The following is a 144179-nucleotide window of genomic DNA, read 5'->3' on the forward strand; positions in this document are numbered from 1 at the left end:
TACCTCACAGGGGCAAAGGTCAAATGAGTTTCATTGCTTTCATCCCACACACACACACACACACCTCTACTATTAGTATTCAACTCTTCTCTAATGGCACTATAATGAAAAATGCATAATAGTTCTCTGTATCTATACATCCACTGGACATTTAAACCAATATATTGTGTCTTTTTTTTTATCAACTGGAAGGATGCTGGCCTGTTCAAATTATGGATATCTGAAAAACATAAATACTTTTGTAATAAAATAAGAAAATGGACATAGAGAATAGACTGGTGGCAGTCAATGTGCTCTGGGGGTCTTCACTTTCCCCGGTTCAGTCAGTGGGTCAAACATATATGGCCTGTAATTTTCATCATAGGTAGACTTCAACTATGACAGACAAAATGAGAAAAGAAAATCCAGAAAGTCACATTGTAGGATTTTTTATGAATTTATTTGCAAATTATGGTGGAAAATAAGTAATAAGTAAATAATATATGAATGAGCGATGGCCGAAAGGCATAGGCAAGATGCAGTAGATGGTATAGGGTACAGTATATACATATGAGATGAGTAATGTATGGTATGTAAACATTATATAAGGTGGCATTGTTTAAAGTGGCTAGTGATACAGCCCGACAGGATGCTCTCGATTGTGCATCTGTAAAACTTTGTGAGTGTTTTTGGTGACAAGCCACATTTCTTCAGCCACCTGAGGTTGAAGAGGCGCTGCTGTTGCTCCTTCTTCACCACGCTGTCTGTGTGGGAGGACCCTTTCAGTTTGTCCGTGATGTGTACGCCGAGGAACTTAATACTTTCCACCATCTCCACTACTGTCCCATCGATGTGGACAGGGGGCTGCTCGTTCTGCTGTTTCCTGAAGTCCACGATCATCTCCTTTGTTTTGTTGACATTGAGTGTGAGGTTATTTTCCTGACACCACACTCTGAGGGCCCTCACCTCCTCCCTGTAGGCTGTCTCGTCGTTGTTGGTAATCAAGCCTACCACTGTAGTGTCATCTGCAAACTTGATGATTGAGTTGGAGGCGTGCATGGCCACGCAGTCATGGGTGAACAGGAGAGGGCTGAGAATGCACCCTTGTGGGGCCCCAGTGTTGAGGATCAGCGGGGTGGAGATGTTGTTACCTACCCTCACCACCTGGGGGCGGCCCGTCAGGAAGTCCAGGACCCAGTTGCACAGGCCAGGGTCTGATGACTAATGACGAGTTTGGAGGGTACTATGGTGTTAAATGCTGAGCTGTAGTCAATGAACAGCATTCTTACATAGGTATTTCTCTTGTCCAGATGGGTTAGGGCAGTGTGATTGCGATTGCGTCGTCTGTGGACCTATTGGGGCGGTAGGCTGACTTTGTTTATTAAGTTCCTGATATCAAAGATTAAATTGTCCAGGCATATGTGGCAAAACATACACTGAATGATATGGTCCCTGTTCAGTGTCTGTACCTTCAGTGTGGTCTATATCCCCCACAGCATAGCAACAGCCTTGCGGATCCCCACATCATGGTAGCTGAAAAGGCAACGGTCCCCATGGATGTGGTGAATAGGCCAGACTTTACCAGTTTTATCTTCAGGTGACCTTGGACATAGTATGTCAGCAATGCCCCTGTGATGCACAGAGCTGTTCTATACGGGTCAATAAAGCCCACTGCATGAACGTTACACAATATTATTCTGGGATGGGGTCAACTGGCGACATTTCAATTGAGGAAGTCAACTGAAATTCCATTTCTACTTTTCCTTGGAATGTAATTTCAGTTTTCAGATTCAAGTCTACCTTGAATTGACTGAATTGATCCCAACTCTGATATTCAGCCCAAAGCCCTTTTCAGGCCATAGTAGAGCCACCTTACCAGTGTCCATGGAGGGTGAGGGCAGCTGCCATAAAGTAGTCCAGCACTGGCCCAGGGTGCATGTAGGTGGCAAGTGAAACGACTAGCAGCAGTGGGCTCACAACACTCTCACCTGTCCAGTGCAGGGACGCAGCCTTGGAACCAGCAGCAGCTGCAAACAACATAGCAGAAAGGGAGATATTAGCTAGGCCTACCTCAGAGAAAGTAGAGACTCTGCGGCACCACGTTCACAGGCAATCAGAAATCATTTTTCAAACGAGACTCAGCAATGTGACTTGATGATGAGCACCAGTGTGCCAGAGAATGTGAGGCAAGAGGATGCACTCGTCAGCACCATCACAGATACTCCGAACAAATCTCAACAAATCTCAGTGCTTCAAAAAGCATGAAACAAACAACATATGCAAACATATCAAACGTAAACAGAAAGATGTGAGCAGGATGATGAGCGTGAGCAGCAGTGAATCCAAAGACATTGTCGACAGTGTGAAAAGAGAATGCACTCATCAGCACCATCAAGGATACTGTTGTCTGCGCATGAGGTAATGACGAGTCCAGTATTAAGTAAAGCTGGTCTTTTGAGGTCAATATTGATGAGTCTATCTTTAAGTAAAAAAGGTAATATATATTAAATGTTGATTAAGCAGATATTTTGTTTGTTGTTGTTGTATTTTACCCCCTTTTTCTCCCCAAATTTGTGATATCCAATTGCGATCCAATTACGATCTTGTCTCATCGCTGCACTCCCCAATAGGCTCGGGAGAGGCGATGGTCGAGTCATGTGTCCTCCGAAACATGACCCGCCAAACTGCAGTCCTTAACACCTACTTAACCCGGAAGCCAGCTGCACCAATGTGTCGGAGGAAACATCATTCAACTGAAGACCGAAGTTAGCCTGCAGGTGTCCGGCCCGCCACAAGGAGTCGCTAGAGCGCGATGAGCCAAGTAAAGCCCTCCCCTGACCCGGACGACGCTGGGCCAATTGTGCGCCACCCTATGGGACTCCCGGTCATGACCAGTTGTGACACAGCCTGGGATCGATACCGGGTTTGTAGTGACGCCTCAAGCACTGTGATGCAGTGCCTTAGACCTCTGCGCCACTCGGAAGGCCAAGCAGATTATTTTTACATCAAGTTTTTCTTATTTCAATTTATAGGATTCATACAATACATTTATAAAGTTTTAAAGATCCCCCCATCCCCTACCGACAATCTGATAGCATGTAAAATAAATAATGAGATAACAAATAAATGAATTTGACATAGTAAATCTACTGAACAATATATCATAAAGCCTCAGAAATAGTGACAAATTATTCATACACATTCATGGATGTTTGGCCCGTTGGTTAAGAGCTCAGAAATGTCTGCTCCATGTGTCCAGAGTGGACACCTTGGCCCTGTGGATCCTGGCCATGGAGAGCTCCATAAGTACAATTTCCTTAATGTCAGCAGCCATTGGTGCAATGGTAACTGATGAGGTGGAATCCACCTTTGTAAACTCATTGGTTCCTGCCAACCACACTCTCTGTTGGCGCTCTGACAAGTGCAAATCAGAGTCGTCACAAAGCAACATCACTATTGGATCTAATTGCATTACTTTATCTGTAATTACAGAGAATACATCCTTGATTTACCCCCAGAATTCACCAACCCGGGAAATTCCACAGAACATGCTGAAAAGTACCAAGATCCCTTGTGGTTCAGAACTCACATAATGGCGATGGACTAAATACTCATGAGATGTCTTTTTTGAGGTGTTGGATAGGTTCTGTGGCACATTTTTTATGAATTATTTGGTGATTATTTGGTGATTGGATCTAGATGATCCAAATATATATTTTCCATACTGTCTCGCAATCTATTTGTCTGTTAGCAAGTGTAAAATCTTTTTCCCATACAGTGGATAGAGTTCATCGTTTTTGTGCTGCTAGTATTAATTGACTATAGATATCAGAAACAACTATTTTTGAGGGGCATCTGCCCCTGCTCCCCGGGGGACCGCATAGGCTTGCATGGATAGGCAAACTTGAAGGTAAAGACAACATTAAGGACACTGGCGGATTTCCTGGAAACTGAGGAGTCCATTCACATTGAATATGTCTTTGAAAGTATAAATACCCTCCTTAAACCAAGAATCTGATATACATGGTTTCTTACACACTGAGAATTCTTTATTATGCCATATTGGAGAGTATGAATGCCATTTAAGATTAGATCTCATATGCTTCTCTGTAGTTTTCAACGCATTTACTAAGTATGCTATAATGGGTCCAAAGAATAATGCAATTTTTTTGGGAGTAAATCAAGAAAATAGTAAATCTAATTGGAGAACGATTGACTCTTCTATAAGCACGCCAAGGAACAAAGGCCTCTGGGTTTAACCAGGTCTTCAGAAAATTCAGGTGATAAGATTTTTAATTTCTAAAATGTATGAAATAGTTTTTTCCCACATCAATCTTCACACAATACCACATAATGACAAAGCAAAAACAGGTTTTTAGACATTTTAGCATATTTAAAAAACTGACATAAAACATTTACATAAGAATTCAGACCCTTTACTCAGTCCTTGGTTGAAGCACCATTGGCAGCGATTACAGCCTCAAGTCTTTTTGGATATGACGCAACAATCTTGACACACCTGTATTTGGAGTTTCTCCCATTCTTCTCCTCATATACTCTCAAGCTGTCAGGTTGGATGTGGAGCGTTGCTGGACAGCTATTTTCAGGTCTCTCCAGAGATGTTCGATCGGGTTCAAGTTCGGGCTCTGGCTGGGCCACTCAATGACATTCAGAGACTCGTCCCGAAGCCCCTCCTGCGTTGTCTTGGGTGTGTGCTTATGGTCGTTGTCCTGTTAGAAGGTGAACCTTCGCCCCATTCTGAGGTCCTGAGAGCCCTGGAGCAGCTTTTCATCAAGGATCTCTCTGCACTTTAATCCGTTCATCGTTCCCTCGATCCTGACTAGTCTCCCAGTCCCTGCCACTGAAAAACATTCCCACAGCATGATGCTGCCACCACCATGCTTCAACGTAGGGATGGTACCTGGTTTCCTCCAGACGGGACGCTTGGCATTCAGGCCAAAGAGTTATATCTCGGTTTCATCAGACCAGAAAATATTTTTTCTGATGGTCGGAGAGTCTTTAGGTGCCTTTTGGCAAACCAAGCGGGCTGTCATATGCCTTTTACTGAGGTGTGGCTTCCATCTGGCCACTCTACCACAAAGGCCTGATTGGTGGAGTGCTGCAGAGATGGCTGTACTTCTGGAATGTTCTCACATCTCCACAGAGGGGTTCTTGGTCACCTCCCTGACCAATGCCCTTCTCCCCTGATTGCTCAGTTTGGCCAGGGGGACAGCTCTAGGAAGAGTCTTTGTGGTTCAAAACCATTTTAAAATTATGGAGTCCACAGTGTTCTTTCTACAAATTTCTACAAACCTGTTTTCGCTTTGTCAATATTGGGTATTGTGTGTAGATTGCTGAGGATATTTTTTGTATTTAATCCATTTTAGAATAAGTCTGTAACGTAACAAGATACTGAATACTTTCTGAAGGCACTGTATGTAACTAAATCTGCCCTGTTTATCATATCCACTTTTTTTCAATTGAAGGGGTAGATTGTGTTTATGTAGAAAAATCACCCCTTTAGATTTAGATATGAAGCAGGAAGCAGCTGCCAGTTTGTAGCACTTCTTTTGAAGTCCATGGACATCATCCTTTGAAAGATGTGTCTCTTGCAATAGAGAAATGTCAACTTTGTTCCTATGTAAGAAATCAAAACATTTAATTTGCTTATTTGGCTCATTTAAAGCCATCAGATTACAGGAAATTATCACTAAATTAGCCATGATCCATCTGTGGTGATGTGAATACCAGTTTGATGGATAGAAGGGGTCGTGTGTATGTATGTGCGTAGGATATCTATTGGTTAAAAGCGCATTCCAGCCGGTGTCAAATCTACAAGTTATCCCAGGCTAAATCTAAGTTACCACTGGGTAAATCTATGACGTTAAAATGCCTATTTACTCTGTTCCACCTGACTGTTCCAGTCTATCATAGTGCACTTTGCTTTATTACGGGAGACAATTTTTGTAAAATGTTTGTATCACTGCATTCTCAGTGATATTGAGAATGAAAGTTGGTTGGCCCGCTTTGATGTCACAGGTTGATACTGTTACGACTTCCGCCGAAGTCGGCTCCTCTCCTTGTTCGGGCGGCGTTCGGCGATCGACGTCACCGGCTTTCTAGCCATCGCCGCTCCATTTCTCATATGTCCATTTGTTTTGTCTTGTTCCATGTCTTGTTCCATTCATTCCATAATCACACTACATGTATTTAGTCCTCTGTTCCCCTCCATGTCTTTGTGTGTAATTGTTTATTGTTATGTGGATATTGTCAGGCGCTATACTTCTGTTATATTCCGTGTTTTTGGCACGTGCGTGTTTTTATGTGCTGTCGTTTTTGGACCGGAATTAAAGTGCGCCTGTTTACTTCACTCTGATCTCCTGCACCTGACTTCGCCTCCGTACACACCCCTAACAGATACATTGCTGTGTTTTCATTTATAAAGTCATTTCACAGAAAGTCTCACTGTACATTACCAAACTTTTTAGATACGAGTTACCACACCCGGTCTCAGGGATGGCTAACTCTAGAAATTCCTTTGGTCTCTTCTGAGTTAGGTAAATCAGCTTTTAGTTTTGCTGCACTTTACTTGTGGAACAATCTTCAAAATGTCCGCACACTTACTGATTTGGTGCCTCTAGGGCAATTCAGAAAGCTGATTGAACACCTTATTATTGATGAATGTGCTTTTTTTTTTTTACTGTGTTTTTCTTTCTGCTTGCATTTTAAATGTATATTTTGATGTGTGTCGTTTGTAATTCAGGGCTCATCTGTAAAAGAGACCTTAGTCTCAGTATGACTCCCTGATAAAATAAAAGGTACAAAAATAATAAGAATAAGAAATGGAAAGAGCAAGTGTGTATCAGTGTATAACACAGGCTCCACTCTCAAGTTAAAGTTGAACTTGTTGACTGATTAACCTGTTTGGCGTGCAAGCCCGACGTCGGTACACTTATGACAACAGCCAGCTCAAAGTGCAGGACGCGAAATTCAAAAGATATTTTTTTTAAATATTTAACTTTCACACATTAACAAGTCCAATACAGCATATGAAAGGTACACATCTTGTGAATCAAGTCAACATGTCCGATTTTTTAAATGTTTTACAGGGAAGACAAAATATGTAAATCTATTAGCTAACCACGTTAGCAAAAGACACCACTTTTCTTACTCCATCAGTTTTTTACTCCATCAGTAGCTATCACAAATTCGACCAAATAAAGATATAAATAGCCACTAACCAAGAAACAATTTCATCAGATGACAGTCTGATAACATATTTATTGTATAGCATATGTTTTGTTAGAAAAATGTGCATATTTCAGGTATAAATCATAGTTTACATTGCAGCTACAGTCAGAAATTGCACCGAAAGCAGCCATAATATTTACAGACACCAACGTCAAATAACTAATTACTCATCATAAAACATTTCTGAAAAATACATAGTGTACAGCAATTGAAAGACAGGCATCTTGTGATTCCAGACAATATTTCCGATTTATCAAGTGTTTTACAGCGAAAACACAATATAGCGTTATATTAGCGTAGCCACAATAGCCAAAAACACAAGCAATTTCCCAGTAGCAAAAGTAAGCGATCGTAACAAACAGGCAAAAGATATATAATTTTTGACTAACCTTGATTTTCTTCCTCAGGTGACAGTCCTATAACATCAGGTTATACATACACTTATGTTTTGTTCAAAAATGTGCATATTTAGAGCTGAAATCAATGGTTACCCATTATGCTAACGTAGCTACTATTTCCCACAACGTTCGGATATTTTACTGACACTTTTTCTGACACACATATTCTGACTAAATAGCTATTCATAAACATAACTAAAAAATACATGTTGTATAGGAAATGATAGATCCATTAGTTATTAATGAAATCACAGTGTTAGAATTCTAAAAATAACTTCATTACGTTATGCAGCTTCGGTATAGCTTAGAGTAGCCAAAACGTTGGCCGCCCACGACTAGTACACAGTTCGACAGATATATGAAATAGCATCATAAAATGTTTCTTACTTTTGCTGATCTTTCATCAGAATGTTGGACAAGGTGTCCTTTGTCCAGAACAGTCGGTGTTTGGATTTAGAACCTTCATTTTCCCTCTCGATTTAGGAAGCGCACTTGCCAAGTGGCACGGATCTCTCCAACGTAAACAAAGTCAGAGAACGGAACACGGCAAAACTCCCGAAAAAATTTCAATAATCTGATTAAACTATATTGAAAAAACATACTTTACGATGATATGGTCACATGTATCAAACAAAATCTAAGACGGAGATGTTAGTCGTCCATAACGAGAGCAAAACAGAAGGCAAATCCATGTCCTCTTTCGCGCGCTCCAGAAACAGGAAGTGGACGGTCACGTCAAACAAAGAGCTTTAATTCCACCTCAGACCAAGATAAACACGACATTTTTTCTCTCACCGCCTCTTGACAACCAGGGGAAGGTCTATGAAGTGTATGTAGACTCTTACGTATCATGCCCATGTATAGGCATGAAGTTGAACAGAGCATCGATTTCTGACATTCCACTTCCTGGTCAGGAAGTGTGCTGCAGTATGACTTCTGTTTCACTCAGAGAAATAATTCAAACGGTTTTAGAAACTAGAGAGTGTTTTCTATCCAATAGTAATAATTATATGCATATTGTACGAGCAAGAATTGAGTACGAGGCCGTTTGAAATGGGCACAATTTAACTGGCTACTCAATACTGCCCCTTGCAGCCATAAGAAGTTAAAAGGTGGGGGCTGCTAATAAGAAGACTGCAGCCAAGGCAGCACTGGTCCACACCTGCCCTGTCTGTTGGTTGAGTAGTATTGGTGGGTGCTGTATGTGCCTTTAGGTTCCTCTCCATGTGTAGGCTGTTGTAGAGGCCTGTGTAGTACAGTCTTTCATGTGTAGTAGTCCGTTGCATCGTGTTAATTGGTTTACAGTATCATTTGTGTCAACTTTAAATTCAATCTAAGCCAGAGAATGTTACATTTCTCCATTTTGTACTTAACCTTTATAGAAATGGACAGGAAGACATTCAAGCAGCGCTTTGAGAGCAAGCATTCCAAGTCTCCAATGGTCCCAGTTCTGGTTGATGTACAGGCCTGTGACCAAACACACTCAAATGGACCTACAGCTGCCAAAAAAAAAACAGCTGCCAAAAACAATCTCTGGTTGACCAAAAGGCGTCTGTTCCTTCGGCCAATTGATTAAGCAAACTGTTTTATTAAATAAGACCCAAATTACTGAAAAGGGAGTCGGAGATCAAGATAACCAAATATTAAAAAAAAAAAAAACTTAACCCAACCCGACCATCCTCCTGTTCCCGCAGGCTTTAGCAAATTCTACCATTACCTGCCTGAAGTTGCTGGTAATAGGCTAGGAGTATGAGGATGAGGAGTATGCAACCTTTCTCATGTGGAATGACAAATAATCTTACAATTTCTACATACAGTATCTCCATGCTAGTTATGGTTTTCATATGCACATTTTGTGGAACAGTTTAATTTCCTTTATAATAACGTCTCTGTATCTCAAAATCTAAATGAAAATTATACAAACCTATAAAGTAACTTCTATTGCCATTGCCAACTACTGTACATAAAAACATTGCCTACAAAGCCAACAAATAACATTGCAGCCTGCAGGTAGAACATATCCTGATAAGAAATACATATCCTATAAATCACATTGGCTACGCATGGCATGTCTCCAACGAACTTGAAACATTGTATCAAATATTCTGAGCCCTCAGTTTCCTGTACCAGTGAGCTTGGGACAGACACAGCTGTAGGCTATTTGGGATAAGAACTCATCAGGTAGGCCTGTTTTATGACATTTCCACAGGATCAGAGCATTACATGTTTCCCTTCACGCTGAGTGGTCATGGAAAGGGAAAGAGCTAGACATTGACAGTAGTGCTCCAAGCAAAAGAGAATGACTAAATTGATAAAAATTGTGAATGGAATGAAATAAACCAAGACTTTTTTCTCACGAGTGTAGCATATGTTGTGCGCTCTGCAAACAACCTGTCCACTCTGACAATGATAACATTATAAGACTGGAATAATAATATATTGAATGCATTAACAGGAATTGCCATAACCAACCAAACATTGTAGATTAGAAATTATAGGAATTAACGGTAAATGTACCACTGGTGATGTAATGGGGAATTGATAGACACTAATAATAAAAGCAAACAATTCACACAAGGAAGTCATGAAACAATGAATGTGCACAAATTGGCAGGAGAGAGCATATTATGGAGAAAGACATGCATTTGAGCCATATCCCCTTCTTCTTGGACTGTGCCATCCACACGGCCTCTGCAATGGATTAGTTCACTGAGATGGGCGTAAATCAGACAGGTGTGTCGTGTGCCATAAAAAAAAAACACCTTATGTATATTTGCTACTGCTTAACTGTCACGATCGTGTGTTGGATTGACGGACCAAAACGCAGCATTAGGAAAATAAGCCATCTCCTTTTATTGACGAAGAAGGCAAAACGAAACAAACACACTTAAGAACTAACCAAAACAATAAAACGATCGTGAAGCTAAATAAACGATGTGCACACACAGGCTACAAACGTTTAACATAGACAACTACTCACAACAAATGAAAGCCTATGGCTACCCTAAATATGGCTCCCAATCAGAGACAACCGAAATCAGCTGTCTCTAATTGGGAACTCATTCAGGCAACCATAGACTCTCCTAGACAACTAAACATACATAGACAACGCTAGACACATGTACTCAACACAAACCCATATACTACACCCAACAACCCCTTTACCATAGAATCACCCAAAACCAACAAAACACAAACATTCCCCATGTCACACCCTGACCTAACTAAAATAATAAAGAAAACAAAGAATACTAAGGCCAGGGCGTGACATAACCCCCCCCTTAAGGTGCGAACTCCGGGCGCACCATTACACAGTCTAGGGGAGGGTCTGGGTGGGCTTCCATCCACGGTGGCGGCTCCGGCACTGGTAGTGTTCCCCACGTCACCACAGTCCCTAACCGCCTCCTTAGCTTCCTCCAAATGACCCCCCTCCACATTAACCCCACTGCATTAAGGGGCAGTTCCGGACTAAGGGGCAGCTCCGGACTAAGGGGCAGTACCAGGGTAAGGGGCAGCTCCGGACTAAGGGGCAGTACCAGGGTAAGGGACAGCACCAGAATAAGGGACAGCACCAGAATAAGGGGCAGCACCAGGATAAGGGGCAGCTCCGGACTGAGGAACGGCAGCTCCGGACTGAGGGACTGCAGCTCCGGACTGAGGGACGGCCCATGGCTGGCTGACAGATCTGGCTGCTCATGGCTAGCTGACGGATCTGGCTGCTCATGGCTAGCTGACGGATCTGGCTGCTCATGGCTAGCTGACGGATCTGGCTGCTCATGGCTAGCTGATGGATCTGGCTGCTCATGGCTAACTGACGGATCTGGCTGCTCATGGCTGGCTGACGGATCTGGCTGCTCATGGCTGGCTGACGGATCTGGCTGCTCATGGCTGGCTGACGGATCTGGCTGCTCATGGCTGGCTGACGGATCTGGCTGCTCATGGCTAGCTGACGGATCTGGCTGCTCATGGCTAGCTGACAGCTCTGGCAGATCCTGTCTGGTTGGCGACTCTGGCAGATCCTGTCTGGTTGGCGACTCTGGCAGATCCTGTCTGGTTGGCGACTCTGGCAGATCCTGTCTGGTTGGCGACTCTGGCAGATCCTGTCTGGTTGGCGACTCTGGCAGATCCTGTCTGGTTGGCGACTCTGGCAGATCCTGTCTGGTTGGCGACTCTGGCAGATCCTGTCTGGTTGGCGACTCTGGCAGATCCTGTCTGGTTGGCGACTCTGGCAGATCCTGTCTGGTTGGCGACTCTGGCAGATCCTGTCTGGTTGGCGACTCTGGCAGATCCTGTCTGGTTGGCGACTCTGGCAGATCCTGTCTGGTTGGCGACTCTGGCAGATCCTGTCTGGTTGGCGACTCTGGCAGATCCTGTCTGGTTGGCGGCTCTGGCAGATCCTGTCTGGTTGGCGGCTCTGGCAGATCCTGTCTGGTTGGCGGCTCTGGCAGATCCTGTCTGGTTGGCGGCTCTGGCAGATCCTGTCTGGTTGGCGGCTCTGGCAGATCCTGTCTGGCGGGCGGCTCTAGCGGCTCCTGTCTGGCGGGCGGCTCTAGCGGCTCCTGTCTGACGGGCGGCTCTAGCGGCTCCTGTCTGACGGGCGGCTCTAGCGGCTCCTGTCTGGCGGGCGGCTCAGTAGGCTCATGGCAGACGGGCGGCTTTGCAGGCTCATGGCAGACGGGCGGCTTTGCAGGCTCATTGCAGACGGATGGCTCAGATGGCGCTGGGGAGACGGATGGCTCAGATGGCGCTGGGGAGACGGATGGCTCAGATGGCGCTGGGGAGACGGATGGCTCAGATGGCGCTGGGGAGACGGATGGCTCAGATGGCGCTGGGGAGACGGATGGCTCAGATGGCGCTGGGGAGACGGATGGCTCAGATGTTGCTGGGGAGACGGATGGCTCAGATGGCGCTGGGGAGACGGATGGCTCAGATGGCGCTGGGGAGACGGATGGCTCAGATGGCGCTTGGCAGACGGGCAGTTCAGGCATCGCTGTGCAGACGGCAGACTCCTGCCGGCTGAGGCGCACTGTAGGCCTGGTGCGTGGTGCCGGGACTGGTGGTACTGGGTTGGGGACACGCATCTCAGGGCTAGTGCGGGGAGCAGCAACAGGACGCACAGGACTCTGGGGACACACAGGAGGCTTGGTGCGTGGTTTAGGCACTGGTGGTAAAGGGCTGGAGACACGCACCATATGGCTAGTGCGTGGAGGAGGCACTGGTGGTACTGGGTTGGGGCGGGGAGGTGGCGCCGGAAATACCGGACCGTGCAGGCGTACTGGCTCCCTTGAGCGCCGAGCCTGCCCAACCCTACCTGGTTGTATGCTCCCCGTCGCCTGACCAGTGCGGGGAGGTGGAAAAACCCGCACCGGCCTATGTAGGCGAACCGGGGACACCATGCGTAAGGCTGGTGCCATGTACGCCGGCCCGAGGAGACGCACTGGTGACCAGATGCGTTGGGCCGGCTTCATGACATACGGCTCAACGCTCAGTCTAGCCCGGCCGATACGTGGAGCTGGAATGTACCAAACCGGGCTATGCACGCGTACAGGAGACACCGTGCGCTCTACTGCGTAACACGGTGTCTGCCCGTACTCTCGCTCTCCACGGTAAGTACAGGGAGTAGGCGCAGGTTTCCTACCTGACTTCGCCACACTCCCTTTAAGGCCCCCCCCAAGAAATTTTTGGGTTGAACTCACGGGCTTCCAGCCTTGTCTCCGTGCTGCCTCCTCATATCGCCTCCTCTCGGCTTTAGCTGCCTCCAGCTCTTCACGAGGAAGGCGATATTCTCCCGGTTGAGCCCACGGCCCCTTACCATCCAGTATCTCCTCCCATGTCCACGAATCCTGTGTAGGTCGGTCCTGTTGTCGCTTTCCATGCCGCTTGGTCCTGTATTGGTGAGTAGTTCTGTCACGATCGTGTGGAGGATTGACGGACCAAAACGCAGCATTAGGAAAATAAGCCATCTCCTTTTATTGACGAAGAAGGCAAAACGAAACAAACACACTTAAGAACTAACCAAAACAATAAAACGATCGTGAAGCTAAATAAACGATGTGCACACACAGGCTACAAACGTTTAACATAGACAACTACTCACAACAAATGAAAGCCTATGGCTACCCTAAATATGGCTCCCAATCAGAGACAACCGAAATCAGCTGTCTCTAATTGGGAACTCATTCAGGCAACCATAGACTCTCCTAGACAACTAAGCATACATAGACAACGCTAGACACATGTACTCAACACAAACCCATATACTACACCCAACAACCCCTTTACCATAGAATCACCCAAAACCAACAAAACACAAACATTCCCCATGTCACACCCTGACCTAACTAAAATAATAAAGAAAACAAAGAATACTAAGGCCAGGGCGTGACATTAACAAAAAAACATATTGGTCGACCAGCAGCCTATCGACCAAACAATCGACTCATTGGGGTCAGCACTATTCCACACTATGCCTTTTATGCCCCACGATCCCTCAACTTCAGAGACTTTATAACTCTCTATAAACCCACCCTACATTTATCCATTTTCCCTATGCTGCTTCCTTCACTTGTTCTTCCCCTAATACGATAACATCTAGACTCAATAACGCACGTATAAAAGTGTTGTTGTGTCCTGTTTTTGCAACCATTTTTTCACCTGTGTAAGCAGGAGGACAGCATTATTCTGGTGCTCAGACTGAATGCAGTAATACATGTGTTGCTAACAATTGACATCAACAACATGGACCTGTTTAATTGACACGGATGGTGTTGATATAGCAGCGCTTAGGCATGGCTTTATTGTTTTGATTCTGTTAAGTGTACTTCTCATTCTGCTGGAGTTGACCTAGTATTTTATATGAAACCCAATTTACACATACAGTTGTTTCTAGATGCTGTTTTCCAGTTTGTTATTTGTACTGGTTTAATTCCTGAAATGGAAAAGCAGAAGAAACTGTGCACTCTCGGATAGTAAAAACAGTTCATATGGTGCTCTTCGATGTCCCAGGTTTGTGGCATTGATGAATAAATAATTTAATCTATACTTAAAGTCAGATGTTTTTTATATGTTATGTATGAAAGGCATATGTCTGTATTGTTTACTATTTTGATTTATTTAAAATAATCGAATTGTTTGAATTTGACTTGATTGATGAGTGACTAGGTGCATTCTTGTCAAATAATTAGGCTTATTCATTCATGATTATGGATACATTCGGCAATGACTTAATCTGGCTTTGAATCTGCAACAGAACATGTCAACAAGTTAGTTGTGAATTGCTTTAATGCAGCAGTGCATTCGGACACCATGAATTGAAATATACTTCACCTTGTTCATATAGTTATAGACTACTGGCTGAAGGATAAGATCTGGTAAAATAAGGGTATGTGCTAATATCATCTAGGTAGATAGCTTACTGTAACTAGCAAGCTAGCTTCTTTGCAAAAACCTAGACTAGTATTCATTGCATATTGGATATATCTGACTGCTACTAGAATAGTATTCTGTGCAATACCAACTGCATAAATAAGCAAATATTAGTTATATCAAAAATGCAACAAATGAAAATGTAAAAAAAAAGAAGCCTACATGAAACACAGACCTTGTTTGAAGTGGTTCCAAAATCTCATATGGGAATGGTGAAACAATTATTGGAACCATTTATGTGTTTTACTGATAGGCTTTATGGGTATTATGATGCATCCACTGTGGGGTTCTATGGTAAATTAAACTAAAAGCCAATTTCTACTAGATCTGAAAATGTGATTGCACAAACACAGTCCCTACAAAGTTATGTCCTAAATGTGAGCAGTTTATTATTGGATGCAATGTTCAGACATTCACAGAAGTAGCTACAGCATAACACAATCATTCAAACCGTAAAATGTAGGCTACATTTGTCCTAGCGCTAAGCGACGTAACGAGTGACATAACACAAGCGGTCCTATTTTTAGAACTCTCGGCTGACAGAAACGACAATATGAATTAGCTAATAGCAATTACTATTTATAATTAATCACATCATGAGTGAGCTCACCATTGATCTAAATAATTGAGTAAAACACTTTCTACAATCGAAAGTAATCCAACTATGGGTAGTTTGTGCTTGCCTGCCATGTTTGTTTTTTCGCATCAACCAAAGATAATAAGAGGAGACAAGATTAGTTTGGTCTGTTTATAGTAAACATATTGAAGGGGGTGTGTTGTCTACCATCATTCACATCCCATCATTCACTTCCGGAAGTTTTGTCGAAAAATTAGTGAACCCTCCCTCACCTCATTTTTTTATAACATATTTGGTCGTTTCCGTGCAACCCAGAGTGCATTGTATGTGAACAAACATGGCTCCAAACATAGTTGGAATTAGCTTAGCTCATCATAATCAGTACAACTGTCAAAATAGTATTTTACACATAATGTGTCCATTACAATCTATGCAAGAATCGGAATGCATGATTTGTCACCAGGACTTGAAAACATGTGAAGAAAACAGTAAATGAATAAATAATTACCACACAAAACATTTTCTGATAGTGATTTTTTGATACAAGTGGCGTTTGCCGGCAGTCAATCACGTAACCTCTCACTCCCACTCTGAGCCATTCAGTGTTGTTGTTTATGTATGTAGCTAGTGAGCTAAGCTGCAGCATTAGCAATGCCTTTCAAAAGGAGACAACTCACAAATGTGGAGATTTTTATAAATTCTGACAATGAGTCTGAGTATGAAAGCCAGGAATCAGATTCTGACAGTGTCAGTGAGGAGCCTCCCCCCAACCCTGTAGCCATTGAGAACCTTGAATCTGAGAACCCCTTGTCCACTGATGAAGTCCCAGGTCCCTTTGAAGATGCTGGTGGTGATGAAAGCAGACCGACAGTGGATGCAGTACAAGAGTTCTGTGGTAGCTGGAAGGCCGCCAGCCTATTCACCCCTCCTGGCCCTGCTGTTTGCTTTGATGAGTCCCAGTCTGGAGTGCAAAGCCCTTTGTCATTTCCCTCTGAGACAGAGTGATTCAAGCTGTTTCTGACAGAGGAGCTGGTGTGAGACATAGTAGACGTGACCAATCGCTATGCCTTGGCGATACAGGAGAAGAGAGAGACAGGAGTGAGGAGGCAACTCGCTAAATGGTTCACAACCACAATTAGTGAAATGTAAACACTTCCTGGTGACAGTCCTTCTCATGGGAATAGTACAGAAGAACTCCTTAAGAGAATACTGGAGCACGGATCCTATGTTTGCAACTCCCTTCTTTGCTATCCTCTTTTCCAAAGACTGCTTCCTAGGTCTGCTGCGATGCCTGCATTTCGTCAACAATGCTACTGCCAACCTAAATGACCCGTTACACAAAATAAGAAATGTTCCTCTATTATAATCACTCCTCTTCCACCCCAGCTGCCAAACTTACCCTGATTCAGATGCCCATTTTACCCATGCTAGATTACGGAGACGTAATATATAGATCGGAATGTAAGGGTGTAAGAGGAAAGCCCATAAAATTGTCAGAGACTCCAGTCACCCAAGTTATAGACTGTTTTCTCTGCTACCGCACGGCAAGCGGTACCGGAGCGCCAAGTCTAGGACCAAAAGGTTCCTCAACAGCTTCTACCCCCAAGCCATAAGACTGCTGAACAATTAATAAAATCACCACCGGACAATTTACATTGACCCCCCTCCCCCTCCCTTTGTACACTGCTGCTACTCGCTGTTTATTATCTATGTATAGTCACTTCACCCCCACCTACATGTACAAGTTACCTGAACTAACCTGTACCCCCGCACACTGACTCGGTACCAGTGCCCCATGTATATAGCCTTGTTAATGTTATTCTTATTGTGTTACTTTTTTATATTACTTTTTATTTTTGTCTACTCAGTCAATATTTTCTTAACTCTTCTTGAACTGCACTGTTGGTTAACTTCTCTAGGGTAGGGGGCACCATTTTCACGTTTGGATGAAAAGCATACCCAAATTCAACTGCCAGTTACTCATCCCTAGGAGATAAGATATGCATATTATTAGTAGATTTGGATAGAAAACACTCTGAAGTTTCTAAAACTGTTTAAATCATGTCTTTGAGTATAACAGAACTTATTTAGCAGGCGAAACCCCGAGGACAAACCATTCAGATGTTGTTGTTTTTTTGAGGTCATTGTCTTTTCAATTAGTTTTCATTGGGAAACCAGATTTCTAAGCAAATTGCTTGCAGTTCCTACGGCTTCAACTAGATGTCAACAGTCATGAGAAATAGGTTGAGGTTATTCCTTTGTGTAATGAAGAAATACGGCCATCTTGAAGTCGAGGCACTCCAGCTGTCCTGTACATGCGCTTCAATCAAACAGAAGGCATGCAACATTTCGTTTTAGTCCTGTATTGAACACAGATCATCCCGTCTTCAATTTGATCGATTATTAACGTAAAAAAAGACCTAAAGTTATATTACAAAGGTAGTTTGACATTTTTTGGCAAAGTTTACAGGTAACCTTTGATATATTTTGTCGTCATGTTTGAGCAAGTTGGAACCGATGTTTTTCTGGATCAAACGCGCCAAATAAATGGACATTTGGATATATATCGATGGAATTAATCGAACAAAAGGACCATTTGTGATGTTTATGGGACATATTGGAGTGCCAACAACAGAAGCTCGTCAAAGGTAAGGCATGAATTATATTTTTATTTCTGCGTTTTGTGTCGCGCCTGCTGGGTTGAAATGTTTTCTCTCTTTTGTTTACTATAAGTGCTATGCTCAGATAATAGCATCGTATGCTTTCGCTGAAAAGCCTATTTGAATTCTGACATGTTGGCTGGATTCACAACAAGTGTAGCTTTAATTGGGTATCTTTCATGTGTGATTTAATGAAAGTTTGATTTTATAGTAATTTTCATAGTAAATCATTTTAATTTGGCGCTCTGCATTTTCTCAGGCTTTTTGCCAAGTGATACAGTAGCGTCTTGCCTAAACTCAGATTTTTGGATATAAATATGAACTTTACCGAACAAAAAATACATGTATTGTGTAACATGAAGTCCTATGAGTGTCATCTGATGAAGATTATCAAGTGTAGCTTTAAAATGGTGTAAAATACTTGTATGCTTGAGGAATTTAAATGATTGGATTTCTGTTGTTTTGAGTTTGGCGCCCTGCAGTTTCACTGGCTGTTGAAGGGGTGGGACGCTACCGTCCCACATACCCTAGAGAGGTTAAGAGCTAGTAAGTAAGCATTTTACGGTAAAGTCTACACTTGATGTATTCGGCTCATGTGACAAATAAAGTTTGATTTGATATGAATATATTGCATTGACAAATCACAAATATGTGATATATAACAGTAAGAAACAGTAACTGTTGAGCTCCACAAGGGGGCAGGGCAGAGCAGAGCTAAGCAAAATAGGCCAAATGAAAACAAATTATGGTCATAAGGCCAGGGTAGCTTCAAATGACAACACAAGCTAATACTTCTCTGATGCAATTAGCTTTGTTTTACAGAGCTAATAGAAGAATGTTTCTTGCTACGTAAGCACGATTGAAAATAACACCATAAAGGTTATGGAATTAGTTATGTTACGTCGTGTGTCCACGGTTTTAAGGAATACACACAAATACACTGCTCAAAAAAATAAAGGGAACACTTAAACAACACAATGTAACTCCAAGTCAATCACACTTCTGTGAAATCAAACTGTCCACTTAGGAAGCAACACTGATTGACAATAAATTTCACATGCTGTTGTGCAAATGGAATAGACAAAAGGTGGAAATTATAGGCAATTAGCAAGACACCCCCAATAAAGGAGTGGTTCTGGACCACTTCTCAGTTCCTATGCTTCCTGGCTGATGTTTTGGTCACTTTTGAATGCTGGCGGTGCTTTCACTCTAGTGGTAGCATGAGACGGAGTCTACAACCCACACAAGTGGCTCAGGTAGTGCAGCTCATCCAGGATGGCACATCAATGCGAGCTGTGGCAAGAAGGTTTGCTGTGTCTGTCAGCGTAGTGTCCAGAGCATGGAGGCGCTACCAGGAGACAGGCCAGTACATCAGGAGACGGGAGAGTCTGTGCTGGCAAAACAGTCCTGTAGTTTAGCATCTGCTTCATCTGATCACTTTTTTATTGACCAAGTCACTGGTGTTTCCTGCTTAAATTTTTGCTGAATCAGGAGGATAGAATTATGGTCAGATTTGCCAAATAGGGGGCGAGGGAGAGCTTTGTACGCGTCTCTGTGCGTGGAGTAAATGTTTTTTTTTCCCCCTCTGGTTGCATATATGTTGATTGCATATATGTTGATATATATCAACAATATGTTGATAGAAATTAGGTAAAACTGATTTAAGTTTCCCTACATTAAAGTCCCCGGCCACTTGGAGCGCCGCCTCTGGATGAGTGTTTTGCTGTTTGCTTATGGCGGTGTACAGCTCATTGAGTGCAGTCTTAGTGCCAGCATCGGTCTGTAGTGGTATGTAGACAGCTACGAAATATACAGATGAAAACTCTCTAGGTAGATAGTGTGGTCTACAGCTTATCATGAGATACTCTACCTCGGGCAAGCAAAACCTTGAGACTTTTAACCTCCTTAGATATCGTTCATCAGCTGTTGTTTACAAATATACACAGACCGCCACCCCATGTCTTACCAGAGGCTGCTGTTCTATCCTGCCGATAGAGTGTATAACCCACCACCCCGTGTCTTACCAGAGGCTGCTGTTCTGTCCTGCCGATAGAGTGTATAACCCGCTAGTTGAATGTTATTAATGTTGTCGTTCAGCCACGACTCGGTGAAACTTAAGATATTACAGTTTTTAATGTCCCGTTGGTAGGATATACATGCTTTTAGCTTGTCCCATTTATTTTCCAGCGATTGTACGTTGGCTAACAGTAAGGATGGCAAAGATTTGCCACCAATGCTCCTTATAGGACAAATCGCTGCACTTTATACTCTTCTGTAAACTCTATATCCCCGTTGCAAGACCCACTGATTGATGCTAATTTATAAAACCCTCTTAAGCCTCACTCCCCCCTATCTGAGATATCTACTGCAGCCCTCATCCTCCACATAATGATGAGGGCTGACCCACAGCAACGGCGCCGGAGAAGAGGCAGATGGAGTGGTCTTCTGGTCAGACTTGAGGCGCGCACACCACCCACCGCTTCCGAGTATATTACTCGCTAATGTCCAGTCTCTAGATAATAAGGTAGACTAAATTATAGCAAGGGTTACTTTCCAGAGAGACATCAGAGATTGTAACATATTCTGTTTCACAGAAACATGTCTCTCTCGGGATATGCTGTCGGAGTCGGTACAGCCACCTAGATTCTCTGTACGTCGCGCCGAGAGGAATAAACATCTCTCCATGAAGAACAAGGGCGGGGGTGTATTTTTCATGATTAACATCTCATGGTGTAATTGTAACAACATTTCCGCAATATTAAGCTGATCCACCCCCAAGAAAAAAAAAAGAAAAAAAAAATTGTAACAACATACAGGAACTCAAGTCCTTTTGTTCATCTGACCTAGAATTCCTCACAATCAAATGCAGACAGTATTTTCTCCCAAGAGAATCCTCCTTGGTTATTTTCACGGCTGTGTATATTCCCCCACAAGCCGATACCACGACGGCCCTCAAGGAACTTCACAGGACTTTATGCAAACTGGAAACCATATATCTTGAGACTGAATTTATTGTAGTTGGGGATTTTAACAAGGCAAATTTGAGAACAAGGCTACCTAAATTCTATCAGAATATTGACTGTAGTACTCGGACTGGTAAAACACTGGATCACTGCTACTCTTACTTCCGTGATGCATATAAGGCCCTCCCCCACCCTCCTTTTGGCAAATCTTACCACGACTCCATTTTGCTCCTCCCTTCCTATAGGCAGAAACTCAAACAGGATGTATCTTGCTAAGGACTATTCAATGTTGTTCTGACCAATCGGAATCCACGCTTCAAGAATGTTTTGATTACACAGACTGGGACATGTTTCAGATAGCCTCAGAGAATAATATCGACGTATATGCTGATTCGGTGAGTGAGATTATAAGGAAGTTTATTGGTGATGTTGTACCTACTGTGACTATTAAAACCTACCCTGACCAGAAATCGTGGATAGATGTCGGCATTTGCGCAAAACTGAAAGTGTGAACCATCGCATTTAACCATGGAAAGGAGCTGGGAATATGGCCGAATACAAACAGTGTGGTTATTCCCTCCGCAAGGTAATAAAACAAGCGAAAAGTCAGTATAGAGACAAAGTGGAGTCGCAATTCAACGACTCAGACACCGACGTCTTGCTTCCAGTCAGACTAAACACATTCTTGAGGATAATATAGTGCCACCAATGCGGCCCGCTACCAAGGACTGTGAGCTTGAATAAAAATAAGGAGCATTTGCATGCCATAGCCTGAGGGCCGACGTGAGTAAGACATTTAAACATGTTAACCCTCATAAGGCTGCCGACCCAGACGGCATCCCTAGCCGCATCCTCAGAGCACGCGCAGACCAGCTGGCTGGCATGTTTACTGACATATTCAAACTCTCCCAATCCCAGTCTGCTGTCCACACGTGCTTCAAGATGGCGATAGCAGAGAATCAGCCTTCCTGAGATACCTAAGATAAAAACCTGAGATACCAAACCCGTTTACAAGGTTGGTTAACTCATAAGGTTTCTTGGGTCTTCACCAAACTAGGTAAATCTGCCATTGCTGGAACCAACTACAAAATACATTACAATTGGATGTTCTGGTGCCGCTCTGGCAATTTAAAATATCGATTGAGGAAATTCTTACTGAGAAAAGTAACTGTTTTTCTTGAATATTTGTGTTGTCCTTTATTTTAGTTTGTTACATCATATCTAACTTGTTTTGTCTTGAATTGAATATGCAGGGCTCTCTGTTGAAAGATTTCTGGTCTCACTGGGGACTCCCTGTTTAACCTTTACAGCCCAGGGGTTCCGCTAGCGGAACACCCACAACATTCCGCTGAAAAGGCAGCGCGCGAAATTCAAAAATATATTTTTAGAAATATTTAACTTTCACACATTAACAAGTTCAATACAGCAAATGAAAGATAAACATCTTGTTAATCTACCCATAGTGTCCGATTTCAAAAATGATTTACAAGTGAAAGCACAACATATGATTATGTTAGGTCAGAGCCAAGTCACACACACAGCCATTTTTTCAGCCAACATTAGGAGTTAGAAAAAGCAGAAATATAGATAAAATGAATCACTAACCTTTGATTATCTTCATCAGATGACAGTCATAGGACATCATGTTATACATGTATTGTGTGTTTTGTTCGATAATGTGCATATATATATAAAAATCTCAGTTTACATTGGCGCCTTACGTGCAGTAATGTTTTGATTCCAAAACATCCGGTGATTTTGCAGAAATTCTCATAATAAACATTGATAAAAGATGCAAGTGTTATTCACAGAATTAAAGATAAACTTATCCTCTATGGGACCGCTGTGTCAGATTTAAAAAAAACTTTACGGAAAAATAATAATCTGAGAACGGCGCTCGGAGCCCAATCCAGCCAAAGAAATAGCCGCCATTTTAGCGTCAACAGAAGCTACAAAAACACTATAAATATTCACTTACCTTCGAATAACTTCATCAGAAGGCACTCTCAGGAATCCCAGTTCAACAATAAATGACTGATTTGTTCCATAAAATTCCATAAAGCCCATCATTTAGCCACTTGTTAGCATGTTCACCCCAATAATCCATGATCATGACGCACGAGCAATCCCTCCAGACAAAAACTCAAAGTTCCGTTATAGGTCGTAGAAACAAGTCAAATGATGTATGCAATCCATATTTAGGATGTTTTTAAAATTAATCAACAATAGGATCCAACCAGAGAATTTCATTGTCTGAAGAAAAAGCATTGGAACGAGAGCATACTCTCTCATGACCGCGCATAATGAGACCGAGGATTTCTGCAGACCACTCAGTAAAATAGCTCCTATGAGCCCCTCCCTTATAGTAGAATCCTACAACCAGAATCTAAAGACGGTGACATCTAGTGGAAGCACTAGGAAGTGTTTGCACATCCATAACTAACAGGGATATCAATTGGCACTGTTTTGAAAATCGAGTTCTCACTTCCTGTTTGGATTTCTTCTCAGGTTTTTGTCTGCCATATGAGTTCTGTTATACTCTCAGACATAATTCAAACGGTTTTAGAAACTTCAGTGTTTTCTATCCAATAGTAATAATAATATGCATATATTATCGTCTGGAACAAAAGTGAAAATGCTGCCCCCTATCCCAAAGCTACATTTTGCAAATTGGATATTTAGGAGAGGGATGATTTGCAGTCAGAGACAAATAAATGGGTAATCAACATTTATTGAAAAGGAAAATGCTAAATTCTCGCTGAGAATGGTATGCCCACATTGCGCCTTTGTGTTTTCAGCTATGATATATTTTTCTGATTGCAAGCCGACTGTTTTGATCATAACACTTTTAGGTAAAAAATAATAAAAAATAGTATTTGGGGGGGGGGGGGGGGGCTTGCCTGTATTGCTTGTTATTAGTTTGAAACAATGTACAAATAAAATATCATTGAGCTAATAAAGCCGCATACAAACATGGTCTCTTTTTTGCTTTGTTGAGTAAGGCAGCTCCAAAATGTAGGTATTTCAGCCTAGCTCAGTGCTTTCTGTGGTGGTGGGGCTAGCCAGTAGAAAATACAGAGCGTTGCGCCTGATTGGCTCAGTTTTCTGTTTTGATTGGCTCAGTTTTCTGTCACTCATGGGACAGTACATCATCAATACTTGTAAGGTTAGAGCTCGAAAAATTTTGCCTCTTGTGTTCTGCCATAGAGTTATATTAGAAGTGCCCATGCAAGAAGGCTCAAGGTCTTTGACATCAAATCACGTTACATCTACAGTAGCTTTGATTAGACTGTCAAAATATTAGCTAGCAGTCATCAAGTCGACAATCTACTGGCAAATCCTTCTTAATCCGTGTCATATGAAGAGAAATAATTAAGAGAAATTATAGATAAAACTTATCGGTGCTCATCGGCCATTGCACATAAAGATCACACAACAAGTTGGAAATCGCAAATTCAACAATGAGTCGCTTGGAAGGAATCAGTGGCTAACCGCAAGTGTTGCCAAGAAACCACTAAAGTTAGCCTGCTATTCAATGGAGTGGCTGTGTTTTTCCCCCCGAGTTCCCACCAACAGAGAACCACCTTCACAAGTGCCACCTTCACAAGGTGAGTCCAAAAATGTCTTGTATGCTGCTGCATAAATGATGTCATGCAAGTGATAAATGCAACTATAGGGGGTGCTATTTCGCATTAGCATAATTAACTCTACAGATTAAACTGCCTAGTACTCAATTCTTGCTCGTACAATATGCATATTATTGTTATTATTGGATAGAAAACACTCTCTAGTTTCTATAGTCGTTTGAATTATGTCTCTGAGTGAAACAGAACTCATTCTACAGCACTTTTCCTCCCAGTGTGTGAGATTTAGACATCTTGGCCTCTGGTTCCAGATCAGTTTTTAAAGTCTCTGTTAATCCTATGAGATACAAACACTGCCCACGCCTTCCACTAGATGTCAGTAAGTGATGACAATTTGAATGGAGTCTATTGCGCAATCACAGGCTCTATAAATGACCAAAGACCGGAAGTAGGATTCCTTTGGAGTCTGCGCTCAACGCAAGAAGGATATCTGACTGGCCTTTTTCCAAGTCTTGATTTAGCCAGTAATATAGTGTCGGTCATGTTTTTACTCGTTATAGGTGTTAGAAACATCATAATGTAGTTAATTTAAACCGTTTTATAGCAATTTATATCCGTTTAGTGCGATTTTGAGGCATTGCTTTGTAATAGACTTTGAAGCTCCGGGCACGTTTCGGGGTCCCGGTCGTACGTTAGTGAGCATTTCGACGGACAAGTGGACATCTTTCGACCAAAAGAAGATTAGACCCAAGAAAGGATTCATTGCCCAAGAATCTGATGGAAGATCGCCTCATAGTAAGAAATATTTAAGATGATAAATTGTTGTTCTGTAGAAAAATGTCAAACGCACGTTCTGCCATTTTGTTAAATGTAGCTTTGCTTGGCGCAACCTGTATTGAAAAGTAAGGATAATTTAAAAAATGTAATTCCGCGATTGTATTAAGAATTAAATTGTCTATCAATCGCTGTCCACCCTATATTTTTTAGTCAAGTTTATGAGTATTTATGTATAAGACTAGAGCACGACATTTTCTGACCAGCTGTGCTACTTTTGTCATTGTCTAACCATGATTTTGGTGGCTACATATGCACATTTTCGAACAAACTGTATATGTATGTTGTAATATGATGTTACAGGAGTGTCATCTGAAGAATTCTGAGAAGGTTAGTGAAAAAATTTATATATTTTGGCGATGTTTACGATATCGCTCTCTTTGGCTAGAATCAGTGCTCGGGTAACGTTTGCGTATGTGGTATGCTAATATAACAATTTATTGTGTTTTCGCTGTAAGACACTTAGAAAATCTGAAATATTGTCTGTATTCACAGGATCTGTGTCTTTCGATTAGTGTATGCTGTGTATTTTTACGAATGTTTGATGATTAGTAATTAGGTAATACACGTTGCTCTATGTATTTATTCTAGTCCATTTGTGACGGTGGGTGCAATTGTAAACTATGATATCTACCTGAAATATGCACATTTTTCTAACAAAACCTATCCTATACCATAAATATGTTATCAGACTGTCATCTGATGAGTTTTTTTCTTGGTTAGTGGCTATCAATATCTTAGTTTAGCCGAATTGGTGATAGCTACTGGTGTTGAGAGAAAATGGTGGACAAAGAAAAATTGTGATTTTTGCTAACGTGTTTAGCTAATAGATTTACATATTGTGTCTTCCCTGTAAAACATTTAAAAAATCTGAAATGGTGGCTTTATTCACAAGATCTGTGATTTAATGATATTTAGATGCTACTATTTAATTGTGACGCTATGCTAGCGATGCTAATCAGTGTGGGGGGGGGGGGTGGGGGGTGCTCCCGGATCCGGGGTAGAGGCTCGTTAGAGGTTAAGAAAGTAATACTAAGTGTATGTTGTGTAGTAAGCTGTTAGTAGCCCATGTGCCTCACCCTAAATATGTGGTCTATTTTCACCAACACGGTATTGTAAACACATCGTTTGTGGCCGGGTGTGCACTTGTTTGGCTACGTTTTTTTGTACATCTTTGCCAGTGCTACTGATAGTAGTTGTGGTGCTTGGTGCTTGGCTTGCACGTGCCAATTCAGCACACACAACATTATATAATAGAATTGTGTTATTTGAAGTGTCAAATTAAAAGCTTATTTAACGCGTCAAATAGTGTTAAATGACGTGTATCTTTTTTGACACGCAAAGACCCATACAGAGTTCAATGTGCCTCACCCTAATCATTTGTTCTACCACTTAATTTTGCCTACTGTTCCAACTTGGTGGTGCACAAATAGCCTGTAACCTGTTTTAGGGAATTGTAATCATCAAATATTGTAAGAGCTTTCGTTGTCTGTTTATATGCGCCATTTATTTATCCTACGGTTCTGACTTGTATAGGGTGTGCACTGTAAGAATGGCCCGTGTTCTGTATTCTGTTGCTGTACATTTCAAAAGTGCTGAACAAATAGTTATATTGACTATGTCCGTCGTCACTTGCTCATTAATGTCTTAATCAAATTTATGGATTGCCTCTTATGCACTTGTCGTCCCCTTATGCCATAGTTTGAACATTTCAGTAGAAACTACATTTGTTTAAGCAAGTCAGCCATATTTCCCGAATGTATTTTATATAGCCCTTCATACATCAGCTGATATCTCAAAGTGCTGTACAGAAACCCAGCCTAAAACCCCAAACAGCAAGCAATGCAGGTGTAGAAGCACGGTGGCTAGGAAAAACTCCCTAGAAAGGCCAAAACCTAGGAAGAAACCTAGAGAGGAACCAGGCTATGAGGGGTGGCCAGTCCTCTTCTGGCTGTGCCGGGTGGAGATTATAACAGAACATGGCCAAGATGTTCAAATGTTCATAGATGACCAGCATGGTCAAATAATAATAATCACAGAGATGCAGCGGTCTAAGCCACTACATCTCAGTGTAAGAGGCATCACTGCAGTCCCTGGTTTGAATCCAGGCTGCATCACATCCGGCTGTGATTGGGAGTCCCATAGGGCGATGTCAGGGTTTGTCTGGGGGTAAGCCGTCATTGTAAATAAGAATATCTATTTTTTTGAAGCAGTAAATGATGCTGAATGAACTGTTTCGCGGTCAGACAAGGCTCCGCTGAAAGCCAGCTGTAGCAGTGATTAGCTGTTAAAGGCCCTAACAGTTTTTTTAGGCACCGTTTGTCACCGTCATAGTACAATTAATGTATTCTTTAGTGTTGTGTTGTGTAGTGGCTTTGTTGGCATGCATCCCAATTTTTTTTATTTTATTTGTTTATTTTATTTGCCCCACCAAGTTTTACTAAAATTGCCACAGACCTAAATGCACTACTACCTTCAATTTGGCTCAATTTACATTTCCAATTTCCCAACCTGATATAGCCTTCCAGGCTGTAAGGGCTCTGCGTCTCAACCAATAGCCAACACAGGCTAATTACCCCAAGCAGGGCTACAGCAACTTCCGGAGAGGGTCAGGCTCTTGGGATTTCCGGTGGCCATCGTTCTGGGTTATACTGCGCAACAGCAGTGGAACCCTATAGTTTTTCAAGGAATTTTTGTGGTGATTAAACATCAATAATTTAGAAATGATCAGAATAAATGTTCTGTATATTCTCAAATTGAAAAAACGGACACATCCAGCTTACTTAAGCAAAGGCAGCTGCACTGCGCGATATTTGTCACGCGGCACCCAGACCCCCAAACAACTTCCTATTTGTACTTGACCTTTCACCCCCAACTAGGAGAGGAGAGGTAGGCTACTGAACTTCAAGAATTGCATTCTGCGTGTAAATAATGTGTGAAAAATGTGTTTTTAATACAATAGGTAGGCTAACTCATACATAAGCAAAAAGACAACCATTTCAAATTATCTGCAGGACACAAAACCTTTTTCATCCCATAAGTGTCTGTCTGACTGCCCACTTCCGCCCTCAGCATGAATAAAATGCCAACTGTGCTGTAATGATCTCTGTCACGACACGCAGGTCCTGCGTGCATCGCACAGGAACGAAGCCCTCTAGCTTGGTCCTTCTTTTTCTGGGGGTTTAATACAGAGTGGGTTTGACCATGATGGTTTCAGGACAGTGGGTTGTATAAGGGAGGAAGGAAGGAAGGAAAGGAGAACGAGGGATGGAGGGACTTGCGGGCAGTTGGTTCAGAAAAACCACAATAACTGTATATAAAAAATGTCATTATACCACCACCCAAAAGGGCACTTGGCGAGTGGGAGAGGGGCACAGGTAGACTCCTTTCTGGGCATGTGGCTGCATGGAGAGAAAAGGGAATGGGAGGGAGGAAGGGAGGGGTAGTTGGTAGGTCAGTATCGCTGATCTAAGCGGTGGGGTTGAAGGCCCCATGGAAACCGTAGGGAACGTTGACAGGCACCTCGGCTCTCCCCAGCTCCTCCCATGTCCTGGCATCCAGAACCAGGAGGAATGTCCTCTTATCCTGGATAGAGAGATAGAACCTTCCATATTCATCGACATCAACACTCAAGAACATTAAAGATGAACCTCTATGAACATTCTAAATTCATCTTTATCAATACCGTATAAGTATGGCAAGGTTCTGAAATGCTGTAACTTGAGGTTGCTGCCCAGTGAATGACCCCAAATGACCCTAATGAATGGGTGAGTAAACTGAACAACCTGAAGAGGCTTGTGGTATGAATATGATTGATGACAAGTTTAAGCTATTTTCAATGAAAATGAAAACCACCATGTTAAAAAAAAAAATTCTCTAGCCCTTTACACTTACCCGTATATGGGTTAGAAATGGAAGATATTGAATGATATGAAATGCAGCGGCTGTACAGTAACATGCATTACATGATAAATCGCTGTAGGGGTTTTGACTGACAGCTGCTCTGAACTTGAGCACCGCGCGCGACAAGAAGTTGCCCCCATCCCTCCCGCTATTTGGGATACTTTTGCAAGTGTTTTGTTTAGAGCCCTACCGATAACTAATTTGACTGATATTAGCCTTTATTCCACAGATAAAGCGCCGATATTAGTAGTTGGTTTTCGGAAATCTGCAATGGGGCTGGCAGGTAACCTAGTGGTTAGAGTGTTGGACCAGTAACCGAAAGGTTGCTAGATCAAATCCCCAAGGTGAAAATCTGTCGTTCTGCCCCTGAACAAGGCAGTTAACCCACTGTTCCTAGGCCGTCATTGTAAATAAGAAATTTGTTCTTTAACTGGCTTGAATAGTTAAATAAAGGTTAAATAAAAAATCGTGAATTGGTGTTATAATTTTTATGGATATACAAAGTAACGTACAAAAAAGGTCAAAAAAACGAAGTGGAGCTATTTTGCAGTCTTTCCAGCTTCAGTTTGAAGTGATTGTGCTTGCTGTGTTTTTGGTTAGTTCCTCTGAACAACAGTGTCCTGACGAGAGAGCACATTTTCTATGCCAGGTGAAATCACACCTCATTAGCTCATTGTTATGGATGTATCCAAATAAATGCCACTAGAAAACAGCTTAAACAAATGCAAATGCAGCTACTGTTATTATTCTGGCTGCATTGTTTGACGTGACTAAGTTAGCCAAAGTTGGCTAGCTAACAAGCAAGGGACAATGCTATCCAGTATGGACTGGGTCGCCGTCCATAGATACAAAACAAGAAGACTGAACGACTGGGTCACGTCTCTGGCTCCTGAACCAATAGAACGAGCAACCAGCCGGCTTGGGTAGCAACCCTAGATTTGTGTCGAGACTATATCTTCATCGGGATAGGGGGCGGTGTTTCCACTTTGAACAAATTGCGTGCCCAAACAACATTTCCTCCTACTCTGTCCCAGAAGGTAATACATGCATATTATTATTACTATTGTATAGAAAACACTCTGAAGTTTCTAAAACTGTTTGAATTATTTCTGTAAGTATAACAGAACTCATTTGGCAGACAAAAACCTGAGAAGAGGTCAAAACAGGAAATGAGAACTCGATTTTCAAAACAGTGTCAAATGACACCCCTTCTAGATATGACTGAACAAACACTACCTAGGGCTTCCACTAGATGTCACCATCTTTATATTTTAGTCTTATGATTCTACTATAAAGGAGGGGCTCATAGGAGCTGTTTTAGTGAGTGGTCGTCAGAAATTTCAGTCTGGTTTTGCGCGCTCACGAGAGAGAGTGCTCTCGTTCCAATGCTCTTTCTTCAGACAATGAAATTCTCCGGTTGGATCCTTATTGATGATTAATGTAGAACACATACTAAATATGGATTGCAAACATAATTTGACCTGTTTCTACGACCTGTAACGGAACTTTTTGAGTTTTTGTCTGGAGGGATTTCTCGTGCGTCATGAAAATGGATTCCTGGGCTGAACATGCTAACAACAAGTCGCTAAATGATGGGCTTTATGGAACTTTTCAGTCATTTATTGTCGATCTGGGAATCCTGGGAGTGCCTTCTGATGAAGTTATTCGAAGGTAAGTGCATATTTATAGTGTTTTTGTAGCTTTTGTTGACGCCAAAATGGCGACTATTTCTTTGGCTGGATTGTGCTCTAAACGCCGTTCTCAGATAAATCTTTTTACGTAAAGTTTATTTTGAAATCTGACACAGCGGTTGCATAGAGGATAGGTTTATCTTTAATTATGTGATTAACACTTGCATCTTTTATCAATGTTTATTATGAGTATTTCTGCAAAATCACCAGATGTTTTGGAATCAAAACATTACTGCACGTAACGCGCCAATGTAAACTGAGATTTTTTAAATATATATATGCACATTATCGAACAAAACATAAATGTATTGTGTAACATGATGTCATATGACTCATCTGATGAAGAATTTCAAAGATTAGTGATTAATTCTATCTCTATTTGGGGTTTTTGTGAAAGCTACCTGTGCTGTGAAAAAAATGTCTGTGCTTTTTTGTATTTGGTGGTGAGCTAACATAAATATACATGGTGTTTTCGCTGTAAAACATTTAAATAATCGGACATGTTGGCTGGATTCAAAAGATGTTTATCTTTCATTTGCTGTATTGGACTTGTTAATGTGTGAAAGTTAAATATTTCGAAAAACATTTTTGAATTTCCCGCGCTGCCTTTTCAGTGGAATGTGGGGGGGGTTCCGCTAGTGGAACGTCTGTCCTAGACAGGATATCTTGTGGAAGGATGAAATAGTATGAATAAATTAATCAAAATAACAGGTAATGAAAATATGTCAATCATTATTTGAATATGTTGGTAACCCCTTGTATAAAGTGATAACGCCCTCGAAGATATATTGGCCTCAACTTCGTCTCGGCACTAACAACACCCGTTCCAATATATCCTCCAAACACTGGCTTCTTGGGGGGCTCCCGGGTGGCTAAGCGGTCTAAGGCACTGCATCACAGTGCTAGAGGCGTCACTACAGATCCTGGCTCGATTCCAGGCTGTATCAGGTCAGGTCAGGTCAGGTTGGTTGGGGCTCACCTAGTCAGTTGTACAACTGAATGCCTTCAACTGAAATGTGTCTTTAACCCTTTGACCCTCTGAATCAGAGAGGTGTGGGGGCTGCCTTAATCGACATCTTCGGCGCCCGGGGAACAGTGGGTTAACTGCCTTGCTCAGGGGCAGAACGACAGATTTTTACCTTGTCAGCTCAGGGATTCGATCCAGCAACCTTTTGGTTATTGATCCAAAGCTCTAAGCACTAGGCTACTTGACATCACAACCAGTTGTAATTGGGAGTCCCATAGGGCGGCACACAATTGGCCCAGCGTCGTCCGGGTTAGGGTTTGGCCGGGGTAGGCTGTCATTGTAAATAAGAATTTGTTCTAAACTGACTTGCCTAGTTAAATAAAAGTTAAATAAAATAAATGTAAAAATATATATTAGGCATTTTCACTTAATTATGACATGGTAATGACCGTGTCATAATCTGTTATTATGAAAAGTGTCAAGTAAGTGTTACCAAAACATTTTGGTAATAAACAGTTGAGCTGCTCTTGTCATAACAAGCTCTCATTGCAAGGTTGGCATAAAGTTTTTTTTATATTACCTTTGACTGTTGTAAAGCCCTGTAGTGAATCTACTCAATACAGTTGCTGATGCTGACGTTTAGTGGTGACATTAAGAATTGCATGTTAATGCATAGTTTGTGAACAAAGTTCAATTCATTCAGCCTTCTTATTTATTTTTGTGCTTTTGATGCTTCAGCATAAACACTTCTGCATTCTTATCCACTGCCAAAGATAGGTACAACTTAAAAATGTGTCGAAGAAGGTAAACTGAACCAGTGTTTTGTATTTAATTTTGTATTTATAGAGGACATAAAATAAATTATTCATACCTATTGTATTCATACCTATTGACTTATTCCTTATTTTGTTGTGTTACAGGCTGCATTCAACATTTATTAAATAGATTCATCACCCATCTACGCTCAATACCCCATAACGATCAAGTGGAAACATGCATTTTTTTAGAAATGTTTACAAATGTTTTAAATGAAATACAGATATATCGAATTTACATTCACACCCCTGAGTAAATACTTGTTAGAATCACCTTAGGCATCGATTACAGGTGTGAATCTTTACGGGTAAGTCTCTAAGAGCTCCGCAAACCTGGAGTGTACAATATTTCAAGCCGATTTAAGTCAAAACTATAACTAGGCCAATCAGGAACATTTAATGTCGTCTTGGTAAGCAACTCCACTTTATATTTGGCATTGTGTTTTAGGCTAGGGTCCTGCTGAAAGGTGAATGTGTCTCCCAGTGTCTGTTGGAAAGTAGACTGAAGCAGGTTTTCCTCTAGGATTTTGTCTTAGCTTGGTTCTTGTACGCTCAGCCCTCATTTATGTGCTCTCTGACACCTGGAGTTGGAAGACAGCGGACAAAGCCGAACAACTAGTCAGCCCGTCAAAGGTCAAATACACTGCTCAAAAAAATAAGGGAACACTTAAACAACACAATGTAACTCCAAGTCAATCACACTTCTGTGAAATCAAACTGTCCACTTAGGAAGCAACACTGATTGACAATAAATTGCACATGCTGTTGTGCAAATGGAATAGACAACAGGTGGAAATTATAGGCAATTAGCAAGACACCCCCAATAAAGGAGTGGTTCTGCAGGTGGTGACCACAGACCACTTCTCAGTTCCTATGCTTCCTGGCAGATGTTTTGGTCACTTTTGAATGCTGGCGGTGCTTTCACTCTAGTGGTAGCATGAGACAGAGTCTACAACCCACACAAGTGGCTCAGGTAGTGCAGCTCATCCAGGATGGCACATCAATGCGAGCTGTGGCAAGAAGGTTTGCTGTGTCTGTCAGCGTAGTGTCCAGAGCATGGAGGCGCTACCAGGAGACAGGCCAGTACGTCAGGAGATGTGGAGGAGGCCGTATGAGGGCAACAACCCAGCAGCAGGACCGCTACATCCGCCTTTGTGCAAGAAGGAGCTGCCAGAGCCCTGCAAAATGACCTCCAGCAGGCCACAAATGTGCATGTGTCTGCTCAAACGGTCAGAAACAGACTCCATGAGGGTGGTATGAGGGCCTGACGTCCACAGGTGGGGGTTGTGCTTACAGCCCAACACCGTGCAGGACGTTTGGCATTTGCCAGAGAACACCAAGATTGGCAAATTCGCCACTGGCGCCCTGTGCTCTTCACAGAGGAAAGCAGGTTCACACTGAGCACATGTGACAGACGTGACAGTCTGGAGACGCCGTAGAGAACGTTCTGCTGCCTGCAACATCCTCCAGCATGACCGGTTTGGCGGTGGGTCAGTCATGGTGTGGGGTGGCATTTCTTTGGGGGGCCGCACAGCCCTCCATGGGCTCGCCAGATGTAGCCTGACTGCCATTAGGTACCGAGATGAGATCCTCAGACCCCTTGTGAGACCATATGCTGGTGCGGTTGGCTCTGGGTTCCTCCTAATGCAAGACAATGCTAGACCTCATGTGGCTGGAGTGTGTCAGCAGTTCCTGCTAGAGGAAGGCATTGATGCTATTGACTGGCCCGCCCGTTCCCCAGACCTGAATCCAATTGAGCACATCTGGGACATCATGTCTCGCTCCATCCACCAATGCCATGTTGCACCACAGACTGTCCAGGAGTTGGCGAATGCTTTAGTCCAGGTCTGGGAGGAGATCCCTCAGGAGACCATCTGCCACCTCATCAGGAGCATGCCCAGGCGTTGTATGGAGGTCATACAGGCACGTGGAGGCCACATACACTACTGAGCCTCATTTTGACTTGTTTTAAGGACATTACATCAAAGTTGGATCAGCCTGTAGTGTGGTTTTCCGATTTAATTTTGAGTGTGACTCCAAATCCAGACCTCCATGGGTTGATACATTTGATTTCCATTGATAATATTTGTGTGATTTTGTTGTCAACACATTCAACTATGTACTGAAAAAAGTATTTAACAAGAATAGTTCATTCATTCAGATCTAGGATGTGTTATTTTAGTGTTCCCTTTATTTTTTTGAGCAGTGTATTTACTTCCCACTACAATCTATTCCATTTCTTTTTATCCTGAAAAACTCCCTAGTCCTTGCCGATGACAAGCATTCCCATGAAATGATGCAGCCACCACCATGATTGAAAATATGAAGAGTGGTACTCAGTAATGTGTTGTTTTGGATTTGCCCCAAACATACAACTTAGTATTCAGGACATAGAGTTAATTTCTTTGCCACATGTTTTGCAGTTTTAGTTTAGTTTCTTATTGCAAACAGGATGAATGTTTTGAAATAACTATTCTGTACATGCTTCCTTCTTTTCACTTTGTAATTTAGGTAGTATTCTTGAGTAACAATGGTGATTCATCCTCAGTTTCTTCCTATCACAGCCACTAAACTCTAACTGTTTTAAAGTCACCATTCCTTGAGCGGTTTCCTTCCTCTCCCTTCCTCTCTGGCAACTGTGCACTCATGACTCCATTCTCCATTTTATGCGCACCAAAATTACAATCTACTTCTCTGAATTGGCTTGTGAAAGCCTAACACCGTAAGATCCTTTTTGATAATTTAGCTAGTCATGTTGGCAATAGAATGACCTATGACCTTTACCTCAGTGGGTGTGACCACGACGGACAGGATGACCCCATCGTCCTCCTCCACTGCGTCTGGCGAGGGGACGAACACAGGCTCTGAGGGGAACAAACCCTTCTGGTACCACACCTTGAGACAGAGAGAGAGAGCAGAGAGCAGAGATGCATACTGGTGAGGACTTAAAAAGGTAAATATGGAAAAACACCAAAAAATCCTTGTAAAGTGCAAGAAAAAAAGTTGCCTATTTTCAGAGATTAATAAGTACATGATACGTATTTGATTAATCTCAATACTCCTAACTTTCCGAACCACAATCAACAGACAAAATAGTATCCTTCGGTAGGTGTGCTCGATTTTATACACCTGTCAGGAACGGGTGTGGCTGCAATAGCCAAATCCATTAATTTGAAGGGGTGTCCACATTTGTATATATAATGTGCTAATACCATCACATTTCCTGCAGTACACATGGATACCTATGAGGAATTCAAAGCAATCATGAAGATAGCAATAAAGGTGGTTGGGGGTTTCCACAGCGCAGTTTGAAATGTGAGTTCCAGGACCAAGGCAGGGGTTAAGTGAGGTGTATTATGAGACACTAGTAAAATATGCAGTTCTTTGTACAAGTCTGTCCATTTTCCGAGAGACTAAACACTGTCCTGAGGTTGAATCAATGTTGGTGTTGTTGGCCACTCTTAAACCTTATGGACACATGGCCCTCTAATCTTAATAAGACAGAAAGCGTAGGAGTCCTAATCTAGGACCACCTGTCCAAAACTGATTCTAGATCTAAACTCCTACTCTAAGACATTTCTGAATACAGGCCCTGGAATGACCTGGTCAATTTGATAATCAGTTTGTAAGATTATCAATATACTGAACAAACAATAATTCTATATCTTTGATTATAGATACTCTTGCCAGATATAAAGCTTCCCCGCCACAACCACAGCCTGAAAACATGCATCAAGCTATGTCAATGTTTTCGACCCTTTGTTCTCCCCAGACCCTAAATGTGATTGAGGAGCAAGTTAATACTATCCAGTATGTAGAATCTAATAACTTGATTAGAGAACATGAGGTAAGTTAAATATCAGCCATCACTAATTTATTCATCTCATTAATGTACTGTGAAACTAATGAATCACAGAAGCCATTCTTGACGGTATACCTGCCGAATCTACACAGTGCATGGAGGCTGAAACTCTTGTCCACTGGACGCGATGGCCTAAAGCTTGTAGGCATCCCTTCATAATTCGATAACCAATATGAGGAGTACTAGAGTTCACAGATGTTACTAGGTTGTCCAACTCTTCGTTAGTAAGGTTACAATAGGTTCCTTTGATATACTGTACATGCCACATTTTTTGCATCCGCCAGATAACTGTACTTCTTGAAATGCACATAGGTTTAGCAATGCAAGAGATTGGGAGAAACATATCTATAAGGTTTTTCAGGTACTTTCTTGACAGCATGAGCATCCCGAGATCTGGTAGCCCTGGGTCGCGAGTCCACCATGAGTCCACCAAGACAGGAAGAATCCTCAGTGTGTTTGTTTACCCCTCTAACATTCAACCTGGCATTTCTGCATTACACAACCCGAGTCGTGTTGATAACCTATGAAGTTAACTTTATTCACTATCAAAGTATCCTTTGACACATCACATTCTTTAGCACAAGATTTCTGAACAGGTCTCAAAACCATGCCAAGACCAACAGAAGCACCATCCCCGACATTAAGTCCACTTAGTACAGGAGCAGCCATGGAAGCTCCATCATTCCTTACTGTAGTTCCACCAATATGTTTTACAGCCCCTGCATACAATACATCATGACTGATTCTATATCTCTGAGCCTCTCTAGCCTCTCTATGCACCTGGCATCCACCAAATGCTGCACTATGTCCCCCCCCCCCACAATTACAAAACTTGCCCTTCACATTGCTCCCACATTCACCGTAATCATGTTCCCCTCCACTTGGTACATCTTTTAGTTTCTTTACACTGAACAGCTACATGTCCCATTCTTTGGCATTTTATAACACTGCAATTGGGATGGGACAAATTCTCTGACATTGAAACTAAGGAATCCTGTCCGTACTTCTCCAGGCAAAACCTTGTCAAACCTCCGCAGCACTGATAAGCGTTCACTTCTTTGGCCTTCTGTTTCCAACATTTTGGCCTCAATCACTCTGCCTCACTATACATTTTCTTTAATATCGTCTATGGACATAGATATTGGGACCCCGGTGATGACTCCCCTCAACTTAGCATAAGCACTGGGGACATAGCTTTTAATCTTCTTCCCATTTGCAGAATCTTCCCTTGCTGAGCCTGGCTAATTCAAAATATGAATAATCTACCATTTCCAAAGAACCAGGCCAATTTGACTTCCCCTCTCTCTTTCTCTATGGAATTGGTTAGTCAGATAGGGTGTAAATGAGGCCCTGTGGTCTCAAATACCGTCACCACTTTCCACTCCAACACACCATTACTCTCGCTACCTATCATGACCCTCTACGCTTTCTTTACTATTTTTTAAAATGTTTATTTAACTAGGCAAGTCAGTTAAGAACAAATTCTTATTTACAATGATGGCCTACCCCGGCCAAACCCTAACCCGGAAGACACTGGGCCAATTGTGCGCCGCCCTGTGGCATTCCCAATGACGGCCGATTGTGATACAGCCTGGAATCAAACCAGGGTCTGTAGTGACTCCTGTGCCAATCGTGAGGCCCTACGAGACACCCCACTGCTTTCAGTATCATGGCCTCTCTTCTTCCTATGTCTTTCCACTGCAGACCATTCTGGTCCTTGACCCTCATCCTCCTGCGCCATATCATCAGAACTGACAAACATACTGTTCACATTCCAGCAGAGCTGTTTCTTCTCCAACCTTTTCTCCATTTCATCCGCGCTACTCTCCGCCATTTCCAATGTCAGACTTCCAAACTTCTCATGCACCAACAAATCATTCACCCAGTTTGGACTCCGCACTCGGAATTGTACAGGCGTGAAGTAATTCAAACAAAACTCACATTTTGCACGCCGCAACACAACACAACCTCCAAGCAAGCACTTCCTCCGGTCTCCCATGAGGGCCAACCACAATCACCAATTAGCTCTAGGCAATGCTGTGACTCCAATGCTGTGGCTCCTTGTACATGCCCATTCCCCCTAACCCCACCAACATTGGACTCGGTAGCAGTGAAACACATTCTCTGGATTGATTTTATAACTTAACCTTTATTTAACTAGGCAAGTCAGTTAATATGGCTGGGGGCAGTATTGAGTAGCTTGGATGAATAAGGTGCCCAGAGTAAACTGCCTGCTACTCGGTCCCAGAAGCTAAGATATGCATATTATTAGTATATTTTGATAGAAAACACTCTGACGTTTCTAAAACTGTTTGAATGATGTCTGTGAGTATTACAGAACTCATATGGCAGGCAAAAACCGGAGATAAAATCCAACCAGGAAGTTGGAAATCTGAGGTTTGTAGTTTTTCATCTCATCGCCTATCGAATATACAGTGGGATATTGGTCATATTGCACTTCCTAAGTCTTACATCTAGATGTCAACAGTCTTTAGAACCTTGTTTGATGCTTCTACTGTGAAGGAGGGGGGATTGAGGGCTCTTTGAGTCAGGGTCTGGCAGAGTGCCATGAGCTGACAACGCGCGTTCACGTGAGAGTTAGCTTGCGTTCCATTGTATTCCTGAAGACAAAGGAATTCTCTGGTTGAAACATTATTGAAGATTTATTATAAAAACATCCTACAGATTGATTCTATACATCATTTGACATGTTTCTACGGACTGTAACGGAACCTTTGGACTTTTAATCTGCTCGTGCCTCATGAATTTGGATTACTGGGCTAAACACGCGGACAAAAATGAGGTATTTGGACATAAATTATGTACTTTATCGAACAAATCAAACATTTATTGTGGAACTGGGATTCCTGGGAGTGCATTCTGATGAAGATCATCAAAGGTAAGTGAATATTTATAACGCTATTTCTGACTTCTGTTGACTCCAACATGGTTTTGTTGTCTGAGCGCTGCACTCAGATTATTGCATGGTTTGCTTTTTCCGTTAAGTATTTTTGAAATCTGACACAGCGGTTGCATTAAGGAGAAGTACATCTCTAATTTTGTGCATAACACTTGTATCTTATATTAAAGTTTATGATGACTCTTTCTGTAAATTGATGTGGCTCTCTGCAAAATCACCGGATGTTTTGGAAGCAAAACATTACTGAACGTAACGCGCCAATGTAAACTGAGATTTTTGGATATAAATATGCACTTTATCGAACAAAACATACATGTATTGTGTAACATGAAGTCCTATGAGTGTCATCTGATGAAGATAATCAAAGGTTAGTGATTCATTTTATCTCTTTCTGCTTTTTGTGACTCCTCTCTTTGGCTGAAAAAATGGCTGTTTTTTTCTGTGACTAGGTGCCAACCTAACATAATTGTTTGTTGTGCTTTCGTCGTAAAGCCTTTTTGAATTCGGACACTGTGGTGGGATTAACAACAAGTTTATCTTTAAAATGGTGTGAAATACTTGTATGTTTGAGGAATTGTAATTGTGAGATTTCTGTTGTTTGAATTTGGCGCCCTGCACATTCACTGGCTGTTGTCAAATCGATCCCGATAACGGGATCTTAGCCGATCTCAGCCATAAGTTAACTTCTTAGCGCTAGGGGTCAGAATTATATATATATATTTTTAAATAACGTGCCCAATGTAAACTGACATTTTCTCTGGCCCAGATCGTAGAATATGCATATCATTTACAGATTATGACAGAAAACACTCCAAAGTTTCCAAAACGGTCAAAATATTGTCTGTGAGAAAAATACGTAATCTGCAAGCAAAAACCTGAGAAAAAGTAACCCAGAAGTGATTATTATTATTTATTTTTTTAAATCTGTTTCCTGGCCCGTCTAACCTCCATTTAAAGGGGTATCAACCAGATTCCCTTTCCAATGGCTTCCTTAGGCTGCGACCAGGCTTTAGACATAGTTTTAGGCTTTTATTTTGAAAAATGAACAATTTTTTTCAAAACTAGTCAAGTGTCCTGCGAATAGTTCCTGCGAGAGAGGGGATCCCCATTTTCCTTTTCTCTCTTAAAGAATAGGTTATGGTCCAGTTGAAATATTATTGATTATGTTTGTTATAGACAACCGGAGGATTGATTATAAAAAACTTTTGAAATGTTTCTACGACCATTTCGGATACTTTTGGGGATTTGTCGAACGGAACACGGGTTTTGTTTTCTGAAAATAATGCGCAACCCAAATGGCGTTTTTTTGTGTTAAAAGTAAGTACAGAAGTACATCTCTAATTTTGTGCATAACACTTGTATCTTATATTAAAGTTTATGATGACTCTTTCTGTAAATTGATGTGGCTCTCTGCAAAATCACCGGATGTTTTGGAAGCAAAACATTACTGAACGTAACGCGCCAATGTAAACAGTGCAAACAGATCCATATATTACAGGAATTGAATAGGCGATGACTTTAACATCGACCACTCTCAGAATTCTCACTTCCTGTTTTTTGTTTTTTTCACAGGTTTTTGCCTGCCATATGAGTTCTGTTATACTCACAGACATCATTCAAACAGTTTTGGAAACTTCAGAGTGTCTTCTATCCAATAGTAATAATAATATGCATATATTAGCATCTGGGACAGAGTAGGAGGCAGTTCACTATGGGCACGCAATTCAACCAAAAGTGAAAATGCTGCCCCATATATCAAAGAAGTTAAACCATAGTTTATCGGTCCTTGTCGGTGCAAAAAAAGGGCTAAGAGACGTCTGACCTATATATGGAGTTCAGCTGAGATGGTTCACTTGAGAACTGAACATTAGGTCAGATAGAGAACATATCGAAATCAGTGGCTAAGCCTGACTACTGAGCAAAGAAAGTTAAATATATTGAAGTTGTTAGAAAAGTAATTCAATTGCAGAAGTTTCTCATAATTCACAAAAAGAATGCATTAGTGATTCTTATTTCCTGCAAATTTCTGAAGAAGTAACACCTGTTTCTGTTTGCCTATGTATTGTTCTTTAGCCAGTTAACTATGGAGCCAATTTCAAAAGAAAAAATAACATGTTTATTTTAATTCCACTGTAAGCAAAAGTTAATTAATGAGAAACACTTTTCAAGCCACTTCGATACCTTACAACATAGTTGCTTTTCCGTAGCAAAAGAACTTACGAAGGAGGTTAGGAGAATTAATTAACGTAGCAGGATAATTAGGTTAAGGTTAGGAAAAGAGTTAGGGTTAGCGAAAATGCGCTCCTAACCTGCAATGAAAGTCCCTTCCGGTCATAAATACACTACATGACCTAAAGTATCTAGATACCTGCTTGTCGAACATCTCATTCCAAAACCGTGGACATTAATACAGAGTTGATCCTGCACTTTGCTGCTACAACGGTCTCCACTCTTCTGGGAAGGCTTTCCACATTGCTGCGGGGACTTCCATTCAGCCACAAGAGCATTAGTGAGGTCGGGCACCGATGTTGGGCAATTAGGCCTGGCTCGCAGTCGGCGTTCCAATTCATTCCAAAGGTGTTTGATGGGGTTAAGGTCAGGGCTCTGTGCAGGCCAGTCAAGTTTTTCCACACCGATCTCGACAAACCATTTCACTTTGTGCATGGGGGCATTGTCATGCTTTAACAGGAAAGGGAATTCCCCAAACTGTTTCCACAAAGTTGGAAGCACCGAATCGTCTAGAATTTTATTGTATGCTGTAGTGTTAAGATTTCCCTTCACTGGAACTAAGGGGCCTAGCCCGAACCATGAAAAATAGCCCTAGACCATTATTCCTCCTCCAGCAAACTTTACAGTTGGCACTTTGCATTGGGACAGGTAGCGTTCTCCTGGCATCCGCCAAGCCCAGATTTGTCTGTCAGACTGCCACATGATGAAGTGTGACTCATAACGGCAGGCGGCAGGTAGCCTGGTGGTTAGAGTGTTGGGCCAGTAACCGAAAGATTGCTAGATTGAATCCCCGAGCTGACAAGGTAAAAATCTGTTGTTCTGCTCCCGAACAAGGCAGTTAACCCACTGTTCCTAGGCTGTCATTGTAAATAAGAATTTGTACTTAAGAAACACTGATATAGACTGTAGAGAAGATTGGAGTGTCTGTCTTCATGTCAGTAGATATGTTTACCTCTTATACTGTGTGACTGGGTACGGTGACCAAGTCAAGTTACTGTACATAATAGTTTAACAAGTGTCAAGTTGCCTTGACTTAGTCTCTCGTGACAGACTTAACAATGACGTGTGAGATTTGGTTCTGGGTTCTGAGATGATCCTTGCCATGACTTGGGTACAGCACATCTCTCTGTGTGTATGATAGTTAAGCGCTCTGTGACAGAGAAGCACACATAAGCAATTCCCTCAAAGCTGCGGGCGAGGGAGGACGCAGAGTATCCCCAAGATTGCCACACAGAAGAAATATCAGCAGACAGAGAAGCACGAGATTGAACTTCACTCAACTTTTTAGAGCAGTAGTCAATCTCCGAGGCATTCGTAGTCGATGCCCAAACATTTCTTTAAAAAACCCAAGGATAATTTCTTGTGCTCCTAATTTCTTTTTAATTAGTCTAGGGCTGTTGGCGGTAGGTGCATCCAATTCAGCTGTCCTGCATGCCGGGTAGGCTAACAGTTGCCATTTTGAACCTTTTCACGTGTCTGAAGGTACAAACTCTGCTTTCCCGGCAGGCCCGGAGAGCAAATCAAGTGCACTATAAGCCTACTGCTGGCCAAACGGATGGTTCAGATTACTGTGTCGGCAGTAACGTAGCAGGCATAAAAGAGAGCTACAGCAAAGTTGATACTGTGAGATTTCAAAACGTTTAAAACCGTGACTAGAGAGAGACTCAAAGAATACAGCAAAGAGGTGCTGTTTTTATGAGTGAGTTCATGTTTAACTTCTTACTCAGCACTGTCAACACTTTGTATTCAACACTTTTATAAGGCATAAAATGTGCCTTCTTCAAGCACTTCAGCAGGCACTTCTGTAGGAATGAATGAGTATCTATAGGCTTGTGTTATTGTTATTAGCTGACAATGTAAAAATCTGTCGTTCTGGCCCTGAACAAGGAAGTTAACCCACTGTTCCCCGGGTACCAATGACGTGGATGTTGATTATGGCAGCCCCCCGCACCTCTCTGATTCAGAGGTCGGGTCAAATGCGTTAGACACATTTCAGTTGAATGCATTCAGTTTTACAACTGACTAAGTATCACCCTTTCCCTTTCCTTATTAGCGGCTTGGGTCTTTTTTAATATAGAGGAATACTTAACTTTCTCTGTGAAACAAGAATTTGTGCATGAGGCAGAAATAATGTGACGTCCCTTTTTTTCGCCATCAGCTGGAAGTCTATGTCCCTTTTTGGTCAGTGTCAGTGGAAGAAAGGGAGAGCGGAGGGATGTTGAGAGGTGGACCCTCAGTCTGCTGCTCGCTCCTTTCGCTGAGACTGACCATCAAATGCAGGCATCATCAGCCGAGTAATATAAAAATAAAAAGCGAATTATTTAAATGTATTCTCACTTAGCTATGACTCACAAGTAATACAACAACGGATCTAATACTGTTGTGATTATATAGCCTACCTCACATTTTTGTATATATGTTTTTTAAATGGCACAAAATGGCACAAAATGGCACAAAACAGTACAGGGCAATTTAAGCAAAGCCAATAGGCAGTGATAATGTATTAGGCCTATAGCTTACTGCACAAACCTCATTGCTACAGAACTGTTTTTAAATGGTTAATGTTGTATAGGCTTACGTTTTTTAAGTCATGTTGAAAAAAATCTGAGCGATAGATCTGAGCTTGCATTTTGACTCGAAAAAGGTAGGTGACCACGGTTCTAGAGTTTTTACAGCATGAGCGTAGATGTGTTTGTTTTGAGATCAAAGCGAGAGCTGCATGTAGCTACGTGTGCACATTTTGATAATATCCTTTGCTAGTTAGTGAGTTTTTAGCCTTTGGCCGGGTGGGCTGTACTTGGCTCATCACGCTCTAGCGACTCCTTCTGGCAGGCCGAGCGCCTGAAGGCTGACGTCTGTCATAAGTTGAACAATGTTTCCTCCGACACATTGGTGGCTGGCTTCCCGGTTAAGCGGGCGGGTGTTAAGACGCTAGGTTTGGCAGATCATGTATCAGAGGACTCATGACTCAACCTTCGCCTTCCGAGCCCGTTGGGGAGTTGCAGCGATGAGACAAGATCGAAAAAGGGGGTAAAATACACACAGAAAATAAACAAATAATTGAGCAGTGTTGTATTTTGAGACAGGCTTGAATAAGCTAAGTAGCCAACAGGCAGAGCGTAGCATAATTTGCCTCAATCTCTGTAATAATGGTATGAGAATAATAATAATATGTAAAGTGGTTTCTTGCATCAAACAACACAACAACATTTTCTGTCACTACCTTGTCTGAAGGACAAGTGGATAAACAGGTTAATGTCAAGCCCTGCATTTTTTTTTAAACATGGAATGTAGGCCTACATTGAACACCACACATTGGCTGCTACTGTAGGCTGAATGATAGAATAGCTATTTCCATGTTTAACCATTATGGGATGTATTTTCTCCATTGATTTTGATGGTAGGCCACACTGGTAGGTCTATATTATGATCAAATAGCCACAGGCAGCCTATTTTTTTTCCACTGTTAAAACTGTAACTTAAAGTGGGTACAGCCTGTGCTCACAGTAAACACACGCTGAAAAGATGTACTTTTCACAAAGTTCAAATTCACGCTCAGCAGACCTGAAATTTGCTCAGTGCCCCCCAAGGGAGGGAACATTGCACATAAGAATACTGTTTTTACTAAACTCACCTTGAGTTTCTTTCCCTCCAGGTCAATCTTGAGGAGTGAGTCTCCCACCAGATGCCTGAAGCCACAGCCGTAGAAGTAGCGATAGGGACGCGTGTTGAACTTGCTGTAGTTGATCTGGGGGAACTCCAGACCTCCGTACTCATAAAGGTACTCTCCATGGAGATCCTCAAACTGGCACACCACCTGACCAGGACACAAAGAGAGCAAACTGATTAATGGCTGAACAAGAGTTGATAAGTGGAGTCGCAATTCAATGGCTCAGACAGGAGACATATGTGGCAGGGTCTATAGACAATCACGGATTACAAAGGGAAAACCAGCCACTTCACGGACACCAACGTCTTGCTCCTGGACAAGCTAAACACCTTCTTCGCCATCGACGCGGCCAGCTCCTGTGGACTGGGGGCTCTCATACTCTGTGGCCAACAGGAGTAAGACATTTAAGCGTGTTAACCCTCACAAGGCTGCTGGCCCAGACGGCATCCTGAGCCGCATCCTCAGAGCATGTGCAGTCCAGCTGACTGGAGTGTTTAAGGACATATTCAATCTCTCCCTATCCCAGTCTGCTGTCCCCACTTGCTTCAAGATGTCCACCATTGTTCCTGTACCCAAGAAAGCAAAAGTAACTGAACTAAATGACTATCGCCAGGTAGCACTCACTTCTGTCATCATGAAGTGCTTTGAGATGCGAGTTAAGGATCATATCACCTCTACCTTACCTGACACCCTAGACCCACTTCAACTTGCTTACCGCCCTAATAGATCTACAGACGATACAATTGCCATTGCACTGCACACTGCCCTATCCCATCTGAACAAGAAGATAACCTATATAAGAATGCAGTTCATTGACTATAGCTCAGCCTTCAACACCATAGTACCCTCCAAGCTCATCATTAAGCTCAGGGCACTGGGACTGAATCCAGCCCTATGCAACTGGGTCCTGGACTTTCTGACGTGCCGCCCCCAGGTGGTAAAGGTAGGAAACAACACCTCCACTTCACTGATCCTCAACACAGGGGCCCCACAAGGGTGCGTGCTCACCCCACTCCTGTACTCCCTGTTCACTCATGACTGCGTGGCCACACACACCTCCAACTCAATCATTAAGTTTGCAGACGACACAACAGTAGTATGCCGGATTACCAACAATGACGATAAAGACTACAGGGAGGAGGTGAGGGCCCTGGTGGAGTGGTGCCAGGAAAATAACCTCTCCCTCAACATCAACAAAACGAAGGAGCTGATCGTGGACTTCAGGAAAATGCATAGGGAGCGATCCCCTATCCACATCGACTGGACCGCAGTGTAGAAGTTGGAAAGCTTCAAGTTCCTCGGGGTACACATCACTGACTATCTGAAATGGTCCACACAGACAGTGTGGTGAAGGAGGCGCTTGTCCCCTAAGACCCTAACACACTTTTATAGATGCACAATTGAGAGCATCCTGTCGGGCTGCATCACCACCTGGTACGGCAACTGCACCACCCGCAACCTCAGGGTTCTCCAGAGGGTGGTGTGGTCTGCCCATTGCATCACCGGGGGCACACCTCCAGGACACCTACAGCACCCGATGTCACAGGAAGGCCAAAAAGATCATCAAGGACATCAACCACCCGAGCCACGGCCTTTTAACCCCGCCATCATCCAGAAGGCGAGATCAGTACGGGTGCATCAAAGCTGGGACCAAGATACTGAAAAACAGCTTCTATCTCAAGGCCATCAGACTGTTAAATAGCCATCCCTAGCTGGCTACCATCTCAATCCCGCACCTTAGAGGCTGCTGCCCTATAGACAATGGTCACTTTAATAATGGACCACTAGTCACTTTGATAATGTTTACATACTGCTTTACTCATTTCATATGGACATACTGTATTCTATTCTACCGTATGTTAGTCAATGCCACTCCTACATTGAACATCCTAATATTTATATATTTCATAATTCCATTATTTTACATTTAGATTTGTGTGTATTGTTGTGTGTATTGTTGTGAATTGTCGGAGCTAGGAAAACAAGCATTTCGCTACACCTGCAATAGCATCTGCTAAATATGTGTATATGGCCAATAAAATTGGATTTGAAAAGGTAAAAGCCTGCAATTTAATTCCCTTCAATGATTTAAACAAAGCTGACACTTTCTCCGCACAAGCTCCTTCATCAGTTATTGATTGGCTATTTACGGTTCCCACGGAAGTGTAATGGTACCTACCAAAATAAAGGAAAACACTTGAGTAAATGAGGGATACAAAGTAGTTTGAAAGCAGGTGTGTCCACATAAGTGTTGTTCCTGAGTGAATTCCTGAGTGAATTAACGTCCCATCATATTTAGGGTCATGTACAAAAATGCCCAGTTGCAATTATTTTATTCACAATGGTTAGAAGAAGACAGTATGGTTACATGCACACAATGATACGATTATTGTGGATAGTCAGATTAAAATGTTTACATGCTTTGCAAGAAGAACGATTTCCCTAATAATCCTGTTAACATGGACACATCTGAAATCAGGTTACCTGGTGGCACTCTGATAAATGCAGAAAATTGCTAATTAAAATAAATATTCTGCCACAGTGAACATGAAGCATATTTATATATTTAAGCATATACAGTGGGGCAAAAAAGTATTTAGTCAGCCACCAATTGTGCAAGTCTCCAACAAAAAAAGATGAGAGAGGCCTGTAATTTTCATCATAGGTACACTTCAACTATGACAGACAAAACGAGAAAAAAAATCCAGAAAATCACATTGTAGGATTTTTTATGAATTTATTTGCAAATTATGGTGGAAAATAAGTATTTGGTCACCTACAAACAAGCAAGATTTCTGGCTCTCACAGACCTGTAACTTCTTCTTTAAGAGGCTCCTCTGTCCTCCACTCGTTACCTGTATTAATGGCACCTGTTTGAACTTGATATCAGTATAAAAGACACCTGTCCACAACCTCAAACAGTCACACTCCAAACTCCACTATGGCCAAGACCAAAGAGCTGTCAAAGGACACCAGAAACAAAATTGTAGACCTGCACCAGGCTGGAAAGACTGAATTTGCAATAGGTAAGCAGCTTGGTTTGATGAAATCAACTAGGGGAGCAATTATTAGGAAATGGAAGACATACAAGACCACTGATAATCTCCCTCGATCTGGGGCTCCACGCAAGATCTCACCCCGTGGGGTCAAAATGATCACAAGAACGGTGAGCAAAAATCCCAGAACCACACGGGGGGACCTAGTGAATGACCAGCAGAGAGCTGGGACCAAAGTAACAAAGCCTACCATCAGTAACACACTACGCCGCCAGAGCCTCAAATCCTGCAGTGCCAGACGTGTCCCCCTGCTTAAGCCAGTACATGTCCAGGCCCGTCTGAAGTTTGCTAGAGAGCATTTGGATGATACAGAAGAAGATTGGGAGAATGTCATATGGTCAGATGAAACCAAAATATAACTTTTTGGTAAAAACTCAACTCGTCGTGTTTGGAGGACAAAGAATGCTGAGTTGCATCCAAAGAACACCATACCTAGTGTGAAGCATGGGGGTGGAAACATCATGCTTTGGGGCTGTTTTTCTGCAAAGGTACCAGGACGACTGATCCGTGTATAGGACAGAATGAATGGGGCCATGTATCGTGAGATTTTTAGTGAAAACCTCCTTCCATCAGCAAGGGCATTGAATATGAAACGTGGCTGGGTCTTTCAGCATGACAATGATCCCAAACACACCGCCCGGGCAACGAAGGAGTGGCTTCGTAAGAAGCATTTCAAGGTCCTGGAGTGGCCTAGCCAGTCTCCAGATCTCAACCCCATAGATAATCTTGAGGGAGTTGAAAGTCTGTGTTGCCCAGCAACAGCCCCAAAACATCCCTGCTCTAGAGGAGATCTGCTTGGACGAATGGGCCAAAATACCAGCAACAGTGTGTGAAAACCTTGTGAAGACTTACAGAAAACGTTTGACCTCTGTCATTGCCAACAAAGGGTATATAACAAAGTATTGAGAAACTTTTGTTATTGACCAAATACTTATTTTCCACCATAATTTGCAAATAAATTCATTAAAAATCCTACAATGTGATTTTCTGGATTTTTTATTCTCATTTTGTCTGTCATAGTTGAAGTGTACCTATGATGAAAATTACAGGCCTGTCTCATCTTTTTAAGTGGGAGACCTTGCACAATTGGTGGTTAACTAAATACTTTTTTACCCCACTGTATACTGTATATTAATACTAATTTGTAGGTCAATTACTGTATGTTATAGATACGTATATAGTACTTGGAATAAGTCCAAACGCTCAACTGTAATGTTGGGAACAACTATCATGTTGCAAGAAAGAAACTGTTGTCAACAACCAGACTTGGCAGCAAAATTCACAAAAGGAATGTGTTTTGTCTCAACAGACCTTTTTCCCACTGAAACTCTAACACGTTCAAAAGCAAACACTGAAACAATATTTTGAATGTAGAATGTGTGGAATGATCAGTGTCACGTTCCTGACCTATTTCTGTTAGTTTGTTGTATGTGTTAGTTGGTCAGGACGTGAGTTTGGGTGGGCATTCTATGTTTTCTGTTTCTATGTTGGTTTAGGGTTGCCTGGTATGGCTCTTAATTAGAGGCAGGTGTTTGGCGTTCTTCTAATTGAGAGTCATATTTAGGTATGTTGTTTCACAGTGTTCGTTGTGGGTGGTTGTCTCCTGTGTCAGTGTTTGTCGCACCATACGGAACTGTTCGGTTTGTTCTTGTACATCGTCATTTTGTGTAGTCTATTTTCCTGTTCGTGCGTTCTTCGTGTTTTATGTAAGTTCCATGTCCAGGTCTGTCTATTCCGTTTTGTTATTTTGTTATTCATTCAAGTGTATTTCGTTTCGTTTTTTCCGTCTTGTTAATTTAAATTATGTATTCACAACCCGCTGCGCCTTGGTCGAATCACTACTCCTCCTTTTCGGTTGAAGAGGAGGAGGACTACCACAGAGGTGATCTAAATAACACTAATGTCATGTTGTGATGTCATTAAAAATGTTATAAAGGATATATTGTAACTTGGAAAGTGTACCTAATACATATATGAAGTGTCCATACTATGAGTTGTGCATGTAATATGAAACATTATGAGTATTTTGGTTGAGATAGATGTGATTTGAGAAGCTATAAGAGATAATTGTTTTACGTAACTTTGCACAGTGCATAATCACCTACATGATTAATTTAATTCGGTAACAATTAAACATAGTTAGTTAATTAGATAAATAACAGACTTCAGATTCATGTTAAAGTCAAGTCACGACAATACACCTATATACATATACAGGTTTTGTGCGCACCCGGGGAGCTGTTGTTTTGGGGGGTTAAGTGACTTGCTCAAGATTACAACGGCAGGCAATGGCATCTAGGATTTAATACCAGCAAGCCGCCGGATGCCAACTCACTTCCCGTCAGATTTTTCCCGTTGGACAAGGATTCGAACTGGGAATCCCCGGTTGCTGGCTTGCCAGAATAGCCATATCTTTCTCACACACACAAAAGATCACAGTTTACAGAAACATGCATAGTTCTAACACACCTAACTTTGACTAACAACAACACATACAGTATAGATAACAGAAACGTGCACATTTCCGGCATACCTTATCTTTGGCTGTTTTGAAAGAAGTGGCAGAGCTGGCGGGACGTGTGTTGAGGTTCACACCTGTCGGTGTGTCGTCGGTCACATTGAGGGGCAGAACAAAGCGGCGGGGAAAAGCTTTGTACATGGTGTTGTAGACCTGAGGTACAAATACAGCGCACGTGAACATCAAATCTTATTTGTCACATGAGCCGAATACAACAGGTGTCAACCTTACTATGAAATTCTTACTTACAAGCCCTTAACCAACAATGCAATTTTAAGACAATAAGAGCTGAGAAAATATTGAATAAATAAACTAAAGTTAAAAAAGTAAAACAATAAAATAACGATAACGACGCTATCACATTTACATAATAATTCAGACCCTTTACTCAGTACTTTGTTGAAGCACCTATGGCAGCGATTACAGCCTCAAGTGTTCTTGGGTATGACGTTCAAGCTTGGCACACCTGTATTTGGGGAGTTTCTCCCATTCTTCTCTGCAGATCCTCTCAAGCTCTGTCAGGTTGGATGGAGGGAGTCGCTACAGAGCTAATTTCAGGTTCGATCGGGTTCAAGTACGGGCTCTGGCTGGGCCACTCAAGGACATTAAGAGACTTGTCCCGAAGCCACTCCTGCGTTGACTTGGCTGTGTGCTTTGGGTTGTTGTCTTGTTGGATGGTGAACCTTCACCCCAGTCTGAGGTCCTGCATGCTCTGGAGCAGGCTTTCATCAAGAATCTCTCTGTACTTTGCTCCATTCATCTTTCACTCGATCCTGACTAGTCTCCAAGTCCTTGCCGCTGGAACACATCTCCACAGCATGATGCTGCCACCACCATGCTTCACCATAGGGATGGTGACAGGTTATCTCCAGACGTGACTCTTGGCATTCAGGACAAAAAGTTAAAATTTTGTTTCATCAGACCAGATAAATTTGTTTCCTGTGGTCTGAAAGTCTTTAGGTGCCTTTTGGAAAAATCCAAGCAGGCTGTCATGTGCCTTTTACTGAGAAGTGGCTTCAGCCTTGCCACTCTAACATAAAGACCAGAATGGTGGAGTGCTGGAGAGATGGTTTTCCCATGTCCACAGAGGAAACCTGGAGCTCTTTCAGAGTCACCATCGTGTTCTTGGTCACCTCCCTCACCAATGCCCTTCTCCCCTGATTGCTCAGTTTGGCAGGGCGGCCAGCTCTAGGAAGAGTCTTGGTGGTTCCAAACTTCCTACATTTAAGAATGACTGTGTTCTTCAATGCTGCAGACATTTTTTTGTACCCTTCCCCAGATCGGTGCCTCGACACAATCCTGTCTTGGAGCTCTACGGACAACTCCTTCGACCTCATGGCTTGGTTTTTGCTCTGACATGCACTGTCAACTTTGGGGCCTTATATAGACAGGTGTGTGCCTTTCCAAATCATGTCCAATCAATTGAATTTACCACTGGTAGACTCCAATCAAGTTTTAGAAACATCATGGATGATCAATGGAATGATCAGCTCAATTTCGAGTCTCCTAGCAAATGGTCTGAATTCTTATGTAAATAAGGTATTCTATTTTATTTGAATACATTTTCAAAAATGTCAAAGAACTTGTTTTCACTTTGTCATTATGAGGTATTGTCTGTAGATTGACGAGGAAATATTTGTATTTCATCTATTTTAGAATAAGGCTGTAACAAAATGTGGAAAAATTCAGGGGTCTGAATACTTTCCGAATGCACTGTACATGTAGGTAGCCATTTGATTAACTGATCAGAAGTCTTATGGCTTGGAGGTAGAAGGTGTTAAGGAGCCTTTTGTACCTAGACTTGGTGATCCAGTACGTCTTGCCATGCGTTAGCACAGAGAACAGTCTATGACTTGGGCGGCTGAAGACTTTGACAAGTTTTTGGGTGTTCCTCAGACACTAGTATAGAGGTCCTGGATGGCAGGAAGCTTGGCCCAAGTGATGTACTGAGCCTTATGCACTGCCCTCTGGAGCACCTTACGGTCAGATGCCGAGCAGATGCCCTACCAGACGGTGATGCAAATGGTCTAGGGAACTCTTGCCAAATCTATTTATGCTCCTGAGGGGGAATAGGTGTTGTCGTTCAAGACTGTCTTGGTGTGTTTGGACCATGATAGTTTGTAGGTGATGTGGACACCAAGGAACTTGAAACTCTCTGCCCACTCGGCCCTCCCTTTCCTGTTGTCCACGATCAGCTCCTTTGTCTTGCTCACATTGAGGGAGAGATTGTTTTCCTGAAACTATACTGCCAGGTCTCTGACCTCCTTCCTATAGGCTGTCTCATCGTTGTTGGTGATCAGGCCTACCACTGTTGTGTCATCAACTACTTCCTGATGGTGTTGGAGTCGTGCTTAGCAATGCAATTGTGGAAGAACAGGAAGGGACTAAGCACACACCCCTGAGAGGCCCCTGTGATGAGGATCAGCGTGGCATATGTGTTGTTGACTAACCTTACCACCTGGGAGCACCATCAGGAAGTCCAGCATCCAGTTGCAGTGGGAGATGTTTTGTCCTAGAGTCTTTAGCTTAGTGATGAGCTTTGTGGTAACTATAGTGTTGTAAGCTGAGCTGTAGTCAATTAACAGATTCTCACATTCAGTACCAGTCAAAAGTTTGGACACACCTACTCACTCCAGAATTGTTTTAATCTTTACTATTTTCTATATTGTATAATAATGTTGAAGACATGAACTATGAAGTAACACATAGAATCATGTAGTAATGAAAAAAGTGATTTATTTAAGTTTGAGATTTTTCTAAGTATTTGCCTTGATGACAGCTTTGCACCCTCTTGGCATTCTCTCAACCAGCTTCACCTGCAATGCTTTTCCAACAGTCTTGGAGTTCCTACATATGCTGAGCACGTGTTGGCTTCTTTTCCTTCACTCTGTGGTCCAACTCATCCAAAACCATCACAATTGGGTTGAGGTCGGGTGATTGTGAAGGCCAGGTCATCTGACGCAGCACTCCATCACTCTCCTTCTTGGTCAAATAGGCCTTACACAGCCTGGAGGTGTGTTATTTCATAGTTTTGATGTCTTCACTATTATTCTACAATGTAAAAAAATGTAAAAATAAAGAAAAACCCTTGAATGAGTAGGTGTGTCTTAACTTTTGACTGTAGGTGTTCCTTTTGTCCAATTGGGAAAGGGCAGTGTGGAGTGCAATTGAGATGGTGTCTTCTGTGGATCTGTTTGCATCTGTGGATCTGTTGCCAATTGTAGTGGGTCTAGGGATTCTGGGATAATGGTGTTGACATGAACCATGACCAGCCTTTCAAAGCACTTCATGGCTACAGACTTGAGTCCTATGGGGTGCTAGTCATTTAGGCAGGTTACCTTGGCGTTCTTGGGCACAGGGACTATGGTGGTCATCTTGAAGCATGTCCGTAGGTATTCCAGACTTGGTCAGGGAGAGGTGAAAAATGTCAGTGAAGACACTTGCCAGTTGATACGTGCATGCTCCGAGTACACGTCCTGGTAATCCGTCTGGCCATTGGCCTTGTGAATGTTGACCTGTCTAAAGGTCTTACTCATATCAGCTATAGAGAGCGTGTTCACACAGTGATCCGGACCAGCTGGTGCTCTAATATGTGCTTCAGTTAATGCTTGCCTCGAACGCGATCATAAAAGGCATTTAGCTCATCTGGTAGGCACTGTGCAGCTCGCTTTGTAGTCCGTAATAGTTTGCAAGTGCTGCCTTATCCGACGAGCATAGTGTCGTAGGATTCAATAATATTCCTGCATTGACGCTTTGCCTGTTTGATGGGTCGTCTGAGGGCATAGCAGGATTTCTTATATGCCTACGGATTAATGTCCCACTCCTAGAAAGCGGCAGCTCTAGCAGCATCCCAATGTCATAGCATAAATGGTATTTTATTAGGATCCCCATTAGCTGTTGCGAAAGCAGCAGCTACTATTCCAGGGTTCCACACAAAATATGAAACATGACATCATACACAACATTAATAGACAAGAATAGATCAAGGACAAAACGATATCAATTTTTTAAAAAAGGCACACGTAGACTACAAATCAATTTACACAAATTATCTAGGTCAAATAGGGGAGAGGCATTGTGCAGTGAGGTGTTGCTTTATTCGTTTTTTTAAACCAGGTATGTTCATTTGAGCAATATGAGATGGAAAGGAATTCCATTTAATAATGCTCTATATAGTACTGTATGCTTTCTTGAATTTGTTCAGGATTTGGGTACTGTGAAAAGACCCTTGGTGGTATGTCTGGCGGGGTAAGTGTGTTTGTCAGAGCGGTGTTTCTCATAAAAAGAAGAAGTGATGCAGTCAGTCTCTCCTCAACTCTTAGCCAAGAGAGACTGGCATGCATAGTATTTATATCAGCCCTCTGATTAGAACGAAGAGCAAGACGTGCCAATATGTTCTGTGCCAGCTGCAGCTTAACTAGGTCTTTCCTTTAAGCACTTAACCACATGACTGGACAATATTCAAGATAAGACAAAACTAGAGCCTGCAGCACTTGCTTTTTGGAGTGCGGTGTCAAAAAAGCAGAGCATATTGTAATTACAGACAGACCTCTCCCCATCTTTACAACTATTGAATCTACAGTTGAAGTCAGAAGTTTACATACACTTTAGCCAAATACATTTAAACTCAGGTTTTCACAATTCCTGACATTTAATCCTAGTAACAATTCCCTGTCCTAGGTCATTTAGGATCACCACTTTATTTTAAGAATGTGAAGTCAGAATAACAGTAGAGAGAATTATTTATTTCTGATTTTATTTCTTTCATCACATTCCCAGTGGGTCAAAAGTTTCCATACACTCAATTAGTATTTGGTAGCATTGCCTTTAAATTGTTTAACTTTGGTCAAAACATTTTTGGGAGTCTTCCACAAGCTTCCCACAATAAGTCCCACAATGAATGTTGGCCCATTCCTCCTGACAGAGCTGGTGTAACTGAGTCAGATTTGCAGGCCTCTTTGCTCGCACAAGCTTTTTCAGTTCTGCCCACAAATTTCTATGGGATTGAGGTCAGGGCTTTGTGATGGGCCACTCCAATACCTTGACTTTGTTGTCCTTAAGTCATTTTGCCACAACTTTGGAAGTATGATTGGGGTCATTGTCCATTTGGAAGACCCATTTGCGACCAAGCTTTAACTTCCTGACTGATGTCTTGAGATGTTGCTTCAATAAATCCACAATTTTGCTTCCTCATCATGCTATCTTTTTTTGTGAAGTGCACCAGTCGCTCCTGCAGCAAAGCACCCCCACGACATGATGCTGCCACCACTGTGCTTCACGGATGGGATGGTGTTCTTTGGCTTGCAAGCCTCCCCCTTTTTCCTCCAAACATAAAGATGGTCATTATGGCCAAACAGTTCTATTTTTGTTTCATCAGACCAGAGGACATTTCTCCAAAAAGTACGATCTTGTCCCCATGTGCAGTTGCAAACTGTAGTCTGGCTTTTTCACAAATGTTTTGGAGCAGTGGCTTCTTCCTCGCTGAGCTATTATGCTATCAGAAGCTTCTAAAGCCATGACATATTTTTCTTGAATTTTCCAAGCTGTTTAAAGGCACAGTCAACTTAGTGTATGTAAACTTCTGACCTACTGGAATTGTGATACAGTGAACTATAAGTGAAGTACTCTGTCTGTTAACAAGTGTTGGAATAATTACTTGTGTCATGCACAAAGCAGATGTCCTAACCAACTTGCCAAAACTATAGTTTGTTAACAAGAAATTTGTGGAGTGGTTGAAAAACGAGTTTTAAAACTTCTCTAGGGTAGGGGGCAGCATTCTGGAATTTTGGATGAAAAGCGTGCCCAAATTAAACTGCCTGCTTCTCGGGCCCAGAAGATATGATATGCAGAGAACTGGTAGATTTGGATAGAAAACACTCAAAGTTTCCAAAACTGTAAAAATAGTGTCTGAGTATGACAGAACTGATTTGGCAGGCGAAAACCTGAGAAAAATCTATTCGGGAAGTAGTTTTTCTTTTGTTTTTGTAGTTTTCTATTCAATGCCATTACAGTATCCATTGACTTAGGACTCAAATTGCAGTTCCTATGCCTTTCACTAGATGTCAACAGTCTTTAGAAATTGTTTCAGGCTTGTATTCTGAAAAATGAGGAAGTAAGAGCAGTCTGAATGAGTGGACCCTAAAGTGTCACAGAGCTTTTTCATGCGCGCGACCGAGAGAGTGCCTTTCTTGTTTACCTTTTAAATTGACAACGTTATTGTCCGGTTGAAATATTATCGACTATTTAGGCTAAACATAAGCTAAGGATCGAATATAAACATTGTTTGACATGTTTCTATGAATTTTACGGATACAATTTGGATTTTTTGTCTGCCTGTTTTGACTGCGTTTGAGCCTGTGGATTACTGAAGAAAACGCGAACAAAACAGAGGTTTTTGGATATAAAGAGACTTTATCGAACAAAAGGAACATTTATTGTGTAAATGAATGTCTGCTGAGTGCAACCATATGGAGATCATCAAAGGTAAGGGATTAATTTTTAATCTCTATTTCTGACTTGTGTAACTCTTCTACTTGGCTGGTTACTGTTTGTAATGATTTGTCTGCTGGGCTATGTTCTCAAATAATCGCAAGGTATGCTTTCGCCGTAAATCATTTTTTTAAATGTGACACCGTGGTTGGATTCACAAGAAGTCCATCTTTAAACCTATGTAAAATATGTTTTTATTTCTGAATTTTTATAATGTGTATTTCTGTATTTGAATTTGGCGCCCAGCAGTTTCACTGGCTGTTGAAGAGGTGGGATGCTAACGTCTCACGTACCCAAGAGAGGTTAATGACTCCAACCTAAGTGTATGTAAACTTCCGACTTCAACTGCATATGTTTTGACCATGACTGTTCACAATGTAAGTTAACCCTAAGTAATTTAGTCTCCTCAACTTGCTCAACAGCCACACAATTCATTACCAGATTCAGCGTAGGTCTAGAACTCAGGGAATATTTGACCAAATACAATTATCTTAGTTTTAGAATTGTTCAGGACCAGTTTATTACTGGCCCCCCATTCCAAATCATACTGCAACTCTTGTTAAGGGTTACATTGACTTCATTAGCTGTGGTTGCTGTTTGTTTTAGTTTATTGTCCTGCTGAAAGGTGAATTCATCTCCCTGTGTCTGGTGGAAAGCACACTGAACCAGGTTTTATTCTATTATTTTGCCTGTGCTTAGCGTCATTTCATGTATTTTTAATCCTGAAATACTACCCAGTCCACAACAATTTCAAGCATACCCATTACATGATGCAGCCACCACTTACAAATATGGGAGTGGTACTCAGTAAAGTGTTGCATTGGATTTGCCCCGCACATAACACTTTGTATTATTGCCAAAAAGTATTACTTTAGTACCTTGTCGCAAACAGGATGCATGTTTTGGAATATCTGTTATTCTTTACAGGCTTCCTTTTATTAACTCTGTCAATTAGGTTAGTGTTGTGGAGTAACTACAATGTTGTTCATCCCTCCTCAGTTTTCTTCTATCAAAGCCATTAAACTCTGTAACTGTTTTAAAGTCTTCATTGGCCTCACATTGAAATCCCTGAGCAATTATGTTCTTCTCCGGCAACTGAGTTAGGAAGGACGCCTGTATCTTTGTAGTGACTGGTTGTATTGATACACCATCCAAAGTGTAAATAATAACTTCACTATGTTCAAAGGGATATTCAATGTCTGCTTTTGTCATCTACTAATAGGTGCCCTTCATTGCAAGATGTTGCAAAACCTCCCTTGTCTCTGTGTTTGAAATGCACTGCTCGACTTTGGGACTTACAGAGATGAGGTAGTCATTAAAAAAACATGTTAAACACTTCTGTTGCACACCACGTTCATGCATCTTATTATGTGACTTGTTAAGCAAATTTCTACTCCCTAACTTATTTAGGCTTGCCATAACAAAGGGGTTGAATACTTATTGACTCGACATTTCAGCTTTTCATTTTTAATTAATTTGTTAAAAATTCAATAAACATAATTCCACTTTGACGTTATGAGGTATTGTGTGTAGGCCAGTGACAAACATTTTAATGTAGTCCATTTTAAATTCAGGCTGTAACACAACAACATGTGGAAAAGGCACTGTGTTTCCATGCTGACCTGATCGAGAGCCTCCCCTGACTTGCGTAGGTTCTGGATGAGGTAGTTGTTAAGGGCCACTCCGTTGTCAGAGCAACACATGTCCAGCATCAGGAAGCCGTCCTCCTCATAAGCATTGATCTGGTGGAACACTGACAGCGCCTTGGTGTGGAACTTTACAGAGTTGGTCTAGAGGAGACAGAAGAGAGAGGGACAAACAGCTAAAGTAAACGTTACTTCACTGAGTTGATCTATAGGAGATAGAGTGTAGGATACATTTTACATAAAATTAACAGATCATTTACTGGTCATCAAGCAATTTAGTAAGTAGCTTAGTTACTAGCTGTATCACTGGTGAACATGACTGCTATACGTGCTACTTTGCTGATAGATTAAACAAATTGTGATACAGTATCATCAACTCAGCAAAAAAAGAAACGTCCTCTCACTGTCAACTGCATTTATTTTCAGCAAACTTAACGTGTACATATTTCCATGAACATAACAAGATTCAACAACTGAGACATGAACTGAACAAGTTCCACAGACATGTGGTGGTTACAACCAGGTACAACCCCAAAGCCGTAAACACAGGCACCCTCATAGATATCATCCTAACCAACTTGCCCTCTAAATTCACCTCTGCTGTTTTCAATCAAGATCTCAGCGATCACTGCCTCATTGCCTGCATCCGTAATGGGTCAGCGGTCAAACGACCTCCACTCATCACTATCAAACGCTCCCTGAAACACTTCAGCGAGCAGGCCTTTCTAAATCGACCTGGCCCGGGTATCCTGGAAGGATATTGACAATATCCCGTCAGTAGAGGATGCCTGGTTATTCTTTAAAAATGCTTTCCTCACCATCTTAAATAAGCATGCCCCATTCAAGAAATTTAGAACCAGGAACAGATACAGCCCTTGGTTCTCTCCAGACCTGACTGCCCTTAACCAACACAAAAACATCCTGTGGCGTTCTGCATTAGCATCGAACAGCCCCCGTGAAATGCAACTTTTCAGGGAAGTTGGAAACCAATATACACAGGCAGTTAGAAAAGCCAAGGCTAGCTTTTTCAAGCAGAAATTTGCATCCTGCACACAAACTCAAAAAAGTTCTGAGACATTGTAAAGTCCATGGAGAATAAGAGCGCCTCCTCCCAGCTGCCCACTGCACTGAAGATAGGAAACTTTGTCACCACTGATAAATCCACTATAATTGAGAATTTCAATAAGCATTTTTCTACGGCTGGCCATGCTTTCCACCTGGTTACCCCTACCCCGGTCCTAAGCACTGCACCCCCCACAGCAACTCGCCCAAGCCTTCCCCATTTCTCTTTCTCCCAAATCCAGTCAGCTGATGTTCTGAAAGAGCTGCAAAATCTGGACCCTTACAAATCAGCCGGGCTAGACAATCTGGACCCTTTCTTTCTAAAATTATCTGCCGAAATTGTTGCAACCCCTATTACTAGTCTGTTTAACCTCTCTTTCATGTCATCTGAGATTCCCAAAGATTGGAAAGCAGCTGCGGTCATCCCCCTCTTCAAAGGTGGAGACACTCTAGACCCAAACTGCTACAGACCTATATCTATCCTGCCCTGCCTTTCTAAGGTCTTCGAAAGCCAAGTTATCAAACAGATCACCGACCATTTCGAATCCCACCGTACATTCTCCACTATGTACTCTGGTTTCAGAGCTGGTCATGGGTGCACCTCAGCCATGCTCAAGGTCCTAAACGATATCTTAACCGCCATCGATAAGAAACAATTCTGTGCAGCCGTATTCATTGACCTGGCCAAGGCTTTCGACTCTGTCAATCACCACATCCTCATCGGCAGACTCAACAGCCTTCGTTTCTCAAATGATTGCATTGCCTGGTTCACCAACTACTTCTCCGACAAAGTTTAGTGTGTCAAATCTGAGGGCCTGTTGTCCGGGCCTCTGGAAGTCTCTATGGGGGTGACACAGGGTTCAATTCTTGGGTCGACTCTCTTCTCTGTATACATCAATGATGTTGCTCTTGCTGCTGGTGAGTCTCTGATCCACCTCTACGCAGACGACTGTTACGTTCCCCAGTTTCTGTGTTGTGGTTTGTATTTGAGTGTGTGTGTTTCAGGAGATAGCTTCCTGAGTACTCCCCAACCAGCTGATTGGTCGACTCAATTTTTTATTTTTTTATTTTACCGTTATTTTACCAGGTAAGTTGACTGAGAACACGTTCTCATTTGCAGCAACGACCTGGGGAATAGTTACAGGGGAGAGGAGGGGGATGAATGAGCCAATTGTAAACTGGGGATTATTAGGTGACCATGATGGTTTGAGGGCCAGATTGGGAATTTAGCCAGGACACCGGGGTTAACACCCCTACTCTTACGATAAGTGCCATGGGATCTTTAATGACCTCAGAGAGTCAGGACACCCGTTTAACGTCCCATCCGAAAGACGGCACCCTACACAGGGCAGTGTCCCCAATCACTGCCCTGGGGCATTGGGTTATATATTTTTTTTTAGACCAGAGGAAAGAGTGCCTCCTACTGGCCCTCCAACGCCACTTCCAGCAGCATCTGGTCTCCCATCCAGGGCCTGACCAGGACCAACCCTGCTTAGCTTCAGAAGCAAGCCAGCAGTGGTATGCAGGGTGGTATGCTGCTGGCAATGGCTAATTGATGATTGGAGCTGACCCCGCCCCCTTGTCAAGATACAGCTGTTTCTAATCACCATTGCCACCTGAAGCTATAAAAGCCAGTGTTCTGTTCTGTTCTGTGAGCGAGAGAGATCATTGTAGGTTGACATTGAATGTTATATAGAGCATTTCTGAGAGAGGTTTATGGCTGAGGGGTTAAAGCATATTGGTCGTGAGTATGTACTATGTTAGTTGTTGTTGGTAGCAGCTTTGCTATGTTCTGTGTTTGTTGTTCTTTAGTGACCTGAGTTAGTTTTCTCAGTTTTGTTGTGACGTGGAATGTTTGTTTTGTTCCCAGGGGGAAAGGAGAAGGCACTTTGGGAGTGCTTAGGCAAGAGGCCCGCGGGCATACATATACCCGTAGTATATTCATTGTCTAGGCACACTAGGTAAGACCTGGGCGGACCACCCCCTGTATTTTGGTTAGGGCACCAGGTGGTGGTAAGTTAAGTGGGTAGGCAGGTTAGATAGGAGAGGGGGAAGCTTTGATATTTACTTTCTTTGCTTTGGTTCCGTCCAGCCCCTTTTCCCCATATTACCGTGTAGAAAATAAATCCTAGTTAGCGGTAAATTCTGCCTTTTGTCATCCTTTCTTGTACCTACCCACCCATACCTCTGTTGCTTCACGGGGAGTTGATTTGCAGCAGGGTGTTGCGTTCCCTCTTCTTAGAGGCGTGCGTAACAACGACACCATTCTGTATACTTCTGGCCCTTCTTTGGACACTGTGTTTTATGGCTGCAGGCCGGTGTCGGGATCAATATGACAACAGCCAGTCCAAGTGCATCGCGCCAAATTCAAAATATATTTTTTTGAAATATTTAACTTTCACACAGTAACAAGTCCAATACAGCAAATGAAAGATAAACATCTTGTGAATCCAGCCGACATGTCCGATTTTTAAGATGTTTTACAGCGAAAACACCACTTATATTTATGTTAGCTCACCACCAAATACAAAAAAGCACAGACATTTTTCACAGCACAGGTGACTTGCACTAAACCAACCAAACTAACCAAGAAACAACTTCATCAGATGACAGTCTGTTAACATGTAATACAATAAATCTATGTTTTGTTCGAAAAATGTGCATATTTGAGGTATAAATCATAGTTTTACATTGCAGCTACAATCGGAAATAGCACCGAAGCAGCCAGAACAATTACAGAGACCAAATTGAAATACCTAAATACTCATCATATAACATTTATGAAAAATACATGGTGTACAGCAAATGAAAGACAAACATCTTGTGAATTCAGCCAATATTTCCGATTCTTTAAGTGTTTTACAGCAAACACAATATAGCATTATATTGGCTTAATACAATAGCCAACCACACAGCTACATTGATTCAAGGCAACAGTAGCGATAGTGACAAAACCAGCAAAAGATATTAATTATTTCACTAACCTTCATAAACTTCATCAGATGACAGTCCTATAACATCATATTACACAATACATATATGGTTTGTTCGAAAATGTGCATATTTAGAGCCGAAATCCGTGGTTATACATTGTGAAAACCTAGCAAATATTTTCCAGAATCTCCGGATATATTTCTGACACTCACCTATTCTGACCAAATAACTAATCATAAACGTTACTAAAAAATACTTGTACAGCAAATGATAGATACACTAGTTCTTAATGCAATCGCCGTGTTAGAATTCTAAAAATAATTTTAGTACGACATGCAGCTTACGTTATAGCGAGACAGCACCAAAAATCAAGGCGGAAAACGCAACACATTTTCGACAAATAGGAAATAACATCATAAATGGGTCCTACTTTTGTTGAGCTTCCATCAGAATCTTGTACAAGTGGTCCTTTGTCCAGAACAATCGTTGTTTGGATTTAGAATGTCCTTTTTCCCTCTCGAATTAGCAAGCAAACTTGCCAAGTGGTGCGAAGCTGTCCATCGTCAACAAACGCAGAGAACGGAACAAGCCAAAACTCCCGAAAAAATTTCAATAATCTGATTAAACTATATTGAACAAACATACTTTACGATATTGTCACATTTATCAAATAAAATCAAAGCCGGAGATATTAGCCGTCTATAACAAAAGCTTTTCAGAAGCCAATGCGGAAGTCCTTTCCGCGTCTTCCTGAACAAATTAAATTGGGGTCCTGTCATTCCAAGCTCTCTCTTTTGACCATAGAAAGAGATTGAGACCCCATTTCACCTCACAGCCTATTGACATCTAGTGGAAGGCGTATGAAGTGCATGTATACTACAGATTTTTCACCTTCTGACAGGAAGTTTGCTGCAAAATTAGTTCTGTTTTACTCACAGATATAATTCAAACGGTTTTAGAAACTTGAGTGTTTTCTATCCAATAGTAATAATAATATGCATATTGTACGAGCAAGAATTGAGTACGAGGCCGTTTGAAATGGGCACCTTTTATCCAAGCTACTCAATACTGCCCCTGCAGCCATAAGAAGTTAACAACCCTCCAGACGAGCTTCAATACCATACAACTCTCCATCCGTGGCCTCCAACTGCTCTTAAATACTAGTAAAACTAAATGCATGCTCTTCAACCGATCGCTGCCTGCACCTTCCCGCCCGTCCAGAATCACTACTCTGGACGCTTCTGACTTAGAATATGTGTACAACTACAAATACCTAGGTGTCTGGTTAGACTGTAAACTCTCCTTACAGACTCATATTAAACATCTCCAATCCAAAGTTAAATCTAGAATTGGCTTCCTATTTTGCAACAAAGCATCCTTCACCCATGCTGCCAAACATATCGGTAAGACTGACCATCTTACCGATGTCATTTACAAAATAGCCTCCAACACCCTACTCAACAAATTGGATGCAGTCTATCACAGTGCCATTCGTTTTGTCACCAAAGCCCCATATACTACCCACCACTGCGACCTGTACGCTCTCGTTGGCTGGCCCTCACTTGATACTCGTCCTCAAATCCACTGGCTCCTGGTCATCTACAAGACCCTGCTAGGTAAAGTCCCGCTTTATCTCTGCTCGCTGGTCACTATAGCAGCACCCACCCATAGCACGCGTTCCAGCAGGTATATCTCACTGGTCATCCCCAAAGCCAATTCCTCCTTTGGCCGCCTCACCTTCCAGTTCTCTGCTGACATTGCCTGGAACAAACTACAAAAATCTCTGAAACTGGAAACACTTCTCCCTCACTAGCTTTAAGCACCAGCTGTCAGAGCAGCTCACAGATCACTGCACCTGCACATAGCCCATCTATAAATAGCCCAAACAACTACCTCTTCCCCTACTGTATTTATTTATATTGCTCCTTTGCACTCAAGTATTTCTACTTTACACACTCATCTACTTTCAAATCTACCTTTCCAGTGTTTTAATTGCTATATTGTATTTACTTCGCCACCATGGCCTATTTATTGCCTTTACCTCCCTTATCTTACCTCATTTGCTCACATTGTATATAGATTTAATTTTCTACTGTATTAATGACTGTATGTTTGTTTTACTCCATGTGTAACTCTGTGTTATGTGTCAAACTGCTTTGCTTTATCTTGGCCAGGTCGCAGTTGTAAATGAGAACTTGTTCTCAACTTGCCTACCTGGTTAAATAAAGGTGAAATAAATAAATATGTGACTAACATAAATGGAATAATGTGTCCCTGAACTAAGGGGGTGTCAAATCAAAAGTTACAGTCAGTATCTGGTTTTGCCACATGCTGCATTAAGTGCTGCAGTGCATCTCCTCCTCATGGACTGCACCATATTTGCCAGTTCTTGCTGTGAGATGTTACCCCACTTTTCCACCTAGGCACCTGCAAGTTCCCGGACATTTCTGGGGGGAATGGCCCTAGCTCTCAACCTCCGATCAAACGGGTCCCAAAAGTGCTCAATGGGATTGAGATCCGGGCTCTTCGCAGGACATGGCAGAACACTGACATGCACAAATTGAGCATTACGGCTGGTGGCATTGTCATGCTGGAGGGCCATGTCAGGACGAGCCTGCAGGAAGGGTACAACATGAGGGAGGAGGATGTCTTCTCTGTAACGCACAGCGTTGAGATTGCCTGCAATGACAACAAGCTCAGTCCGATGATGCTGTGACACAGCCTCCCAGACCATGACGGACCATCCACCTCCAAAACGATCCCGCTCCAGGGTACAGGCCTCGGTGTAACGCTCATTCCTTCTACGATAAACGTGAATCCGACCATCAGCCCTGGTGAGACAAAACCACGACTCCTCAGTGAAGAGCATGTATGAGCATGTATGTACAGATCCTGTGCAAGTGTTGTTACACGTGGTCTGCCACTGCGAGGACAATCAGCTGTTCGTCCTGTCACCCTGTAGCGCTGTCTTAGGCGTCTCACAGTACGGACATTGCAATTTATTTCCCTGGCCACATCTGCAGTCCTCAGGCCTCCTTGCAGCATGCCTAAGGCACGTTCATGCAGATGAGCAGGGCATCTTTCTTTTGGTGTTTTTCAGAGTCAGTAGAAAGGCCTCTTTAGTGTCCCAAGTTTTCATAACTGTGACCTTAATTGCCTACTATCAGTAAGCTGTTAGTGTCATGACGATCGTTCCACAGGTGCATGTTCATTAATTGCTTATGGTTCATTGAACAAGCATGGGAAACAGTGCTTAAATCCTTTACAATGAAGACCTGTGAAGTTATTTCGATTTTTACGAATTATCTTTGAAAGACAGGGTCCTGAAAAAGGGATATTTCTTTTTTTGCAGAGTTTAGATAAGCACTTTTCGCAATTCAATAGCTCAGACACGAGACGTATGTGGCAGGGTCTACAGACAATCACGGACTACAAATGGAAAAACAGCCACTTCGCAGACACCGACATCTTGCTTCCGGACAAGCTAAACACCTTCTTCGCCCGCTTTAAGGATAACACAGTGCCACCGATGCAGCCCGCTACCAAGGACTGTGGGCTCTCCTTCTCCGTGGCCGACGCGAGTAAGACATTTAAGCGTGTTAGCCTTCAGAAGGGTCCTCAGAGCATGCGCAGACGAGCTGGCTGGAATGTTTAAGGACATATTCAATCTCTCCCTATCCCAGTCTACTGTCCCCATATGCTTCAGATGTCCACCATTGTTCCTGTACGCAAGAAAGCAAAGGTAACATAACTAAATGACCATCGCCAAGTAGCACTCACTAATGCCATCATGAAGTGCTTTGAGTGACTAGTCAAGGCCCATATCACCTCTACCTTACCTGACACCCTAGACCCAGTCAATTTGCTTACTGACCCAATAGATCCACAGACGATGCAATCGCCATCGCGCTGCGCACTGCCCTATTCCGTCTGGAGAAGAGGAATACCTATGTAAGAATGCTGTTCATTGACTATAGCTCAGCATTCAACACCAAAGTACCCTCCAAGCTCATCATTAAGCTTGAGGCCCTGGGTCTGAACCCCGCCCCGTGCAACTGAGTCCTGGACTTCCTGACGGGCCGCCCCTGTGGTGGTGAAGGTAGGAAAAAACACTGATACTCAACACTGGGGCCCCACAAGGATGCGTGCCCAGCCCCCTCGTGTACTCCCTGTCCACCCATGACTGCCTGGCCACGCACACCTCCAACTCAATCATCAAGTTTGCAGATAACACAACAGCAGTAGGCCTGATTACCAACAATGACGAGACAGCCTACAGGGAGGAGGTGAGGGCCCTGGGAGTGTGGTGTCAGGAAAACAACCTCTCGCTCAACGTCAACAAAACAAAGGAGCTGATTGTGGACTTCAGGAAACAGCAGCGGGAGCACCCCCTATCCACATCAAAGGGACTGCACTGGAGAAGGTGGAAAGCTTCAAGTGAAAATACAGATACTAATTTTAGAAAGTAGAATCTAAACTTGATATAGGGTACTGTGGGTGGGGTCACAGTAATTAAAAGAAGAGTGATACTGAAAAAAGCTAAGCAGAGCATGCCCTGAGCTTGTGGGTAGGCAGTACTGGAGTAAACTTGGAGCGGGAGAGAATGCCAACATTTTTTTTCAAATGACCGACTCCACACTTGACCACATACTCTGGCATTCAATTTCAGCCCTGCTTTAGGCTATTAAAGAACTGTAAATTAATAATCATTTCAATGGGTGGAATCAGTGAATGAATGGGTGCAACAACCTTTGCACGGTCTGACAAGCTGCATAACGAATGAGGCCTAATTAGACAAAGTAAAATTAAGTACACGAAACGAGATGAGTCATTCCATTTTTTTTGTTTACTAAGACGTTCAAATTAGATACTAAGACTTTCAAACAAGATAATTCCAAGAGACTACGTTTTTATATATATTTTTGTCTTAGGCTTCAGAGCTTCTGTAATAGAACCATATGAGTTATTTATTTGTATTATGAAAGCCTTTAAAAGCATTGTCCTGTCCACCTCTCACCTGTCCTGTGTGTTTGTCAACCAGGTGGAAGACCGTATCTTGCTTGGGGTCCCAGTAGAACCCCTCACAGATGCTCTCCCCCCTCTTCTTGGCTTTGATGATCTTCAGCGGGTCCATTTTGATAGGCTGCTCTATGAATACCACATAGTTCTCTGACATGGCTACAGGAAGAAGGGAAGAGACATGTGAAATACATTGTTTTCATTGGGGATGGGGTCGATTTGAATGAATGGTTTTTCATTTTTTCTATTCAAATCACTTCCTGAATTGACTTTCATTTATACATTGTTTTGCTACAGAAAGAGAGGAAGAGATACATATACCTGTAAATACACCCCACCCATTTTCACAATGATTGTCATTGCTAAAATAGCATTATGTAGTGACATTGTGAGATTATGTGTACATGAGTATAAGGAGGGTTAAGGGCAGAGGAACCTCCCTTTCTGGCTTTCAGTCAAGTTAAAATGAGACTTGGAAGTTTGACACTTAAGTCAGGGTACATTTAGTTCCTTACGGATATGATAGAGACGTACAGTGACAATATCTAAGGGAAGTCATGGAATGTATTCCTGATGGCGCCATATTCCTTATATAGTGCGCTACTTCTGACCAGCCCTGATCAAAATAAGTGTACTATAAATGGAAAAGGGTGCTATTTGGAACACAACATGGTTATGTTTTGGCTCTTATTGCATAGGTATTGCATGAAGTGTTTGATAAGTTTACCGAAGCTGTGGAAGTAGGACGGCCTGGTCTTGTCTACAGGGACAATAGAGCACAGCACTTTGGCCCCCTCCAGGGTTTCCTCAGGGTTGTTCTTCATAGGGGGCACTTTGATTATGTTATACAAGGCACCTAAAATGACAGGGACACAGTTAGTACACAACCTCTCACAGTGTTGTAATACTGTGTCACAACACTGGTGTGTATACAAGAAATTATCATCTAAACTTACAGGAACACTGTTTCTACACAACCTGTCACCCTGTGATATTGTGTCAGAGCCACATAAAACACACACTTGTATATAAACAAGAAATAGTTGCATATAAATATAATTAATTTATTGTATATAAGTATCTCACAGAGATTACCGTGAATAATATGTTGTCGGAAATGAACAACCAGTGTGTGCTCATTGCTCAACACAGATAACGCCAATGTTGTCTGAGGTTTTCAGCTTGGTATGTTTGAGGAGGATAATTACCCCCTCACCCATCTGAGCTCATAGACATAAATAAAACTCCTATAATATCTCTTACTGGTTTAAATCAGCACTATTACTTATGTCTTGAGTCACACTCGGGAGGTTTAAGATGCAGTAATAGACAGACTTATACTGTATATTACAATACTGCCTCACCATTTTATGCCTCCTGCACCATACCAGTGTCTACATTTTTGAAAATAGTAATCAAAAAATGGACCTATGTTGTCAAAGTTAAGAAGTGGTGAAGTGCCCCGTTAAGTGAACTTGATGAAAAACCAATCAGGACTATACAGTGCTATCATTTTGATCGTATATGCTCCTAAATATTTTGGTGTCCTACCTGGAATTTTAATTTGGGAGCAAATATTATAATAATCACACAACATTTAGTAGGTCCCCTACCAAAATTAATTTGTTGCGGCAACCTTCCCGCAAGTTTGTGGCAAATTTGCTGCACACTAAATAGTGTGCCACAAAATGTTGCCAGAAGTTTGCAAACTTTTGCCACTAGTGGTAAATCTGTGGCAAAGCTTTGGCAACAATAATGTTTATTGCCACTAGTGGCAAAACGTTCGCCAGAGTTTATTTCTGACATTCAAATAGAATCTTGAAAGATTTGCTTATGTTGCAAACCTGTCGCAACAACATTTATTGCCTCTAGTTGAAAACAGTGTACCAGAAGCCGTGATTAGGAAAGACGTGGAGGGAGGTTGAGATGGCTGGAGCAGAAGTGTTTTTTTTTTATGCTGAAAGTGCGTCAAGTACAGTTAATGAGAAAGATGAGTGGACAACTGTGATCCAAAAATGAAAAAAAATTGGGGAAATGAGTCAGATGAATTGTTGCTTGTTTGAGTATGTTTTTTGGATAAGGATGTACATTTGGGAAACCCTTTTGAAGTCACAAAGATGGTAAAGGCGGCACTGATAAAAGTGGAATAAGCAGGAGTGGTTCAGTATGGTGTTGATATTGTGTGTATCTAAAGAGCAAAAAGAGTGAGTGTGCATTGTGGCTTACAAAATTATTCGATGCATGAAGTGGACAGCTTTGATTTTCGGAGCAGGGCACCGGTAAAAAGTGTTATCTCTGGCGCGTCCTTTGGATATTGATAATCAATATCTTAGGCAAAAAAATCCTAGTGTAGTTAATGCACGTTGCTTAACCCTTACAGGTCATGGGAAAATCTGTATTATTTATGAAGAGTATCTACCAGCCTATGTAAAGCTGGGAAATGTAGTTGAAGTCGGACGTTTACATACACCTTAGCCAAATACAGTCGTGGCCAAACGTTTTGAGAATGACACAAATATTAATTTCCACAAAGTTTGCTGCTCAGTGTCTTTAGATATTTTTGTCAGATGTTACTATGGAATACTGAAGTATAATTACAAGCTTTTCATAAGTGTCAAAGGCTTTTATTGACAATTACATAAAGTTGATGCAAAGAATCAATATTTGCAGTGTTGACCCTTCTTTTTCAAGACCTCTGCAATCCGCCCTGGCATGCTGTCAATTAACTTCTGGGCCACATCCTGACTGATGGCAGCCCATTCTTGCAGAATCAATGCTTGGAGTTTGTCAGAATTTGTAGGTTTTTGTTTGTCCACCCGCCACTTGAAGATTGACCACAAGTTCTCAATGGGATTAAGGTCTGGGGAGTTTCCTGGCCATTGACCCAAAAATATTGATGTTTTGTTCCCTGAGCCACTTAGTTCACTTTTGCCTTATGGCAAGGTGCTCCATCATGCTGGAAAAGGCATTGTTTGTCATCAAACTGTTCCTGGATGGTTGGGAGAAGTTGCTCTTGGAGGATGTGTTGGTACCATTCTGTATTCATGGTTGTGTTCTTAGGCAAAATTATGAGTGAGCCCACTCCCTTGGCTGAGAAGCGACACCACACATGAATGGTCTCAGGATGCTTTACTGTTGGCATGACACAGGACTGATGGTAGTGCTTACCTTGTCTTCTCCGGACAAGCTTTTTTCCGGATGCCCCAAACAATCGGAAAGGGGATTCATCAGAGAAAATGACTTTACCACAGTCCTCAGCAGTGGTAGTCACTTTGGACTTTGGAGTCCAATCCCTGTACCTTTTGCAGAATATCAGTCTGTCCCTGATGCTTTTCCTGGAGAGAAGTGGCTTCTTTGCTGCCCTTCTTGACACCAGGGCATCCCCCAAAAGTCTTCGCCTCACTTCACCTCTGTACTGGTGGTGCCCCAATCCCGCAGCTGAATCAACTTTAGGAGACGGTCCTGGTGCTTGCTGAACTTTCTTGGACACCCTGAAGCCTGCTTCACAACAATTGAACCGCTCTCCTTGAAGTTCTTGATGATCCGATAAATGGTTGATTTAGGTGCAATCTTAATGGCAGCAATATCCTTGCTTGTGAATCCCTTTTTGTGCAATGATGCAATGATGACGGCACGTGTTTCCTTGCTGGTAACCATGTTTGACAGAGAAAGAACAATGATTCCAAGCACCACACTCCTTTTGAAGATTCCAGTCTGTTATTTGAACACAATCAGCATGACAGAGTGATCTCCAGCCTTGTCCTCGTCAACACTCACACCTGTGTTAAAGAGAAAATCACTGACATGATGTCAGCTGGTCCTTTTGTGGCCATGCTGAAATGCAGTGGAAATGTTTTTTGGGGACTCAGTTCATTTGCATGGCAAGGAGGGACTTTGGAATTAATTGAAATTCATCTGATCACTCTTCATAACATGATGGCAAATTGCCATCATACAAATTGAGGCAGCAGACTTTGTGAAAAATAATATTTGTCATTCTCAAAACTTTTGGCCACGACTGTACATTTCAACTCAGTTTTTCACAATTCCTGACATTTAATCCTAGTAAATATTCACTGTCTTAGGTCAGTTAGGATCACCAATTTATTTTAAGAATGTGAAATGTCAGAATGGGAGAATTATTTATTTTAACTTTTATTTATTTTATGAAATCCCCAGTGGGTCAGAAGTTTATATACACTCAGTTAGAATTTGGTGGCATTGCCTTTAAATTGTTTACCTTGGGTAAAACGTTTTGGGTAGCCTTCCAAAAGCTTCCCACTGTAAGTTGGGTGAATTTTGGCCCATTACTCCTGACAGAGCAGGTGTAACTGAGTCAGGTTTGTAGGCATCCTTGCTCGCACACGCTTTTTCAGTTCGATCTACACAATTTATATGGGATTGAGGTCAGGGCTTTGTGATGGCCACTCCAATACCTTGACTTCGTTGTCCTTAAGCCATTTTGCCACAACTTTGGAAGTATGCTTGGGGTCATTGTCCATTTGGAAGACCCATTTGCGACCAAGCTTTAACTTCCTGACTGATGTCTTGAGATGTTGCTTCACGATATCCACATAATTTTGCTTCCTCATCATGCCATCTATTTTGTGAAGTGCACCAGTCCCTCACGCATCAAATCACCCCCACAACATGATGCTGCCACCCCTGTGCTTCACGGTTGGGATGGTGTTCTTCGGCTTGCAAGCATCCCCTTTTTTCCTCCAAACATTACATTTACATTTACATTTAAGTCATTTAGCAGACGCTCTTATCCAGAGCGACTTACAAATTGGAAAGTTCATACATATTCATCCTGGTCCCCCCGTGGGAATTGAACCCTGGTCCCCCCGTGGGAATTGAACCCACAACCCTGGCGTTGCAAGCGCCATGCTCTACCAACTGAGCCACACGGGACCACGTGGTCAATGGTCATTATGGACAAACAGTTCTATTTTTGTTTCATCAGACCAGAGGACATTTCTTTAAAAAGTAGGATATTTGTCCCCATGTGCAGTTGCCAACCGTAGTCTTACTTTTTTATGGTGGTTTAGGAGCAGTGGCTTCTTCCTTGCTGAGGCCTTTCAGGTTATGTCGATATAGGACTCATTTTACAGTGGATATAGATACTTTTGTACATGTTTCCTCCAGCATCTTCACAAAGTCCTTTGCTGTTGTTCTGGGATTGATTTTTACTTTTTGCACCAAAGTACATTCATCTCTTGGAGACAGAACGCGTCTCTTTCCTGAGTGGTGTGACGGTTGTGTGGTACCATGGTGTTTATACTTGTGTACTATTGTTTGTACAGATACACGTGGTACCTCCAGGCCTTTGGAAATTGCTCCCATGAATGAACCAGTCTTGTGGAGGTCTACAATTTATCTTCTGATGTCTTGGCTGATTTCTTTAGACTTTCCCATGATGTCAAGCAAAGAGGCACTGAGTTTGAAGGTAGGCCTTGAAATACATCCACAGGTACACCTCCAATTGATTCAAATGATGTCAATTAGCCTATCAGAAGCTTCTAAAAATATGACATAATTTTCTGGAATTTTCCAAGCTGTTTAAAGGCACAGTCAACTTAGTGTATGTAAACTTCTGACCCACTGGAATGTGATACAGTGAATTATAAGTGAAATAATCTGTCAGTAAACAATTGTGAGAAAAATTACTTGTGTCATGCACAAAGTAGATGTCCTAACCGACTTGCCAAATTTATAGTTTGATAATAACAAGAAATATGTGGAGTGGTTGAAAAACACGTTTTAATGACTCCAACCTAAGTGTATGTAAACTTCCAACTTTCCCTGTATAAAATACCTCGTGAGAGCGTTTGTGGGAAACCATAAAACATTACACATTTTGATGTCATATGTGGCAGAGTCTCACAAGCATTAAAAATATGGTGGGAACACGTGGATTTGAGCAAGTTTGATGTCATTAATATTTGTGGATATGTATGTAAATGTTAAGTTGTCTATTGTTAATGTCAAAGAATATTTTTGTTTGTTAAAAAAAAAAAAAGAATAAAATTACAAAAAAGTAAATATCTGCTTTCCTAAAGAGTAATCAGGACTTTGTTAATTTGTTAATGGCTTGGCTTTGTTCATTTTTGTATTTCTAACACAAGCAATTGTACAGTGATCACTGACATCATTACAGAATATCCCAGTCGATGTGTATTTGTGAGGTGAATTAGCTAGAAGAATGTCCATTAGCATAGATTTCTTTAGGTGCTCTGGGATTCGGTCTTGTCGGCGCATTAATTAATTTTGCAAGATTCAGAGAGTCAAGCGGTTCTTTAAAAGAGTCTGATACAGATGTAAATCTCCTAAAATAAGGAATTCCGAGTCATTTAGCTTATACAGGTGTAACGGATGTGAAATGGCTAGCTAGTTAGCGGGTACGCGCTAGTAGCATTTCAATCAGTTACGTCACTTGCTCTGAGACTTTAAGTAGGCTTGCCCCTTGCTCTGCAAGGGCCGCGGCCTTTGTGGAGCGATGGGTAACGATGCTTCGTGGGCGACCGTTGTCGATGTGTGCAGAGGGTCCCTGGTTCGCGCCCGTGTCGGTGCGAGGGGACGACGTAAAGTTTATACTGTTACACAGGACATCAGAAAGATAATGAAGTGCGTCTCCCAAAGTCAAGGGCGGTCTGTACCAGCTGACTAGTGTGATGTGGGAGTCTTTATATACGTTCACTTTAACCGCAAGCAATTAAAAATGTTTGGCTTTGGTAATCGAGATAATTTCAGAGGTATTAAACTTGGATTCCATATAAATTGCACACCCTCCTCCTTTACTCATCCGATCCGTTTTAAAAACGGTGAACCCATCAATAGATATTGAGTTATTTGACAAAGATTTCTTTAGCCAAGTTTATGATGAAACCATTATGTCTGCATTTGTCATATTGTCCCGTTTTCTAATCATGTCTATTTTTGGAAATAGACATCTGACATTAACATTTAAGAGGCCAAAACCTGCTTTATTTTTTAAATAAAAGGGAGTCGGTAGCGATTGCATGGTATCTACCGTCTCAGGGTTTGGTCACACATTACCAGAGATCAACAGTAAAAGCATAGCAATACAACTCAGTTGCCCAATGCGTGAGGACTTGGTGGAGCCCGCACCATTGGCAATAAAACGAGCTGAATCTTTCAGGACAGAAAAAATGTAATTCAAGAGTTTGAAAGTATGCCATCAAGTGTAGTCCCACTTGCGTTTCAGAGTGTAACAAATGCAATTGCAGAGAGAGACAAATATCCTGGTGGTATGGACAAGATGGTCCAATTGGACTGTTTGCAAATTGTAGGGCATAAGACAGATAATTCACTCACCTGTTGATCATTCAGCCCATGTAATCCAATTGCTTTAATTTTACCTTTATTAAACTAGGCAAGTCAGTTAAAAACTTCTAATGGCTGCAATCCGGGATCGATATGACAACAGCCAGTGAAAGTGCAGGATGCCAAATTCAAACAACAGAAATCTCATAATTAAAATTCCTTAAACATACATGTATCTTATACCATTTTAAAGGTATTTTTGTTGTTAATCCCACCAACGTGTCCGATTTCAAATATGCTTTACTGCGAAAGCACCACAAACGATTGTTAGGTCACCAACAAGCCACAGAATAAGCACAGCCATTTTTCCAGCCAAAGATAGCAGTCACAAAAAGCACAAATAGAGATAAAATGAATCACTAACCTTTGACGATCTTCATCAGATGACACTCATAAGACTTCATGTTACACAATACATGTATGTTTTGTTTGATAAAGTTCATATTTATGTAAAAAAATCTGAGTTTACCATGGCGCGTTACTTTCACTAGTTCCAAAAACATCCAGTGATTTTGCATAGCCACATCTATTCAACAGAAATACTCATCATAAATGTAGATGATAATACAAGTTATACACATGGAATTATAGATGTACCTTTCCTTAATGCAACCGATGTGTCAGATTTAAAAAAAACTTCACGGAAAAAGCAAACCATGCAATAATCTGTGACGGCGCTCAGATATAACAACATTTCTCCGCCATGTTGGAGTCAACAGAAACCAGAAATTACATGATAAATATTCCCTTACCTTTGATCTTCATCAGAATGCACTCCCAGGAATTCCAGGTCCACAATAAATGCTTGATTTGTTCGATAATTACCTTTATTTATGTCCAATTAGCTAATTTGGTTAGCGCGTTTGGTAAACAATTCCAAAGACACGAAGCGCATTCACTAAAACCTGACGAAATGTCCAAAAGTTCTGTAACAGTCAGTAGAAACATGTCAAACGATGTATTGAATCAATCTTTAGAATGTTGTTAACATAAATCTTGAATAACGTTCCAACCGGAGAATTACATTGACTTCAGATGAGCGATGGAACGGTGCTCCCTCTCATGTGAACGCGCATGGTCAAAGAAGTGTCACCTCATGGCAGTGGTGACTAATTCTCTTCTCATTCTAATTCCCCCCCCCCCCCCCCCCCGTCACAGTAGAGTCATCAGACAAAGTTCTGTTGACATCTAGTGGAAGCCGTAGGAAGTGCAAACTCATCCATATCTCGCGGTGATTTCAATGGGAGCTTGGTTGAAAATCTACCAGCCTCAGAATTTCCACTTCCTGTTTGTATTCTTTCTCAGGGTTTTGCCTGCCATATGAGTTCTGTTATACTCACAGACATAATTCAAACATTTTTAGAAACTTCAGAGTTTTTTCTATCCAAAACTAATAATAATATGCATATATTAGCAACTATGACTGAGCAGCAGGCAGTTTACTCTGGGCACCTCTGTGCACCTTTCATCCAAGCTACTCAATACTGCCCCTGCAGCCATAAGAAGTTAAGAACAAATACTTATTTTCAATGACAGCCTAGAAATAGCAGGTTAACTGCCTTGTTCAGAAGCAGAATGCCAATTTTAACCTTGTCAGCTCGGGGATTCGATCTTGCAACCTTTTGGTTACTAGTCCAACGCTCTAACCACTAGGTTACCTGGTCCTCAATATGGTTGAGTACCTTCACCAGGTGGCAGTAACCAGACCCCAACCCATTTGTGGTGGCTCTTGGGGACTGCTCACAAGTTTTTACTTCTAGCAGGCAAACTATCTGAATCGCCGTGTCTCCAGCTCGCCTAGCGTAGCAGCGACTACGGAATTGGCCCCTCTGACTCATCTAGTGATACTCATTTGACACTATGATCACTCGGCTACACATGCCTCTCTCTAATGTCAATATGCCTTGTCTATTGCTGTTTAGGTTAGTGATTATTGTCATATTTCACTGTTGAGCCCCTAGCCCTGCCCAATATGCCTTAAATAGCCCTTTTGTTCCACCCCCCACACATGCGGTGACATCACCTGGCTAAACTGGTGCCTCTAGAGAAAAAACCTCTCTCATCATCACTCAATAACTATCTCCACTGTACTCACATCCTACCATACCCTTGTCTGTACATTATGCCTTGAATCTATTCTTCCGCACCCAGAAATCTGTTCATTTTACTCTCTGTACCGAATGCAATAGACGACCAGTTCTTATAGCCTTTAGCCGTACCCTTATCCTACTCCTCCTCTGTTCCTCTGGTGATGTAGAGGTTAACCCAGGCCCTGCAGCCACCAACACCACTCCCATTCCTCAGCTATTTTCACTTTGGGAAAAAATCGTGCCCAAATTAAACGGCCTCGTACTCTGTTCTAGATCATACAATATGCATATTATTATTACTATTGGATAGAAAACACTAGGAAGTTTCTAAAACTGTTTGAATTATATCTGTGAGTAAAACAGAACTCATTTGGCAGCAAACTTCCATACAGGAAGTGAACATTCTGAAAATGAGGCTCTGTGTCAGGGCCTGCCTATTCAACTGGCTTATATTTATGGATCTGTATGCACTTCATACGCCTTCCACTAGATGTCACCAGGCAGTAGAAGGTTGAATGGGGTGTCTAGCTTGATGTGAGGCCGAATGAGAGCTTTTGGAGTGACAGGTCCGCTCTTTTGTCAGTTTTCAACTGCGCACAGGGGAACTCCACATTGTCTTCTGAAATGCGTTACGTATACACGGCGAAATGCTCCGGCTCTGATTTTATTGGATACATATGAGAAAAACATCATAAAGTAGTATTTTCAACCGAGTTTGACCAGTTTATTCAACGTTTATTGGGAATTTTGGAATTTTTCGTTCCAGGCGCAAAGATTTTTGGACATGTGCCCTCCACATGGCTAGCCAAAGTTGCAGCGGTTGCAGCGGTTGCAATAAGAACCAGTGTATCTTTCATTTGCTGCACAACATGTATTTTTTAGTAAAGTTTATGATGAGTTCTTTGGTTAGTTAAAACATGACTGTCCAAAATATCTCCGGACAATTGTTTTGGCTACGTATTTTTTATTTTTTTTTATTTTTATGGCTACGTATTCACAATGTAAAACCAGGATTTGTAGCTCTAAATATGCACATTTTCGAACAAAACATAAATGTATTGTATAACATGATGTTATAAGACTGTCATCTGATGAAGTTGTCCAAAGGTTAGTGATTCATTTTATCTCTATTTGTGGGTTTTGTGAAAGCTATCTTTACGGTGAATAAATGGCATTGTGTGTTTGGCTATTGTGGTGAGCTAATATAAATATATTTTGTGTTTTCGCTGTAAAACACTTAAAAACTCTGAAATATTGGCTGGATTCACAAGATGTTTATCTTTCATTTGCTGTACAACATGTATTTTTCATAAATGTTTTATGATGAGTATTTATGTATTTCACGTTGCTCTCTGTAATTATTCTGGCTGTTTTGGTGCTATTTGTGACGGTGTCTGCAATGTAAAACTACGATTAATACCTCTAAATATGCACATTTTTGAACAAAACACAAATGTATTGTATAACATGATGTTATAAGTTTGTCATCTGATGAAGTTTTCAAAGGTTAGTGATTAATTTTATCTCTATTTGTGGTTTTTGTGAAAGCTATGTTGAAAACATGGCGTTGTGTGTTTGGCTATTGTGGTGAGCTAACATAAATATATATTGTGTTTTCGCTGTAAAACATTTAAAAAATTGGACATGTTGGCTGGATTCACCAGATGTTTATCTTTCATTTGCTGTATTGGACTTGTTAATGTGTGGAAGTTAAATATTTCTAAAAAAAAAAAAAAAAAATCGCGCTCTGCGAAGGCAGCGGAATGTTGTGGGTGTTCCGCTAGCGGAACCCCGGGGCGAGAAAGGTTAACATTAGAAGCTTCCTCCCTGTTTGTTTTATTCACTGCTTTAGCACACTCCAACAACCCTGATGTCCTAGCCGTGTCTGAATCATGGTCACCAAAAATCCTGAAATTGACATCCCTAACTATAACATCTTCCGACAAGATAGAACTGCCAAATGTTAATTGATATGTTAATTGATATGCTACCATATGTTAACTGATTGCCTCACATCTATCTTCAGTGCTCGTACTGTTAGGTGACCTGAAACGGGATATGCTTAACATCCCGGCTGTCCTACAATCTAAGCTAGATGTCCTCAATCTCACACAAATTATTAAGGAACCTACCATGTACAATCCTAAATGTGTAACCATGGGCACCCTCTTAGATATCATCCTGACCAACATGCACTCTAAATACACCTCTGCTGTCTACAACCAGGATCTCAGAGATCACTGCCTCAGTGCCTGCGTGCGTAATATGTCCGCAATCAAACGACCACCTCTCATCACTGTTAAACGCCCCCTAACACTTCAGCCTTTCTAATCAACCTGGCCCGAGTATCCTGGAAGGAAATTGACCTCATCCCGTCAGTAGAGGATGCCTGGTTTTTCTTTAAAAGTGCTTTCCTCTCCATCTTAAATAAGCATGCCCCATTCAAAAAAATGTAGAACAAAGAACAGATATAACCCTTGGTTCACCCCAGACTTGACGGCCCTTGACCAGCACAAAACATCCTGTGGCATTCTGCATTTGCATTGAATAGCCCCCGTGATATGCAGCTTTTCAGGAAAGTCAGCAACCAATGTAGTCAGTCAGTTAGGTAAGCTAAGGCTACTTTTTCAAACAGAAATTTGCAACCTGTAGCACTAATTCCAAAAAGTTGTGGGACACTGTAAAGTCCATGGAGAATAAGAGCACCTCCTCCCAGCTGCCCACTGCACTGAGGCTAGGAAACACTGTCACCACCGATAAATCTACGATAATCGAGAATTTCAATAAACATTTTTAAACGGCTGGCCATGCTTTCCAATTGGCAACCCATACCCCGGCCAACAGCTCACACCCCCTGTAGCAACTTGCCCAAGCCCCCCCTCCCCACCCCCGCTTCTCCACCCAAATCCAGACAGCTGATGTTCTGAAAGAGCTGCAAAATCTGGATCCCTACAAATCAGCTGGGCTAGACAATCTGGACCCTCTCTTTCTAAACTTATCCGCCAAAATTGTTGCAACCCCTATTACTAGCCTGTTCAACCTCTCTTTCGTATCATCTGAGATCCCCAAAGATTGGAAAGCTGCCGCGGTCATCCCCCTCCTCAAAGAGGGAGACACTCTAGACCCAAACTGTTACAGACCTAAACCCATCCTGCCCTGCCTTTCTAAATTCTTCGAAAGCCAAGCTAACAAACAGATCACCGACCATTTGGAATCCCACCGTACCTTCTCCACTATGCGATCTGCTTTAATTGGTGCTCCTCAGCCACGCTCAAGGTCCTAAACGATATCATAACCGACATTGATTAAAGACAACACTGTGCAGCCGTCTTCATCGACCTGGCCAAGGCTTTCAACTCTGTCAATCAGTACAATCTCATCAGCAGACTCAATAGCCTTGGCTTCTCAAATAAGTGCCTTGCCTGGTTCACCAACTACTTCTCAGATAGAGTTCAGTGTGTCAAATTGGAGGCCTGTTTTCCGGACATCTGGCAGTCTCCATGGAGGTGTCACAGGGTTCAATTATCAGGCCAACTTTTTTCTCTGTACATATCAATGATGTTTCTCTTGCTGCTTGTGTTTCCCTGATCCACCTCTACGCAGACGACACCATTCTGTATACATCTGGCCCTTCTTTGGACACTGTGTTAACAAACCTCCAAACGAGCTTCAATGCCATACAAACACTCCTTCCGTGGCCTACAACTGCTTTTAAATGCTTGTAAACCTAAATGCTTGCTCTTCAACCGATTGTTGCCCGCACCCGCCCGCCCTACTAGAATCACTACTCTGGACGGTTCTGACTTAGAATATGTGGACAACTACCAATACCTAGGTGTCTGGTTAGACTGTAAACTCTCCTTCCAGACTCACATTAAGCATCTCCAATCCAAAATTAAATCTAGAATCGGCTTCCTATTTCGTAACAAAGCCTCCATCACTCATGCTGCCAAACATACCCTCCTTAAAGTGATTATCCTACTGATCCTTGACTTCGGCGACGTCATTTACAAAATATCCTCCAACACTCTACTCAGCAAACTGGATGTAATCTATCACAGTGCCATCCGTTTTGTTACCAAAGTCCCATATACTACCCACCACTGCGACCTGTATGCTCTCGTTGGCTGGCCCTCACTACATATTCGTCGCCAGACACACTGGCTCCAGGTCATCTATAAGTCTTTGCTCGGTAAAGCCCCACCTTATCTCAGCTCACTGGTCACCATAGCAACACCCACCCATAGCACGCGCTCTAGCAGATCTATTTCACTGGTCATCCCCAAAGCCAACACTTCCTTTGGCCGCCTTCCCTTCCAGTTCTCTGCTGCCAATGACCTGAACGAATTGCAAAAATCACTGAAGCTGGAGTCTTTATACTCCCTCTCTAACTTTAAGCATCAGCTGTCAGAGCAGCTTACCGATTACTGTGTACAGACACAGCCAATCTGTAAATAGCACACCCAACTACCTCATCCCCATATTGTTATTTATCGTCTTGCTCTTTTGCACCCTAGTATCTCTACTTGCAGATCATCATCTGCATCATCTATCACTCCAGTGTTAATGCTAAATTGCAATTATTTCGCCTCTATGGCCTATTTATTGCCCTACCTCCCTACTCTTCTACATTTGCACATACTGTATATCGATTTTTCTATTGTGTTATTGACTGTACGTTTGTGTATGTGTAACTCTGTGTTGTTGTTTTTGTCGTAATGCTTTGCTTTATCTTGGCCAGGTCGCAGTTGTAAATGAGAACTTGTTCTCAACTGGCCTACCTGGTTAAATAAAGGTTAAATAAATAAAATAAAACATTCATTAGAGACTGGCATTGGAGCAAGTTACAGTACTTGAGGCACTGGATGTGTGCTTCAAGTCTTATTATGTGTTTGATATCAACATTCCCACTATGCCCTAGCATGGGAATCCCTACAAAGGAACATAATATTTTCTCCACTGAGCAATAGTGGACAAGTATCTGCTCTTGTATGTAGTTTGAGAAGTGACAGGAGGAAGCACAGCCCTCCAGCTGATGTGTTCCATGAGTGTCTCCTTCCAATGCTAAAATGCTCTTCAGAAACTATTTATAGCTCTGTTAAATTGACTTATAGTTTGCTTTTTAATGCGTTTGCAACTGTTTTTGCTTATAGTACGGTATGCTGCTCCTTTGCCTTTTTTTCAACTACTGAAGCACGTTCTGGTACACTTTCACTCCATCACAACAATGTATTGTGATGGCCTCTATTAAAAAGAGGAGGATCCCATCAGCTTTCTATAGGCTAGGGCTACTATATTTATTTCTCAACTCTCCTAATATTAAGCACATAGATTCTCTTTACAACAGGAGTATAGCCTACCTGGCTGGCATGAAAATGAACCACCGAGAAAGCATCCTCCATTCACCCAGCTTGTGTGCAGTATACATATGCAGCGCGTGCGTTCCTAGTTTGGGGAAGATTATTTTCCCCATTAAAAATCCCACAACTGTCTCAGACTATGTTTGTAATATGTATTTCTCACACAGAATAGAATAGGTAAACTTTTGTACTATGGGGGATAGTAGATTGACATAGGCTAGTTCTTTTGCTGTTTGTTAGGCCTACTCATCTTGTTGGCTGACGAAAAGTAAATGTAGACTGTTCTTCCAATATCTTCATTATGTGCCTTGGAATTGGATAAGGACGCACACAGTTGTGTCCCTGATGTGTCTGTCTACACTTGTAGTCAATGACGGGCATTGGCTAATGAGAATTGAGCTATCTAGGAGAGCCATGTGAGTGAGAGCTGCTTCGGAGCACGCAGCCCGGATATGGGAATTATAATTATTATATTCAGCCCAAGGGCACAATGGCCACTGGCAGCATGGTTTATTTGGGGGGGCATTACGGCCACACAGAGGGGATTCCCACCAGGAAATTCGAGGCATTATCAAGTGCTTGTCAAGTTGTGAATGAGAGACTGTTGAAGTGTGTGTAGCCTGAGAAAAGAAATGGGCAAAGCTCATGCCTTTCATTCAACAAAAAAATTAAATATTTTGAGTCGCATCATGCAACCTTAGAATGTATAAAAAATCGAAACATATAGCCCAACATTTGTATCAGAACGGAAGTTGCATAAATAACTCTAAATTAAGCATAATATGAGGACCTGTTTCTTTGTTAACTGCTCAACACAGAATAGCCGTATGGGTCTACTAACTCAAATCGTTTGGGGAAATTATACTTTCTATTTTATTGAGTTATGTTCAATTCTATTCTATAAAATAATGCCATGGAATTCTAAGCAAATATTGTCTGCTAAATGAACTAGTGTAGCCCACAGCAATATGGCATAGCCAGATCAGGGCCTAAATAACGACAACTTAGAGAATGTTATTCTCTTCTGATGTAGATCATTTTTTCTTCATGTAATGTTTATTTAGACCTCTCTAAAATAAATCATGGATTTATTGTGATGGTGTAGGCTATATTACAAGGATTCATTAGACATTTTAAAATGTAGATGTTCCAAACGTCTGCATCAGTGGCTTGTAGGCTATGCGTGGAAGCCAGGAGATGCCAAATGTGTTTTATGTTAATTAACGGTCAATTATGAGGAGAGCTGCAGTTATTTGCTTGACAATCATCGGCTGACAAAATGTCATGACCGCCACAGCCCTAGATAATACCTCTTAATTAAGACAGACAATGGGAGTTTCTAGGGAGTTTTTCCTTCTAGGGAGTTTTTCCTAGCCAACGCGCTTCTACACCTGCATTACTAGCTGTTTGGGGTTTTAGGCTGAGTTTCTGTACAGCACTTCGAGATATTAGCTGATGTACGAAGGGCTATATAAAATAAACTTGATTGATTGATTGATTGACAATGTCACGCATGCATGCTTTGTTTTTCACAGATTGCAATCTGAGTGTGCATATCAAGCTCAACTGGGGCTTTAATCTGATGTTTGGATGGTTTGGTTCATTAAATAATATAAATACATTCTAATAATCAATCCCATTTTATGAAATCTTGTGAAATATTACATATTTAGACAATAGGGCTTTGTTTCAACATGCTATTTAAAAATATACATATTTTTGTACATTTGACTTAAGTGATGTACAGTATTTGAAATTCATCATTTTATCTTGATTGTGTATGTGTAGGGAAGGGAGGGGTGGGATGGTAGAGAAGGCAAAAATATGACAGCAACATTTAAAGTAGGATGGCACTGAAAATACCCCAAGGATTACATAAATGATCCTGCTGCAGGGTCAATCCCCCAACCGAATGTGCTGGGTTTTAACCCAGCCATATAGCATACTTACCCAGCAGGGTTAGATGCACAACTCAAACCCGCTTGTTTGGCCAATATTAACCCAGCGCTGGGTTGTTAAAATGACCCAAATTGGGTTATTTTTAACCCAGCATTTTTTAAAGAAACAATAATTCATTTTGGGGAAAGTAATATGAATTGCAATATTAGGCGTAACTCAATTTCTACCTTTTAAGATTTTTAAGATTTGTATTGTTTTCATTACCCTAATTTTGTTATGTTTTCTGATTGTTTCAGTGCATGCATTCAACAAGCTTTGGACAAAGGACTTCCAGAGGGCCACCAATCTCCAAAGTTCACTCAAAAAGGCAATACTTCTCAACTGTGTTTGATTTGGTTTTAATTATTAAATTGTTATTAAAACTTCTTATGGGCAGGTAGCGTTCTACCTGGCCAACATCCGGTGAAATTGCAGAGTGAGAAATTCAAACTACAGAATTATAAATATTTAACTTTCATAAAATCACAAGTGTAATACATCAAAATAAAGCTTATCTTCTTGTTAATCCAGCCCCTGTGTCAGATTTCAAAAAGGCTTTACGGCGAATATCTGAGGACAGCGGCCCGCATACAAAAGCATGAAAAACATATTTCAACCAGGCAGGTGCGTCACGAATGTCAGAAATAGCGATATAATAAATCCCTTACTTTTGATCATCTTCTGTTGGCACTCCAAAAGGTCCCAGATAAATCACAAATGGTCCATTTGTTCGATAATGTCCTTCTTTATATCCATAAAAACTCAGTTTAGCTGGCGCGCTTCAGTCAATAGTCCACCCAGTTTCCCCCCCATCAAAATGCATACAAAATGAATCCCAAACTGTACTAATAAACTTTTCCAAACAAGTCAAACAACGTTTTTAATCAAACCTTAGGTACCCTAATACATAAATAAATGATCAAATTTAAGACGGAGAATCGTTATTGTCTTTACCGGTGAAAAATACCAAAGAATGCACTCTCTTCCACGCGCTTGGAAACACTACAGCCAAAATGGGAGCCACCTAGAAAAACAAAAATTTCTGGGTAATTTTTCCAATAACCAGCATGAAAATCTTTCTAGACTGTTGACATCTAGTTGAAGCCCTAGGAACTACAATCTGGAAGGATTTCGCCTTGTAATAAAAGTGACAGTCATTGAAAACAGTGGTAGGCTGAATTTCTTTAGGGGGGGTGGGTTGTCCTCGGGGTTTTGCCTGCCATATCAGTTCTGTTATACTCACAGACATAATTTTAACAGTTTTAGAAACGTTAGAGTGTTTTCTATCCAGGTCTACCAATTATATGCATATCCAGGCTTCTGGGCCTGAGTAACAGGCAGTTTACTTTGGGCACACTTTTCATCCGGATGTGAAAATACTGCCACCTACCCAAGACAGGTTAAATATTGAACTTTAATTGGTTAATTTATTGCTCGGTTATCATTTGGCTCATGTAAATAATTCACATCCCCATAGTGTTTACATTCTGTCATTCTGTCAAATGTTGTAGCTACATAAAAAGATTACACAATCGATTTGTAAAAATACAGTCTTGCTATTTTCTATATTACCATGCTGATGACTTCAAGTTGTATTGGATTACTTTGTGTCTGTTGAAGACGCTGAATATCTTTTGTTTAGTATATTTATAACATTTAGTTTGTGTTTCTTTTTGTTCTGTGAAGTAAGTTCATTTAAAAGTTGTGATTTGGTTCATGTAGATACATTTCAGTGTTGTTTAACACACAGTAACCAAAAACCTGATCTAATTTGCATATTCATACTGAGTTTGAATTTTTTTTGGTAAGGGAGAACAGAAAGAAAGGAAAAGGGAAAGCTTATTTAGGGGATGAGGATTTATATAGGCCCAATGTAGGGTACATCTCAATCAAAAAAGAAAAACATTCCGGTGCTCCTCAACCCTGAATTGTGTAATTGCTGGCAATTCGTACTAATATGTTGAATATTTTTCGTTGTGCTCCAATATTTATTTGTGCTCCTACATTTTTCAACTTAAGAGCACATGTGCTCCTTGTAAAAAATGTCAGCGTAGAGCTCTGCCGATGTGGGCCCAGTGGAGATTCTATCTAGACTGACCTTTTCTGCCATAAGAGTTTCCCATGTTGTACGTAGTGCCGTCTGGTTCAGTGTGGGGATGAGCAGTGGCCACATTCACAGCAATAAACTTTGTCCAGTCCACCTGTAGTAGAATAACAGGTCAGATAAAGTACACAGCTGTTTGTCAGGTCAGGTGTCTGAGAGGCCCAGTCCACCATCAATGTGTCAGCACATAGCCTAGCAAGGAGTAGAGGGAGTTTGACCAGAAAGTCAAACACAGATCACATTATGTTCTCAATTTCCTACTGTTCCTCCAATTAAAATTACAAAAAAAATGTATTATATAATCAAATCGGGTGCACTCCATGAGAATGAAAATACCAATGTGAGCCCCCACACAAAGATATTGACGTTGGACACCCCAAAGAGAATCATTCAGAAAGTATTCAGACCCCTTGACTTTTTCAATATTTTGTTACGTTACAGCCTTATTCTAAATTTGTTTAAATAAATAAAAAAATCCTCATCAATCTACACACAATAACCCATTATGGCAAAGGGAAAACATGTTGAAATTGAGCTCAGGTGTATCCTGCTTCCATTGATCATCCTTCAGATGTTTCTACAACTTGATTGGAGTCCACCTGTGGTAAATTCAGTTGATTGGACATGATTTGGAAAAAGACACACCTGTCTATATAAGGTCCCACAGTTGACAGTGTATGCCAGAACAAAAACCAAGCCGTCGGTCGTAGGAATTGTCCATTGAGCTCCGAGACAGGATTGTGTCGAGGCACAGATCCGGGGAATGGTACCAAAACATTTCTGTAGCATTGAAAGTCCCCAAGAACACAGTGGCCTCCATAATTTTTAAATGGAAGATGGAGAAGTTTGAATCCACCAAGACTCTGTCTAGAAATGGCTGCAAGGCCAAACTGAGCAATCGGGGGGAAAAGGGCCATGGTCAGGGAGGTCTCTACGGTGAAGCATGGTGGTGGCAGCATCATGCTGTGGGGATGTTTTTCAGCGGCATTGGCTGGGAGACTATTCAGGATCGAGGGAAAGATGAACGGAGTAAAGTACAGAGAGATCCTTGAATGGAACCTGCTCCAGAGCGCTCAGGACCTCAGACTGGGGATTAAGGTTCACCTTCCAACAAGACTACGACCTTAAGCACACAGCCAAGACAAGGCAGGAGTGGCTTCAAGGCAAGTCTCTGAATGTCCTTGAGTGGCCCACCCAGACCCCAGACTTGAATATGATCAAACATTTCTAGAGAGACTTGAAAATAGCTGTGCAGGAACATTCCCCATCCAAGCTGTCAGAGCTTGAGATGATCTGCAGAGAAGAATGGGAGAAACTCCCCAAATACTTCAACCAAGTACTGAGTAAAGGTCCTGAATACTTATGTAAATGAAATATTTAATAAAAATGTTTAATACATTTGGGGTATTGTTTTGTTGATGAGACGGGAAGAAAACTATTTAATCGATTTTAGAATAAGGCTGTAACATAACAAAGTGAAGGAGGCTCAAAACAATCACACGGTATATTTCAAACACTGCATAAGTTACGTATGTCAGCACATTTGTGCAAGGGTGTGATTGTGAAATGTGTCTGGTCACTGAGCTCATTGTTTTTTTTGTCTGTCTCTTATCTCCTATTATTATGTCATCACTGTACCTTATCCTGTGTCTCCAGGCTCTCTGGGTCCACCCTGTACATGTAGTTGGTCTCAGTGCTGACAAAGCAGTCTCCCTTGTACTTTACAAAGCTAACACTGGCATTGTCTGTTGCCTCTGCAGGGAGAAAACAGAATGTAGAAATTACACATTCTAAAGGCATCTTGTTGCTGCTGATATTTCTTAATTTTCCTTTCTGGTGTAGGCCTACACAAAAGAAATGAGTGAGTGACATTACATTTTTCGAAAAACTCTCTTTATAAACCTTGTTAATGAATATAGTCTGTGCATGGCATGCATGGTCAATTAAAGATTCATGTTGCTTTCAAACAGTCATATTACTTGCTAAAAGTTGTGCTGCTTGCAAAGACTCCTATTGCTGTATGCAAACTCTGGAGAGGAGAGGAAATTGTTTTTTCATGACTATTTTAGAATAAGCAAACTCAATTCAAATATGAATTCCTACATGAGATGTGCCTCTGTTCATAATGTAACTCAAGCTTGTATGCGACCCGGGAGAGCTGATGGAGGCCTCAGGGGCTTGGCTACAATCCAAGGTTATGTCAAATTGAAATGTGGGGACTGGGGGGAAGAAGGGACACCACGGGCCACAGACCAGCTTGAGTTACAGATGGAAGAGAGGCACATCTCATTTAGGAATTTTTCATTGAATTAATTTTACTTGCTCTGAATTAGTCCTGAAAAAACAATCTTCAATAAAGTACATTCTTTGTCACATTCTTCACTGTTAAATAGAACAGATCAGCAGAATCTGGAAACCACACTAGAATTGGCACCACCATCTCCACCAAGGTTACATTTGAGATTACAACATGAAATAGCACTGCGATAGTGACAATAGGCAGGTTTCCATTGACCCAGGTTTATTCGACAAAAGCAATGTCGCAAAAAAATTATAATAATGTGTAATGGAAATGGCAAATATAGAAGAAATTCTCTAAAGATTGATAACATTGTCATCCCTTCGACGGGTGGATTTTTCGTTTGTATTTTTTAATGCAACAAATGATGGAAACTGATTTTTTTTCAACTATAAAAATAATGTTTCTTTGCAGGACAAGGATTGTCCTGACTTGCATATATTGATGGTGAAACTTGCCAGCCAACCGGAAAAACAAGGCGAAGCAATTCAGGAATTCTTGTAAGTTTCACCATGACATGGATGTGGCGATACATTGGCACATGAGAATTATTAGAACATGGCAAATATTTGTAAATTATTGAATTCTATCCATGCTTTCTTTTGCTGGCTACCTGAGACATGAAACAGATAGGAGGGAGGGCATACAGGCTACCTAGGCAGGTAGCCTAGTTAGAGCGTTAGTTAGCGCGTTGGACTTGTAACCGAAAGGTTGAATCCCTGAGCTGAGAAAGTTAAAAAAAAATCTGTTACATCTGCCCCTGAACACGGCAATTAACCCAGTGTTCCTAGGCCGTCATTGAAAATAAGAATTTGTTCTTAACTGACTTGCCTAGCTAAATAAAGGTAAAACAATAAAAAATAAAATGCAGGCTGTCACCAACTTATTAACACCTAAATGGGTAATGGAAACATTTCAACCACTACAATTTTATTCAAATCCAGATTTTTACAAATAACTTTTTTTCACCTCCAGCTGTTCGTAAACAAGATAGTCAAATGGAAACGCACCCTAGCAGGCAATTGTTGCACATCTTTTCTATGCAAACTTTGTAAATGTCCCAACCAAAAAATTATAAAATCACTGGACAAGTTAACGCTACTTGACCAGAAGTATGTGGACACCTGCTCATTGAACATCTTATTCAAAAATCATGGCCATTGATTTGGAGTTGGTCTCCCCTTTGCTGCTATAACAGCCTCCACTCTTCTGGGAAGGCTTTCCACTAGATGTTGGAACATTGCTGCGAGAAGTTGCTTCCATTCAGCCACAAGAGCATTAGTGATGTCTGGCACTGATGTTGGGCGATTAGGCCTGGCTCACACTCAGCCTTCCAATTCATCCAAAAGGTGATCAATGGGGTTTAGGTCAGGGCTCTGTGCAGGCCAATCAAGTTCTTCCACACCGATCTCGATAAACCATTTATGTATGGACCTCCATTTTTGCACAGGGTTATTGTCATGCTGAAACAGGAAAGGGCATTCGCCAAACTGATGGAAGCAGAGAATCGTCTAGAATGTCATTGAATGCTTTCACGTTAAGGAATCCCTTCACTGGAACAAAGGGTCCTTGCCTGAAACAGCCCCAGAAAAGTATTCCTCCTCCACCAAACTTTAAAGGTGTCACTATGCTTTCAGGCAGGTAGTGTTCTCCTGGAATCCGCCAAACCCAGATTTGTCTGTCGGACTGCCAGAAGGTAAAGTGTGATTCAGCAATCCAAAGAACGTGTTTTCATTTCTCCAGTCCAATGGTGGCGAGCTTTACACCACTCCAGCCGACGTTTGGCATTGCGCATGGGGATCTAATGCTTGTGTGCAGCTGCTAGGCCATGGAAACCCATTTCATGAGGCTCCTGAAAAACAGTTATTGTGCTGACGTTGCTTCCAGAGGCAGTTTGAAACTCGGTAGTGAGTGTTGCAACTGAGGACAGACGATTTTTACGCACTGCAGCATTTGGCGATCCCGTTCTGTGAGCTTGTGTGGCCTGCCACTTCATGGCTGAGCTGTTGCCCCTTACCGTACTGTCAACTATATTATATGATTACAGATTTGTAAATACAGAGCACATCCATGAGGAGAACCATGCACAGACAGAATGCAACTTTCTCCAACAGGAGCGAAATAAGCTTGCTATGTAACATCATGGTGGTCTCTCGTATACGTACATATATACTGTCACGCCCTGACCATAGAGAGCCTTTTATTCTCTATATTGGTTAGGTCGGGGTGTTACTAGGGTGGGTTATCTAGGTTATTGTATGTCTATGTTGGCCTGGTATGATTCCCAATCAGAGGCAGCTGTTTATCGTTGTCTCTGATTGGGGATCATATTTAGGCAGCCATTTCCCCACTGTGTTTTGAGGGTTTTGAGGGTCCCCAGTCCGGAGCTTCCGGGCGACGGTCCCCAGTCCGGAGCTTCTGGCGACGGTCCCCGGTCCGGAGCCTCCTGAGACGGTCCGCGGTCCGGAACCTCCCGAGACGGTCCGCGGTCCGGAACCTCCCGAGACGGTCCACGGTCCGGAATCTCCCGAGACGGTCCACGGTCCGGAACCTCCCGAGACGGTCCACGGTCCGGAACCTCCCGAGACGGTCCACGGTCCGGAACCTCCCGAGACGGTCCACGGTCCGGAACCTCCCGAGACGGTCCACGGTCCGGAACCTCCCGAGACGGTCCACGGTCCGGAACCTCCCGAGACGGTCCACGGTCCGGAACCTCCCGAGACGGTCCACGGTCCGGAACCTCCCGAGACGGTCCACGGTCCGGAACCTCCAGCTCCAGGGCAGGAGCCTTCCTCTGCGCCAATGCCCAGTCCGAGCACGCCGTCCAGTCCAGCTCCATGGCAGGAGCCCTTCTCTGCGCCGATGCCTAGTCCAGGCACGGCGTACAGTCCCGCTCCATGGCAGGAGCCTTCCTCGGCGCCGATGTCCAGTCCAGCAATGGCGTCCAGTCCCGCTCCAAGGCCGGAGCCTTCCTCTGCGCCGGTGCCCAGTCCAGGCATGGCGTTCAACCCAGCTCCATGGCCGAAGCGCCTTCGGGCCGGTGCCCAATCTGGGTGCGGCGTAAAACCCAGCTCCATGGCCAGGGCCCTCCTCTTCTAGCCGGCTCCATATCCGCGAGCAATAAGCAATAGTAATAAGGTCGTCAATCAGCTTTCTGAATTGCCCTAGAGGCACCAGAACATTGAAGATTGTTGCACAAATAAGGTGCAAGAAAACTGAAAGCTGATTTATCTAACTCAGTAGAGACCAAAGGAATATCCAGAGTTAGCCATCCCTGAGACCGGGTGTGGTAACTCGTATATCTAAAGTTTAGTTATAATGTTAGGTAAAGTTGGAGTTTTTGTAAAAGTGAAAACATAGCAATGTATCAACCTACATGACATCAGAGATGGCCAACCAACTTTCTGGTAAAGATTGCAGTGATGAGTACCGCCCGGAATAAAGCGCAGTGTGCTTGTCACGCCCTGACCAGAGGTTGCTTTCTATGTTTTATGTTTTGGTTGGTCGGTGTGATCTGTCTGGGCATTCAATGTTGTTTGTCTATTTCTGTGTTTGGCCTGATATGGTTCTCAATCAGAGACAGGTGTTTTGCGTTGTCTCTGATTGGGAACCATATTTAGGTAGCCTGTTTTGTATTGTGGGTTGTGGGTTATTGTCTATGTTATGTTGCACGTTAGCACATTGTTTATATAGCGGTCACGTTTGTCTTGTTTGTTTTGTAAGTTTGTTTAAGTGTTCTTCATTAAAGATAGAAGAATGGATCCAAACAGCGCTTCTTACGACGATCGTGACAGTGCTATGAAACTCCATCTAATGGCTTTAATAGTGGCAGCTGCATTCATATATAATGAACAAAAATATAAACTCAACAACTTCTAATAATTTTACTGAGTTACAGTTCATATAAGGAAATCAGTCACCTGAAATAAATAAATTAGGCCCTAATCTATGGATTTCACATGACTTGGCAAGGGTGTAGCCATTGGACCACCCACTGGGGAGCCAAGCCCAGCCAAGAAGAATGAGTTTTTCCACACAAAAGGGCTTTATTACGGGAAAAAATACTCCTCAGCTTCCGCCCCAGCCCCCTCAGAAGATCCCGCAAGTTAAGAAACCGGATGTGGACGTCCTGGGCTTGCCTGGTTACATGTGGTCTGTGGTTGTGAGTCTGGTTGGAAGTACTGCCACGTCCTCAAAAACGACATTGGTGGCAGCTTATGGTAGACAAATGAACACTGATTTCTCTGGAAATTGAGGCGGATAATTTTAGAAAGAGAGGGTCCAGATTGTCTAGCCCAGCTGATTTGTAGGGGTCCAGATTTTGCAACTCTTTCAGAACATAAGCTATCTGGATTTGGGTGAAGGAGAAATGAGGGAGGCGTGGGCAAGTTGCTGTGTGGGTGCAGGGCTGTTGACCGGGGTAGGGGTAGCCAGGTGGAAAGCATGGCCAGCCGTAGAAAAAATGCTTATTGAAATTCTCAATTGCAATGCATCTCAGTTCAAGAAGCGTCTCTACAGTCCCTGGTTCGATTCTAGGCTGTATCACATCCGGCCGCGATTGGGAGTCCCATTGGGTGGCGTACAATTGGCCCAGCTTTGTCCGGGTTTGGCCGGGGCAGGCCGTCATGGTAAATAAGAATTTCTTATTAACTGACTTGCCTAGTTAAGTTAAGTTATTTTTTTAATCACATTTGAAATGGTAAACCGGGTAGTTTAGCTCCTGGATGCTAAGTGGCTGAAAGCCGTTGTATACCAGACAATGTAAACCAGGTGGTTCGAGCCCTGAATGCTGATTGACTGACAGGCATGGTATATCAGACTGTTTACCACGGATATGACAAAACATGTATTTTTACTGCTCTAAATATGTTGGTAACCAGTTTATAATAGCAATAAGGCAACTCGAAGGGGTTGTGATATATGGACAATGTACCACGGCTAAGGGCTGTGCCCAGGCACTCTGCATTGTGTCGTGTTTTAGAACAGTCCTTAGCCGCGGTTTATTGGCCGTTTACCACACCCCCTTGCGCCTAATTGCTTAAATATACTTGTTTACTCTTCTAATTATGCTGGTAACCTGTTCAAAATAACAATAATGCACATCAGGGGTTTGTGGTATATGATCAATATACCACGGCTAAGGGCAGTATCCAGGCACTCCACATTGCGTCGTCCCTCAGAACAGCCCTTAGCTGTGGTATATTCAGGCCCCCAGTGTCTGGTCCCCAACGAGTTCTGCTGGTCAACTACTGCGTAGCAACCTAGCGGTGCCAAAAGCCGTGGTCTGCCCTAGAAAGCCTATGTAAATTACAGAACGGCCAAACCCCAAAAAATGTTGACGTTGTTTTGGGCTCTAAATTTTGTTCATTATGATCAAGTGATGATCAAGATTATTGAATTAAATAGTGATCACTCTGACTACTACATTTGTTATCACACAGAACCACGTGCTGACAATCATGGGCCGGCAAGCTACGGGCAGGCTCCCAGGCAGGATGAAAATGACTACATCAACCATCAAACCTCTCTTTTGACCGACTGGGTTTAAACATATTCCTCCATTACATTTATTTGAATTTATTCATCTGTATTTTTTTTTGTTGCTGATTGAGGGTAATTGTTATTGCTCGGATAACCGTATGTACTATTATGTATTGATATTTTTATGACTTTATATGTGGTGCGCACTGCACAGAAAACCAGAATAATTATTGTAAGAATCATTGTAATGTTTGTTTAACAACGTGCCAATGAATCCCCCAACTGTCGATTTGACAAACTAAAAGTATATGCTTCAGCGGGGATATAATGACAATGCTGTTACCGTAATAATAAAAGTGACCAGGTGTAAGTGCAACTGTAAAGTGTTGCTCAATGGATCATTCGTAAAGCTGCTTGGCTTATATCCACCCACTCTCCACTCTCTCAGTGACTGTGACTAACCTGGCATTTCGAAGCGAGAGAGGAAACGCATGAAGAAGTTCTTGCAGGGGTCGGGAATGGCCACCGTGCCAAACTCTGACACCATGATGCGGTCCCTCTCGCTGTTCTTCTTGTAGGCATCACTCTGCAGGAAGCGACTCCTATAGGTCACCTTGCCATCCTCAATCTTAAACTGGTGCAGCATGGCCATCCCATCAAACCAGTGGTTGTAGCTAAAGAATAAATGACAGTGGGGATAGGTTAGGGCAAGAGAAGGGGTAAAAGGTTAGGGCTACGTCAGGGTTAGTTGACAGAACAGGACAGTGGTGATATATTTGTCATGAATAAACTGGAAGTGGATTCATCATGTAATCATATACTGTAGCGTGGTTCTAGATCTGTTTGTATTTACTTGGCTGTTGTCCATAGCACTTTAGGCGTTGGCAAGACAGAACAAACAAGTCAGAGAACAGGCTAACATCCTCATATTTTTGTTGTTAAATGTAAAATAGTTTGGTGGTCAAATGCTAAACAGGATAGGTTAATTCTTGTTATTCCAATGTGTAGCCTACTTGTGCTTCTTTTTGTTCAATTCTACTGGTCTAATGGCTGTTGATCTAAGTTGTTCCAATAAAATTGACTAAAGGTGTGACTCACTGTTGGTTTCCGAACTCAAACTTCCCCGGGCCGTTGCGGAGGAGGCTGCCTCGGATCCAGGTTGGGATGGTCCCACGCACCTCTGTGGCGATGGGCTCTGGGGTCTCCTCCACGGACCGCACCAGAGGGGCGATAGACTCCAGACCCTTCAGCTCTAGCTGGTTACACTTATTGATCTCCTTTGGCTTGGCATCACTAGACGGTGTGGTGGTCTCATCTGCACACAAAAAATTGATCATTTTTTATACATTTTTGTATCTCTTGAATCTCTAGGCTATCTAGAGGCTGCTGCCCTATGAGTGAGTCCTACGACACACAAACCCAACCAGATTGTTGACCAGACCATGCTCATACAAACCATGTGGAAACATCCTGTTTGTAGAAAATAGGTCATGAATATGGACTTTCGATATGTCAAACTGTTCATTCATGGTTAGATTTATCCTAGTTTTACAAACAGCTGTGGTTTCGGGTGTTGTTTTACCTAGTATATAGGTAAAGGCAAAGCATAATAGCCCATCAATCTCATATCTGCCCTGCATCGTACTGAATGTACATAGCCTCACAAAATGATTGGTTCCACTTTACTACAACTAGAAGATATAAAGGTATGAATCCCCTACGTTGTATCAGGACATATACCACAGGTATTCATATTGGAATTGTTTTTAAATGAGATTTGTTTAGTCAACTGGTTTTAGTTTTTTGTATGCAATATGTAATGCACATGTCTCACCTTCTCTGTCCAATGATTTCCCCATCTACTGCATCCTATAGACTCTAGAACATCTGTTTGCCCACATAGTCCATATGCACCAGCACAGTATGTTAAAAGTTTGAGGGTGAACAAAATGTTAACACAGAGCAAATACATACACAGAAGGTGAGATAAAGGCTAAAGGGGTTGATGCATGTGAAGGCACATGACTTTTACACACACTCATTAATTACTATGAATTATAAATATATAATTTCATTATGAAAACTGTTTGGACTTGGCCAGAGATTATTGCTCTGATTGGCGTCAGTAAATACACTACCAGTCCAACGTTTTAGAACACCTACTCATTCAAGTGTTTTTCTTTATTGTCTTCACTATTATTCTACAATGTAGAAAATAGTAAAAAAAAAAAAAAAAAAAAACTTGAGTGAGTAGGTGTTCTAAAAATTTTGACCGGAGGTGTACATCTTAGTTCACAACATAAGGCATCAGCCACAACCCTGTTTATACACCAAGTAGATGAATCCTCACCACAAATACACTACATTGGCAAAAGTATGTGGACACCTGCTCGTCAAACATCTCATTCCAAAATCATGGGCATAAATATGGAGTTGGTCCCCCTTTGATGCTATAACAGCCTCCACTCTTCTGGGAAGGCTTTCCAGTAGATCTTGGAACATTGCTGCGGGGACTTGCTTCCATTCAGCCACAAGAGCATTAGTGAGGTCAGGCACTGATGTTGGGAGATGAGGCCTGGCTCATCAGTGTTCCAATTCATCCCAAAGGTATTTTTTTATTTAACTAGGCAAGTCAGTTAAGAACAAATTCTTATTTACAATGACGGCCTACCCCGGCCAAAACCTAACCCGGACTATACTGGGAAAATTGTGCTCCGGCCTATAAGCCTGGTTGTGATACTACCTGGAATCGAACCAGGGTCTGAAGTGACACCTCTAGCACTGAGATGTAGTGCCTTAGACCACTGTGCCACTTGGGAGCTTAAGATTTTTCTTAATATTTGTGATGTGCTAGTGTGCTTACTTTTGCTCTTTGTATTTACAATTTACTATTCTATTATTATTCTGTCTTATTTTTGATTGCATTGATTGGGATGAATGAAATTGGTGCTGACGAGACCAGGAGTCCCTTAAAGGAATCACAGGTGAACAGAGATACTGAAGAGGAGTCTGACGAGTTTGAAGATTCTGGGATAGCAGCTTGGATGAAGAATACATTCCTTCATTTTGTGTGAGGTATGTTTATCATTCTATGCCTTTAGCCATTTATGTGCTTCTTATGCTACGTCTTAAAAATGATTTATCCACATTATTTTCTATGTATTAAAACAGAACGGGTGGATTTCTCCATCCACAGCTGTGCATTGATAGACCACCGGTCATCAGTGTGGAAGAGACAGTGCATGACTCCCTCCTTTTAGAAGACTCTTCTGCCACAGGCACCTCCATCCACAAACACACCTCCAACCACAGACACGCCTGACCCACATCAAGTGATTTGCGAGGATGACATCATTGACAAGCATGTATCCATCACTTATGAAGACAGTTTAATACATCTGACAAACTTTCTTGTGCCCATACCACAACCGGGGAGGAGGTGAAGATTGCCATGCCCTTCCACCCTTTGAGGTCCACATCCGTTTGAGAGGCACAGCAAGCATCTTTGAATGGGTGAGTTAACCCAATCCTAACATGGGTTTGTTGTACTTCTCTAGATGTCACAGACGTGTATCTTTGAACTTCCTATGGTATTTAAACGTTGGTTGGCATCCACCCAAATAAGGAGGCATGCGCAAATGTACATGTATGTGTGAAAAAAAAGCTGTGACTTGGTAACAGTACAGTGCCTTCGGAAAGTATTCAGACGCCTTGACTTTTTCCACCATTTTGTTAGGTTACAGCCTTATTAAAAAATGTTTTTTAATGTTCCTCACTCAATACTCCATAATGACAAACCCCAAAAAGATTTTTATACATTTTTGCTAATTTAGAACCATTATTCAGTACTTTGTTGAAACACCTTTGGAAGTGATTACAGCCTGGAGTCTTCTTGGGTATGATGCTACAAGCTTGGTACACCTGTATTTGAGGAGTTTCTCCCATTCTTCTCTGCAGATCTTCTCAAGGTCTGTGAGTTTGGATGGTGTTAGATTCTGGGTTAGAACTTGGAACATTGTTATACTCAGAAGGATAGTATCTAAGGAGTGATAGAGACTGGTTTTTACATCAGAAGTTATTGGTTATCTGTAGGAGCCAGATGGCTTTGGAATGTGCTGGGTGGACAGGAGGAAGTCACAGGATTGCTATAGGGGATACAGGTGGAGACCTTTAGATTAGGCATCAAGGGGGTTGAGGTCAGGTCAGATCCCCTTAGGGGAGAAACAATGGTTAATTACCCTATCAGTTCGTCTTCCTGTCGAACCATAAAATATGTGAGGATTGGAGAGCAGGATGAGTGCCTAAATTGGAGTATATATACTTGTGGTGGTGGAAACATTTTTGTCAGTTTTGTCTGAATGCAGCTGTATTGACCCTCTCGGCAGAATAAACTTGGTTAAGCTTTCATGGAGCGTTGCTGCACAGCCATTTTCAGGTCTCTCCAAAAATGTTCGATCGGGTTCAAGTCCGTGCTCTGGCATCGCCACTCAAGGACATTCAGAGACTTGTCCTGAAGCCACTCCTGGTTTGTCTTGGCTGTGTGCTTAGGGTTGTTGTCCTGTTGGAAGGTGAACCTTCGCCCCAGTCTGAGGTCCTGAGCAGGTTTTCATCAAGGATCTTTCTGTACTTTGCTCCGTTCATCTTTGCCTCAATCCTGACTAGTGTCCCAGTCCCTGCCGCTGAAAAACATCCCCACTGCATGATGCTGCCAGCACCATGCTTCAACTTTGGGAGGGTTCTAGGTTTCGTCCAGAACAAAGGGTTTAATCTTGATTTCATCAGACCAGATAATCTTGTTTCTCTTGGTCTGAGTCTTTAGGTGCCTTTTGGCAAACTCCAAGCATGCTGTTATGTTCCTTTTACTGAAGAGTGGCTTCCGTCTGGCCATTCTAATATAAAGGCCTGATTGGTGGAGTGCTGCAGAGAGTATTCTCCTTCTGGAAGGTTCTCCCATCTCCACAGAGGAACTCTAGAGCTCTGTCAGAGTGACCATCGGGTTCTTGGTCACCTCCCTGACCAAGGCCCTTCTCTCCAGATTAATCAGTTTGGCCTGGCGGACTGGCTGGCATAGTAAAGGATGGGATGAAATTACCATTGATCTAATGTTGTGCAGAGGGCCTACAGTGCCAGACCCTTTTCGTCGGTTTACTTTGCTCCGTAAACATGGCCTTACTTTTGAGTGTACATTACTTAATTAAAGGCCCACAATGATCACATGATTACCCCCATTCAATTTGCCAAGCAGATTCTCCTAAAAGGCTCTTCAAAAAAAGTGACATCACACATCCCAAATTGAAAACTAATCATTGGTTTGGAAGACAAAATAAGAGTGACAACGTGATTCTAGCCTATTGAAACAAAACAGAGCAGACCCTCCCCTTCACCAACCTCCTTGCTGCACACCTGAACCTTATTTTGATTTAGATTGTGATCAGTGGTGTACATGTGAGGTCATTTGAATAGGGAGATCATGTGATGACAGTGGGCCTTTAAACAGTTAGTTCAGATAAAATCTATAGAGGTCCTTTCACAGCTAGATCCATTGATCCACCTATGCTTCTACATCTTACCCGGACCACCTGTCAGACATAGCTCTATTAAAAGATATTGTTTGCCTCTTTACCCTGCTCTAATCCTCCCATCCCTGTGTTCAGGGATGTATTTTATGTCTGGGCTGACTCACAAATCTTTTATTTCTTGTTAGGTGACATGTGGCACAAGGTTCTGGATCAAAGGTGTTTTTAATCTGGTTAAATTCTGAGTTTATTTTTTAGCCATTTATCAGTTGACCATTTTTCTTTGTAGCCAAGGGTTAACTTGCATTTGATCATGTTCACATTGCATCTTAACTCCTGAAAGCTGGAATCAGCGAGACCTCTGTGACCCCCAGGACACAACTCTTGTTATTAAATTTGTAACGAAACCCAACACTTATTGTACCTTTTTTTCTCACTTCACTTTTCGAGTCAAGTTGATCCAATACTAATGATGATGATGCTTGTTCAGTAGAACATTAAAAAAAACGTTGTCCCTGCTACCACAACTGTGTATCTACAACTAGCTTGCAGCTGACTACTCTGCTGTTTACATTCCAGCTCTCACCCGCACGCTCATGCGTGCTCCCTCATACCCAAGCACTCTCTCGCATCACAACCATAGACTGTACAGTCGTGGCTAAAAGTTTGGAGAATGACACAAATATTAGATTCCACAAAGTTTGCTGCGTCAGTGTCTTTAGATATTTTTTGGCAGATGTTACTATGGAATACTGAAGTATAATTATTAGCATTTCATACGTGTCAAAGGCTTTTATTGACAATTACATGAAGTTGATGCAAAGAGTCAATATTTGCAGTGTTGACCCTTCTTTTTCAAGACCTCTGCAATCTGCCTTGGAATGCAATCAATTCGCTTCTGGGCCACATCCTGACTGATGGCAGCCCATTCTTGCATAATCAATGCTTGGAGTTTTTCAGAATTTGTGGGTTTTTGTTTGTCCACCCGCCTCTTGAGGATTGACCACAAGTTCTCAATGGGATTAAGGTCTGGGGAGTTTCCTGGCTATGGACCCAAAATATCAATGTTTTGTTCCCCACGCCACTTAGTTATCACTTTTGCCTTATTGCAAGGTGCTCCATCATGCTGGAAAAGGCATTGTTCGTCACCAAACTGTTCCTGGATGGTTGGGAGAAGTTGCTCTTGGAGGATGTGCCGGTTACCATCCTGTATTCATGGCTGTGTTCTTAGGCAAAATTGTGAGTGAGCCCACTTCCTTGGCTGAGAAGCAACCACACACATGAATGGTCTCAGGATGCTTTACTGTTGACATGACACAGGACTGATGGTAGTGCTCACCTTGTCTTCTCTGGACATGCTTTTTTCCGGATGCCCTAAACAATCGGAAAGGGGATTCATCAGAGAAAATGACTTTACCCCAGTCCTCAGCAGTCCAATCCCTGTACCTTTTGCAGAATATCAGTCTGTCCCTGATGTTTTTCCTGGAGAGAAGTGGCTTCTTTGCTGCCCTTCTTGATACCAGGGCATCCCCCAAAAGTATTCGCCTCACTGTGCGTGCAGATGCACTCACACCTGCCTGCTGCCATTCCTGAGCAAGCTCTGTACTGGTGGTGCCCCGATCCCGCAGCTGAATCAACTTTAGGAGACGGTCCTGGCGCTTGCTGGACTTTCTTGGGCGCCCTGAAGCCTGCTTCACAACAATTGAACCGCTCTCCTTGAAGTTCTTGATGATCCGATAAATGGTTGATTTAGGTGCAATCTCAATGGCAGCAATATCCTTGCTTGTGAAGCCCTTTTTGTGCAAAGCAATGATGACGGCACGTGTTTCCTTGCAGGTAACCATGTTTGACAGAGAAAAAACAATGATTCCAAGCACCACACTCCTTTTGAAGCTTCCAGTCTGTTATTTGAACTCAATCAGCATGACAGAGTGATCCCCAGCCCTGTCCTTGTCAACACTCACACCTGTGTTAAAGAGAAAATCACTGACATGATGTCAGCTGGTCCTTTTGTGGCAGGGCTGAAATGCAGTGGAAATGTTTTGAGGGGATTCAGTTCATTTGCATGGCAAAGAGGGACTTTGCAATTAATTGCTATTCATCTGATCACTCTTCATAACATTCTGGAGTATATGCAAATTGCCATCGTACAAACTGAGGCAGCAGACTTTGTGAAAATTAAACTGAAAAATTAGGCTTTATATATAAACAACACAAGAAGCAGGGGGAAGCCTGGAGTCAAGGAGGACTCGCTAATTACCACTTGAAATATGTCATTGAGTTATTTTGTCTAGGGGTAGATATGTGTTCTATATCCCAGTTGAAAACTCCTCTGGAATATCGATACTATAACCTAATAATGTCACTGTCTTATGTCTTATTTCACTCCCATGTCTCCTTGTATAGCAAGGCTTGGAGTAACTTCTCATTTACCTGCATAGACCTGGCACAAGTCATTGGTGTTTAAACTTGTAGTGGGAGAAAAGTTCAGTGATGACACTTTTGGGTGAGAAATAAACTATCAAACTTTAGAATCTTTGATATGTCATGGTGTGCCCAGTAAGAAGGTTTTTGATGTCCTGAAGATGCACCTGGCAGGTGTTTGTGTGTGGAGAATGCAAACTGAGAAAGAGGTTGTGTTCTGTTGACAGAAAGTGACATGATGCCATACTAATGCCATGCCAATAAGTGTCTGGCAACGGACACTCTTTGGGCATAACACTAGTATGTCATCATGCCACACGCTTTGAGAATCCTAGTGCCCAGGGTGGAACCCAGTATACTGTGAATGGGGATCAGGAAAAGTGTCCCTGATTCTCCAAACACAGCAACTGGGGATGACAACTCGGTTTCCTGAGTTGCAATTTAGATGTTGGCCACTAGACGGCAGCAGTGTATGTGTAACGTTTTAGACTGCTCCAATAAACCATTGTATTTCTGTTCAAAATGTTGTCTCAAGACTGCCCAAATGTACCAAATTTGTTTATTAATAACTTGAGGGGGAATTGAACACACAACCCTAGGTTTGCAAGTACCACTACCACCTGAGCCACATCATCACAAACCACTTGATGTCTCAATGTACTCCATTAGTGTATTGTGCATTGTTTTTCTTCATGGTGATGGAACGTCTACAGGTACAAACCTAGATGACCAGCATATGTACACTACAGTAATGTACATTTACATTAAAAACTTCTTAGGGCTAGGCCCCTTTTTTCTCAATTTCCGCCTGACTTGACATGCCCAAAGTAAACTGCCTGTTGCTAAGGCCCTTAATTATATGCATATAATTGGTACCATTGGAAAGAAAACACTTTAAAGTTTGTAGAAATGTTAAAATAATGACCAAATAAAAGACCATGCTCTTACAATGGAAAGTATAGGGGCAAACTGAATTCTAGCTCCCAGGATGCAATTCCTATGGCTTCCACAGGGAGTCAGCAGTCTATGTTCAAGGTTTCAGGCTTGTAACTTCCAAAACGAATAAGAAATATGAGTTTTAGTACAGAGACACAGTCTTGGAAATTCGTGTTTGGGCGCGCAATGAAGACAAGACGCAACTGCTAAAATCGGTTTCCTATTGAACAAACTTCTTTCCGTAAGATATATTATAGTTTGATTACATTTTACAGTATCTGTGGAGTTAATAGAAATGTATTTTGACTTGTTGAAACAAAGTTTAGCGGTAGTTTTTTGGATTTCTTTCTCTGCATGTTGAACGAGTGTAATACTCAAATCGATGGCGCTAACTAAACTGACTTTTTGGGATATAAAGAAGGATTTTATCTAACATAACAACACTATGTTATAACTGGGACCCTTTGGATGACAAACCAGAGGAAGATTTTCAAAAAGTAAGTGAATATTTAATCGCTATTTGTGAATTTATGAAACCTGTGTACCTAAATAACCTGTGTACCTAAATATTTAATATCCATAATTGTTATGATTATTTGTTTGCATTGCGTGCCCTCCAGTTTCACCGGAAGTTGTCCGCTAACGGAACTCCCAGCCCAAACAGGTGGTTTGTAAGGATGGTAAATTAATACTGCAGAAAAAATGGTTGTTTTCTATGTCATTTGATCAAGAAAAATATTTAATTTGATGTGGATGTTTTGGGTTTTTGCACATAACTTGATGTAAATGTATCAGGACAGGGGTTGTTCTTCCTGGATTCCATGAGAATGACGGTTGCTGGGCAAGGGACAGGGCAACAACTCTTAATTATACAACTATCTTTTTTGCAGAAGCAGAGAAGCTGCAAAAAAGTTTTCCCGGCTACAGACATCTATAGCCTATTGGTCCACTAATACAGGACTAGGGGGATACTGGCAGGTTTTTCTATTTGACTGGCTACTCCACATGCTTGTGGAAAAATGAAATGAGGCTTCAGCCTACTCGGTGACACCCACAGAATACAACAATTTAATTTGAATACCAATGTCAATTCGGGTATTATAATATTTTAATAACGTGCACATCCCTATATTCTGTTCTATCAACAGATTAAAGTGTACCATAAGACAGTGTTTACAACATATACAGTGCCTTCAGAAAGTATTCATACCCCGTGACTTATTCCACATTTTGTTGCGTTACAGCCTGACTTAAAAATGGATTAAAAATATATATATATATATTCTCACCCATCTACACATAATACCCCATAATGACAAAAGTAAAAACATGGTTTTAGAAATGTTATGCACATTTATTGAAAATGAAATACACATATCTCATTTACATAACTATTCAAATCCCTGAGTCAATGCATGTTAGAATCACCTTTGGTAGCGATTGCAGCTGTAAGTCTTTCTGGGTAAGCCTCTAAGATCTTACACACCTGGATTGTACAATATTTTCCCATTCTTTTTAAAAATCTTCAACCTCTGTCAAGGTGGTTGTTGATCATTGCTAGACAGCCATTTTAAAGTCTTGACATTGATTTTCAAACCGATTTGAGTCAAAACTGTAGCCACTCTGGAAAAGTCTATGTCATCTTGGTAAGCAGCTGTATTTGGCCTTTGTTTTAGGTTATTTTTCTGCTGAAAGGTGAATTTGTCTACAAAAAGTGTCAGGAAGACATCTTTATCTTTGTAGTGACTTCTTAACTTCACCTTGCTCAAAAGGATATTCAAGGTCTGCTTATTTGTCTATACCCATCTACCACTAGGTGCCCTTCTTTGCAAGGCATTGGAAAACCTCCCTGGTCTTTGTGGTTGAATCTGTGTTTGACATTCAATGCTCAACTGAGGGACCTTAGAGTTAATTGTATGTGTGGGGGTACAGAGACGAGGTCGTCATTCAGAAATCATGTTCAAAATTATTATTTCACACAGTGAGTCCATGACTTGTTAATCACATTTTTTTCAGTAGGGATAAGATACACACCCACACAGAGGGAAACAGTCACATGCAACTGTAATATGTAGCCTAGGAAACAACAGTACAATGCAGCTATAATATGCACTAATATGTATCCTAGGAAACAACAGTCACATGCAGCTATAATATGCAGTAATTTGTATCCTAGGAAACAACAGTCACATGCAGATATAATATGCAGTAATATGTAGCCTAGGAAACAACAGTAATATGCAGCTATAATATGCAGTAATATGTAGCCTAGGAAACAACAGTAATATGCAGCTATAATATGCAGTTATATGTAGCCTAGGAAACAGCAGACCCATGCAGCTATAATATGCAGTTATATGTAGCCTAGGAAACAACAGTAATATGCAGCTATAATATGCAGTAATTTGTATCCTAGGAAACAACAGTCACATAGAACTATAATATGCAGTAATTTGTAGCCTAGGAAACAACATTCATTTTCAGCTATAATATGCAGTAATATGTAGCCTAGGAAACAGTCACATAGAACTATAATATGCAGTAATATGTAGCCTAGGAAACAACAGTTATATGTAGCTATAATAAGCATTAATATGTAGCCTAAGAAATAACCGTAAAATGCAGCAATAATATGCAGTAATATGTAGCCTAGGAAACAACCGTAAAATGCAGCAATAATATGCAGTAATATGTAGCCTAAGAAATAACCGTAAAATGCAGCAATAATATGCAGTAATATGTAGCCTAAGAAATAACCGTAAAATGCAGCAATAATATGCAGTAATATGTAGCCTAAGAAATAACCGTAAAATGCAGCAATAATATGCAGTAATATGTAGCCTAGGAAATAACCGTAAAATGCAGCAATAATATGCAGTAATATGTAGCTATAATAAGCATTAATATGTAGCCTAAGAAATAACCGTAAAATGCAGCAATAATATGCAGTAATATGTAGCCTAAGAAATAACCGTAAAATGCAGCAATAATATGCAGTAATATGTAGCCTAGGAAATAACCGTAAAATGCAGCAATAATATGCAGTAATATGTAGCCTAGGAAACAGCAGACCCATGCAGCTATAATATGCAGTAATATGTAGACTATGAAACAACATTCATTTTCAGCTATAATATGCAGTAATATGTAGCCTAGGAAACAGTCACATAGAACTATAATATGCAGTAATATGTAGACTAGGAAATAACCGTAAAATGCAGCTATAATATGCAGTAATATGTAGACTATGAAACAACAGCAAAATGCATATAGCTGTAGCATAGGAAAAAAACAGGTATATTTAGCTGTAGCCTAGGAAACAACAGGTATATTTAGCTGTAGCCTAGGAAACAATAGGTATATTTAGCTGTAGCCTAGGAAACAACAGGTATATTTAGCTGCAGCCTAGGAAACAACAGTAATATGCGGCTGTAGGCTAGAGATGAAGAGAAGACAAATATTTAAGATTCACCTTTTAAAGAGAAGGAGAATAAACTTACCTGAGGCCTCAAACTTTACTGGTGACATGGCTTGACCTCGAACACTGCTGCTGCTGTGTGGTCTACTGTCCTTTTTATAGAGAAATATTTGTCCTTGTTTGCGCTCTACACTGCACACTAGTGATGAGCTTCACACTGTACTGCCAGTCAATATGGAACCAGTACATTATACAATCCTGTTATACTGAGCAACAAAGGTACTGGGAGGGGAGGAGGAGTGTAAAGAGAGGCAGCATCATTCAAGGAGGAGACTACAGGGACAGCTATAGACCTATAGAGAATGCCAAGCTTGTGCAAAGCTGTCATCAAGGGAAAGGGTGGCTACTTTGAAGAATTTCAAATATAAAATATAATTTTTTTGGTTACTTCATGATTCCACATGTGTTATTTCATGGTTTTGATGGCTTCACTATTATTCTACAATGTAGAAAATAGTACAATAAAGAAAAACCCTGCAATCAGTAGGTGTGTCCAAACTTTTGACTGGTTCTGTATGTACTTACTTGAAAAGGTTCTCGCACGGCTTCGTTTTCTGGGTCCTATGAAAGGAGATATCCGTCAGTTAAATTGTCACGCACTGATCCGTTTTACCTGTTTTTGTGCTTGTCTCCACCCCCCTCCAGGTGGTGTTGCCCATCTTCACCATTTATCCCCTGGGTATTTATACCTGTGTTTTCTGTCTGTCTGTGCCAGTTTGTCTTGTTTGTTCAAGTCAACCAGCGTTTTGTGTCTCAGCTTCTCCTTTTTCCCCAGTCTCTCTTTTTCTTGTCCTTCTGGTTTGAGAAGCCCCTGACTGCGCTTAACCCAAACCCTTTCCGTCTCCTTCAAGGTCACCGAAGCTGAGGTTCACGTCGAAGGTATCAACGTCAACGAAAGCGAATCTTAATCGAACCTAACCTAACCTACATGGATAAAAATGTAAAGCATGGAAGTAAGTGACACTCATTATGTATAATGTACTTTGTCATTTTCATGTTATACTAGTGCAGTGGTATATTTTTAAATAACCAACTATTAGCTAAAGTAAGGTGCATTCTTGTACACACATCCCACGAGGTTCCCTTACATTACTTAATGACCACAATATGTTTTCTTTCTAGACGACACTGAAAACAAAATGCGTGTCAGGTTCTCCCTAGGAGAGGTGTGTGTGGAGTCAGGCGCAGGAGAGAGCAAATTGAAAGAAAGGGCGTTTATTTACAAGTCCACAAACCCAAGAGGGTAGAGCGAGATTAAATACCCCACTAATAACCTAAACTAGAACCAGGTGAGCAACAAGACAGACAAAATCAAACAAAAAAGAAAAGGGATCGGTGGCAGCTAGTAGACCGGCGACGACGACAATGGCCGAGCGCCGCCCGAACAGGGAGAGGAGCCACCTTCGGTGGAAGTCATGACAATGCGGGGCCAACTGGGAGCTATGAACTGGGTATGTAGTCTACTATGTGTAATGCTGAAGGCAAGATATAATAGTTGTGATTACTTGTGTAGTTGTTATAGATATCACTGAAAAGGCACATGACAGCCCACTTGGAGTTTGCCAAAAGGCACCCAAAGGACCATGAGAAACAAGATTCTCTGGTCTGATGAAACCAAGATTGAACTCTTAAAACTTGGCCCCGTACCTACGGTGAAGCATGGTGGTGGCAGCATCATGCTGTGGGGATGTTTTTCTGCGGCAGGGACTGGGAGAATAGTCAGGATCGAGGGAAAGATGAACAGAGCAAAGTACAGAGAGATCATTAACATGATGATGAAAACCTGCTCCAGAGCGCTCAGGACCTCAGACTGGGGTGAAAGTTCACCTTCCAACAGGACAAGAACCCTAAGCACATCGCCGAGACAAGGCAGGAGTAGTTTCAGGACAAGTCTCTGAATGTCCTTGAGTGGCCCAGCCAAGCATGGACTTGAACCAGATTGAGCGGTTTATGTGTTTCCATTACCCATTTAGCAAATTGCGCAAAATAAATTGGCGACAGCCGATATGTTTCATGTCTCAGGTAGCCCGTGAAAACCAGCATGGATAGATTGCAATAATTTACAAATATTTGCCATATTCTAATAATACTCATGTGCCAATGTATCGCCATGGTCCGTTCCATGGTGAAACTTGCACTCCTGTAGATCTGAAATAATTTGATGGTGAAACTTGCCAGCCAACCAGAAAAGCAAGGTGAAGCATTTTAGGCACTCTTGAAAATCAGGTCCTGCAAAGATTTTTTTTTCTAGTTAAATGTTTTTATTTTGCAAGCCGTAGGCATGTGTCAAGATCGTCGTAAGAACATTCGGACCAAAGCGCAGCGTGATATGGGTTCCACATAATTTATTGACGTGAAACGCACAAAAAACAATAAACGCAAACGATACGTGAAGCTATGGAGTGCTCACAGGCAACTACACATAAACAAGATTCCACAAAACACAGTGGGGAAATGGCTGCCTAAATATGATCCCCAATCAGAGACAACGATAAACAGCTGCCTCTCATTGGGAACCATACCAGGCCAACATAGAAATTAAACGACCTAGATTACCCACCCTAGTCACACCCCGACCTAACCAAAATAGAGAATAAAAAGGTTCTCTATGATCAGGGCGTGACAGCATGTAGATTCAAATGTGAAGTGGTGAGTTTTAGTTATGCAGTGACATCACTTGCCCCCACCGTACCTTCAAACAGATTTGCCATTAATAATTTATTCAAAAACATAGTTTCCATCATTTGTTGCGATAAAGAAAGTTTGACAATAGAAAAATCCACCCATCTAACGAATAAAAAAGTTCTCAATCTTTAGAGAATTTTATTCTATATCTCCATTTCCATTGCACATGTCACAATTATATGACATTGCTTTTGTCGAATAAACCTGGATCTATGGAAACATGCCTGTTGCCAATGTCGCAGTGCTACTTCATGGTGTAATCTCAAAATGATCCTTGGTGGAGAGGGTGGAGTCAGTTCCAGTTTGGTTTCCATTTCTTTCAGGGGTATTTCAGAGCTATAAACTCAATTCCTGAAAAAACAATTCTCTCCTCTCAGGGGTTTGCAAACAGCAACAGGAGTCTTTTCAAGCAGCACAACTCTTTGCAAGTAATATGACTCTTTGCATGCAAAGAGCATGCAACATGTCTTTGCAATAATAATATGACTGTTTGCTGTCAACTTTAATCTTTAATTGACCATTTACCAGAGTTTATAAAGAGAGTTTGTCCAAAAATGTTATGTCACTCACTCTTTTTGTGTAGGCCTAAATAAGAAAGGACAATTAATAAGTATCAGCAGCAACAAGATTCATTTGCCCCCATATAAATAGAATGATTCATTTCTACATTCCATTTAATTATTCTCCTTGCAGAGGCAACAGACAATGCCAGTGTTAGCTTTGTAAAGTACAAGGGAGACTGCTTTGTCAGCACTGAGACCAACTACATGTACAGGGTGGACCCAGAGAGCCTGGAGACACAGGATAAGGTACAGTGATGACATAATAATAGGAGATAAGAAAACAATGAGCTCAGTGACCAGACACATTTCACAATCACACCCTTGCACAAATGTACTGACTTACGTAACGTAACATATGCAGTGTTTGAAATATACCCTGATTCTTGTGAGTTCCCAAAGTCTTGTAGGGGTAATACCATTTTTTAGCATTTGAATTGGAGGAACTGTAGGAAATTTAGAACAATTTGTGATCTGTGTTTGACTCTCTGGTCAGACTCCCACTACTCCCTGCTATCTGCTGACACGGTGATGGTGGACTGGACGTTAGACACCTGACCTGACACATATTGGAAACAGATGTGTAGTTTATCTGGCCTGTTATTCTACTACAGATGGACTGGACCAAGTATATTGCTGTGAATATGGCCACTGCACATCCCCACACTGAACCAGATGGCACTAGGGACAACATGGGCAACTCTTATAGCAGTTAAGGTCAGTCTAGATCAGGCCTGGGCAACGATTTTCTATGGAGATCCAACGTTAGAATGTCTTTGCCATTGCAGGCCAGAATCATATTACAGGATTACACATGTGTATGACTGTGTTGACAGATATATCTACTGTAAATAACCTCCAGATATGCTACTTAACTTTTTAATTTGCACAGAAATAAACCACGTTCATGTTCTCCTTTTGGTAGGTATTTTCATTATTAAACATGCAGTGAACTACACAGAAGGAAAAGTACACTGTGCATTCAGCACCACGGACAGAATGCTTGCTAACATGTTTGGACAAAAAACCAAGAGGGAGAGCTCAACATTACATTTATATTACTCAATCATTGTGAGGATTGAAGTCTCTGATGGGTATTGACTAGAGCAGTGAGGTCAGGTATAGTTTCTGATGTCGCTATGCACAGGGGAGAGGTGAGAGTCAGTAAGAGATAAACGGTATATTGACTTGTTATATTTCATCACTGAAAATGTCTGTTCACATACATAGTTTGACCCAAACAGTACAAACATCTTCTGAGCATGACTCCTAATCTTTGGAAAGTTTTGTTCCTCGAGAGATGCATAGAACCTCGTCAGTGACATTGTTTTGAATAGTTCTCCAATCACTGCATCAGACTGAAGATCGATAAGCTCAAGTTGCAGGTCAAATGGAGCGTTATCCACATTGAAGGTGAAAGGAGAGGAAACCCACAGCATGCCATTTTGCAACACTTTGAAATCCTCAAAACAAAGATAAAACTCACAGTTCATAGCACACAGCAGCGATGTATATTTATCCAGTTGTTCATCTGATAGGGAACAGACTAGTGTCGGAAGGTGTGTGAGATTGTTGGCTTCTACTAGGCTGGTCAGGAGGAGTAATTTTCCCTTGAAGGCTTTGACAAGGCTGTACATCTGATGTGTATAAAGGCCCTTCCCTTGTAGTTTGGAATTCAGTTCATTCAAATCAAATCAAATTTTATTTGTCACATACACATGGTTAGCAGATGTTAATGCGAGTGTAGCGAAATGCTTGTGCTTCTAGTTCCGACAATGCAGTAATAACCAACAAGTAATCTAACCTAACAATTCCACAACTACTACCTTATACACACAAGTGTAAAGGGATAAAGAATATGCACATAAAGATATATGAATGAGTGATGGTACAGAACGGCATAGGCAAGATGCAGTAGATGGTATAGAGTACAGTATATACATATGAGATGAGTAATGTAGGGTATGTAAACATTATATTAAGTGGCATTGTTTAAAGTGGCTAGTGGTACATTTTTACATAATTTCCATCAATTCCCATTATTAAAGTGGCTGGAGTTGAGTCAGTATGTTGGCAGCGGCCGCTAAATGTTAGTGGTGGCTGTTTAACAGTCTGATGGCCTTGAGATAGAAGCTGTTTTTTAGTCTCTCGGTCCCTGCTTTGATGCACCTGTACTGACCTCGCCTTCTGGATGATAGCGGGGTGAACAGGCAGTGGCTCGGGTGGTTGTTGTCCTTGATCTTTATGGCCTTCCTGTGACATCGGGTGGTGTAGGTGTCCTGGAGGGCAGGTAGTTTGCCCCCGGTGATGCGTTGTGCAGACCTCACTACCCTCTGGAGAGCCTTACGGTTGTGGGCGGAGCAGTTGCCGTACCAGGCGGTGATACAGCCCGACAGGATGCTCTCGATTGTTTATCATTGTGCATTCATTCATGAGGGCCATGATGTCCACAGTGAAGGCAAAATCAGCCAACCATTCTTTATCTTGCAGTTGAGGGAAATCCATAATTTTTCCTTTCATTTTCAAAAACTCAGCAATCTCCGACTTCAGGTTCCACACCCTTTCAAGCATCTTCCCATTTGTGTGGTAGGGGAGATCTGTATGACCCGACTCTCTTCCAACAGTGAGACAAACTACCTGTGGTTTAACCTCTTAAAGATTTTGCTCACTAAAGTTTAACACTTTAATGACTGTATCCACAACATGGCTCATTTTCAGAACACATTTACAGAGCCCATCCTGATGAATAATGAATAATCATTTTCTGATCTGGGTTCAGCTCAGCTACTTGATCGTGTACCCTTTTCAAAAGACAAAGTTTTTTCCTATAAAGTTTGGGCAACCATCAGTGGTCACACTGGGTAACTTTTCTAAACTCAGTCCCAGCTTTGCCACACACTTATTATTTCATTGACTGCACTGAAGCAAGCTCCTCTGTAATTTCAAAGTCTGGGGTTATGCCAGGTAAGAATATCATCAACTGTGTCATGTCACGTGCATCACTGCTCTCATCCAGGGCCAAGGAGAAATAGGTGAAATCCTTTACCTTGTTCCATATTTTCTTTGAAATCTTTGAAAAACTCTTATGTACAATTTCTAGCTAGCTACTATTTGTAACTGTGACGTGTGTGTCAGCCTGTCAGTCACTTTTCTGTCCTCGTGCAGTTGTTATTTATATGCGCATTCAAAATAAGTGTACCACAAACGGTGGGAGTTAAATCATTAACCTGTTAGTGTGTAGGGGGTGCTATTTTCACTTTGGGAAAAAATTGTGCCCAAATTAAACTGCCTCGTACTCTGTTCTACATCATACAATATGCATATTATTATTACTATTGGATAGAAAACACTCTGAAGTTTCTAAAACTGTTTGAATTATATCTGTGAGTAAAACAGAACTCATTTGGCAGCAAACTTCCATACAGGAAGTGAAAAATCTGAAAACGAGGCACTGTGTCAGGGCCTGCCTATTCAACTGGCTTTTATTTATGGATCTGTATGCACTTCATACGCCTTCCACTAGATGTCAACAGGTCCTATTGTTGGGTCATTGTCCTATTGAAAAACAAATGATAGTCCCACTAAGCCCAAACCAGATGGGATGGTGTATTGCTGCAGAATGCTGTGGTAGCCATGCTGGTTAAGTATGCCTTGAATTCTAAATAAATCACAGACAGTGTCACCAGCAAAGCACCCCCACACCATAACACCACCTCCTACGTGCTTTACGGTGGGAAATACACGTGAGGAGATCATCCGTTCACCCACACCGCATCTCACAAAGACACGACGATTGGAACCAAAAATCTCAAATTTGGACTGCAGACCAAAGGACAAATTTCCACCAGTCTAATGTCCATTGCTCATGTTTCTTCGCCTAAGCAAGTCTCTTCTTCTTACTGGTTTCCTTTAGTAGTGGTTTCTTTGCAGCAATTCGACCATGAAGGCCTGATTCACGCAGTCTCCTCTGAACAGTTGATGTTGAGATGTGTCTGTTACTTGAAATCTGAACTCTGATCTGTCTGTTATTTTAACTCGAATTAACTTATCCTCTGCAGCAGAGGTAATTCTTCCATTCCTGTGGCGGTCCACATGAGAGCCAGTGTCATCATAGCGCTTGACGGTTTTTGCGACTGCACTTGAAGAAACTTTCAAAGTTCTTGAAATGTTCCATATTGACTGGCCTTCATGTCTTAAAGTAATGATAGACTGTCATTTCTCTTTGCTTATTCTCGATTAGCATGATGTTCATTCATTCCTGTGTGGAAGCACCTGCTTTCAAAATACTTTGTATCCCTTATTTACTGAAGTGTTTCCTTTATGTTGGCAGGTACCATGACATGTACACTTATTTTTTTTATTAAACGAGGCAAGTCAGTTACGAACAAATTCTTAATTTCGATGTCTGTCTAGGAACAGTGGGTTAACTGCCTTGTTCAGGGGCAGAACGCTGATATATCTGTCCAGTGAACTCAAGCACTAGTGTTCATTTAGGTGGTACTCTATAGAGTTAATCCATAGCTTATCGGTCCTTGTCGGCGCAAAAAAAAAGGGCTAAGACACGTCTCACCAATACACGGGGTTCAGTTGAGACGGAGTTCACTTGAAAACTGAACATTAGGTCAGACAGAGAACATATCGAAATCAGTGGCTGAGTCTCTGGACTGAGAACAGAGAGTTACATGTATTGAAGTTGTTAGAAAAGTAATTCAATTGCACTTCTTTCTCGTAATTCATGAAAACAACGCAGCAGTGTTTCGTATTTCATGCAACTTTCTAACGTAACATCTTTTTCCGTGCATATGGGTGTTGTTGTGTAGCCAGTTAACTATGCAGTGAATTTGAGTTTAAAAGAATTGGCCTAAAATCAAAAATAATCCAAATAATTTTATTATAAGCAAAAGTGAAATAATTTCCTAACCTGCCACGAAAATCCCTTCCAGTCATATATATGTATGTGGACACCTGCTCGTCGAAAATCTCATTCCAAAATCATGGGCATTAATATGGAGTTGGTCCCCCATTTGCAGCTATAACAGCCTTCGTTCTTCTGCGAAGGCTTTCCACTAGATGTTGGAACATTGCTGCTGGGACTTACTTCCATTCTTCCACAAGAGCAATAGTGAGATCGGCACTGATGTTGGGCAATTGCAGTCGGATTTCCAATTCATCCCAAAAGTGTTCGATGGAGTTGAGGTCGGGATATATGCAGGGTAGTCAAGTTCTTCAACACTGATCTCGACAAACCGTTTCTGTATGGACCTCGCTTTTTGCACGGGGGAATTGTTATAATGAAACAATAAATTACCTTCCCTAAACTGATGCACAAAGTTGGAAGCAAAGAACCGTCTATAATGTTATTGTTTTTTTATTTGTTTTTTTTATTTCACCTTTATTTAACCAGGTAGGCCAGTTGAGAACAAGTTCTCATTTACAACTGCAACCTGGCCAAGATAAAGCAAAGCAGTGTGACACAAACAACAACACAGAGTTACACATGGAGTAAACAATAAACAAGTCAATAACACAATAAACAACTGAATGACATAGTAGAAAAAAGAAAGTCTATATACAGTGTCTGCAAAAGGCATGAGGAGGTAGGCAATAAATAGGCCATAGGAGTGAATAATTACAATTTAGCAGATTAACACTGGAGTGATAAATGAGCAGATTATGATGTGCAAGTAGAGATACTGGTGTGCAAAAGAGCAGAAAAGTAAATAAAATAAAAACAGTGCGGGGATGAGGTAGGTAGATTGGGTGGGCTATTTACAGATGGACTATGGACAGCTGCAGCGATCGGTTAGCTGCTCAAATAGTTGATGTTTAAAGCTGGTGAGGGAAATAAAAGTCTCCAACTTCAGCTATTTTTGCAATTCGTTCCAGTCACTGGCAGCTGAGAACTGGAAGGAAAGGCGGCCAAATGGGGTGTTGGCTTTGGGGATGATCAGTGCTGGAACGTGTGCTACGGGTGGGTGTTGTTATCGTGACCAGTGAACTGAGATAAGGCGGAGCTTTACCTAGCATAGACTTATAGATGACCTGGAGCCAGTGGGTCTGGCGCCGAATATATAGCGAGGGCCAGCCGACTAGAGCATAAAGGTCGCAGTGGTGGGTGGTATAAGGTGATTTGGTAACAAAACAGATAGCACTGTGATAGACTGCATCCGGTTTTCTGAGTAGAGTATTGGAAGCTATTTTGTAGATGACATCGGCGAAGTCGAGGATCGGTAGGATAGTCAGTTTTACGAGGGTAAGTTTGGCGACGTGAGTGAAGGAGGCTTTTATGCGAAATAGAAAGCCGATTCTAGATTTGATTTTGGATTGGAGATGTTTAATATCTGGAAGGAGAGTTTACATTCTAATTAAACACCTAGGTATTTATAGTTGTCCACATATTCTAGGTCGGAACCGTCCAGGGTGGTGATGCTATTCGGGCGGGCGGGTGTAGGCAGCGAACGGTTGAAAAACATGCGTTTGGTTTTACTAGTGTTTAAGAGCAGTTGGAGGCCACGGAAGGAGTGTTGTATAGCATTGAAGCTCGTTTGGAGGTTGGTTAGCACAGTGTCCAAGGAAGGGCCAGAAGTATACAGAATGGTGTCATCTGCGTAGAGATGGATCAGGGAATCGCCCGCAGCAAGAGCGACATCATTGATATATACAGACAAAAGAGTCGGCCCGAGAATTGAACCCTGTGGTATCCCCATAGAGACTGCCAGAGGTCCGGGCAACATGCCCTCCGATTTGACACACTGAACTCTGTCTGCAAAATAGTTGGTGAACCAGGCGAGGCAGTCATTTGAAAAACCAAGGCTATTGAGTCTGCCGATAAGAATACGGTGATTGACAGAGTCAAAAGCCTTGGCCAGGTCGATGAAGACGGCTGCACAGTACTGTCTTTTATCGATGGCGGTTATGATATCGTTTAGTACCTTGAGCGTGGCTGAGGTGCACCCGTGACCAGCTCGGAAACCCGATTGCATAGCAGAGAAGGTACGGTGCGATTCGACATGGTTAGTGATCTGTTTTATTAACTTGGCTTTCGAAGACTTTAGAAAGGCAGGGCAGAATCCCCCTTTGAAGAGGGGGATGACCGCGGCAGCTTTCCCGTCTTTAGGGATCTCGGACGATACGAAAGAGAGGTTGAACAGGGTGGTAATAGGGGTTGCAACAATGGCGGCGGATAGTTTTACAAAGAGAGGGTCCAGATTGTCTAGCCCAGCTGATTTATACGGGCCCAGGTTTAGCTCTTTCAGAACATCTGCTGCCTGGATTTGGGTGAAGGAGAAGCTGGGGAGGCTTGGACGAGTAGCTGCGGGGGGGGAAGGAGCTGTTGGCTGGGGTTGGAGTAGCCAGGAGGAAGGCATGGCCAGCCATTGAGAAATGCTTATTGAAATGTTAGATTTTCATGGATTTATCAGTGGTGACCGTGTTACCTACCCTCAGTTCAGTGGGCAGCTGGGAGGAGGTGCTCTTGTTCTCCATGGAGTTTACAGTGTCCCAAAACTTTTTGAGCTACAGTTTGAGCTACAGGATGCGAATTTCTGCTTGAAAAAGCTAGCCTTTGCCTTCCTGACTGACTGCGTGTATTGGTTCCTGACTTCCCTGAAAGGTTGCACATCGCGGGGACTATTCGATGCTATTGCAGTCCGCCACAGGATGTTTTTGTGCTGGTCAAGTCAGGTCTGGAGTGAACCAAGGGCTATATCTGTTCTTAGTTCTGCATTTTTTGAACGGGGCATGCTTTTATCTAAGATGGTGAGGAAATTACTTTTAAAGAATGACCAGGCATCCTCGACTGACGGGATGAGGTCAATATCCTTCCAGGATATTCCAGGATACCCGGGCCAGGTCGATTAGAAAGGCCTGCTCGCAGAATTGTTTTAGGGAGCGTTTGACATGTTGCATCAGGAAGGCAGTTCATTGAGAGGCTTAACCTTAGTTCTAGAATTAAGCAAGTCAGCAGGTTGATGTTTATTGATATGAATCTTGCCCTGGAGGCAGAACTGGGTGATTTCATCTTAGCTGCAAACTCAAAAATTGGATATATTCTATATATATATTTTTGGTCTTAATTTAAGTTTGGGGTTAGGCATTAGGGTTAGAAGTGTGGTTAAGGTTAGGTTTAAAATCTTATTTAATCACTTTTTGTCTGTGCCAGCTAGTGACAACTCTGCAAAGCTGTCTCCAGAACAAGATTCATGACGAAAACTGCTCGCCTGTGAAAAGCATTATGGGAAATCAAACTGTTCATTTCTGCTATTAGACAAGAAGTACATGGGCTTGTACAAAAAGAACAATGATGGAAGATTCACATGAGAATGAATAACAGCATTCAAATAGAACTGTGAATATTTTACAATGACTAAAAGGCAAAAAGCATTCCCATTTCCCTTGAATTCAAAACATTACATAGGCACAGAAAGATAATACTCTGTCTTCAGGCTGTGCAGATTAGACCAGGAAATTCTATGGACTGTTTTCAGAGTTGAGTTGTAGTGCTGATCTAGAATCAGTTTTTTCATAATGGATAAGATTATTTGGACAGTTGGTCCTAGATCAGCACTCGTACTCTGACACTTCATTGAGACTAGAGAGCCATGTGTGAATAAGGTGCAAAGGTCGCCAACACCGCCAACATTATAAACTCAGGACATAATACAACTCACTTGCTATTCTGTATTTTGTAAAAGCAGCAGCTACTCTCCCAGGGGTCCACACCAAAACATGACAGATGACATAATACTTTCATGAATTTCTTCGCTTTCTTGGGGACTGTGAAAAGACACCTGTTGGCATGTCTGGTGGGGTAAGTGTGTGTCAGAGCTGTATGTAAGCTGACTGTGCAAACAATTTGGGATTTTCAACACATTGTTTCTTATAAAAAGAAGAAGTGATGCAGTCAGTTTCACCTCAACTCTTAGCCAAGAGAGACTGGTGTGCATAGTATTTATATCAGCCCTCTGATTAGAACGAAGAGCAAGACGTGCCGCTTTGTTCTTAGCCAGATGCAGCTGAACTAGGTATTTCCTTGCAGCACACAACTGAAATATAGTCAAAGCTTGCTTTTTGGAATGTGGTGTCAAAAAAGTATAACATCTCTTTATTTTACGGACAGACCTATCCCCATCTTTACAACCATTGAATATATATTTTTTGAACATGACAGTTTACAAACTAAGGTAACGCCAAGTAATTCCTCAACTTGTTCAACAGCTACACCATTCATTACAAGATTCAGGTGAGGTCTAGAACTTAGTGAATGATTTGTACAAAATACAATGCTCTTAGTTTTAGAGATGTTCAGGACCAGTTTATTACTGACCACCCATTCCAAAACAGACTGCACCTCTTTGTTGAGGGTTTCAATAACTTCATTAGCTGTGGTTGCTGATGCTTTTATTTGTTGAATCATCAGCATACATGGACACACATGTATGCTGATGTTTAATGCCAGTGGCATGTCATTGGTAAAAGAGAAAAAAGTAGACGGCCTAGAGAGCTGCCCTGCGCTACACCACACTTTACATGTTTGACATTAGATCAGCTTCCATTAAAGAAAACCCTTTGAGTTCTATTAGATCGATAGCCTTTGAATCCATGATGTGGCAGAGGTTGAAAAGCCATAACACATACCTTTTTCAACAACAAGTTATGGTCAATAATATCAAAGGCTACACTGAAATCTAACAGTACAGCTCCCACAATCTTATTATCAATTTATTTCAACCAATCATCAGTAATTTGTGTCAGTGTTGCGTTCCCTTCTCTATAAGCATGCTGAAAGTATGTTGTTAATTTGTTTACAGAGAAATACATGGTTAAATAAAGGATAAATTGTCAAAGTGGGTGGGGTTATATAATGCCTGTTTGGCCCTGTCTGGGGATATCGTCGGACGGGGCCACAGTGTCTCCCGACCCCTCCTGTCTCAGCCTCCAGTATTTATGCCGCAGTAGTTTATGTGTCGGGGGGCTTTGGTCAGTCTGTTAAATCTGGAGTATTTCTCCTGTCTTATCCGGTGTCCTGTGTGAATTTAAGTTTGCTCTCTTTAATTCTCTCTCTTTTTCTTTCTTTCTCTCTCTCAAAGGACCTGAGTACTAGGACCATGCCTCAGGACTACCTGGCCTGATGACTCCTTGCTGTCCCCAGTCCACCTGGACGTGCTGCTGCTCCAGTTTCAACTGTTCTGCCTGCGGCTATGGAACCCTGACCTGTTCACCGGACGTGCTACCTGTCCCAGACTTGCTGTTTTCAACTCTCTAGAGACAGTAGGAGCAGTAGAGATACTCTGAATGATCGGCCATGAAAAGCCAACTGACATTTAGTCCTGAGGTGCTGACCTGTTGCACCCTCGACAACCACTGTGATTACTATTATTTGACCCTGCTGGTCATCTATGAACGTTTGAACATCTTGGCCATGTTCTGTTATAATCTCCACCCGGCACAGCCAGAAGAGGACTGGCCACCCCTTATAGCCTGGTTCCTCTCTAGGTTTCTTCCGAGGTTCTGGCCTTTCTAGGGAGTTTTTCCTAGCCACTGTGCTTCTACGCCTCCATTGGTTTCTGTTTGGGGTTTTAGGCTGGGTTTCTGTACAGACCTTTGTTACATCAGCTGATGTTAGAAGGGCTTTATAAATACATTTGATTAATTGATAAATACAATTTAAAAAAATTGCATTTTATTTGGTCAAACACAAATCTTTTCAACAGTTTTCTAAGAGCTGGCAGCAAACTTAACCCCTACTGAGGTCCTGCAACTCACATTTCAAACTACACTGTGGAAACCCCCAACCATCTTTAATGCTACCTTCATGACTGATTTGAATATATCATAGGTAACCATATGTACTGCAGGAAATGTGATGGTATTAGTACATACACTAACAAGGGGGTAACAGACGCAATGCACAAGGACTCTTTTTTCTTGTCTTCTGTTTTTTCCTCCCATTCATCTTTTTTCGTGCTTTTCCTCTTGCACCTGGTCCTCAGCATTCTCTTCCTCTGAATCAGATGTATATTCCAACAGTCAAGTCCACATCCCATGACATGTCATAGGAAAAGCAGAACTCTCTCCTACCTATGGACGTCACACTTCACCTGCTGCCTTTTGGCAGTTAGCTTACTTTTAACTAGCAGTAAAATGAACGTAACATAATACATCTGAAATGTGGTTATAAGGTATGGAAGACCAACGTCTGAGCTTAGGGACCTACATCAAAAGAATGGACAGGCAATAACACAAATATTTCAATTTGAGTGGTATCAATTGATAGACTGGCTCTGTGTACAAGTCAACAGCATCTGTTGAAAGGACATTTTCTGCACTGAAATGGATACCGATCAAGGACAACTCTCATCCCTTGCCATCATCTTCATGTAGACCAGGGATGGGCAACTGGCGGCCCTCCCTTTTGAAAGCCCTCGGATCAATTCCCCCCCTACCCTCCTCCAAACTCAGCTTGGGTCACAACTCACAAACTCTGTTGCGAGCTAGAACAGTAGAAGGCACAAGGTGCAGTTTCGAAATGTGGTTGTGCATCAGCAGTTTTTCTGTTATGTCAGTCACCGATTGTCAATCAATTAGCCCATCTCAGCAAAAAAAAAATGGATTGCCAAGTTTGTTTAGTGGCCAGCTATCTTAACTTGTTATCATGGTCGAATTACCCCATTAGATTTTGTTAGTCAGTCTCACTCAGATTTAATTTTAAACATTTCTTTCCACCCTGTGGCTCAGTTGGTAGACCATGGCGCTTGCAACACCAGGGTTGTGGGTGTGTGGGGTTTGGATGTGTGTACGCAGACCCACGAGCAACTGCGGCACCTCATGATTAGTTCAGATTTTGTTGTTGCCCCCACCCCCATTAAAGTTGCCAATCTCTGATCTAGATCGAGATACTTTTGAAACTGAGGACCAACACAAAGCAATTTTACAGTTTAGTCAGACGTCTTTACCCAGAAGGATAGACGGATGGACTTTGTTTAAAAGTAGGCCTAAATGTATTCTATAAACGCTGATCCAGAACTGTTCCATATTCACCCCAATTTTTACATTGCTGTTAGTGAGCATTCCTCCTTGGCCAAGACAATCCTTCCAACCGACGGTGTGGCATATCAAGAAGCAAAAAAAACAGCATGATCATTACAGATGCACCTTGTGCTGGGGACAATGAAAGGCCACTCTGAAATGTGCAGTTTTGTCACAACATAATGCCAGAGATGTCTCAGGTTTTGAGGGAGAGTGCAATTGGCATGCTGACTGCAGAAATGTCCTACAGAGCTGTTGCCAGAGAATTGAATGTTCATTCCACGTTGTTTTAGAGAATTTGGCAGTACATCCAATCCAACCAATACATTCAAGTTTACACCGGTATACATTGTACTGTTTTCAATAATACCATTACCGATCATAAGCTCTTTAATCCCACCCCTCAGGCTTCTCAGCCCACCCCACCTATTACTGTAGACCACCCTCGTTTGTTTTCCATATGTCATGTATTTTTCAACTGTACTGTGATATTTTACATTAATTTTGAACTTTTCTAAATCGCATCGTATCCACAGATTGTAAGCTAAAGATGAAAACCTTTCCTACGAGTATTACTATATTGTTGATTGATCGACAAGCTTTACAAAATCGCCCAACACTGCTACAGTATTTGTAGGGTTAATTTGAAAAGAATTATGTTATTTCTTGCCATTCCTGAACCTCTGACCAGGGCTGCCAACTTTTGAAGATAGCTTGGAGTGAGATTTTCTATTTTGAATGTCATTGGCTCTACCCGCTTCAATATAACCTATTCTCATGATGTAGAAAAATGCATATTTTCAGAAATACTCCTCATGCTGATCATACTGTTTAATTAGCTTCTTGATATGCCACACCTGTCAGGTGGATGGATTATCTTGACAAAGGATAAAATGCTCACCAACAGGGATGTAAACAAATTTGTACACAAAATGTGAGAGAAATAAGCTTTTTCGAAATATTGGAATATTTCTGTGGTCTTTTACTTCAGCTCAAGAAACATGGGACAAGCACTTTACATGTTGCATTTATATATTTGTTCAGTATATTTGGAACGCTACTCCTTCCACACCATCAAGCTAGAAAAATCATTCAAACTTTAAAACTTGCAGATCGGTAAGCAATACTGTGCTTGTATACAACTTTGATAACTTTAATACTTTTGATTTTATAAAATGTTTTGTCCTCCATCCGCTTACATGGGATTTCCTCAAGATTCTAAAAGGCCATCATCGCTTCCAACTTCCATTCACTGTAGATGCAATTATTGACACAAATCACGTACTTTGACCATGTTGCAACAACTTAGACAATAGAATGTTCCTCACACGGCTACCAAGGCTACTGTGTCTAGCAACGCTTGACTTGCGGGAGAGAACGTCTTCATAGGTCAACAAATTCCCAAGATTTGTGACCGGACCGAACATCTAGGGCTAAGATTTTAAATGTTTCCCCAATCTGGACGACCTGGAATGACAAAGAGAAAATGTTTAATGCTCACTAGCTTCGTGCTCCTTCTCAGAATCACGATCCATGCTCTAAATAACTCAACTGGCTAGTTGTAGAGACGAATGGGCTATACCCCTCTGATTGGATAGAGCGGATTAGGAGTAGCTTCTACCAAAAAAACGCACAGCTGTTTGTTGGATTTGAGTGACAAAAAGTGACTAACTCCTGCGAACATCTCTCTGTGTCATCATTGTGCAGCCCAAACTGAGCCACACTCACAGATGCAGAGGCCACAAATCCGGACGAGGATGAAGAGTGGCCACAATTACTGACCACAGCCACACAAATATTGACCACACCACAACTACAGACCACAACCACACAACTGATATCACAACTACTGACCACAAGCACACAACTGCTGGCCACAACCACTGACAACAAAATAACTCACTACTTACCATACAGCTACTGACACAACACAACTACGGACATCACCACTACTGACCATAGCCACTAACCATACAAGTCAACTACAAACCACAACTACTGACCACAATTAATGACCACAACCATACATTTCTGAACACAACCACTGACCACTCAACTTCTGACCACACAACTACTGAACCACAATGACTAACCACAAAACTGCTGACCACTATTGACAACAGCCACCCAACTTCTGACCACACCCACAGAACTGCTGACCAAATCTAGTTGCTACAATCACACAACTACTGACCACACATTGAATCAACTACTGACCATCACAACTAATGACCACAACCACCTGGCAACAACTGCTGACCACAATTACTAACCACATCCACTCAATTACTGACCACTCAATTACTGACCACTCAACTACTGACCACTCAACTACTGATAACTACTGACCACAACTGCTGAGCAAAATCACTGACCAAAACTACTGAACCACAAAAATCTTTTAGCAACTATAACTATATAAGTATTATCAAAAATGTTGATCTAAATGTGCAAATAGTCAGGAATGATTCGCAAGGAAGGTGGATCTAATTGAATGTGAAAGTGGATAAAAAAAACTGATTTGGCTCATAAATCTATATGGTCCAAATGAAAATATTTATACACATTTTTTGACCTTACAAGCAACAAATGATCAAATCATTATAGTGGGAGACTATAACAGTGTTAAGTACCTCAATGGACCGTAAAGGAATTCACTCTACAAACTATCATCACCGTGCCCTTAAAACCTGTTATGGACAGAGGGCAGCATTTCCACTTTGAACGAATTGCGTACCCAAACGGAATTTCCTCCTACTCTGCCCCAGAAGGGAATACATGCATATTATTATTACTATTGGATAGAACACTCTGAAGTTTCTAAAACTGTTTGAATTATGTCTGTAAGTATAACAGAACTCATTTGGCAGACAAAAACCTGAGAAGACTTCCAAACAGGAAGTGAGAACTTGATTTTCAAACAGTGCCAAATGATACCCCTTATAGTTATGGATAAGCAAACACTTCCTAGGGCTTCCACTAGATGTCACCGTCTTTAGATTTTGGTTATATGATTCTACTATAAAGGAGGGGCTCATAGGAGCTATTTTACTGAGTGGTCTTCAGAAATTCTCAGTCTCATTTTGCGCGCGAGCGAGAGAGAGTGGTCTCGTTCCAATGCTCTTTCTTCAGACAATAAAATTCTCTGGTTGGATCCTTATTGATGATTAATGTTAAAAACATCCTAAATATGGATTGCATACATCATTTGACTTGTTTCTACAACCTGTAACGGAACTTTTTGAGTTTTTGTCTGTAGGGATTGCTCGTGCGTCATGAAAATTGATTACTGGGCTGAACATGCTAACAACAAGTGGCCAAATGATGGTCTTTATGGAACTTTATGGAACAAATCAGTCATTTACTGTCGAACTGGGAATCCTGGGAGTGCCTTCTGATGAAGTTATTCGAAGGTAAGTGCATATTTATAGTGTTTTTGTAGCTTCTGTTGATGCCAAAATGGCGACTATTTCTTTGGCTGGATTGTGCTCTGAGCGCCGTTCTCATATTATTCTTTTTCCGTAAAGTTTATTTTAAAATCTGACACAGCGGTTGCATAGAGGATAAGTTTATCTTTCATTTTGTGAGTAACACTTGCATCTTTTATCAATGTTTATTATGAGTATTTCTGCAAAATCACCGGATGTTTTGGAATCAAAACATTACTGCACGTAACGCGCCAATGTAAACAGATTTGTTTTATATATATGCACATTATCGAACAAAACATAAATGTATTGTGTAACATGATGTCATATGACTCATCTGATGAAGATGTTCAAAGGTTAGTGATTAATTTTATCTCTATTTGTGGGTTTTGTGAAAGCTATCTTTGCTGTGAAAAATGTCTGTGCTTTTTTGGATTTGGTGGTGAGCTAACATAAATATATGTTGTGTTTTCGCTGTAAAACATTTTAAAATCGGACACGTTGGCTGGATTCACAAGATGTTTATCTTTCATTTGCTGTATTGGACTTGTTAATGTGTGAAAGTAAAATATATCAAAAAAATATTTTTGAATTTCGCACGCTGCCTTTTCAGCGGAATGTTGTGGGTGTTTCCGCTAGCGGGACCCCTGGGCGAGAAAGGTTAAGGAAATCACAAATATTATGGACACATTAGAAATAGTGGAGATTTGGAGACTAAAAAACTCAGACCTGGTGAGATATACACGGAGGAGACTTAATCAAGCTAGTTCTATTGTTGTCTCTTGCATCAAAGGTTAAAAAAGTTTTAATAGGAGACAGAACGTGATCAGATCATCTAATTGGCCTTCACATAACTCTTATAGAATTTCCACATGGATGGGAAATTCTATCGAAGTTAAAAAATAAATTGTTTTCCAGTAAACTAAGACAAAATAATTATAACTGAATTTTTCCAGGTCAATGTAGGTTCAACAAATCTCTTTATTGTTTTGGATACATTTAAATGTACCTTCAGAGGTCATTCAATTCAATATTCATCAATCTCAAAAAAGCAGTATCTGGCTAAAGAGACTAGACTAACAGGGTAATACATGAACTAATAGCACAGGTAGACAGCAATAAAAACTATACTACAGAGATACAAAATAAGTTAGAGGAAAAACAAAAAGAACTGGAGGAACTTATTCAAAAACGATCTAATGTAATCTATTACAAAAATAAAGCAAACTGGATGGAATATGGAGATAAATGCACCAAGTTTTTCCTGAATATTCAACACATAAAAGATGACAAATATAATTGGCAGAAACTCGTTACTGAAGACGGAGTCATCTATGATTCTCCGAATTATATTTTAAAAGAGGAAGCTAAATATGTTAAGCATATGTTCTCTTTTCTGTCTCATCCTCACCCACTTAATTATGATTACTGTAAGGAATTCTTTCCAAGTAATAAAAAAATGGAAAATTAACAAATATACAGAAAGATCAGTGCGAAGGCTATTAAAAACTTCTTAAGGCTAGGGGGCAGTATTTTGACATCTGGATGAAAAGCATGCCCAAAATAAACTGCCTGCTACTCAGGCCCAGAAGCTAGGATATGCATATAATTGGTAGATTTGGGTAGTAAACACTCTGAAGTTTCTAAAACTGTTAGAATAATATCTGTGAGTATAACAGAACTGATATGGCAGGTGAAAACCTGAGGAAAATCCATCCAGGAAGTGGGATATTTTTGATGTGGGTACTTTTCCATTGCCTGCCTATGCAGTATGTCATGGGTTAGGACCTAGATTGCAGTTCCTATGGCTTCCACTAGATATCAACAGTCTTTAGACATTGTTTCAGGCTTTTATTCTGAAAAATTAGGAAGAATGACAACATTTTCTGAGAGGTCGGTCAAATGAACCAGAGCTTTTTGCGCCGCGACCGGGAGCGCGCTCTCCATTCTTTTTCCTCTGTATTGAATACGCAATTGTCCGGTTGAAATATTATTGATTATAAAGACAATAGACAACCTGTGGATTAATAAAAAACATAATTTGACTTTACCGGGTACTATTTGGTGGTATTTGTCTGCATGTTGTGACCGCCGTTGAGCCAGTGGATTACTGAACAAAACTCCATTTTGTTGGCACGTTTTTGGGACATAAAGAGGGACTTTATCATACAAAACAAACATTTATTGTGTAACCGGGACTCTTGTGACAACAACCAGATGACGCTCAAAGGTAAGTGATTAATTTTATCGCTATTTCTGAATTTCGTGACTCCTCTACTTGGCATGAAAATGTTTGTTTGCTTTTGTAAGCGGGGCGCTGTCCTCAGATAATTGCATGGTATGCTTTCGCCGCAAAGCCTTTTGACACAGGATTAACAAGAAGTAATTCTTTAAGCCGATGTAAAACACTTGAATTTTTATAAATGTTTAATTTGACTTTCTGTATTTTGAATTTGGCGCTCTGCAATTTCACCGGATGTTGGCCAGGTAGGACGCTACCGTCCCACCTGCCCATAAGAAGTTATTAAGGGCTGTGAAATGAGAACTGAGGATGGATCAACAACATTGTAATTACTAAACAATATCAACCTAAATAACAGTGAAAAGAAGGAAGCTTGTACAGAATATGAAATATTTCGACATAACCTGAAATCCAAAACCGCCATTAAAAAGCCAGACTAGTTTGCAACAGCACATGAGGAAGATCATACTTTTTGGAGAAATGTCCTCTGGTCTGACAAAACAAAAATAGAACTGTTTGACCATCATTACCATCATCTTTGGAGGAAAAAGGGGGATGTTTGCAAGCCGAAGAACACCATCCCAACTGTGAAGCACGGGGGTGGCAGCATCATGTTGTGGGGGTGCTTTGCTGCAGGAGGGACTGGTGCACTTCACAAAATAGATGGCATCATGAGGGAGGAAAATTATGTGGATATATTCAAGCAACGTCTCAAGACATCAGTCAGGAAGTTAAAGCTTGGTTACAAATGGGTCTTCCAAATGGACAATGACCCCAAGCACACTTCCAAAGTTGTGGCAAAATGGCTTAAGGGCAACAAAGTCCAGGTATTGGAGTGGCCATCACAAAGCCCTGACCTCAATCCTATAGAAAATGTGTGGGCAGAACTGAAAAAGAGTGCGAAAAAGGATGCCCACAAACCTGACCTGTTACACCAGTTCTGTCAGGAGGAATGGGCCAAAATTCACCCAAATTATTGTGGGAAGCTTGTGGAAGGCTACCCAAAACGTTTGACCCAAGTTAAACAATTTAAAGGCAATGCTACCAAATACTAAATTAGTGTATGTAAACTTCCTACCCATTCCTACATGTCAGTAACCAATGTATGACCTATTGTGTTTGTGTAATTTTGTGATTGATTAGTTAGTAAATAAATAATTAAGCCAATTTGTATATCACTGATCTATGTTAGGGTTAGTGCAGATATCAAAGGTTTTGCAATGTTCAGTAATGAGACAGATGATGTAATAATACATAAGTGATTGTAAAATCGATAAGATATGAAAATATCGTTAGAGTTAATCCGGGAAATAAATACTCTTGTGCCACGACTGCCTTCACCCCCCTCCAGGTGTCGCCCATTTTCCCCATTTATCCCCAGGGCATTTATACCGGTGTTCTGTTTGTCTGTTGCCAGTTTGTACAGTTTGTATTGTCTCGTCAAGCATACCAGTGTGGTTTTTCCCATGCTTTTCTGCCTACCCTGACCATTCAATCTGCCCTCGAGTCTGCCTGCCGCCCTGTATCTTTCAGACTCTGACCTGGTTAATGAACTTCTGCCTGTCCTCGACCTGCCTATTGCCTGCCCCTTGTATTTTAATAAATATCAGAGACTCGAACCATCTGCCTCCTTTGTTTGCATCTGGGTCAAGCCCTGTGTCATTATACTCTGTACTCCCTCAAGTGTCTTTTCCCTACCTTGCAAAATTGTCACTTGGTTTGGACCATGTGTCAAAAAGGGGGATGTGTATATAAACTCAGGAAAAAAGAAATGTCCCTTTTTCAGGACCCTCTTTCAAAGATAATTCCCCAAAATCCAAATAACTTCACAGATCTTCATTGCAAAGGTTTTAAACACCGTTTCCCATGCTTGTTCAATGAACCATAAACAATGAATGAATATGCCCCTGTGGAACGGTCGTTAAGGTCACAGTTATGAAAACTTAGGACACTAAAAAGACCTTTCTACTGACTCTGACAAACACCAAAAGAAAGATGCCCAGGGTTCCTGCTCATTTGCGTGAACGTGCCGTAGGCATGTCACAAGGAGGCATGAAGACAGCAGATGTGGTTAGGGCAATGAATTGCAATGTCTGTACTGTGAGACGCCTAAAACAGCACTACAGGGATACAGGACGGACAGCTGATCGTCCTCGCTGTGGCAGACCGCGTGTAACAGCTGCACAGAATCGGTACATCCGAACATCACACTTGCGGTACAGGTACAGCATGGCAACAACTGCCTGAGTTACACCAGGAACGACCAATCCCTCCATCAGTGCTCAGACTGTCCGCAATAGGCTGAGAGGCTGGACTGCAAGTGGGTAGGCCTTTTGTATGGCAGGTCCTCACAAGACATCATTGGCAACAACATCGCGTATGGGTACAAACCCACTGTCGCTGGACCAGACAGAACTGGCAAAAAGTGATCTTCACTGACGAGTCACGGTTTTGTCTCACCAGGGGTGATGCTCGGATTGATGTTTATCATCGAAGGAATGCGTGTTACACCGAGGTCTGTACTCTGGAGCGGGATCGATTTGGGGGTGGAGGGTCCGTCATGGTCTGGGGCAGTATGTCACAGCATCATCAGACTGAGCTTGATGTCATTGCAGGCATTCTCAATGCTGTACGTTACAGAGAAGACATCCTCCTCCCTCATGTGGTACCCTTCCTACAGGCTCATCCTGACATGACCCTTCAGCATGACAATGCCACCAGCCATACTGCTCGTTCTGTGCATGATTTCCTGCAAAGACGGGAATGTCTGTGGTCTGCCATGGCCATCGAGAGCCTGGATCTCAATCCCATTGAGCACGTCTGGGACCTGTTGGATCGGAGGGTGAGGGCTAGGGCCATTCCCCCCAGAAATGTCCGTTAACTTGTAGGTGCCTTGATGGAAGAGTGGGGTACATCTCACAGCAAGAACTTTCAAATCTGGTGCAGTCTATGAGGAGGAGATGCACTGCAGTACTTAATGCAGCTGGTGGCCACACCAGATACTGACGGTTACTTTTGATTTTGACCTCCCTTTTGATCAGGGACACATTATTCAATTTCTGTTAGTTACATGTCTGTGGAACTTGTTCAGTTGGTCTCAGTTTTTGAATCGTGTTATGTTCATACAAATATTTACACATGTTGAGTTTGCTGAAAATAAAAGCAGTTGACAGTGAGAGAACGTTTCTTTTTTTTGCTGAGTTTATGTAAGTAGATATTGGCATTGTCACGCCCTGACCTTAGAGATCATTTTTATGTCTCTATTTTGGTTGGTCAGGGCGTGAGTTGGGGTGGGCATTCTATGTTGTGTTCTATGTTGTCTAGTTCTATGTGTTTGGCCCGGTGTGGTTCTCAATCAGAGGCAGCTGTCTATCGTTGTCTCTGATTGAGAACCATACTTAGGTAGCATTTTCTCACCTGTGTTTGTGGGTAGTTGTTTTCTGTGTATTACCTGACAGAACTGTTTCGATTCCGTTCTTCCTCGTTATTTTGTTTAGTGTTCAGTTTTGATTACATTTAAAATATGAACACTTACCACGCTGCGTTTTGGTCACCTTATTCCCAGCACGATCGTTACAGAACCAACCACCACCAAAGGACCAAGCAGCGTGGTGGAATGGATTCCTGGACATGGGAGGAAATCTTGGACAGAAAGGGACCCTGGGCACCACCGGGAGAGTATCGCCGTGCTAAAGAGGAGCTGGAGGCAGCTAAAGCGGAGCGGCGACGCTACGAGGAGTTTGCTCGAGGAAACGTGCACGAGAGGCAGCCCCAGAATGTTTTTTGGGGGGGAAGTAGGAGATTGGTGGAGTCAGCTAGCCAACTCACCGTGCTTACCGTGGCAAGAGAGTGACCGGGCAGGCACCGTGTTATGCAGTGAAGCGCACGGTGTCCCCAGTGCGCAAGCATAGTCTGGTGCACTACATCGCAGCTCCTCGCATTGGCCGGGCTAGAGTGGGCATCGAGCCAGGAGGGATGATGCCGGCTCAGCGTATCTGGCCTCCAGTGCGTCTCCTCGGCCCGGGTTATACTGCACCAGCCCTACGCACGGTGTCCCCGGTTCGCCAGCACAGCCCAGTGCGGCCTGTTCCAACTCCCTGCACTTGCCGGGCTACAGGGGGTATCCAGCCAGGACGAGTTGTGCTAACTCTGCGCTCGAGACCGCCAGTGCACCTCCACGGCCCAGTGTATCTGGTGCCTCGGCTAAGGAAGAGGCCTCCTGCATATCTCAACAGCCTGGTGAGTCCTGTGCCTGTGCTAAGCCCTAACCCTCCTGCATGTCTCCCCTGCCTGGTGAGTCCTGTGCCTGCTGCCAGAGCCAGGCCTCCTGTGTGTCTCTCCACTCCAGTGATGATCCATGGCACGAAGCCTCCAGTGATGATCCATGGCAAGAAGCCTCCAGTGGTGATCCATGGCACGAAGACTCCAGTGGTGATCCATGGCACGAAGCCTCCAGTGATGATCCATGGCACGAAGCTTCCTGTGATGATCCATAGCACGAAGCCTCCAGTGAGGATCCATGGCACGAAGCCTCCAGCGACGTCCTCCAGTCCGGAGCCTCCAGCGTCGCCCTCCTGTCCGGAGCAGCCAGGGTCGCCCTCCTGTCCGGAGCAGCCAGAGTCGCCCTCCTGTCCGGGGCCCGCGGCAAGACTAAGGTGGAGCGGGGTCCACGTCCCACACCAGAGCTGCCATCGCGGATAGATGCCCACCCAGACCCTCCCCTATAGGTTTAGGTTTTGCGGCCGGAGTCCGCACCTTTGGGGGGGTACTGTCACGCCATGACCTTAGAGATCCTTTTTATGTCTCTATTTTGGTTGGTCAGGGCGTGAGTTGGGGTGGGAATTCTATGTTGTCTAGTTCTATGTGTTTGGCCGGGTGTGGTTCTCAATCAGAGGCAGCTGTCTATTGTTGTCTCTGATTGAGAACCATACTTAGGTAGCCTTTTCTCATCTGTGTTTGTGGGTAGTTGTTTTGCGTGTATTACCTGACAGAACTGTTTCGTTTTCGTTCTTCCTCGTTGTTTTGATTACATTTACAACATGAACACTTACCACGCTGCGTTTTGGTCACCTTCTTCCCAGGACGATCGTTACAGGCATACATTTGGGTTTCCTAATTTTGCTGAACATTTTTGTAAACAATGTTCTATGTGTGCAGCCCATAATGTTGAAAGAGCTTCACAAATGCCAATTTCATCTCACCCCACACTAGCAATGCCTTTCAGTCACTTGATGATTGATTTTATTGAACTCCCAGGGTAAATATTTCGGAAGGCCGATGAAGATGGACAATGCGCATGTGAAACCGGGCCCAGTTAACTTTGACGGGAACGGATGACCAGATGGCAAAGTACTGTATATGATAGTTCTTAACAAAACCCTGAAGTCTATCTACACGCAGGTGTGAGCTGCCCTGCCTAAGCCAAAGGGAGGACAGCTCCATAAAATCTCCCCTGGTGACTGGATCGTGGTGAAGGATCTGAGACAAAAGCTCTGGCACCAACCTTGGAGGAGGGGACCATTCCAAGTGCTGCTGACCACTCCGACTGCGGTCAGGATTGCTGAAAGGGACATCTGGATCCACGGATCTCACTGCCGGGAAGGTGGGCAACCCTGAGGACGAAAAGATCTGAGGTGATGGCGCAATTCACACTTTTCATCCTGGCACTGCTGTTGCTGCTCTGTTCAACAGGACAGAATGGTGTCAGAAGTGTGATTGTAGGATTGAGTGGAAATGAACATTTTGACAATTCGCCAGCTCACCCGCATGACCCTACCCCAAACTACTTTGGTGAATTTATGTCTTTCATTCATAACGAGCTGCCTCAAACCAATGGACAACATTGTGTTTGTGGACTGACACCTACAGTGGGGCAAAAAAAGTATTTAGTCAGCTACCAATTGTGCAAGTTCTCCCACTTAAAAAGATGAGAGAGGCCTGTAATTTTTGTCATAGGTACACGTCAACTATGACAGACAAAATGAGAAAAAAAATTCCTGAAAATCACATTGTAGGATTTTTTATGAATTTATTTGCAAATTATGGTGGAAAATAAGTATTTGGTCACCTACAAACAAGCAAGATTTATGGCTCTCACAGACCTGTAACTTCTTCTTTAAGAGGCTCCTCTGTCCTCCACTCGTTACCTGTATTAATGGCACCTGTTTGAACTTGTTACAGCCCCAAAGCATGATGTTTCCACCCCCATGCTTCACAGTACGTATGGTGGCTGACTAAATACTTTTTTGCCCCACTGTACATCAGTGTCAGGGTTTTTTCCCCTTATGGCAATAAGACTTGTGGATTGTGAAACTGCAAAGACGGTGTTTAAGGCCAATGCCTCTAACTGAGAGCTGTGCAAATTCCACAACTCAAAATGTTTGAACAAAACTGCAGACGACGAACGCCTGGCTGTCAAGCCGATTGTTTAATTGTTCCTGATACTGTTGTTATTGATGCTATTCCTGAATATTTCTCTTGGTGTGTGAGATTCACTGGTTCTGGGGACCATGTAGTATAATTGGAAGTGTTAGGCAGCCACCTCTAAAACGAGGTGAATGACGATTGTCCAACATTTCAACAAGGATTACATATTTTGTAACAGCAGCTGGGAAAAGCTCAGTAGTAGCACCCGAATGACGTTATTGGATTTGTAATCATACTGCTTATCCCTATTTGCCTGGGGGACCAAAACATGGTTTATGTGCTCTGGCAAAGGTTTTACCTACCATAAGGACTGAACCAAAAAGATCATTACCCACTGCAAGTTTTTTATGAGATGCCGTTCTACTCTGAGGCGGAGAATAGCACAGGAATGTGTGGTACTCTGCCTTGTTAAAATATTTACCAGTAAATGTGTAATGAAACAAGGGTTAAGGCACACTGGTTTCCTGGGTGTTCTCTTTTCGTTTGGGTTTCTGATTTTGGTAGAAATACCTCCTTTTTGATAGACGTGTAAATATCATGAATACTGTGTCTCTTTCTGCTTACAATATCTCACACTTATCATACATGTTTAACCTGTTGCATACTTAGACAGAGGTTTGCGCTCACAAGATCGGCTCAGTGGGAGTGGAATATTGGCCAAATGCCCAGTCTGGTTGCCAGGTGTCCATGGAGAATAGGAGCACCTCCTCTCAGCTGCCCACTGCACTGAGGCTAGAAAACACTCTCACCACTGATAAATCTACGATAATCGGGAATTGTAATAAGCCTTTTTCTACGGCTGGCCATGCTTTCCACCTGGCTACCCCTATGCCGGTCAACAGCTCTGCACCCCCAACAGCAACTTGCCCAAGCCTCCCCCATTTCTCCTTCACCCAAATCCAGATAGCTGATGTTCTGAAAGAGCTGCAAAAACTGCACCCCTGCAAATCAGCTGGGATAGACAATCTGGACCCTCTCTTTCTAAAATTATCCGCCACAATTGTTGCAATCCCTATTACTAACCTGTTCAACCTCTCTTTCGTATCTTCTGAGATCCCTAAAGATTGGAAAGCTGCCACAGTCATCCCCCTCTTCAAAGGGTGAGATACTCTAGACCCAAACTGTTACAGGCCAATATCTATCCTACCCTGCCTTTCTAAAGACTTCGAAAGCCAAATTAACAAACATCACCAACCATTTCGAATCCCAACGCACCTTCTCCACTATTCAATCTGGTTTCCGAGCGGGTCACGGGTGCACCTCAGCCACGCTCAATGTCCTAAACGATGTCATAACCGCCATCGATAAAAGACAGTACTGTGCAGTCGTCTTCATCGACCTGGCCAAGGCTTTTCACTCTGTCAATCACCGCATTTGTATCGGCAGCCTCGGTTTCTCACATGACTGCCTCGTCTGATTAATCAACTACTTCTCAGATAGAGTTCAGTGTCTCTTATCGGAGGGCCTGTTGTCCAGACCTCTGGCAGTCTATGGGGGTGCCACAGGGTTCAATTCTCGGGCCGACTCTTTTCTCTGTATACACCAATGATGTCGCTCTTGCTGCTGGTGATTCTCTGATCCACCGCTAAACAGACACCATTCTGTATACTTCTGGCCCTTCTTTGGACACTGTGTTAACCAATTTCCAGACGAGCTTCAATGCCGTACAACACTCCTTCCGTCTTCTCCAACTGCTCTTAAATGCAAGTAAAACTAAATGCATGCTCTTCAACCAATCGCTGCCCGCACCCGCCCGCCTGACTAGCATCACTACTCTGGACGGTTCTGACTTAGAATATGTGGACATCTACAAATACCTTGGTGTCTAGTTAGACTGTAAACTCTCCTTCCAGACTCACATTAAGCATCTCCAATCCAAAATTAAATCTTATTAAAGCATCCTTCACTCATGCTGCCAAACATAGCCTCGGAACACTGACTATCCTACCAATCCTTGACTTCGGTGATGTCATTTACAAAATAGCCTCCAACACTGTACTCAGCAATTTGGATGGAGTCTATCACAGTGCCATCCATTTTGTCACCAAAGCCCCATTTACTACCCACCACTGCAACCTGTATGCTCTCATTGGCTGGCCCTCGCTTCATATTCGTCGCAAAACCCACTGGCTCCAGGTCATCTATACGTCTTTAATAGGGAAAGCCCTGCATTATCTCAGCTCACTGGTCCCATAGCAGCACCCACGTGTAGCACGCGCACCAGCAGGTATATTTCACTGGTCATCCCCAAAGCCAGCTCCTCTTTTGGTCGCTTTTCCTTCCAGTTCTCTGCTGCCAATGACTAGCACGAATTGGAAAAATCACTGAAGCTGGAGTCTTATATCTCCCTCACAAACTTTAAGCATCAGCTGTCAGAGCAGCTTAGCGATCATTGTACCTATACACAGCCATCTGTAAATAGCCTACCCAACTACCTCATCCCCACATTGTAATAGATGTTTTTGTTCCTTTGCACCCCAGTAACCTCTACTTGCACATTAATTTTATGCACTATCACTCCAGTGTTTAATTGCTAAATTGTAATTATTTCGCCACTATGACCTATGTATTGCCTTACTTCCCTAATCTTACTACATTTGCACACACTGTATATAGTTTTTTCTATTATGTAATTGACTGTACGTTTGTTTATTCCCTGTATAACTCTGTGTTGTTTGTCTCGCACTGCTTTGCTTTATCTTGGCCAGGTCGCAGTTGTAAATGACAACTTGTTCTCAACTGGCCTACCTGGTTAAAACCTCTCTGCGCACAGATCCCTTTAGCGGGATCATTTCCCTAAACAACCGCTGAATTGCAGGGCACCAAATTCAAAAATATTACTAAAAATATTTATAATCATGCAATCCCAAGTGAAATATACCAAACCACAGCTTAGCTTGTTGTTAATCCACCTATCGTGACAGATTTTGAAAATATGCTTTACAGAGAAAGAAATCCAAGCTTTTGTGAGTGTATCAATCAATGCTACAACAGTTAGCCTTATATTAGCTTGGTTAGCTTGGTCACGAAAGTCAGAAAAGCAATAAAATGAATCGCTTACCTTTGATAATCTTCGGATGTTTGCATTCATGAGACTCCCAGTTACACAACAAATGTTATTTTTGTTCGATAAATATTACTTTTATAACAAAAGAACGCCATTTGGGTTGCGTGTTATGTTCAGAAAACCAAAGCCTCGTTCCGTTCGACGAAAATTCCAAAAAGTATTCGTAATGGTCGTAGATAAATGTCAAATGTTTTTTATAATCAAGCCTCAGGTTGTTTTTAACAAACATAATCGATAATATTTCAACCTGACCGTAACCTATTCAATAAGAGAGAAAAGGAAAATGGAGAGCTCCCCTCTGGCGCGCAGGAACTATTCAGAGGACACCTGACTACTTTTGAAAAATCGCATAAATTTTTCTAAATAAAAGCATGAAACTATGTCTAAAGCCTGGTCACAGCCTGAGGAAGCCATTGGAAAAGGAATCTGGTTGACACCCCTTTAAATGGAAGAAAGACTGGCCAAGAAACACAGATAAAAAAATATATATATCACTTCCGGGTTATACTGTATTTTCTCAGGTTTTTGCCTGCAGAATCAGTTTTGTTATACTCACAGACAATATTTTGACAGTTTTGGAAACTTTGGAGTGTTTTCTATCCTGATCTGTAAATTATATGCATATTCTACGATCTGGACCTGAGAAATAGTCCGTTTACCTTGGGAACATTATTTAAAAATATATATACTGTATATCTGACCCCTAGCGTCAAGAAGTTAAGTCCTGCTAGCAGTACAATTTCTGGTGAAACTGGAGGACGCGTAATTCAAATAAATTCTAATAAATATTATGGATTTAAAACATTTTAGGTACATATTAGTGGTTGAAAGCTTAAATTCTTGTTAATCTAACTGCACTGTCCGATTTACAGTAACTATTGCAGCGAAAACATGCCATGTGATTGTTTGAGGACGGTGCCCCACATCAATTTACACCGGCACAGGTTTCATACATTCACATATAAAGATGAAATATTCACTTACTTTTTGAAAATCTTTGATTTATCATCCAAAGGGACATAGCTATACCATGTAATGTCATTTTGTTAGATAAAATCCTTTTTTTATATACCAAAACGTTAGTTTAGTTGGCGCCATCGATTTGAATAAATCACTAGTTCAACGGGCAGAGAAAGGAATCCAAAAATCTACCCCTAAACTTTGTTTCAACGAGTCAAAATACGTTTCTAGTTACTTATCAAACACCCTAAATAAATCAAACTATAATATTTATTTTGCACAGAAGTATGTTCAATAGGAAACCAAATTTTAGCAAGTGCGCAACTTCGTTGTGGCACGCAGAAACACGGATTTCCAAGACTGTGTCCTCTTACAAAAAATAAATTTCTTATTTGATTTTGAAGTTACAAGCCTGAAACCTTGAACATAGACTGCTGATACCCTGTGGAAGCCATAAGAATTGCATCCAGGGAGCTATTTTACAATATGCATTTCTAAGAGGATGGTCTCCCCAAAAAAACTATTCTGGTTGGTTTTTCTTTGGATTTTCTCCTACCATATCTATTGTGTTATATTCTCCTACATTATTTACGTTCCCAGTAACTGGCAAAGTGGAAGCAATTGTTGCTTTTCCTGCTCCCATGGCGCGCCGCCAGTTGCGCAGATTCCTGGAGATGGTAGGGTACTATCGTATGTTCTGTAAGAATTATTCGAAGGTAGTAGCTCCCCTTACATCTCTGCTTAGTCCCAAAGTACCTTTTAAGTGGTCTCAGGACTGTAACTATGCTTTTGAGTCCGCCAAAGCGCTACTTTGTAGTTCCCCAGTGCTTTCTGCCCCCAACTTTGACAAGCCTTTCAAGTTGGAGGTATACGCTAGTATAGTGGGGGTGGGTGCAGTTCTCTTCCAGGAAGATGAAGAGGGAAGGGATCGGCCCATCAGTTTCTTCTCCAGTAAGTTCAACTCGTGTCAGTCAAGGTACTCCACCATTGAACAAGAGACTCTGGCTTTATTGCTAGCCTTACAGTTTTTTGAGGTATATGTGGGCTCCAGTGCCTTGCCTGTACTGGTCTTCACAGATCATAATCCTTTGGTGTTTTTGAAGCAAATGTACAATCAGAACTGCCACCTTATGCGGTGGGCTCTGATTGTACAAGGATACAATATACAGATTAACTATGTGAAAGATTCGGCGAATGTGGTTGCCGATGCTCTATCACGGGTTTAGTAACTGGGGATGCGTGTTGGTTTTTGTTATTGCAAACTGGAAGTTTGCAGGTTTTGGGGTGGGCGTGTTACGTTCCAGAGTTTCTGTGTTGTGGGTTTGTTTATATGTGTATATCAGGAAATGGCTTCCTAGATTCCCCCAAGCAGCTGATAGGTCGGCCCCAGTGCAGATTGGAGCTCTAATCTCGCCCTCTCGTCAGGTGATACAGCTGTCGGCAATTACAAACTCCTTCTCCAGCTGGATAAAAGCCAGTGTTCCTTTATTAGGAAAGAGAGCTTCTTTGTATGTGCTGTGTTTTGTTGTTGGTTTGTATGTTTTTGTAACGGATTTTGTAGCTGGTCCTGCTGAGGTATGTATATGCCAAAAGGACTGTGTTTTTGAATTTTGAAATTGTTCACTTTAAGTTAGTAATTATTCTGTTTTTGTTCCCAGTGGGGAAGGCATCTTGGGAGTGCTTAGGCAAGAGACCTGCGGGCATACATATACCCGTAGTATGTACTCTGTCTATGCACACTAGGTAAGACCTGGGCGGACCACCCCCTGTATTTTGGTTAGCGCGCCAGGTGGCGTTAAGAATAGATGAGTAGTAGGAGAGGGGGCTCTTTAACTTTGACTTTCTTTGGTTCCATCCAGCCCCTTTTCCCCCACTTTACTGTGTGAAGGAAATAAAGTAGCTGTTAAAGATGAACTTCTCTGCCTCTGTTACTCGCACCTACAATCACATACCTCTTTCCCTTCACGGGGAGTTGAGTGTAGCAGGGTGTTGCGTTCCCTCCAAGAAGCATACGTAACATAATGCACTTGACTTCGTCCCACCTGCTTCCCCATTAACATTTCTACAAATTTCAACGTGTTTTTATTCCCAATGGCACCACTTAAATGCAAATCCTGGCTTCAGGGCCTGAGCTACAGGCAGTTTACTTTGGGCACGTCACTCAGGCAGAAATTGAGAAAAAAATTGAGAAAAAAATGGACCTAGATTAGTGGCCCTTCCACAGGACGGTTGAGCTAATGTAGGCTATGAGATTAGCATGAGGTTGTAAGTAACAAGAACATTTTCCAGGACATAGATATATCTGACAATGGCAGAAAGCTTAAATTCTTGTTAATCTAACTGCACTGTCCAATTTACAGTAGCTATTACATTGAGATAATACCATGTTATTGTTTTAGAGTGCACAATTTTGAACAAAGTTAATAATAAACAAATTGGGCACATTTGGACAGTCTTGACACAAAATTTTGAACAGAAATGCAATGGTTTATTGGATCAGTCTAAAACTTTGCACATACACCTGGGCTGGAATAATACATTGTGGTCTATCTTCTGCATTTCAGAGATGATAACGGTTGTTTTTTTCTTAATATCTTTTACCAGATCTATTGTTTTATATTCTACTACATTCCTTTCACATTCCCATAAACTTCAAAGTGTTTCCTTTCAAATGGTACCTTGAATATTTATATCCTTTCTTCAGGGCCTGAGCTACAGGCAGTTTATAAAAAGTCCCGCTTTACCTATCATTACTAAAATTTATAGATACGAGTTACCACACCCGGTCTCAGGGATGGCTAACTCTAGAAATTCCTTTGGTCTCTACTGAGTTAGGTAAATCAGCTTTTAGTTTTCTTGCACCTTATTTGCGGAACTATCTTCAAAATGTTCTTACTGTACATGCCTCTAGGGCAAAAACAGTGTTTGTCTTTCTGCTTGCATTTTGTATTTCCAATCAAATGTTATTAGTCACATACGCCAAATACAACACCTTACAGTGAAATGCTTAGTTACGAGCCCTTAACCAACAATGTAGTTTAAAAAAAAAGAATAAGAATAAGAATAAGAAATAAAAGTAACAAGTAACTAAAGAGCAGCGGTAAAAAAACAATAGCGAGACTACAGTTCAAGTCGTAAGTTTACATTCACTTAGGTTAGTCATCGAAACTCGTTTTTCAACCACTCCACACATTTCTTGTCAACAAACTACAGTTTTGGCAAGTCGATTAGGACATCTACTTTGTGCATGACACTGAACTGAGGTCCACAATCCAGTCGAGTTGGTGGTGGTGACGAACGTTAAAGTTGCTTACCAACCGCCATGTAAAGTCCAGAAGATGATGATGACGATGACTGAAGGAGGAAAGATTACTAGAAACTAACTGCGTTTCCACTTTTATCTGTGGATTAATTGTTGGAATGGAGATCACATGATCTTTTGACTCGGATCGAGGAAAAAAAGGCCCTTGTGCATTTCTGGTAAAATATCAACCCGATGTTTATATCCCAGGAGAAATTAACTAGAAACAAGTTAGCTAGCTAAATTTCCATGAGTGTTTCACGTGTTTAGACCTGTCCCCAAATTAATATAGTTGGTTCAGAGTTTGTTTTGTTATTTCAACCTGCATATCCTGATTGCGTCTGGTTTGGCTTGACAAAATCAACATGTGTGCAATGGTGCACGTGGACGCACGCGTGTAGTGTAGTCAGCATGTTAGTGACTGACATGTTAGTGACTGACTGGCAACGCAGTTGGATGAAATTATTGAATAACATGTATGTGTACATTTATTTTTCAACGCTCATGCACGCAACGCGGGCGGTGTGGTCAGCATGAAAGACTATGACACCAAATAATAATATTATAAAAATGTGTATGTATTGAATGCTTCATGGTAAAAAAAAAAAAAAAAAGTAGTAATTTTAACTTTTTTTATAATATGAGAAAACGTGTAAATTATTACCCCTTTTTAACATGACGCATTCAATACATACTACTTTATCTTAATTGATAATATCGCTCATTTTGATTCAGGTTGACCTGTCCATCTGAAAAAGCTGAGACCTCATAACGTCAGAAGATGATAGCAGTCAAGCAACTGAAAGCTTAGCCCAATGGCCGGCAGATGGCGATATAACGTCCAAATGCAAATGCAGCCAGCAATACATTCCAAACACTCCAAAGGAACTCAGACCCCTCAAAAGAGCCCCGAACTGAGACCATCTAAGAGTTGTGGTCTGAGTTTGGTATGCTTGAATTCCGCGGTCCGGTTCCCTTTTTTTAGGGCAATGGGAAAGCAAAGCTCCCCAGGTCCTCATGTTATTATTCCCACACCACACACTAGACTACTACAACACTGTTTCGCTTGCCATAAACCCTCACTTTGTTGGCACAAATAGAGATGATGTGCAGGTTCGTGGGAAAAAATTTGCTGTTTTTGGATATTGATTGGCGATTGCCTGGACGTACAGAAATGCCAAAATGTGTGGAGTTTTTAGTTCAGATTATTTGCTTGCGTATATGTGATCGATAAGCTAAGAGACCTTCATAAACTGTTTATTGATTTTAGGGTTTGAATAGTGTGAGAAGACAACCTATTTGGTGAGAATCACAACATAGAGCTAGAATAGATTTTGTACCCGATACAGGGCACTAGCCAAGCTTGAGTGTATCATTTTAAATTACAGCATCCTTTATTCTGCAGTTATTCTATTGCTATTTATTCTGTTAGCAAGAAAATGTACTTGTCAATATTATCTTCTGATTAAAATGTACATTTTAATTCAATGCTATCTATTACCTTCCAAAATATAAGACATATCTCGGTGTCCGATAACAACACATTCTCATGGAATGGCTTGTCCTGCATTGAGTGAATGTTGGAACAAGATCTTGGTTCCTTTTATAAACAATGTAAATGCAAAGAGGACTCGGCCCACAGAATAGTTGAAGTGAACTGGCAAAACAGTTGAGTGCTCATTCAAAGACGAAGGCAGTGTGAATACAAAGAGAACAGAGTCATTTTTTTTATTGCTTTTTTGTTTTACCCTTGTTCACTAAGAGGTTAGTGAGAGGTTAAAGAGAACTATATGTGAAAACACCCTGACACATTATCCATGCAGGCTGCATAGGCTTTGATTACCACTTAATGGCAAAAAAATGGGGAAAGTATGCACACTTTCCTTATGAAACACTATTTTCCACCACCAAGCACAAGTGGTTTAATGCTAATCCCGGATGTTGTGTATCGCGTTCAGCAATTCAAGTTGCAACACTCTGTTCTCAGGGCGGGTTGCCCGGTTTTAACTAGCAGAAGTGACTTTTGTTGGCAGTTTAGGAGAATTTACGCAGAAGGTT

General features: G+C 41.9%; 1 protein-coding gene across 1 annotated transcript; it reads right to left on the reverse strand.

Annotated features, from left to right (window-relative positions):
* Nucleotides 1-28623: 28623 nt before the first annotated feature.
* Nucleotides 28624-107623, reverse strand: LOC129868728 (carotenoid-cleaving dioxygenase, mitochondrial-like). The gene is made up of 12 exons (XM_055942936.1): nt 107448-107623; nt 96170-96386; nt 95534-95745; nt 88930-89045; nt 87286-87388; nt 69180-69308; nt 68451-68611; nt 59414-59581; nt 51318-51455; nt 45693-45875; nt 35832-35942; nt 28624-29256 (listed from the first exon to the last, which is right to left on the reverse strand). Exons 1-12 carry the CDS (start codon nt 107473-107475, stop codon nt 29140-29142), a joined length of 1683 nt encoding a protein of 560 aa, XP_055798911.1. The 5' UTR covers nt 107476-107623; the 3' UTR covers nt 28624-29139.
* Between the last annotated feature and the right edge of the window lie 36556 nt (nt 107624-144179).

This window comes from Salvelinus fontinalis, chromosome 13 (assembly GCF_029448725.1).
Source record: "Salvelinus fontinalis isolate EN_2023a chromosome 13, ASM2944872v1, whole genome shotgun sequence".
Classification (NCBI taxonomy): Eukaryota; Metazoa; Chordata; class Actinopteri; order Salmoniformes; family Salmonidae; genus Salvelinus; species Salvelinus fontinalis.

Bases quoted from the DNA above. Each gene is read 5' to 3' on its own strand.
- LOC129868728 (XM_055942936.1), bottom strand. From the start codon at position 107,475: ATGTCACCAGTAAAGTTTGAGGCCTCAG. The intron at 68,612-69,179 runs GTAAACTTATCA...TTCTTCCTGTAG, and splicing joins GTCCTACTTCCACAGCTTCG to CCATGTCAGAGAACTATGTG. The intron at 35,943-45,692 runs GTGAGTTTAGTA...CTCTGTCTCAAG, and splicing joins TGGAGGGAAAGAAACTCAAG to GTGTGGTACCAGAAGGGTTT.